Source organism: Pimephales promelas, chromosome 3 (genome assembly GCF_988280905.1).
Source record: "Pimephales promelas chromosome 3, fPimPro1.hap1.1, whole genome shotgun sequence".
Taxonomy (NCBI): Eukaryota; Metazoa; Chordata; class Actinopteri; order Cypriniformes; family Leuciscidae; genus Pimephales; species Pimephales promelas.
Genome location: NC_142771.1, coordinates 6,570,475 through 6,714,653, shown reverse-complemented (window position 1 = coordinate 6,714,653; position 144,179 = coordinate 6,570,475). Strand labels below are relative to the sequence as shown.

The window sequence follows — 144,179 nt, the reverse complement described above, 5'->3', positions numbered from 1 at the left end:
TTCTCACTACTCCACTGTTTGAGACGATTGCAATCTGTTTCTCTAAACAAAGAGTTGCGCAATCATTCAGGACATGCGCGCGGGTCTTCCTTACCGTATACCACCTAAAACACGGATACCCGGAAAATTCCGTGTTTGGCGCAGATGCGTTTTTTCATTAAACACGGAAAATTCCGTGTTTGGCGGGGAAAGAGTTAAGAGCTGGTTCTTCGTCATCGGGCCTGAAACGGTTTTGATGACAGCAGCCTGAAAAAATAATAACACCCTTACGAAAAAGAAGTTTATTCAAGTGTGCCATTAGTATACTTCTTTTAAACTAAAAATAAGAAAGTACTTTCAGTTTATTTTTCCTGTTTTTCTCAGAAATATACTTCAAATTACACTTAAAGGATTAGTTCACTTTTGAAAAAACTTGTGCTGATAATTTACTCACCCCCATGTCTTCCAAGATGTCCATGTCTTTCTTTCCTCAGTCGAAAAGAAATTTAGGTTTTTGATGAAAACATTCCAGGATTTTTCTCCATATAATGGACTTCAATGGGAACCAGACAGTCCAAGGTCCAAACGACAGTTATAACAGTTTCAGATGCAGCTTCAAATGTCTTTAAACGACACCAGACGATGAATAAGGGTCTTATCATGCGAAACGATCTGTTATTTCAAAGCTTATTCCAAAAATGTAACTTTTCTAAGGACAAATGCTAGTCTTGCTCTATTCTCTGAGGCGCGTTTGTAACGTCACGTAATACGTAATTACGTTCAAAAGGTCACGGGCGACGGAAGTACAGAATCAAAATCGTCCGACATCGTTGTTTTTCCTTTTAATTCCTTTTTTTGTAAACGGCGTTTGAGTTAGTTTGCACGTTCAACCTATGCGTTCAACTTGTAAACACTGACTCTGTACTTCCGGCTACGTCGCCCGTGACCTTTTGAACGTAATTACGTAATACGTGATGTTGCAAACGCGCCTCACAGAATAGAGCAAGGCTAGCATTTGTCCTTAGAAAAGTTACATTTTTGGAATAAGCTTTGAAATAACCGATCGTTTCGCATGATAAGACCCTTATTCATCGTCTGATATCGTTTAAAGACATTTGAAGCTGCATCTGAAACAGTTATTAACCATCTTTTGATACTTGAACCATCCGGTTCCCATTGAAGTCCATTATATGGAGAAAAATCCTGGAATGTTTTCATCAAAAACCTAAATTTCTTTTCGACTGAGGAAAGAAAGACATGGACATCTTGGATGACATGGGGGTGAGTAAATTATCAGCAAAAGTTTTTTCAAAAGTGAACTAATCCTTTAAGTGTACTTGACTTATACTGAGAGAAAAGCAAGTATATTTGTCCTGTTCTTGTACTCAATCTTTTGATCCAGAAATACTTAAAAGTATAATTAAGTGTTCAAAGTATTAGTATTACTACTAGTATACCCATAAATTCACTTGCAGTACACATGAGATACATAATTATGAGCTAGTTGTGCACTTACTGTTACACTTATAGTATACTTAAACGTATACTTTTATGTACTAAAAGTGGGCCAATTTAGTCCGAAGCGGTATTAAAATAGTACACTTACAAGTTTACTATTAGTACATAGTGACATTAGTATACTTACTACGTAATGTATACTTAAAAATATACTTGAACATTACTTAAGTATACTACATAAAATGAACTTGAAATATACTTCTTTTTCGTAAGGGCAATAGACCCCTTTTGCGCCGACGTCACAGTTACGTCACGGCGCTAGCTGGAGGCAAAACAAAGTGAAAACTGGAGGCGGCCAATACAAACCAGCAGAGATTCGGCTACATAATAAGGAGCTTAAATAATTGTTACTATTATTAAATGTCATCTTATTGTGCTGTTTGGTGCAAGAATTGATGAAAAATGAATATGCTGTATCTGGAACTTTTATTTCGAGAAAATATTCACATCATTAAAATCGCACTGTAATGTCACTCTTTACATTGTCGTGGTCTCGGCAGAACTGCGGATCGTACACACAAGTCTTGTACAGGACCATATAGGCATCTAAAGATTTATATGCCCTCGGTTTCTCTTTACGATCGGTTTCTCTGTAAGTGTAGGTGTAGAAGTCAGGCCACTCAACCGAGGTAACGTACGTTAATCCCGTCAGATCGTCCATGCATTGAGTGAGCGTGTAGGCGGCTACGGGTCAGCCAATCTGGTTCTGTCCGTTAAAAATAACTTTTGGAAATAACAATCGCGGTCCTGGACACTGACTGACCTTACACATTAAGATAATATCGGATTTTCTCCAGTCATTGTTAAAAAAACAAGCTAACAATCCTTGCTAACTAGCGTTAGTGAAGCGGCCAGACGGATCTTTCTGCCTCCACCTAAGCTCCGCCCACAAAAAAACGTCACCATGTTTACCAACTGTAAAAGGGTCTATAATAATATGAACAACATTTTGTTCAGCATTTGAGTCCCAGATAATATATACTAAAAAATCACATTTGATTTAATAATCAGGGTACAAACATTTGCAGAGAAAAGACGCCGATCTGAAAAAGATGTGTAAATTATAAAACAGACAATAAGTGAAGTTAGAAGTGAGTAAGCTGTATTTGTTTTATTTTCATATCAGTGAATATAAGCAATTAATCCATTTAATCAGTCTTTATTCACACGCAAACTATTAACTATGGCTCACGCCAGGCCTTATCAATTTTATTGTTTTACTTTTACAATGCACCGACTCAAGGAAAAGATAGCAGGGTCAGCAATCCAATGTCAAACACGTCACATTAATTGCTTTGGCAGCATTTGCTTATTGTGTGTTAATTATTATGCATGCAGTTGTATGAACTTCATTTTAAGTGGAATATTTGTGCATAAATAAAAATAAATAATAAGTAAATTATTTGCTCGTCCTATTTTTTATTCTAAACTGTTTTAATTATTTAATGTATTTTATTTTTTTACTGTAAACGGTTTTAATTATTCTGATTTCTTTTGATTATTTTATTATTTTTCTATGCAAAGCACTTTGAATTACCATTGTGTATGAAATGTGCTATATACAAATAAACGTGCCTTGCCTAAATAACGAAAGAAAGAAAAATCTTATGTAAAAATGCAAATTATTTAACTTGAGGAACTATTGAGAGCATCTTGAGCGGCTGCATCAGTGCCTGGTTTGGGTCTGGCACCATTTCGGACCGCAAAGCCCTACAGAGGATTGTGAGGACAGCTGAGAAGATCATCGGGGTCTCTCTTCCCACCAAAGACATTTACATAAAACGCTGCAGCCAGCATTGTGGATGACCCCACACAGCACTCACAAAACTCTTCAACCTCCATCATTCTGGCAAGAGTTACCGTAGCATTCAGGCCCTCACGGCCAGACTGTGTAACCGCTTCTTTCCCCAAGCAGGGCCCTATAAGTTCCGCGATCACGGAATCGCGGACAGAATCACGGAATTGGGCAATTAATGCAGAATCTAGTGTTAACACGGAATTTCGCGGAATTTTACATATTTGGAATGAAATTCGTTTTTTGTGTGGGAACGTATGTCTGGGGAAAATGCAGAGAGACGGGGAAGCAAATCTGGGCCACACAACCCCTCCCGTCATTTCAGCTCATGACGGCATCAAAACAATAGCCACGTTTCCACTTAAAGGGTTAGTTCACCCAAAAATGAAAATTCTGTCAGTATTTACTCGCCCTCATGTTGTTCCAACCCCGTAAGACCTTCGTTCATCTTCGGAACACAAATTAAGATATTTAAGATATTAAGATCGCTCCTGCATACAGTCCATAGGCTTCTTGAGGGACTGGCTCTTGCTGTCCCCGAAAAGTCATTAAAGACATCGTTAAAATAGTCCAAGTGACTACAGGGGCTCAATCTTAACTTTATCAAACGACGAGAACACTTTTTGTGCGCAAAAAAACAACAAAAATAACGACTTTATTTCAACTATTCACTTCCTTCTCCATGAGCCTGTAGGTCAGTTAACGTAGTGTGATTGCGTAAAGCTACGTCACACGTAGGCTCACTATTGGCCGACGCTGGTCATGTGTGTGTGATGCGTGTGACGTACAATAACAGAAGCTTACGCTATTAAACTAGTAACCTGACTCGCGCAGAGGGAGAAATAAACCAATAGTTGAAATAAAGTCGTTATTTTTGTTGTTTTTTTTGCACACAAAAGTGTTCTCGTCGTTTGATAAACTTAAGATTGAGCCCCTGTAGTCACTTGGACTATTTTAACGATGTCTTCAACTACTTTTCGGGGACAGCAAGAGCCAGTCCCTCAAGAAGCCTATGGACTGTATGCAGGAGCGATCTTAATATCTTAAATATCTTAATTTGTGTTCCGAAGATGAACGAAGGTCTTACGGGGTTGGAACAACATGAGGGTGAGTAAATACTGACAGAATTTTCATTTTTGGGTGAACTAACCCTTTAAAGCATGACGAAGCGGCTCTCCACGGCTCTGCTTTCGTCGGCGAAAAAGTCGAAAAAAAAAAACTCGTCGCACACACACACACAAAGCCCCCTCCGTGCACGTCTGTCTATGAGGTGCCGGACCGAGTGTGTGTCCGAGTCGAGAGCGTGCGAGAGAGACTAAGAGACCAACACAGTCTCACGAAGATGCGTATCTATACCACGAGTGTCATTTCTCGTGGCATTTATACGCCAAAAGTGTTTTTTTTCGTGTATATGGTACGCACTAAAAAACCCTGGGTTAGGTTTAGGGGGGAGGGGGGTGGGGAGTTTGTGCGTATTATACGCAAAAAAGTGCGTATCATATCTACGCGAAAATTGCGTTTTTGGCGTATAAATGCCACGAGAAATGACATTCGTGCCATAGATACAAACTTTCATGAGATCGGGCTGAAGAGACAGCACGCTCAACAGTGCGCGTGCATACTATGCCCGAAATAGTATTGACAGTAACTAATGTCACATACTATTTAGGATGGATAGTATGCACATTACGACGCAGCTAGAGTGTGACTTTTATTTTAACTTATATTAACTAATATAATTTATTTTTACAGGACAGTTTAAAGCTCATAACCATATTTTGTTGTTACTTGAAGAACAGTGTTGTGTTGCATCATGCAGTATTTGTCATTTTAAGAGTAAATGTCTATTTTATTTGTGTACATTAAATCATTAACATTAAAAGCAACATTAAAAGCTCTTTTTACAACGAAAATAATGGTAAAAGGTAAAAAAAAAACTGAATTCCCAAAAATTAAAACGGAAAAAATGGAATTTGCAAAAATTAAAACGGAAAAAACGGAATTTGCAAAACTTAAAACGGAAAAAACGGAATTTGGGAAAAAATAAAACGGATTTTATAGGGCCCTACCCAAGCCATCAGACTCCTAAATACTCAGAGACTGGTCTAACACACACACATTTGTGTGTCTCCATCTTGCACTTTAATTCACCGTCACTCTAAACCGGGCTGCTACCTCAATAACTGCTATGTCCATAGAACAATATTCATAGTATGGTATGTTTACATTTGGCATTTTTTCAAAAAGTATCATCTCTTTGCACTACTCAGATCATAAGTGTACTGGTTGGTCTTTTACTGTGCTTATTGTCTGGTTTCTGAGTAATTTATTTATTGTATTGTACTGTCCTGTACTTTTGCACACGTTTGCACATGCACTTATGTAAACAAATAATTGCACTCTTTTCTAAATAACATTAATTCACTGACCGCGTGTTTTTCGCTCAATAAATACACCGTTGAGCTGTGCCTGTGAAGACAAACAATCCTCTCTAAATCTCATTCAAGTGAACTAACGCTTGGCCTTTGTGTCAGATACAGTAGAGAGAGCAGCTGATTATTGTCTGACTTCAGTTCCACTGTGATATTTCTCAGTCATACGCCATGATCTCGAGGACCTCGTTAAGAGCTGCTTGCAGTATAATAGTGTCTTACATAAATGACGTCTGTTTGCGATAATGGCAGAGAGATGAATGAATGCTGCAAGATGCTTTTCAACAGAGAGAGAGAGAGAAACAAACTCAAGTGTGTGTCTGTTAATTGGGGCTCCATTCAGGTCATTCTGAGCAGATAATTACACTGCAGCGCAGAGGGTTTCTGCTGAATACACAATCAATGCCATAATTCACAAAACCACAAAGAGTCAGCCTGAATTAAAATTTGGATGGATGGATGGATGGATGGAACGACAGAATGACGAATGGATGGATGATGGGATGAATGAATGTTGGATGGATGGAACAACAGAACATTGGACAGATGGAGTGATGAAAGAGATGGAATGACAGAACGATGGATGGATGGAACGACATGACAATAGAAGGATGGTTGGATGAATGGAGCAACAGAACGATGGATCGATGAATGGAGTGACAGAACAAAGGATGGATGGATGGATGGATGGATGATGGATGGATGGATGATGGATGGACTGACAGAACAATGGATGGATGGAACAGAAAGATGAATGAATGGATGGATAAAATGACAGGATGATGGATGGAACGACAGAACAATGGTTGGATGCAACGACAGAACAATAGATGGATGGTTGGATGGATGAAGCGACAGAAAAATGGCTGGTTGAATGGAAAAAACAGAACAAAGGATGGATGGACGGAACGACAACGATGGATGGATGGATGAAATTCCAGAACAATGGATGGTTGAATGGAACAGAAAAATGGATGGATGGATGGATGGAATGATAGAGGTTGGAACGACAGAACGATGGATGACAGAACGATGGATGTAATAACAGAACGATAGATGGATGGAATAACAGAACGATAGATGGATGGAATAACAGAATGATGGATGGATTGACTGAACGATGGATGGATGGGACAACAGAACAATGGATTGATGAATGGAGTGACAGAACAAAGGATGGATGGATGATGGATGGAATGACAGAACAATGGATGGATGGAACAGAAAGATGGATGAATGGATGGATAAAATGACAGAATGATGGATGGAACGACAGAACAATGGTTGGATGGAACGACAGAACAATAGAAGGATGGTTGGATGGATGAAATGACAGAAAAATGGCTGGTGTAATGGAAAAAACAGAACAATGGATGGATGGACGGAATGACAAAGATGGATGGATGGATGGAACGACAGAACAATGGATGGTTGGATGAATGGAGCGACAGAACGATGGATGGATGGGACGTCAGAACAATGGATGGATAGATGAATGGAGCGACAGAACAAAGGATGGATGGATGGATGGATGGAATAAAAGAACAATGGATGGATGGAACAGAAAGATGGATGGATGGATGGATAAAATGACATAATGATGGACGGAACGACAGTGGTTGGATGGATGGAACAACAGAACAATGGATGGATGGATGAGATGCCAGAAGAATGGATGGTTGAATGGAACAACAGAAAAATGGATGGATGGAATGATAGAACAATGGATGGATGGTTGGAATGACAGAACGATGGATGATAGAATGATGGATGGAATAACAGAATGATAGATGGATGGAATAACAGAGCGATAGATGGATGGAATAACAGAATGATGGATGGAACGAGAGAATGATGGATAGATGGAACGACAGAACGATGGATGGAACGACAGAACGATGGATAGATGGAACGACAGAACGATGGATGGAACGACAGAACGATGGATAGATGGAACGACAGAATGATGGATGGAACGACAGAATGATGGTTGGAACGACAGAACGATGGATGGAACGACAGAACGATGGATAGATGGAACGACAGAATGATGGATGGAACGACAGAACGATGGATAGATGGAACGACAGAATGATGGATGGAACGACAGAACGATGGATAGATGGAACGACAGAATGATGGATGGAACGACATAACGATGGATAGATGGAACGACAGAACGATGGATAGATGGAACGACAGAATGATGGATGGAACGACAGAACAATGGATAGATGGAACGACAGAACGATGGATGGAACGACAGAACGATGGATGGAACGACAGAACGATGGATGGAACGACAGAACGATGGATAGATGGAACGACAGAACGATGGATGGAACGACATCAGTGTAATACAAAGTATAATAGAAAAAATGACAATTACAGAGGGCAAAAGCAGGGATCTGGAACTAGCAAATGGGTTAAATCAGTTTTTTCAAGTTTTGAGGAGGATAGTGAGGTTACTAATAGTGATGAAGAAACTTCTTTGCATCAACTAACGACTTTGCCATCAAAGATGCTGATGTAAAAAAAAAGAATAAACCGTTGCAATTCGCATCAGTCAAACAAGCAATCTTAACATTTTAACATCATCTTGAAGGTCCTAAAAATCAAGTGAAAATCCTATTTGCTGACTTTTAATCAGCGTTTAATACTATATATTGCCTAATGTTTTGGTCGAATGGACTGCGACACATCTGTCCGCGTGCACTTGCTGTGTTTGTTTAGGGAGAGTGTTAAATAAGGATCACCACTTATGCTGCTGTTTTCAGGCTTCTCACACACACAGCTGGACTTCTCACTGGGAAAACACTACACACACTCGGTCACATGACGCGGGGTTGCTGTGTCCTGCAGGGGCTGAAACATTCATTGATCTGTTAGAGCCGTTAACATGAGAGGCCAGTGAACTCAAACAGCCACAGCGTCTGTGTGTGGAAGTGATGTCAGCAGAATCAAGAGCACTGATTGGCCGGTTGTTCTGGAACTTCAACATTAAACCTAATAATGCCAAAAACTGTGCTAAGATTTGTCAAAGTCAAAAATCGCAACACAATCAAATTCTCCCAAGATCACATGATTTGAGCGGCAATCAGTGGATTATTGCATCTCCAGTGGTGAGCGAAACATTCATTGATCAGATATTGGTTAAACGAGAAGAAAAGCCTGTGATGTAAGCAGAAGCTTGAGCTCTGATTGGCTGGGTGGAAATTTAAAAATGAGACTATTGTTGCCATAGAATGCATTCAAAGAAAAAGAACAACTATATATCTGTCTGTTCATCTATCTATCTGTCTATCCGTCCGTCCGTCCGTCTAACTATCTAACTATCTATCTGTCTATATGTCTGTCTGTCTATCCATCTATCTATCCGTCTGTCTGTCTGTCTGTCTGTCTGTCTATCTATCAATCTATCTATCTATCTATCTATCTATCTATCTATCTATCTATCTATCTATCTATCTATCCGTCTATCTGTCTGTCTATCCATCCATCTATCCGTCTGTCTGTCTATCCGTCTGTCTGTCTATCTATCTGTCTATCCATCTATCTATCCGTCTGTCTATCTATCTGTCTGTCTATCTATCCGTCTATCTGTCTTTCTATCTATCTGTCTGTCTATCTATCTATCCATCTGTGTATCTGTCTGTCGTCTGTCTATCTATCTATCTATCTATCTATCTATCTATCTATCTATCTATCTATCTATCTATCTATCTATCTATCTATCTATCTATCTATCTATCTATCTAACCATCTATCTATCCGTCTATCTAGCTGTCTATCTATCCGTCTGTCTGTCTGTCTATCCATCTATCTATCCGTCTGTCTGTCTATCTATCCGTCTGTCTATCTATCTATCCGTCTATCTGTCTGTCTAACCATCTATCTCTCTATCTATCTACAGTATCTAAATATCTGTCTGTCTATCCGTCTATCTATCTATCTGTCTATCCGTCTGTCTTTCTATCTATCCGTCTGTCTATCCATCTATCTATCTGTCTGTCTATCTATCCGTCTATCTGTCTGTCTATCCATCTATCTATCCGTCTATCTGTCTGTCTGTCTGTCTGTCTATCTATCAATCTCAAAATAAAAAGAAAGTTTTGTATTCAATACAAAAATTTAAAATTTAAACCACAAACATTATGACAGAACAAATATTATAAATAAACAAAATATTTAAGATTCTGCAACAGATCCTAAGTTCGTTTTAAATCTTTTTTATTTTTGTAATTGATTTTTATTGTCCGTTTTTGTCATTTATATATATTTTTTTTTTTACAAACAATGTCTATATAGTTCATTTTATTTTCCATTTATTCTAGAAGTATTTCAGCTATTTTAGTATAGTACATCAAGTTAAACTAAATTAAAATAAGAAATGTTGCTTCGGCAACTAGTTCAGTTAAAATGTATTATTATTAGATAGATATTATAATTCATGGTCTTAGTTTTAGTTCACTATAATAATTACACTGGAATTATAGAACAGATTATTAGAGTTACTGAGATTTCAGACGTGACAAAACTGAGAATATTATTGAAACTCTTGTGGACGTCTAGTGAGGACACGTTTGAGATGCGTTTTTCGAGAGACAGAGACTAAGACCAATGTCTCCATCTGATCTCGTTGTTCACTCAGAGACATATTGCGGTGGTCGAGTGTGTTTCTGTCGCTCCAGTGTTATGACCGGTTCTGGCGTGAGAGACTTCAGCGTCCGGTGGATGATTGTGGAGGCAGATGGACGTCCAGGTGGAGATGGAGTACACACTGCGCTCTGACGTACCACCACACACACACACACACACACACACACACACCGTTTGCATTCTCTGTAGCTTAAAAATACCAAACCAGCAACATATGCTGCTGCATTCCTGTAGTGTGTGTGTGTATGTATGTATCTTTTAACCCCATCGGTGAGTTTAAGACAATCAAGGGTGTGTGTCTGTGCGTGTGTGGGTGAGAGAGAGAGAGCCTCAAAGTGCTACAGGTCTTTACCAAGGGCCTTGTCACCAAACATACACTGTTAAAAGTTGTATACGGAGCAAAGAAAATCAGTGTTATTGATGTTTGTAATCATTTGTGAAATGTACTTGCAATATCTATAAGTGAATTTGTGTGTGTGTGTGTGTGTGCGCAAGTATGTATCTCTGTGTGTGTCTGTATATGTGTGAGTGTTTAAGTATGTGAGTGAGTGTGTGTGCATTTTTACACCAATTTTGTCAGTGTATTTTCTTTCAGTGTATTCCGAGCACAGTCAGATCCAGCTAGCAGGGAACGTTCTCAGAGCTTTAGCTGACGTTCAAGGTGAACAAACTAGTTTAGCAACATTACTAGAATGTTTGTTTAAAGTTATGTGGTCCTTAATAACGTTATAAATACATTAGCACAAAAATATTATTTATAAATGATTCATGGAATGTTTTTTTCTGAAGCGTTTTAGCTGAATGTTCGTCTAACATTCTTTAAATGTTACTACTTGCTACAGAACGTTAAAAAAGTAACATTCACATAACGTTAGCAGATTTATAAAACGAAACGTTTCCTTGAGGTTCGCATAACCGAGATTTAAAAAAAAAAGAATTAAAAAAAAAACGGAAGACTTTTTTAAATTAACTCTTAGAATAAAGGTTTTAATGGGGTTCTATTTAGAACTCTAAGGTTCTCGACTCTATTTTAAAGAACCTTTCATGCCTAAACGGCTCTATATAAAGAGAAATGTCTTAAACTATTGCATAATAGTTAAAGGGATTACAGTAAAATATGTTTAAATGCTGCTTAATTCATAAAATTGAATTATAATTCAATTGAATTAAAAAAAATTAATTGAAACTAGGGCTGGGCAACGATTAATCACATCCAAAACAAAATATATGTGCGTGTGTTCTGTGTATAATTATTTTGTGTGTATATATATATATTTATAGATTTAAGAAATATATGCATGTATATACTGTATATTTATATATAATTTATATTTATATAAATTAAAAAAAATCTTAAATATATACATTTATTTATATATACAAAATGATTATACACAGCACACACACACATATATTATGTAAACAAACTTTTATTTTGGCTGCGATTAATCGCGATTAATCATACTAATTAAAACTGAAAGGTTCTAAATATGATGCGTCTGTCAGAACCCTTTAAGCTTCTATATAGAACCTTTTCTTCTAAGAGTGTAAGGTAATGAGAATGTTCTTAGAACACGTTGGTTATCTGAGGAGCGATGTGTCTAATAATGAAAGCGTTCTGCTTCTGCTCTATGGAAATATCTTTGCTGCTTTTCCCTGCCAATAACACGAAGGCTGACACAACCGTGAGCGTATGTGTGCTTCCTTTAGATATTTCTGTCTATAGCAGCGATGTTCCTCAGATCCCACGCCACCCCCTCCCGGAGAACGGCAGCGAGGAAGAGGATGAGGAAGGGTTGTAGTTGTAGATGTGGAGGCTGTTCAGCAGAAGTGGCGAGTGTGTGGGTAGAGGTGAGATCGAACATGACGAGCTGCTCTTTTTGTTATTTACAAAAGAAACACACGATCACACACACACAGAGGATTGACAGAGCCGTCTGTGTTTTCACTGCGCAGACAGACAGACAGTGTAAGAGCTTGTTTATTGATGACAGGAATATTGAACACAAATATCTACTCACCCTCATGTCGCTTGAGGTTGGCATACAGGTTGCATGATTGTCTTTCTTCTGTCGAGGACAACAGGAGGCGTTTTGCTGAATGTCTGAGCAGCACTTTTCCATACAATGGACGTGAATGGGGACTCGGGCTGTCAGGCTCTAAAAAGATAATAAAAAGGCATGATATCAGCTGTGAAATGAAACCGCAATGTAGCAGCTATATCGCAACTAGTTCTGTCAAACTATTAAAATATTTAATCGCAAGTTAATTGCATTAATGTCATAGTTAACTAGCGATTAATCATGTTAATGGGAAAATTAACTCGCGATTAATCGCATTAATGTTGCAGTTAACTCGCGATTAATCGCATTAATTTTATAGTTAACTTGAGATTAATCGCATTAATGGCATAGTTAACTCGCGTTTAATCAACTTAATGTCATAGCTAACTCGCGATTAATCACAATAATGGCATAGTTAACTCGCGATTAATCGCATTAATGTCATGGTTGGCTTGCGATTAATCACAGTAATGGCATAGTTAACTCACGATTAATCACAATAATGGTATAGTTAAATCACGATTAATCACATTAATGTTGCAGTTAACTCTCGATTAATCAAATTTATTTCATCGTTAACTCGCGATTAATCACAATAATGGCATAGTTAACTCGCGATTAATCGCATTAATGTCATGGTTGGCTTGCGATTAATCACAGTAATGGCATAGTTAACTCACGATTAATCACAATAATGGTATAGTTAAATCACGATTAATCACATTAATGTTGCAGTTAACTCTCGATTAATCACAATAATGGTATAGTTAACTCACGATTAATCACATTAATGTTGCAGTTAACTCTCGATTAATCACAATAATGGTATAGTTAACTCACGATTAATCACATTAATGTTGCAGTTAACTCTCGATTAATCACAATAATGGTATAGTTAACTCACGATTAATCGCATTAATGTTGCAGTTAACTCGCGATTAATCGCATTAATTTTATAGTTAACTTGAGATTAATCGCATTAATGGCATAGTTAACTCGCGTTTAATCAACTTAATGTCATAGCTAACTCGCGATTAATCACAATAATGGCATAGTTAACTCGCGATTAATCGCATTAATGTCATGGTTGGCTTGCGATTAATCACAGTAATGGCATAGTTAACTCACGATTAATCACAATAATGGCATAGTTAACTCACGATTAATCACATTAATGTTGCAGTTAACTCTCGATTAATCAAATTTATTTCATCGTTAACTCGCGATTAATCACAGTAATGGCATAGCTACCTCACGATTAATCACAATAATGGCATAGTTACCTCACGATTAATCACAATAATGGCATGGTTAACTCACGATTAATCACATTAATGTTGTAGTTAACTTGCGATTAATTGCATTCATGTCATAGTTAACTGTGATTAATCGCATTCATGTCATAGTTAACTCGCAATTAATCGCATTAATGGCATAGTTAACTCACGATTAAAACACATTAATGTCACAGTTAAATTAAAGGACTATGTATCGGATATTAATTAAAATAATAATAATAATAATTGCATTTAATGTCATGATTTCTGGACTGTCTTTATAAAGATTTTATATTCATTGCATTAAATAACATCAAATTTGCTGAAGTATTTGCTGAAGTATTGCATGAAAATATTTACTATTTATTTAAAGGCATATGCATCTGAAATTAACATTTTATTTCAACATTTTTTTTAATTGCAATTAATCTTAGGATTTCTTATCAGTCTTTAAAAAGCTAATTGTATTAATAATCAGCTGTTTAATAGCATTTAATTAACATTTTAAACACATTAAGTTATAAAAAAATTGTTTCTTCTCAAATTTTTTTTGAATCCCTTAGAAACCACTGTAGTATAAAGGGGGGAAAAATCGTGTTTTAATAAACATCTGTGTCGATTTTTTGAACAACTTGGAAACAGAATTTGCCTTCCTAACTGACAATTATTTTAACAGATCTCCAGACTGAGTTTTAAAGTGACGCATTCCACATGCAATCCAAAACTTGCGGATTTCGATCGCATGAAAAGTGTGTCGGCCGTAGAGGAAGTGTGTGTTTCTTCATAAAGGGCTGACCTGGAATCTGTGACCCGTCAGACAAATTGAACTACAGGTCACTCATGACTATAACTTAGAGATGAATGTAAGAAATGCCCTGGTTGATGTGGTCACCAGGTCATTACCGACGCGCTCAGGACACTGAGACTTAAAAGAGACATAAATGAGTTAGTGGTCATTTATGAGCATATAGGGCATAATATAAAATTCATACAAGAAGGGCTTTAAAATCAGAACATTTGATCTCTGAAGACATTTATGACAAATTTCAGTTCATATTAAGATCTCTGATTTTCTAAATCTACCCCATTATTGTTGAGACTCTGAGAAGACACATGAGATCATCTTTATGGATCTTTTTCTTAGGAGAAATATCTGAGAAGCAGATTTGAGCAAGAGTCTTCATTTGCTCTCCCTTTAATCTTATTCTAACTGCGATATGTGAATGAATACACACACATCATTAAAGTGCTGGCGATGGGTTGCCATGGGTAACGTACATCTGAATATTTCCACTTTGCATAAATCATTTTACAGCCTGATCAGATGATAATAGATTTACATCCGATGTTGAAAATATCTCAAGGGCGCCTGACTCACCCGAGTGAAAACCTCTTTAAACTCACGCAGAGTTTTTCAATCAAGCGCTTTTCAGTGTTTTCTGTTTTTGAGTCGGCTTCACATTATTGATACAACACCCACATTCAGTGTCCACATCTAACCAACAGAGCACAAATATACAGAATTAAGAAGACACGTACAGCTACAACTGCGATATGTATTTCTTACAAATTTCACACTTCGTTAAGGTTATGTACATGATAAGATATTTATTATATTATTATAAACTAGAGATAAACCGATACTAAAATTCTCCGCCCATACCGACAGATTATTCAGGATGATATCGGCCGATCCCGATATTAAACGATCTTAAAGAAAAATAATGCTGCAAACTATACAGGGAACCCCATCATTTGTTACATTATAATATTAGAGGTTAAAATTAGCAACAAAGCTAATATATTCAACTGTTAGCCTATTTATTTCCAGATAGATAGCATACACTCAAATAAAAGCTGAAATTATAGGCTACAACTCAGTTGCACATAAAACACTTCTTCATGGCGAAGTTATTAAACCACATATATAATTAACAGTAAATAAGCTCTTCTTTAGTGTTTTATAGCTAACGAACTGAACACTGGTTAACTTTCCTGAGGTAAAAAACCACTATTCACAGATCTTTTATTGACGTCGTTCCGCGGTTGAAACACAGATTGAGTGATTACATGAGTCATGATAGGGATTTCAGTAAGTTGTACGGTATCTTTCAACATACCTTCTGGTATCCATGCATGTTTTTTCTAGAAATAATTTGTATTAAAGTGGAGGAAAACACTCGCGCTGCTGCTTGAACCGAGGCGCTAGAGATCCGTGTCACGTCGCATTTAAACGCGTCAAAACGGCCTAAACTGTTTGAATTTCGCGATAAAATGTACAGTATTTGAAAGATGAGACTTTCTTATCATAATAAGTAACAGAACACAAAGCTCTTTTCGCGATTATTGGACGGGATGCGCAATTATATTTGATGAAGGAAAAACCGTTGATCTAACTCGTCAACCATGGCTTAAACTACGGGTGATTCATAGGGTCAAAATTAAGTCTGCATTAACGTCGCCATTTTTTTAACCGTTAAAACGTTATTGTTGCGCTAACTTGCCCTACATCCAACTAAAGAGATCTTTTATTCACACACAGTATAAGTTGCATCTGACACGTTTTCCTGCACCCTTAGATTGACAGAATCGACTGTATTTAAACAATAGGCCGATTGTCTGTTCAGTTCTTAAAACAACGTTTTTTTCTTGGAGTGAAGAACATTTTAAAAATCTAAAGAATCTGTCTCGGAATGAAAAGATTCCACGGGTGTTAAAGGTTCTTTATAGAACCATCGATTCCAATAAAGCATGACAACATGCCAAAAATAAGGTAATATTCATGTAGCCTACATCTGATAATGCATCAAGAGCAAACGGTTATACATTCACGCTGAAAGCTGTTTTGTATTGTGCTACTAACCAAACGTTTATGAAAGTATGAAGTGAATAATTTTAAAGGCCCATTATGCCAATCTTCTTACGGTGAGTGAATACCATAGGAGATTTTCAACACATCAGGGTCATTAATCTGTACAGTATGACTTCTTACCCATATTACATTGATTTGGCCAGATTTCTGACACAGTTGGACAGAGCTGCTATCAGAGCTTGAACAATGAGCGGCCTCGTTTTCTCCATTAGCATCTAAAAACGTTTTCAAGAAAGATTTCTACTCCGTGAACCTAACCAACCAGCTGAATCACATTCAGTCCATCTTCACAAATTTGATTCAAATGGTTTTTTTTTTTTGTCTTGCTCGGTTTCATATATTCACCAAGGAAAGCATTATGAATGAATGTTGATTCACTAATGATAAGCTTTAAAAACAACACACACAACTGTTCAAAAGCAGTCCTGTTGAGAATAATAGACTTCTTTCACAACATTAAAAAAAAAATCTTACCGACCCTTTTGAACGGTACTAGTGAATTGTTACAATTATCGCGAAATAGAATATACAAATATAAGGTTACTTACTATGGTTTTGTTTAAAGTAAATGGAAAAACAGTTGACCTGAATCAACTAGCAAAATAATAATTAATGCAAGATTATGCAAAGTAGGATCCGTTACTAGTCAAAACAAACGCAGGAACACATGATGTCTAATCCAAGCTTTATAATGAGCTTTATATGGGTCAAAGGTCACTCTTCCACCAGGACCAGACTCTCTTACAGCCAGAAGACAGTGATTATAGTTTATAAAGTTATAAATATCGTTTTTTTTTTTTTTACAAAACACATCGCTTGGCTTCAGAAAGCCTTTATGAACCTTATGGATTACTTTTATGATGGATGGACACGCTTTTTCAGGCTTTAAAATCGAAGGTACCATTCACTCCCATTATCAAGCTTGGAAAAACCTGGATATATTTTAATATAACTCATTTTTTGTTGAACTAATTATTACTTTAACTCAAGAACTCAAGTTAGAATTTTGTTCTTTGGAGAAACCAAGTTTAGCACAGTTTGTGTGCGATTAGAGATCCAGGAAGCAAGAGATGTAATCCATTTGCTTTCATTGTCATGCAGGATTTTAATTTTTTTTTTGATATTAAGATCTCATTTGTGATTTTTCTTTCCATTGAGACAACACTGGTTTGACCCTGATAACCCCGTCTCTCTCTCACACACACTTTAAATAGTATACACGGATACGCTTAGCACTGGAACTCTTCCTGGTGGACTGATGCCAGTATGTTTATCATGAGGAAACTATTACGAGGCATCTGATGTCTCCGGTTAATGGCGGTTATGTAATCACTAGTGCAGGTTAGTAGAAACTGCAACAAGTGCTTTACACGCACACCAGGTTTGTTTCACCAAGGGCTCAGATAGTTTACAGCCACAAACATGCAACCGCAACCCTGCAAACACATGCAGAAATCGTCTCGTCAGCAAAAGAGAAAATAAAAAATAAAAACCCAGAAACTGTTGGGTCAGACTAACAGGAAGTAAACCTCCTTCACCTATATGTGACCTCGTCGTGCTGGTTTATTCACAGACACACACAACGTGGTTAAAGTGTCAACTGTTTTCTCACTTTCCTGGAGGTGTAACCGAGGCTAAATACTAAACACATCAAAGCAGAGAAACATATTCATATAAATAGCTTTCATGACGCGTTAGATCGTGTCGCTGTTGGGCAGAAACCTCCTATATCTATATCTCTATTTTGTCCGTGTCAAATTTTATATCTGTAGCACATTTAAAACCAACAGAGTTGTGCCGTACAATGTGCACATAAAAAGAGACAAGGCAAATACAGAGATAAACACATTGCGCCCAATACAATCCAAATAATACATAATAGAGCCCGACCGATTAAGGATTTTGAAGGCCGATACCGATACAAATATTTGTTGGTTTTAAAATCCGATATTCCGATATATCGGCCGATATTTTTTTCCAGAAACGCGCAACAAAACATTTTTCAAAAAACAAAAATTTTTCAAAAAACAAAACAGATTTCCCTAACATTAGTTTTTTGTAGTTACTTTTGAGTTTTAACTAAAATAATATGATAATGCTTATTAAAAAGAAACTTGTTTCTTTTATTGTCACAACAGAAGAGAGGAACATCAAAATATATTAAATAAATAAAATAATAATTAGTCCCTACATTGCCTTAAAAGCTTCCTGCAACCTGGATCAGCTCCTGTGTGGTGCGTTATACACGAGTGTTGCCAACAGGGACGGTGTAGAGTGCCCTCTGGTGGACAAACTATACAACTCCAACACTCATGACATGGTTCAAGCGTGTTTCGTCCATTTTTATTTTATTTTGGAAATATTTATTTATCGGCCATTATAACTGCCGATACCGATAGTTTGGAAAATGCCTAACATCGGCCGATAATATCGGTCTGCCGATATATCGGTCTGGCTCTAATACATACTATAATATATCAATAGCGACCTAATTAAAAGCCAAAGAGAATTGATACGTTTTAAGAGCCGATTTAAATCTGGCTAATGAAGGAGCAGACCTCACAGCGACCACCCTTGGTGTTACAGCGAAAACGTAGCAACTTGTATACTTTGGGCCCTATTTTAAGGATCTAAAGCGCAGGGTACAAATGCACTTAGGCTGAAACTAGAGGTCGACCAATAGTGGATTTACCGATACCGATATTTAGGTTTGACCATAACCGATAGCCTGGGTAAACCCAGACAACTTCTGGCAAATTTAGATTCTGGCAAAGAGCTCATTCAAGCCCATTTCCAATCCATCAAAATCGAGGCACCAATCAGAAACGTGTTGTGGGCCGCCTATAGGCACATATTACTAATATGCTCTTTAAATAACAAAAAAAATATTGCACCATTGACTTTAGAACAGGATTGAGTTGGTCAATGGCGCGGTCTATTTCACTCGCCTCAAAATAGCGACGCACCAACAATACGCCTGACAGACTGATCTCATGAAGTAGCGTGTGTATGACACGCCAATTCGTATTTTCATTTTTGCCGTGCTATCAAGACGCATATTCGCTTTTCAGCGTGTTTATGAACGCCGTTGACTTAACGTTATATAAATATATGACTTACCTCAACCCCGTCCCTAAACCTACCCGTCACTGGGGTTAATGGCATTTATGACTGTTCCCTCACCATCCTAGGGAAAGATCGCTCCCCAGATGTAGATCTAGATTTTGCTTAGTTTCGCGCAGACATTTGACGGCGTGTACAGACACGCGGAATCACTCGGACGTTAATGGCGTAGACATACACGCGGATAGCTCAAAATGCGTAGAGATAACACGCCACTTGACTCGAAAGTGGCGTGTATGTTTACCCAAAAGATATATATGTACACATTCAGTGAAATTAAATGTACATGTTAGCATAAATGCACATATTAGCACCTAAATGTCCAAAATATCACCTAAAATGTACATATTAGCACCTAAATGTCCATAATATCACCTAAAATGTACATATTAGCACCTAAATGTCCATAATATCACCTAAAATGTACATATTAGCACCTAAAATGTACATATTAGCACCTAAATCTCCATAATATCACCTAAAATGTCCATAATATCACCTAAAATGTCCATATTAGCACCTAAATGTCCATGATATCACCTAAAATGTCCATAATATCACCTAAAATGTACATATTAGCACCTAAAATGTACATATTAGCACCTAAATCTCCATAATATCACCTAAAATGTCCATAATATCACCTAAAATGTCCATATTAGCACCTAAATGTCCATGATATCACCTAAAATGTCCATAATATCACCTAAAATGTACATATTAGCACCTAAATGTCCATATTAGCACCTAAAATGTACATATTAGCACCTAAAATGTACATATTAGCACCTAAAATGTCCATAATATCACCTAAAATGTACATATTATCACCTAAAATGTCCATAATATCACCTAAAATGTACATATTAGCACCTAAATGTCCATATTAGCACCTAAAATTAGCACCTAAAATGGACAAAAGTTTTCCCTTTTGAAAAGGTACAGCCCCATTGATGGCTTTTGTACCTTTTTTTCTGAGAGTGAACTGGGGTTAGATCGACGACAGACGCTCAGGTGCGAGAGATAGGCCCGTATAGGGGACAAGAATGCGTGTATGTTTACGCAAAAGTCATGATGTCATATTGCGCCTGAACACACAGTAGCCCATGGGCACAAATGCATTCGCTATTTAAACAACGTAAAAATCATAATTGCGTCGGGCTGAAACTCGCTACCTAAGATGCGGCCGTTCTAATGCCGGACAAAACACGCATGTGTCCACAATTCACTGGTCCAAAACTTTCTTCTTCATATTGTATAAAAGCACACGTTGTATAGAAGTGCTATTTTTAAAGTGTTTTTAATCATTTTAGCTATGCAGTTTAATAATGAATGTTCTTGTTTAGCCTCCCGGAGCTGTTTTCCTGCACGGACATCCTCCGACTGAGGAATGCAGAAGACAGCCAGAGAGGAAAGTACATCGGGCCATTATCGTAGGGAACGGAGCCATCGGGAGGGGAAAGAGAGAGCGGCAGACGCCGGTACGAAACAGTAGCGAGCTGTGTGTGCTGCAAGGCCTGCTGGGAATGCCGCATTTTAGCGGACAACCTTCAGCCCGCGGAGCAGCGACTCCTGCTAATGAGCCAGAGACACAGGCTGCTGGCATGAGACTGCAAAACACACACACAAATGCAATGACAAGGCTTGGTTTTGCATGCATCCCACCCTGAGATGGCATTAAAGATCTCTCTCTCCCCCTCTCCCCCCCTCTCTCTCTCTCTCTCTCAATCTCCAATCAGCCCAGTTGCTGAATAATACAAAGCAAACACTGACCTACTTTTACACACAGGGAACATGCGAGAAGCAAAGCCAGGAGTGGATTGAGCTAGAAGAGCTGGACTGGAGCGAGAGCAGAGAGAAAGAGAAAAGGCACAGCGCACTAATCTCTGCTTGTTCAACACTCTCAGAAAAAAAGGTACAAAAGCTGTCACTGGGGCTGTACCTTTTCAAAAGTACCTAAAGGGTGCATATTGGTGCCTTAATGGTACATATAAGCACCGACAATGTACATAATAGTACCTAAAATGTACATATTAGCACCTAAAATGTACATATTAGCATCTAAACGTCCATATTAGCACCTAAAATGTCCATAATAGCACCTAAAATGCACATATTAGCACCTAAAATGTACGTATTAGCATCTAAACGTCCATATTAGCACCTAAAATGTCCATAATAGCACCTAAAATGCACATATTAGCACCTAAAATGTACATATTAGCATCTAAACGTCCATTTTAGCACCTAAAATGTCCATATTAGCGCCTAAAATGTACATATTAGCATCTAAACGTCCATAATAGCACGTAAAATGGCCATAATAGCACCTAAAATGTACATATTAGCACCTAAAATGTACATATTAGCATCTAAACGTCCATATTAGCACCTGAAATGTCCATATTAGCACCTAAAATGTCCATAATAGCACCTAAAATGTACATATTAGCACCTAAAATGTACATATTAGCACCTAAAATGTACATAATAGCACCTAAAATGTCCATGATAGCACCTAAAATGTACATATTAGCATCTAAACGTCCATATTAGCACCTAAAATGTCCATAATAGCACCTAAAATGCACATATTAGCACCTAAAATGTACATATTAGCATCTAAACGTCCATATTAGCACCTAAAATGTCCATAATAGCACCTAAAATGCACATATTAGCACCTAAAATGTACATATTAGCATCTAAACGTCCATTTTAGCACCTAAAATGTACATATTAGCGCCTAAAATGTACATATTAGCATCTAAACGTCCATAATAGCACGTAAAATGGCCATAATAGCACCTAAAATGTACATATTAGCACCTAAAATGTACATATTAGCATCTAAACGTCCATATTAGCACCTGAAATGTCCATAATAGCACCTAAAATGTACATATTAGCATCTAAACGTCCATATTAGCACCTGAAATGTCCATAATAGCACCTAAAATGTCCATAATAGCACCTAAAATGCACATATTAGCACCTAAAATGTACATATTAGCATCTAAACGTCCATATTAGCACCTGAAATGTCCATATTAGCACCTAAAATGTCCATAATAGCACCTAAAATGCACATATTAGCACCTAAAATGTACATATTAGCATCTAAACGTCCATATTAGCACCTGAAATGTCCATAATAGCACCTAAAATGTACATATTAGCATCTAAACGTCCATTTTAGCACCTAAAATGTACATATTAGCGCCTTAATGTATTAGCACCTTAATGTCCATATTAGCACCTAAAATAGACAAAAGTTTTCCCTTTTGAAAAGGTACAGCCCCAGTGACAACTTTTGTACCTTTTTTTTTCTGAGAGTGTACTTACATTTAACATTTGTCAGATATTCAGCACGATTCTTCTTGTCATATTTTATTACCGTTTCCTAAACTATAGCGAATAAACCGATAATGTGAGAAATATTGAAGGTGTCTGGATCCATTTGGTCAAAACACTGGCCATCACATCAAATCCAGCACATGAAGAGAATGTCATGTTTGGCAAAAATGTGCTTCATTTTTACATCACAATCCCACCCACAAACTGGCTTCATTTTTTTTTCAAGCCTTCTTTTGATTGTGTGGTTAAATCTAACCTGGGCATGGTTTGACGAATCTCCAGCGGTCAGTGGATTGCAGTCCGTGTCTCGCTCCGGGTTTTCCGAGTGTTGGTAATGTGATTAAACACGGAGGCACCCAGAATACCACAGGCAGGAGGGCCTCTCCTTTCCTAGAGGCCAGTCTCGTATCCTCCTCACGCTCACGGTGACACACACACACACACACACACAGAATGGGCCCTCATGCATATGTCAGTTCCACATACACTTTTTTACCTCAGCCTTTCAGTATAGGAGGTGGGTATTTTCCATTGCATGCCATGCAGACAAGATCAGACAGGCTCGCTCCACGGCCCTGAGGCCAAAACACAGCCCTGGATCCCAACGCCACAGATCCGGCTGCTTTCCAGTGGGCCTTCAAAGTCTTCTCAAGTCTTCTGTCTGCCGTCATGCTGAGAGAGACTTGGCAGATTTGCTTTGACAAATTGTCAAGAACAGGCCCGACAGATAAACTAAGTTTTATATGATTCTGTGAAACACTGAACGAATGGCATATCTGCAGCCAACATCATCACATCGACATTAGACCTGGAAATCAAACCGCAAACGACAAAACAAAGACAAACCGACGAGTTCCTAACAGATAGGGAATATAAAATCAGCTTTGACCGCAGCGAGATCTGAAACTGAGGCTTTTAACTGAAGTCTCCCGTTTCTCAGATGCAGAGGAAAAACCCGAGTAAGCTCCTGCAAGAGTTTCAGAAGAGATGTCGAAAATGTCGGTCCGTTCTTTGAAACTTAATACATCTGAGATGATTTGCCAGATCTCCTCTGCCTAATTTGGTTCTTCAAAATGAATGTGCACTTAAAGAAAAAATATTTTTTTGCTGCTTGTTAAAATTGCTTAATTAAAATGAGATTAAAGGAGTAGTTCACTTTTCAAAAAACTTTTGCTAATAAATTAACTCACCCCCATGTCATCCAAGATGTCCATGTCTTTCTTTCTTCAGTCAAGTCAAGTCAAGTCACATTTATTTATATAGCGCTTTTCACAATACAGATTGTATCAAAGCAGCTTCACAGTGATAACATGAAAGTAGCACAACACAGATCAACAACATTGCTAAACACTAAATAACCCCAACTGAGTAAGCTCAAAGCAAGCCAAAAGCAAGGCGACAGTGGCAAGGCACCAAAACTCCATCAGATTGGATGGAGAAAAAACCTTGGGAGAACCCAGGCTCAGTCGGGGGCCAGTTCTCCTCTGGCTTACATTCATATTGTTTAAATATAAATATTAAATATAAATATTGTTTATGAATCAAACGGCGCCATAACATATCGCAGGCGTTGAGTCGTCTCATCACAGGCGTTGAGTCGTCTCATCACAGGCGTTGGGGCATCCGAAATCCCCGTGAGAGGCTGGACACAAAACTGGACCTGACGAACGCCATTTTTCTCGGGACAAGCGTCGAAAGGAAAATTTCAGTCGAAAAGAAATTAAGGTTTTTGATGAAAACATTCCAGGATTTTTCTCCATATAATGGACTTCAATGGGAACCAAACGGTTCAAGGTCCAAAAGACAGTTTCAGTGCAAACTGCTCAAAGGGTTTTAAATGATTCCTGATGATGAATAAGGGTCTTATCAAGCGAAACGATCACTCATTTGTGACTCTCCTGTTCGAACTCGTTCATCAAAATGAATGAATCTTTTTTGTGTCATTTTTGGTTCATTCAACGAACAAAATGAATGAATTGACTCGGAAAAAGATGAACGCGTTTATCAAAATGAGTAGACTGTAAAAATACTGGGTTGTTTTAACCCAACTTTGGGTCAAATATGGACAAACCCAAACGTTGGGATAAAAATATCATTTTTGTAACATTTTACATTTTACTGTCACTTTTAATAATGAATTAATTTATTTCAAAGTGTATTTTCACCATCCAGGCAATTCTAATGAATACAATTTGAAAGTTTTTTTTTAAGGTTAGATTTTTAAAAATGTATTTTAGAAATGCATCACATCACGAACCTGAACAGTTTTGTTTGTTAACTATTAAATATGTTATGAGTGATGTAGACTCTAAAAAATGTTGGACAAACCCAAAACGTTGGATTAAAAATGCAATTTAAAAATTTAACCCAACGGCTGGGTTTGTCCACATTTGACCCAAAGTTGGGTTAAAACAACACAGCAATTTTTTTTACACTCTACAAATGCTGTGTTGTTTTAACCCAACTTTGGGTCAAATGTGGAAAAAACCAAACGTTGGGTTAAAAATGCAATTTAAAAATTTAACCCAATGGCTGGGTTTGTCCACATTTGACCCAAAGTTGGGTTAAAACACAGCAATTTTTTTACACTCTACAAATGCTGGGTTGTTTTAACCCAACTTTGGGTCAAATGTGGAAAAAATCCAAATGTTGGGTTAAAAATGCAATTTAAAAATTTAACCCAATGGCTGGGTTTGTCCATATTTGACCCAAAGTTGGGTTAAAACAACCCAGTGAATTTTTTTTACACTCTACAAATGCTGGGTTGTTTTAACCCAACTTTGGGTCAAATGTGGACAAATTCAAACGCTGGGTTAAAAATGTGATTAAAAAATTTAACCCAACGGCTGGGTTTGTCCAGATTTGACCCAAAGTTGGGTTAAAACAACCCAGCGTTTTTTTTTGCACTCTACAAATGCTGGGTTGTTTTAACCCAATTTTGGGTCAAATGTGGACAAATCCAAACGTTGGGTTAAAAATGCAATTTAAAAAATTTAACCCAACGGCTGGGTTTTTCCATATTTGACCCAAAGTTGGGTTAAAACAACCCAGCCATTTTTTTACACTCTACAAATGCTGGGTTGTTTTAACCCAACTTTGGGTCAAATGTGGACAAATCCAAACGTTGGGTTAAAAATGTAATTAAAAAATTTAACCCAATGGCTGGGTTTGTCCATGTTTGACCCAAAATTGGGTTAAAACAACCCAGTCTTTTTTAGGGTGTAGCTGGATCAGGTGTTTGAGGGTTGGAAGTTGGAACCACTGCTTTAGATGATAATAAATGGACAAATCCATTTAATCTCCTGTAATAAACTTGAACTTGTTTGAATAATGACACTACTGTCTTCTGTAGAGCTTATTATAGCTGAACTTTACACACTTATTGATCTGAACTGATTCAACACAAAGCTTTCTTGAGCTGAATAATAACTCTATTGTCTGTATAGAGACAATAGTCTTTTTATCATATTGAAGTTTGCATCATTAATGCAGTTATTTTACTGTTTATCACATCTGTATTGTATAAAGCGCTATGGTAATGACTTGACTGCATTATTAAAATCATGAATGATATCTCTTTAAGTTTCTCCTAGATAGCAGTGAGATTAAATAGGAAAGCACATGGTGACTTCTACTGAAAACTTCTGAAAGGCTCCTGCGAAAACCCCGGAGCAATTAAATTTGACTCTGGGATGTAAGCGAGGAGGTAAAACACGGTGTCAGGAGTGGTACCGTAAACGATATGCCCTGGCAGGACAGCAGGTCTCTAGGTTTATTCTGGACAGAGCGGTTGTGTTCTCTTACCGAGAATCTTTCTATTACCCAACATACACACACAAACACAGCAGGCTTCCAACACAATCTGACACACACATTGACTTTTCACATGCTTACTGACATCAGTCTGTCCAGAACAATTCAAGAACTCATTTTTCTCACAACAAACTGGTGACATTTTGAACAAAATCAAAACTGAAGTTCAAAACAAAGATCGTTTCGGGAGTTCGAAAGACCCTTTGAACTACCATTGGTCAGTGCCGATTACGTGACAGGTGGGCGTGGCTCCGAGCCCCCGCCTTCTTGGGCCTTCGCGGATCATTTCTTACATTAAGTCCGTCAATGTCAGATGTGAGATTGAAGAGCTGCTTCATAGCAGAAGTTAAAGTTGCACTTCGTCTCAAAAGTGACACTGTTTTTTTTAAAGGGATAGTTCACTTTGAAATAAACTTTTGATATGTTTTATCTTACCTCAAGGGCATCCAAGATGTACTGTAGGTGCCTTTTTTTCCACAGTATTTTCAATTTTGATATTATTAGCTCAAACCGTTGTTGTCTGTCAGGCATATAATGGAGGTCTATGGTCACCACCTCAAAGAGCATGCATGAAAGAAGTCATACAAATATGTTTTACAATGAAATTACTATAAAATGAAAGCTATATATCTAACCAAGCTGTGTTCCAAATTTAAAGTTGATATCTCAAAAATTTAAGTTCCCATGAGATTTTGTTTAGGCGTAGTACCAAAAGTAGCCACCGGGTGCCATTGAATTTAATTGTATGCATTCTGCCATAACAAATTTATAAATTTATGTCCAAATATCACTTCTGTCACTAAATATGGAACCTTGAGACTCAGACCTTTCTGACAATATATGTTTTGTCAAGATTAGAAAAGGTTTCGATAATAAATTAAGAAAGATGATGCCCAAAAGGGGAGGGGCCTAATAAAAAATACTGTTTCTATGGTAACGCAGCGTCCAATTTCAAAACGGTTTTCACCGGATGAATTCTGAGTTCATAAGCTTTCAAATGATACCTAATTTATGATAACTACTAAAATATGTGATATAATAATAATAATAAATATATATATCATACTTTTTAGAGGACTTCTTACCTTACTTTTTAAAATATAATTTTATCTTTTTTTTATTGACAAATGCTAATTATGTTTTATTATGAACTTTCAGCACTAAAAACCAAAGTTTCAATTATTAAAAGTGTGTGCGTCGACTTTTTGTGACAAAGGTCAGAAACTCCTGCAATGACGTCGATTTCTTAAAATTAATTCATATATTACTGTTCATTCATAAATTGTGAGAAAAAAAAAACAGTGCTTAAATATCTATTTAGGAGTCTTAGACCTTTCCAACGATATATAGTTTGTCATGACAGCCTGATCTCACGGAATTTCGTACGAATTTTACGAGGTGGCTAATTCGTAACAATTCATACGACTTCACTCGTACGAATTAGCTAAATCGCATATTTTACGAATTGGCCAATTCGTATGAATGGCCTACCCCTTACCCCGCCCCTAAACCTACCCATCACGTGGGTTTAGACAAATCGTACGAATTCGTACAAGTGAGGTCGTACGAATTAGCCATTTTTTAATCATTCGTCGAATTCGTACGAATTGGTCGTGAGATAGCGTAGGTCATGACTTGATTAGGATTTAATAGTAATATAGTGAAGTAAATTTAGTTGCAAGAGACAGTTAAGGGGTTAAATATCTTAAACTATGAACTAACCCTTTAATGTTTGACCTTTCTAGAAGTGCAATGACCTCTCAGTCAGGAAAAGCGTGTCCAGGAGAGGAGGCCCGGAGCAGGGGAGAGTGTCCGGGAGGCCCCCGGGGGTCTGGAGATGCTGGGATATGCTTATTCATGCAGGAGAAAGACTTCACAGCCAAACTACAAGCCTTTCATCTTGACCACAGCCATTCAGTGCAGCTAATCGAGTCAGACAGGGGGAAGAGAGAGAGAATGCTTTAAAACCAACTCAGAAGCAGCTTCTCAGTGGATGTTTGTGCTTAATGTTATGAAGGTGCAAGAACAAGCAAATATGTGTTTGTTTGGTTGGTTTATTTGCACCCTTTTTCAAATAGTTGTATCTCAGCCAAATATTCGTTTTATCCCAACAAACAGCATTCAGATGATATATAAAACTCAATATCAAAACAGTGACCCGTGTGGCTGGTTTTGTGGTGCAGGTCAGATGTGAGTGAGTGTCGATGCACTGAACTGGGAAGCGCTCCAGCATCTGATATGTTGTGTTTACATGTTCCCAGACAGCTGCAGTGAGCACTTCTGAGGGTCAGGACCGCAATCACAAGGTGCAACACACATTCACTAAAATAATGCAAATACAGATTATTTCATCCAAATCACTAAAGCAAATAGACGGATATTTTGACCAGCATGATTGCCAGCGAGATGTTGCAGTTCAATAACTAGACGCTTATATTTAATAACTCATGTCTTAGATACAATATTCAGATAGTATTTTCTCTGTAATCGTGTCACTGAGTAACATTGCTAACAAAGCCATTTAAAGCCATATGTTTAGAATGTCACAAACCTGTTATTTTAGATTTCATTCATTTTAGTTTTTTTTTTTTTAAATGTCTATATTGTTCTCATTTTTTTTTTTTTAATACAATTTCTTTTTATTTATTTTAGTACTTCAAGTTTCTTCAAAGAACTTTAAATAATATGATAAATGACGCCTTGGAAACTAGCTGAAATAAAATGAGTATATGTTTTTGATCATTTATTGCCAAGTTTTTAAGTTTGCGGGGGTTTTTTTTCAAGTGACAGAAATGTTTATTTCAAGCGATGAGTATTGTTTTAGTTTTAAATGTACCAAATAACCCTGTCGCAAACAAAGTGACACTAAAAGTGAAATATTCCAGAACCAAAAAAAAAAAACCACCAAAAAACCATCAGCACAGATAATAGTAAAGTTTTTTTTAGATCTAAAGAAACATATATATATATATATATAGATATTGGAGCTGTCAAACTATTAATCGCGATTAATTGCATCTAAAATAAAAGTTTGTATTTACATAATATATGTGGGTGCACTGTGTATAAATATTTTGTATATGTATATATATATATATATATATAAGCACACACACGCATGTACAGTATATTTAAGAAAAAAATTATTTATATATAAAAAATGTATATTTATATAATATACATTATATATAAATCTATATACAGTATATACATGAAAATATTTCTTCAAACACAAACTCTAATTTTGGATGGGATTAATAGTGATTAATCGTTTGACAGCCCTAATATATATATATATATATATATATATATTAGGGCTGTCAAACGATTAATATATATATATATATATAAATATATATATATATATACATACATACATACACGCATATATATATATATATATATATATACACACATACATACATACACGCATATATATATATATTAGGACTGTCAAACGATTCCACCAGTTTTCTAATCTCCAAATTTCATTCAAAGCATGCCAAATCACCAATCGAGTTTATATATATATATTGAGTTTATAAATATATAATTTATAAATATATATTTAAATTGGTGATTTGGCATGCTTTGAATTAAAAATTTGGAGATTAGAAAACTGGTGTGGATATGGAAATGAGCCACTCCTAGACAACATATAAAACAATGGAAGCACTGGCTGGTTTTGCATGTCAATCAGACCATAAATGGGTGTTTACTGGTGAGAAAAACCTGTAATATACTGGACTTTACGCTGACTGTCATGATCGCCACATCTGACGCCCGTCTACCCCATGGTCACGTGTGTTCACCGTGACGTCTCTGTGATTTCCTGCTCAGAATGTTGTCGCAAATTCCATTCGGAACTTTGGCGACGAGTGTTGAATATTTGAAGCGTTGCCACGGCGCTCTCCTGTAAACACAACCAAAACAGGAAGTGGCCTTTGTCAGATTCTACATTATAGTCATATGAGTTAATCCCTCCTGCACATCTCAAGACAACGATGATCCGGGTAATTTAGGCCACAGAGACGTTATGAATGATGTGAGGGTGATTTACAGTAACCAGGGATGTTGAGGCACAGCGCGGTGCGTTGGAGTGATGTGAGAGATTTAGAGCAGATCCAGAAAGGCAGCGCTCAGATTGGCTGACAGACGGGTGATGTCACGGCGTGCATATATGCGCTTTGTTTCCGTGGGAACAGCAGAGAGCTCTTGTTGCTGAGTAAACCTCATTAGGGGAAGTGTGTGACAGGATGCATGAGTGCATATGTGTGTGAGTCGACAGACAGCTGCGGGAAAAAAAAAAGATCATCATGAGACTTTCACCAACTAGCAGTCACTGGCGACGTTCAAAAAGAGCAAACGACCTTCCGTGCAAATTATCATTCATACTATTTCTGCAGTATAGCCTCTTCTTAGTGTGCAAATTCCTGTGTGTGTGTAAACATTTGAATGACTAACAACATTATTCAAAATGAGCGTTCAACTTGAACGAGGGTGTAGCAATGCGATTTTTAACTGCAATCTCATTTTTGGTTATCCAATATGACGAGAAAACAAAGTAATATAACAATTTCTGAATTAATCATAGCAGGTGACAACAGAAAGAAAGAAGTTTTTAAAAATATATCCATTTAAAGGGGTTTAGGCAAGTAATTGTTGATTTTAACAAACCCATAAACCTATACAAAACTCAGAGTGAGCCATTAAAGGATTAGTTCACTTTTGAAAAAACTTTTGCTGATAATTTACTCACCCCCATGTCATCCAAGATGTCCATGTCTTTCTTTCTTCAGTCGAAAAGAAATTGAGGTTTTTGATGAAAACATTCCAGGATTTTTCTCCATATAATGGACTTCAATGGGAACCGGATGGTTCAAGTATCAAAAGACAGTTAATAACTGTTTCAGATGCAGCTTCAAATGTCTTTAAACGACACCAGACGATGAATAAGGGTCTTATCATGCGAAACGATCGGTTATTTCAAAACTTATTCCAAAAATGTAACTTTTCTAAGGACAAATGCTAGCCTTGCTATATTCTGTGAGGCGCGTTTGCAACGTCACGTATTACGTAATTACGTTCAAAAGGTCACGGGCGACGTAGCCGGAAGTACAGAGTCAGTGTTTACAAGTTGAACGCATAGTGCAAACTAACTCAAACGCCGTTTACAAAAAAAAAAAGTAATTAAAAGGAAAAACAACGATGTCGGACGATTTTGATTCTGTACTTCCGGCTACGTCGCCCGTGACCTTTTGAACGTAATTACGTAATACGTGACGTTACAAACGCGCCTCAGAGAATAGAGCAAGGCTAGCATTTGTCCTTAGAAAAGTTACATTTTTGGAATAAGTTTTGAAATAACCGATCGTTTCGCATGATAAGACCCTTATTCATCTTTTCGACCTTGGACCGTCTGGTTCCCATTGAAGTCCATTATATGGAGAAAAATCCTGGAATGTTTTCATCAAAAACATTAATTTCTTTTCGACTGAGGAAAGAAAGACATGGACATCTTGGATGACATGGGGGTGAGTAAATTATCAGCAAAAGTTTTTTCAAAATTGAACTAATCCTTTAAGTAGCCTATACGTGGTCTATGAATATGTAAATGAGCACCGCCTCCACTCACTCACTCACTCAGCTCAGAGATCCACTGGTTGGCGATCACACGTTCATCTGATTGGTTACACGGTAGTTTGTGACGTCAGAAACACCAGCGATTTCAAACCGTGTGTTTGAGACACACTTTGGTTGACTGCAGTTTTACTCATAGCAATGCTGTCGACTTATGAATCTACACATGGTTTGTGTTATAAAAACACCACATAGACATATAAACAACAACAAAAACTAGGTTTAGGGACTTTAACAATGTTCACGTGCATCGTGACCAGCTAAAAAAAGTCATTAACCACCTGCATTATTAGTATCCATTGTAAACAACGCCCATGTGTTTTTGACATTCACACTTATTCACAGGAATGTAATTCTATGCAAATTCCCCTCGCCACTGATCCTATCAGACAGGAAGTCATTGTCCTCACTGACAGGAGATAGTCCAGATAACGTCAAAAATAGAGCCTAAATATCTGACTAATGTCAGATATTAAAGAATGTTAAAAGGGAAAAGGAAAAGAAAATCCAGCGCTTTCCACTCAAAAATACAATCTTTCCGACATGACTTGAATGCAACAATAGATTCAATTGGAAATATCATACTACAGTAGTCTTAGTATTTCCGCCATATAAATATATAACAACTGTACTCCCGTGTGGGTGTTTGTACATTGTCAATGTTTTTGTAAACGCTTCCCAAGAATAAAAATACACAGCACACCTAGAGCCAAACCGATATATCGGCAGACTGATATTATCGGCCGATATTCGGCATTTTCCAAACTATCGGTATCGGCAGTTATAATGGCTGATAAATGAATATTTCCAAAATAAAATAAAAACGGACGAAACACGCTTGAACTCATGAGTGTTGTGTAGTTTGTCCACCAGAGGGCACTCTACACCGTCCCTGTTGGCTTGTGACAATAAAAGACAGTTTCTTTTTAAAATGCATTATCATATTATTTTGGTTAAAACTCATAAATAACTACAAATAACTAATGTTAGGGAAATCTGTTGTGCCTTTCTGAAAAAAATTTAAAAAAAAAAATATCGGCCGATATATCGGATTTTAAAATCAAAAAATATTTGTATCGGTATCGGCCTTCAAAATCCTTTATCGATCAAATTGTGTGTTACGTAGTACGTTTTTAATGAGTCTACAGCCTATAATAGCTAATTACCAGTATAAAACATCATAATTTCTCTAACTTAATCTGCTGCTTACTGTATATTCGCATATCTCAATGCATTCTGGGCCTGCTGTTTGAAACAACCTTGTTGTTGTCTATGTTTTGAAAAGGACTTATAAAAAAGTTCATTGGGTGTGTTTTTTTTATATTAAACGATTAAAAGTGACTCATGTAAGAACAATTCACACAGTACGTCAGTGCGAAGGGGGGCTCGAGTAGATTCAGAGCTGCTCTTGCTCAGGTTGTGGATTCTTTGCACTATTTTTGGAGATGGAAAAAGTCAAGGACATCTGTGTATCTGCTCAATCCTCTCCAAACAGCGCCTAGTTTCATTAGTGTTGAGTTCTGTGATGTCAAGATGGTGGACGATTCCCGGATGCTGATTGGCCAGTAAAGAGTTCCTTAGTTTACATGTCGCAGTCAGATTGTCTAAATCACTTTGAATGATAAAATAATGTTTCCGTGTTTCCGTAAACAATTAATAATGTTTAATTTTTTACAAATTAAAATTGAGTAATAATTTATCAAATTATTCCTTAAAGGTTAACCATTTAAAATGAGTAAAGCTTACACGAATCACTGAAGGAGAAAACCGTAATTTTAAAACAAACCTAAAGCAAACACAGATGACTTAAATTTATGTTTTTGGGTTGTTGTTGTAAGTTTTACTCATTTTAAATGGTTAACTTTTAAGGAATTAATTTGATTAATTATTACTCACTACTAATTTGTTGACTTAAATTTATGTTTTTGGGTTGTTGTTGTAAGTTTTACTCATTTTAAATGGTTAACTTTTAAGGAATTAATTTGATTAATTATTACTCACTCCTAATTTGTTGACTTAAATTTATGTTTTTGGGTTGTTGTTTTAAGTTTTACTCATTTTAAATGGTTAACTTTTAAGGAATTAATTTGATTAATTATTACTCACTTCTAATTTGTTGACTTAAATTTATGTTTTTGGGTTGTTGTTGTAAGTTTTACTCATTTTAAATGGTTAACTTTTAAGGAATTAATTTGATTAATTATTACTCACTTCTAATTTGTTGACTTAAATTTATGTTTTTGGGTTGTTGTTGTAAGTTTTACTCATTTTAAATGGTTAACTTTTAAGGAATTAATTTGATTTATAATTACTCACTTCTAATTTGTTGACTTAAATTTATGTTTTTGGGTTGTTGTTGTAAGTTTTACTCATTTTAAATGGTTAACTTTTAAGGAATTAATTTGATTAATAATTACTCACTTCTAATTTGTTGACTTAAATTTATGTTTTTGGGTTGTTGTTGTTGTAAGTTTTACTCATTTTAAATGGTTAACTTTTAAGGAATTAATTTGATTAATTATTACTCACTTCTAATTTGTTGACTTAAATTTATGTTTTTGGGTTGTTGTTGTTGTAAGTTTTACTCATTTTAAATGGTTAACTTTTAAGGAATTAATTTGATTAATAATTACTCACTTCTAATTTGTTGACTTAAATTTATGTTTTTGGGTTGTTGTAAGTTTTACTCATTTTAAATGATTAACTTTTAAGGAATTAATTTGATTAATAATTACTCACTTCTAATTTGTTGACTTAAATTTATGTTTTTGGGTTGTTGTTGTAAGTTTTACTCATTTTAAATGGTTAACTTTTAAGGAATTAATTTGATTAATAATTACTCACTTCTAATTTGTTGACTTAAATTTATGTTTTTGGGTTGTTGTTGTAAGTTTTACTCATTTTAAATGATTAACTTTTAAGGAATTAATTTGATTAATAATTACTCACTTCTAATTTGTTGACTTAAATTTATGTTTTTGGGTTGTTGTTGTAAGTTTTACTCATTTTAAATGGTTAACTTTTAAGGAATTAATTTGATTAATAATTACTCACTTCTAATTTGTTGACTTAAATTTATGTTTTTGGGTTGTTGTTGTAAGTTTTACTCATTTTAAATGGTTAACTTTTAAGGAATTAATTTGATTAATAATTACTCACTTCTAATTTGTTGACTTAAATTTATGTTTTTGGGTTGTTGTTGTAAGTTTTACTCATTTTAAATGGTTAACTTTTAAGGAATTAATTTGATTAATAATTACTCACTTCTAATTTGTTGACTTAAATTTATGTTTTTGGGTTGTTGTTGTAAGTTTTACTCATTTTAAATGGTTAACTTTTAAGGAATTAATTTGATTAATAATTACTCACTTCTAATTTGTTGACTTAAATTTATGTTTTTGGGTTGTTGTTGTAAGTTTTACTCATTTTAAATGGTTAACTTTTAAGGAATTAATTTGATTAATTATTACTCACTTCTAATTTGTTGACTTAAATGTATGTTTTTGGGTTGTTGTAAGTTTTACTCATTTTAAATGGTTAACTTTTAAGGAATTAATTTGATTAATAATTACTCACTTCTAATTTGTTGACTTAAATGTATGTTTTTGGGTTGTTGTTGTAAGTTTTACTCATTTTAAATGGTTAACTTTTAAGGAATTAATTTGATTAGTAATTACTCACTTCTAATTTGTTGACTTAAATGTATGTTTTTGGGTTGTTGTTGTAAGTTTTACTCATTTTAAATGGTTAACTTTTAAGGAATTAATTTGATTAATAATTACTCACTTCTAATTTGTTGACTTAAATTTATGTTTTTGGGTTGTTGTTGTAAGTTTTACTCATTTTAAATGGTTAACTTTTAAGGAATTAATTTGATTAATTATTACTCACTTCTAATTTGTTACATTTAATTAATAATATTGCTTGTAATCCGTTGCCACAAATCTTTTGATTAGATAAAGCATATTCATTTTTACAGTGAATAAAAGCAATCTTTTTTCTGACTAGCCATAAGGAAAAGATGATTTATCTGGTTATCTTTCACTTCATTTATCTCATAATGCGATTTGCAAAGAGGGAATTTGACAGGTAAAACCAGCCCTCTGAAGCTGATAGTTGTAGTAATATCTCTGGTAGAGAGGGAAATACCGTCTGTGGTCTGGATCATTGGTGTACATTAGTAGTGATACTGGTAGTGCACTACTTAACCTCACAGCCAATAGTAGTGTGTCTCATGCATTTGTACAGAACGGCATCTGGACAACAAGGTATCATCAGACAGATTGATAGAAGTCAATGCAATCAAGATTTATTAATAAATTCCTCTTGTTTTTGAAGATTTCTCCAATCTTATTTATTTCCCGTTCATGAATTCTTGGTTGTGGACTTTGAAAAGTGAGCACTGAGAGAAAACACTCATGCTGTGTTCATGCAATTATACACCTGGCGCAACGCAACGCAACGCAAGTGGTTTTTGCTAGTTTCAGCCTGACGCAATTATCATTTTATTAGTCAATTATCAATCATCATGTAAATGGTGAATCCACCATGGTGGGAGCACAACTGGCATTTAAAGGGAATGGGAGTTGAGACTCTGATTGGTTTAGGCCATCCTTAAAAATATTTTGGTTTGCAGTAACAGCAATTTTTTTTAAAAAAAAAGGGTCGGTAGGTAGGTCTATATTTTTTTTTTCCAAGATTCAGTGTAAAAAAAAAAGGTACAATTTTGGAGATGGTGATCGTGAATTTAAAAAAAAAGCATATTGTGACGTCACTGACTGGGTCTTCAAACTGTGCATCCACCGCTAGGTGTTAATGCAAAATACGACCAGTTACATTTTAGGCTAGTCACAAAATGTATAAAATATCTATTTTTTATGCATATATACATGAGATAAGCAAAAACAAGTACAAACACATGGTCAAACAAAGAATACAATTAAACAAAGATACAAATTAGCCTATATACACAGTGCTTTAATTTCAGGGTACCAAGCGGGAACACTGAAACGAGCGAACGTACAAGCCATATAGTGACACGCTTAACGTTAAACCAATGGTAAACATAATCTGATGACTATGACGCCACGGGTTTTTATTTAAGAAAGAACGTAGCCTACGTTTGTAGGCTATGTAGACACAAGCAACTTTCAAAATACTAACTAAAATATAATTAATATTATTTTATTGAATTTGAATTAGTCGTTTGAAGAGTAAAAAAAAAAAAAAAAAAAAAAAAAAAAAAAAATCGGTCGGTCTGAACGCAAGTTACAACCGGCAAGTCGGTCGGACTAAAAGGAAAAAAAATAAATAAATTGGGTCGGCCCTAAATTGACAGGGTCGGTCGGGTTACGGCAAACAAGAATATTTTTAAGGGTGGCCTTATTGCACGTTACGCCCAGAACGCACTCATTACTCATGAAGAGAATAGAGAGAACCCTTTTAGACCATGAGCCGGACGCACAGACCATTTTTATCGTCGTTAAACTAACAAAAGTGGATTCGGACGCGACCTGCGCTTTAGACCGTTAAAAAAAGCGCCCTTAGAATTCACATTGCATACACTCACATATAATATTTGTAAGAAAAAACTAGTCATCAGTATACAGCTACAGAGTTCAGAGCAGTGTACCTTCGAGTCCAGCTGAGCGGTCAGTGTTTAATGTAGCAGCGTGATCCGGTGACCCGAAGGAAACCCTCTGTGCCGCTGACCTTTATAAGATGTCCTTTCAGTGCTTTATCAAACACAGAAAGTGTCAAAACATCCAGCTGCAGGAACACAAGAGCCACAAAACCACAAGAACAACGTCATGATTTATTTACAGAGCAAACAGTCGTTAACGACGGATGCCATAAATTATTACATGATTAAATACGTTTCTGAAATGCACTTTCTGTAAAGCTGCTTTGAAACAACATGTATTGTGAAAAGCGCTATACAAATAAATTTTAATTTAATTTAATTTAATTGAAACGGTAACTTTCACATTGGCGTCATAAAGTGGTGGCTTCCTGTCCTGAATTTCAGCACTTCATGCATCTTGTTTTTTTGTGCTGAGCATTAATATATAGTCATTGGATTTTCATCCATGTACTTTTTGCACAGAACTCTAAACTAAACTAAATAGAGTTGCAATAGTAGAGATGCTGATGCATTTATGAGACAGTTTTATACAACAACGAACTTATAGGCCACATGCACTCTGGTGCTAAACTTTGTTGTTAATTTACTATTTAGTGCTTAATCCTGTACCGTTCACACACAGTTCAGTCATTTACAAGAAATGATAATTCAGTTGAAATTTGGCACTTCCAAAAAATTCAGGTAGTGAGAACCACATTTACATAAATTCTACACAGTTTGTGATGAACCGATCTCAAACGTGGATTTAAACGTGCATCAGAGAACACAACTAACGAACAAAGAATTTATAATTTATAAGAGAACTTAGAGAAATTATAAAATAAATTATTGAGAACACAATTCATGAAATAACTTTTAGAACTTATAACAGAACTTATAGAGAACATAACTAATAACGTAACTAGTAGAGAACTTATAACTTATAAAATAACTTGTATTACAGAACTTACAGAGACCTTAAAACGTATAAAATAATTTAGAAAACTTTTAACTTATAACAGAACTTGCAGAGACCTTAAACTTACAAAAGAACTGAGAAAACTTATAACTTATAAAATAACTTGGAGAACTTATAAATTATAACAGAACTTGCAGAGACCTTAACATTACAAAATAACTTAGAAAACTTTTAACTTATAACAGAACTTGCAGAGACCTTAAAATTTATAAAATAATTTAGAAAACTTATAACAGAACTTGCAGAGACCTTAAAACTTATAAAATAATTTAGAAAACTTATAACAGAACTTGCAGAGACCTTAAAACTTATACAATAATTTAGAAAACTTATAACTTATAACAGAACTTGCAGAGACCTTAAAACTTATACAATAATTTAGAAAACTTATAACAGAACTTGCAGAGACCTTAAAACTTATAAAATAATTTAGAAAACTTATAACTTATAACAGAACTTGCAGAGACCTTAAAACTTATAAAAATAATTTAGAAAACTTATAACAGAACTTGCAGAGATCTTAAAACTTATAAAATAACTTATAGAGAACATAACTAATAACAAATAGTAGAGAACTTATAACTTATAAAAGAACTTAGAAAATGTATTACTAACTTATAACAGAACTTACAACGAGCTTAAAACTTAAAATAATTTAGAAAACTTATAACTTATAAAATAACTTATAGAGAACATAATAACAACTAGTAGAGAACTTGTAACTTAAAAAACGTATAACTTATAAAATAACGTATAAAATAACTTATAGAGAACATAATAACTAGTAGAGAACTTGTAACTTAAAAAAACTTATAACAGAGAACATAACTTATAAAATAACTTATTGAGAACATAACTAATAAAATAACTAATAAACAACAGAACTTATAAAATAACTTGAGAACTTACAACTTATAAAAGAAACTATATAGAAATTAACTTATAACAACATACAGAGAACTAAAAACTTATAAAAGAACTTAGAGAACTTATAAAAAAGTAGAGACATTTAAACTAAAACAACTTTGAGAACACGTAAAATAACAATAATAATTATAGATTATAGAATTATAGTAATTATATAGTAATATAGAACTTGAACTTAAAATAACTTTATAGAGAACCTAAAATATTTATAAAAGAACTTCATATGTTCCTTTATATCATTTATTATATAACTTTGACTCATAGAGAACATAAAATAACTTATGGAGAACTTAAACATTTATAAAAGAATGTGAAGAGAACTTAAAACCACATTTATCATGAAAATAATGTTTCCTTGCTTTCGGTCTCTTTGATTATTCCAGAGGTCTCACTAAATATCGTCCACGGCACACTTGGAGCAGATGAGGAAAACTCAAACTCAAAGAGAGCATGTCGTTCATGACACACAGATGTTCTAATCCAGAGATTAGATGAGTCTGGTTCATCCGCGAGGTTTGCGGCTTCCCTGAGCTTGATAAGCATGCAAGCAGCTTTTTATAGCTCGAAAAGGAAATTAAACATACCAGCAGTGTTTGTTTTAGGGCACGTCATTTTTAAACCCATTTCTGAGAAATTTCTGCCCAGAGGTTAACAGGGATGCATTTATCCACCGCAATACAGGGATATCTGTCAGATAGCAAAAACAAAAGAAAAAAATATGAATATAAGTACAAAAGTATATTTGCACAACACTAGATTCAGCAATGCTCTCACTATCTCACTGCTTTTAATTCTCTCGAGATCCAACAAATGGAGGTGCTTCATTGGGAACCACACAAGCCCAGCTCAAATCTCCTGCACATAGGTGTTGGGCAGCTGCGTCAAGGTGACAATCTGTCCATCATGCTGAAACTACAGCATAATCTACAGCCAGAGCCTCCTGGAAAACAGAAACTGTTGACAACAGCTCCACTGAGAGCCAAGCACAGTCAAAACACATCACAGTGAAGAAGGAATTAGACTGCTCATGTCTAAGACCAGAATACACACATCAGACATCTGCTCGACAGAGAGATAGAGAGAGAGAAAATGTAACAAAACGCAAAATGTGGTGTGCTCTCTAAAATGGTTTAAATATGTAATATTTAGGTACTATTACACACACTTACAGCCCCACAGAGTACAGCCCCAGTGACAGCTTTTGTACTTATTTTGAAAAGAAGCAAAAAGCCAAACAAAAATAGCTGAAAATAAATTAAAATGTACAGAAAATAATTAAACAAGGGGAAGCCAAGATGAAAATATAATAATAAAAAATATGTAGAGACAAAAATAGAACAAAAGAAAAACTATAAATAAAGAGAAATAAAAAAAGCAAAAAACAAGGTACTAAAGCTAAAGAAAAGAGGCAAAAATGAGACAACACAGAGGAATACAAGATCAAAAGAAAATAAATAAATATATTTAAATATAAATATATATATATATATATATATATATATAATAAATTGATTTAAAAGAAAGTGATAAATAAATGCAGCAAAAAACGCAGAGAGAGAGAAAAAAAAGAACAAAATAAAAGTACAAAAATAAGGAAACAAAAAAAAAAAAAAACCCAAATCAAAGTCAGGGAAAGAAAAAAAAAGAGAAAATGATCAAATAGAAATTAAAAGCAGCAATAAAACTAAGATAACTGAAAATAAACTAAGAGAAAAAAAATGAAATAAAAAAATAAAATAAAAAACAACCAACAAAATGAAAAAGATAAATTAAATGGAAGGCAAATTCAAAGAAAAACAAGTGAAGCAAAGTGGAAAATAACTGAAACTGAAAGCTGCAAAAGAAAAGAGCAAGACACCACGTAGTGTTTATAATCTTTACAGTAAAGACTGCCCTCTGTGTGACCTCTGACCCTACGGCCACAAACCACCACATCATCCCTGCATATGCAAGACCCTGCGTTCAGCTGTCAGACCTCGAGCAACTCGTTTTTGATGTGTGTGTGTGTGTGTTACAGATGTAAAATGTGTCCGGGAGCCTCCATTACTCTCTGTTAATCCAGCGCTACGACGGAAGGATAGGAGTTTGTACAGGAGTTTGGCAATACATTCCCATTAGTGCCTAATTAAAGTCTGGAATCGCAGATGTCTCCACTCGCACGCGTATTGATTAGAAACTCCACACAAACAAACCTGCGATTTCTGCTGACTGGACGAGCCGGCCTGGCATTGAGGAGGTTTATGTTGGTCTGATAACAGATGGCTAAACATTAAACTTGCTTCAAAGAGCGGAAAATCTCGGTTTATGCCAAGTCATGTAGAAGCGGATCTGACTACGTGTATAAAATGGGACGATGATCTTACCAAAGGATGTGCAATGTGAAAGCCCCCCTGTAGTCAATCACTGTATCCCTCAAAACTCATCTTTGATCAGCAAATTTACATTGTTTTTAAAGTATGCCTTAAAATAGCTTGAATGCAACTCCAAACCCTTGCTTTATTTAGTATGTGCGGATCTATGAATATGCTCAACTCACCTCATAGATCCACTGGTTGGACCCCATTGAAGTCCATTATATGGAGAAAAATCCTGGAATGTTTTCCTCAAAAACCTCTTTCTTTTCGACTGAAGAAAGTAAATATTCAGGAAATTTTAATTCTGAAGTGAACTAATCCTTCAATGAGACACGTTTGGGATATTCAGTAATTGATTTGATAAATTAAGACCAGATTGAAAGGTGAAAAGTGGTAATTTTGCAGATGATTATTGAGGACCATCCTCTTCTCCTGAAGATATTCTGCTACTGGTTAAAGGAGTAGTTCCCTTTAAATAAACGTTTGCTGATAATTTACTCACCCCCATGTCATCCAAGATGTCCATGTCTTTCTTTCTTCAGTCGAAAAGAAATTAAGGTTTTTGATGAAAACATTCCAGGATTTTTCTCCATATAATGGACTTCAATGGGAACCAAACGGTTCAAGGTCCAAAAGACAGTTTCAGTGCAAACTACAAACTGTTCAAAGGGCTTTAAATGATTCCAGACGATGAATAAGAGTCTTATCAAGCGAAACGATCGCTCATTTAATAAATAAATAACAAAGTTTAAGTTTTATAAGCTCAAATGCTCGCCTTGCTCTGTTCTGTGATGCGCGTTCGTGACTCTCCTGTTCGAACTCGTTCATCATTTCGAATTTATTCCTTCTGTAATCGGGCTTTTAAATACTGCTGGCAGTGGCAATTAGTCATGTGCCTTGAATCATATACCTTGTATGTATTTAATTATTTATCATTATTGTTATCTATTTATGTATTTATTTTCTTGAACTTGGGTCCCTGCTCTGTCTTTGTATTAAGCAATATCACTGACAGTGTTTCTGAATGTTCGACTGATTGTTGTCTTGTCTTGTTTAAAATGACTGGAAGGCTAAAACTGAATTGCCCTATGGGGATAAATAAAGTTGTTTGAATTGAATTGAATTGAACAGGAGAGTCATTATTTTTATTATTTATTAAATGAGCGATCGTTTCGCTTGATAAAACCCTTATTCATCATCTGGAATCGTTTAAAGCCCTTTGAACAGTTTGCACTGAAACTGTCTTTTGGACCTTGAACCGTTTGGTTCCCATTGAAGTCCATTATATGGAGAAAAATCCTGGAATGTTTTCATCAAAAACCTTAATTTCTTTTCGACTGAAGAAAGAAAGACACGGACATCTTGGATGACATGGGGGTGAGTAAATTATCAGCAAAAGTTTTTTTTTTTTTAAAGTGAACTACTCCTTTAACATGATCCAATACCCTAGATGACATCAGCCAAAAATAAAGCGGTCTTAGAAGTGAAGAAGCTACAACATTTAAATAGCGCATTAGGAACATGCCTTAGGTCAAATCTGATCTCATGTTGACTTAAAACTGATAAACAGAAGCTATTTTGTACTCTGCGTGATACTTTCGCAATACTGACCTGTTTGCTTGAGAGGCCAGACATGTCAACTTATAACTCAAGTTCACAACACGAGTAATGACGTAAACAATGGCTGTGAAGAAAAGCCTTTCAGAAACATCAAGGGTCAAAACTAGAAAATAAACACTGGCATTGTGTCTAAGGTGAGGAAACAAAACACACACCTCAGTCTGTTGACCGTCTGGTAGAGTTTAGTTGGGCCGTTTGACGTGATGTTTCTGTTTGGACATTAGTAGATGAATAATAGATGAAACATGACATCTTTAAGAGTCACAATTTGCTCTTTATGATTGTTCAGCTGACTCTGACGAAGTTCGGTTTGGGTCCAAATAACCTGCAACTGCACAAAAGGACAAGTTCACTAATAAATGTCAAGTCTGTCATCATTTGTTCAGCCTCATCCCGTTCCCTTTCCACATTACAGCTTCTAAAATAATGTTAGAGCTTGTTTTTCACACGGCCAAACTAGAAAAAATTATCCCAAAGTAGCACAGAAGCTCAATTACACCATATAAGAAAAAAAAAATCATGATGAAATAATGAGATAAAAAAGTCAAAATTATGAAAAAAAGCTAAAGTATGATATTTAAAAGTCATAATTACGATGAGCAACTGACATATGATGAGTTTTTATCTTACAATAACTTTTTATGCATTCATTTTGATCATAGTTATAACTGTCATACATGTCTTCTCTCATAATTTCAATTAATGTCATAAGTACCCATTCTATATCATTATTACGATCTACTATGTGGTTTGAAATGGGCCATAAACTTGCACCCGTGAACGTTATCATATGACGTCTGAAGACTTGGTATATGTACATTGTGAAACATTTATGGTGCTTTGAGACATAAATATTCACTTTGGTAACACATAAAACAGTCCTGCCTAACATGTCGTTCGGTTTTCACCGAGGAAATGACACGCACTCTCTCGGCACACCAGCCGACAGACACTGAATAATGAGAAATGCATTCATTTACATCTTGGAGTCTGATAGAAAGAGGTCAATTTAATTGCAGATTTGCTCACACACACATCTGCTGCTCCAGAGCGCCTCCGTGAGGGAGTCTGAGGACCTGTCTGTCCCATCTGACCCAAGAACACACACTTATCCCACACACACCACCTGCAGACAGAGCTAAAGTTAGGGCTAGCTGATCCCAACCAAGCTAACCTGAGTCTCTTTCATAACGTAATCTCTTCAAGGGTCCGAATTCCACAGAATTACACGGCCCAAACACAAAAGAGATTGTTGTTCGGCTTTGTGATTTCAAAATAAGGATCACGAGGGATCAATCAATGTGCCATCCGCTGAAAATAGCTGATAAACACTGGAGCGATTGTCAGCGCTTGCGATTGTTGTGCGGCACGTACACGCTCTCGACCGCTTCAGGCTTCAACACGCGAGACTAAACATCGCCGTTTATTAGCTTTATCATGAGGAATTCATTATTGACCCTCACTTGGCAATGGCTCAATAAATCATGATTGTCATGAAATTTTGATTCGTGGAAACTGGAGGGCAGCTTTCTTGACTTTGAGAGAAATCTAATCCAACCATGTCCGAAAAACCTTGGTAATACACTCTCAAAAAAAAAGGTACAAAAGCTGTCACTGGGGCTGTACCTTTTCAAAAGGTACACTTTTGTACCCAAAGGCTGCATATTGGTACCTTAGTGGTACATATTAGCACCTAAAATATACATATTAGCTCCTGAAATGGACATATTAGCACCTAAAATGTACACATTAGTACCTAAGTGTACATATTAGCACCTAAAATGTACATATTAGCTCCTGAAATGGACATATTATCACCTAAAATGTTCTTGGCACCTAAAATGTACATATTAGCACCTAAAATATACATATTAGGACCTAAAATATACATATAAGGACCTAAAATGGACATATTAGCTCCTGAAATGGACATATTAGCACCTAAAATGTACACATTAGTACCTAAGTGTACATATTAGCACCTAAAATGTACATATTAGCTCCTGAAATGGACATATTAGCACCTAAAATGTACATATTAGCTCCTGAAATGGACATATTATCACCTAAAATGTTCTTGGCACCTAAAATGTACATATTAGCACTTAAAATGTACGTATTAGGACCTAAAATGGACATATTAGCTCCTGAAATGCACATTAGCACATAAATGTACATATCAGCACCTAAAATGTACAAAAGTGTACATTTTGAAAAGATACAGCCCCAGTGACAGCTTTTGTACCTTTTTTTCTGAAAGTGTACCACGGTATTTTATTAAAGATATATGAAGGTTGCAGTTTTGCAAACTGAGATTCTACTGTTTATCATGTAAACTAAAGGGCCGTTTACACGACACCGTTTTCAAACAAAAATGTAAAACTTTTTATTTGTTTTGCCCGTTCATTTACATGACAACAAAGTTTTGGGGGCCTAAAAAAGTAAGCTTTTGAAATGTAAAGATTTTGAAAACTATACTGTTATCGTTTTCATGTAAAACTACAAAAAAAAAAAAAAAAAAAAAGAGCTGTGCATTTTCCCCATAGACTTTTGGAAAATCGCAAAAAATAAGATCTGTGTTCAACAAAGAGTTGTGACCCTTACACGTTTTGGCTATCAAGATAATCTTTACAAGTTAATCCAAAATGGGTACTTTCCTGTTATCCGGACCCCAACATATACAATTTAGGAACTATAGTCATCCCTGATTGGTCTTAACCCCAGTGACGGGTAGGTTTAGGGGCGGGGTTAGGGGTAGGCCATCGTGGGGTCCGGATCCCACCATATACCATTTAGGAACTAAAGTCATCCCTGATTGGTCTCAACCCCAGTGACGGGTAGGTTTAGGGGCGGGGTTAGGGGTAGGCCATCGTCCCTGATTGGTCTTAACCCCAGTGACGGGTAGGTTTAGGGGCGGGGTTAGGGGTAGGCCATCGTCCCTGATTGGTCTTAACCCCAGTGACGGGTAGGTTTAGGGGCGGGGTTAGGGGTAGGCCATCGTCCCTGATTGGTCTTAACCCCAGTGACGGGTAGGTTTATGGGCGGGGTTAGGGGTAGGCCATCATCCCTGATTGGTCTTAACCCCAGTGACGGGTAGGTTTAGGGGCGGGGTTAGGGGTAGGCCATCATCCTGATTGGTCTTAACCCCAGTGACGGGTAGGTTTAGGGGCGGGATTAGGGGTAGGCCATCGTGGGGTCCGGATCCCACCATATACCATTTAGGAACTAAAGTCATCCCTGATTGGTCTCAACCCCAGTGACGGGTAGGTTTAGGTCCGGGGTTAGGGGTCGGCCATCATCCCTGATTGGTCTTAACCCCAGTGACGGGTAGGTTTAGGGGCGGGGTTAGGGGTAGGCCATCATCCCTGATTGGTCTTAACCCCAGTGACGGGTAGGTTTAGGGGTCGGCCATCATCCCTGATTGGTCTTAACCCCAGTGATGGGTAGGTTTAGGGCCGGGGTTAGGGGTCGGCCATCATCCCTGATTGGTCTTAACCCCAGTGACGGGTAGGTTTAGGGGCGGGGTTAGGGGTAGGCCATCATCCCTGATTGGTCTTAACCTCAGTGACGGGTAGGTTTAGGGGCGGGGTTAGGGGTAGGCCATCATCCCTGATTGGTCTTAACCCCAGTGACGGGTAGGTTTAGGGGCGGGGTTAGGGGTAGGCCATCATCCCTGATTGGTCTTAACCTCAGTGACGGGTAGGTTTAGGGGCGGGGTTAGGGGTAGGCCATCATCCCTGATTGGTCTTAACCCCAGTGACGGGTAGGTTTAGGGGCGGGGTTAGGGGTAGGCCATCATCCCTGATTGGTCTTAACCCCAGTGACGGGTAGGTTTAGGGGCGGGATTAGGGGTAGGCCATCGTGGGGTCCGGATCCCACCATATACCATTTAGGAACTAAAGTCATCCCTGATTGGTCTCAACCCCAGTGACGGGTAGGTTTAGGGGCGGGGTTAGGGGTAGGCCATCATCCCTGATTGGTCTTAACCCCAGTGACGGGTAGGTTTAGGGGCGGGATTAGGGGTAGGCCATCGTGGGGTCCGGATCCCACCATATACCATTTAGGAACTAAAGTCATCCCTGATTGGTCTCAACCCCAGTGACGGGTAGGTTTAGGGGTCGGCCATCATCCCTGATTGGTCTTAACCCCAGTGACGGGTAGGTTTAGGGCCGGGTCTAGGGGTCGGCCATCATCCCTGATTGGTCTTAACCCCAGTGACGGGTAGGTTTAGGGCCGGGGTTAGGGGTAGGCCATCGTGGGGTCCGGATAACAGGAAAGTACCCCAAAGGGTATACATTTTGAAGCCTACATAAAGTTTTTTAAAAACTACAGACACAATAAAGTTAAAAAAAAACAGTAAAGCAGGTTATAACTGTGTTCTGTGTCATAGATCAAAATGTAAAAAAATTTAGAGGCTTTGTTCACCACAGACCTTATTTCAGGCGATTTAGCAAAAACACATTCAAAAATCCTATAGACTTTAGAGCGAGGGAACCGGGAGTGCTAAAATGCTAACTCACTTCCGCGTTTTGGCCTACAGAGTGACTTCGGCACTCTATGAACAGGTATAACATGTTCAGTCTATAGGAGCGTGGGATTTCTTTACAAAGTGACATAGCCTGGCATCAATAATACAGCGTTTTCAGTCATTTTCGTGATTCGTTTCAATGGGGATCGTTTTGACGACATCTGTGCGCGAAAAATGCAAAGGAAAAACGTTTCTATTTGTAGTCCATCGCTGATGTGTGACCTAGAAAACCCAAACTCTCCAATACCACAATCACTTTCAAATCTTCATGAAAGTGAAAACCTCATGTATCCATGACAGTCAAGTACTAAAATGTTTTGGTACCATATGGTAGTTTTGATTCCATTTTGGTAGCATGATTCTTTTTACCGAGTAACATTGCGTTTACACGACAACGATATGCTTAAAACGGAAAGTTTTTCCTTTGAGTTATCCACGTACAGACAACACCATTGTCAAAATGATCCCTATTCACCCTAATCCACAAAACGACTGAAAACGCTGTATTCTGCTCCAGGCCACTAGATGGCGATGCAACACTATAGACTGAACACGTAATGCGCATGTGCATGACGTTATCGTCTTCAGAGATTCAAGTATTTGTTGTTTACACCGAGACCAATTTAAATAACTTGCACTTCGAAACCCAAAAACGCCGTTGTTACCAAAACGCATACAAAGTTTACGTTTTTAGTTGAAAGCGCCTAATAATGAAAATGGTACATTTCCATTCCACACACACTCAAAATGGTATGACCACGTCCACGGTACTGATACCATAACACTTTTTTGAAGATAAAAATATATAACCTCGGCTAGAGGGATGGAGACTTAACTAAAAAGTGACCCATACCATTGAAAAAGTTTAGCCAAATAGCCAAAGAAGATTGTTAGCAAAACAACACCGAGATAATCAGATTGTGGCTAATCCCCTACTGACCTCTGTGTCGGGGTCAGAAAGAGGGTTGTGGGCTAGCAGAGGATCTAGATTAGCGTCAGGATAAAATAGCTCTTAAAGCACCACAAGATGATCTATACAGGGGTCTGGATTTTGGAACGAGCTTATCGTTATCAGACTATATTTAACTACTAAATGCAACATATTAAAAAAGTAAAAATCAACTCAATTTTATTTTCACAATAAGACATTGTTTTAGAGCAGCGTTACAGAAAATCACGGTGCTTATGTTAACACTACCATAATATATTCATGCCTTATAGCATCATTTAACTATATATATATATATATATATATATATATATATATATATATAGTTCAGATGCAAAAGCCTCTAAATGTCATTTGAAATTTTCTTCTTTAATGATGATTTTTATCAAGCTTGTATATTTAAGTTCAGTAATTTCACTTAAATTGCAATGATAATTACCTATTAATTGTTATTTAAGTGAAATTACTGAACTTAAATATATAAGTTTGATAAAAATCATCATTAAAGAAGAAAATTTCAAATGGCATTTAGAGGCTTTTGCATCTGAACTCTTCATATATAGTAAAGCTTTATTTCAGTGGGCAATACTGTATGTGTGTGTGTAAAATTGGATGCATCTATCCAAATATAGGGCAGTGCGATAATATTTACATTAGCAACAATTGAAATGATCAAGTAGTTTGTAAAGTAAATTTTATATAATATGTTATATAAATCCAGCAAATAAAGCTGTGATAAAACGATATGTAAAGTTGGCTATAGTAGTTGTAGGTTGCATAAACTCATATTCTCAGTATTTCAAAACAATAAAATAATCATGAACCTATAATGAATCGCAATGTAATGAATTTTATATCTTTGTTTCCCTGCTTTTTGGATTTGGATTTCATTTAAGTGCACTTTTTTGTACCAAGTAAGTATTAATTCACCCTTTTACCAAATACGAGCACTTTTCAAGTCAAACATACAGCATTGTGGGATACGTAGCATAAGCTACTCTGTTGTATACTTGCTCATTTTGACAAATAGCCTATAGGTCTTCTCTTCCCCAGGCCACTGGAAGTCTGCATAAATAAAAGCATGTTAAAGAGTGTTATTCCAAAAGCTTACAAATATATCATAATTCATACTTAAAAGTTCCTCTTTTACAACTGCAGAGCAAAACATCACAAAGCAAAAGTGTGTTCATGGATAAAACTTGATACCTTGCTGGGTATCTTTGGCTTGAGACGTCCAGTAATGTCTGCATCAGATGTGATGTTTGTCATTAACTTTCAGACGTCTGACACACACAGACACACACACACACAGTCTCCTTCCATCAGCAGCATCACTCAACTCCCGGTCGCCATGGCAACTCCTCCCACGCCTGTGTAACAGTGAGATGTGTTCATCAGCCTTAATTTACCTCCCACAGTCTCGCGCTCTATCCGATAGCGTTTACCTGTGATCTTCTGCTGCCTTTTCATGCTGTCTGAGGCTACCATGAGGAAAATCAAGAACGTTTCAGCCTAAACTGCATAAAAACTCAAATCAAGTAGCCTATCAATCCTGATAAACAGCTTAAGCAAAGTTTAACTTTACTAAAAGCAGCACGGGTGACGATCTTACCGAATTTCGCAGCCCCCCAAAAAACAACAAAAAGGTCCAATTGACAGAAGAGTAGCAATGAATAAGGTACAGCTCACAAGGAAATCACTTTCAAAGGCAGTTTTCTGCCAAACAACTCGAACTTTAACACTAGAGAAATCCGCGCGTTGAACTTTTCCAGGGAACAGATTCCCGACTGGATTTTGCCCGCGAAAATTTGCCGCGCAAGGGTTAAAATGGCCGCACCTCAACTCTCATTAAGATTTCATTAAAACGGAACTGAAATCTTAATCACTACGAACATAATCGTGATCTACTAAGGACAGATAAACACAAAACCACGATTATATTCGAATGTAATGTCATTTTAAGTTACTAAAACCTTCCGACCGTTATAACAAATCTCAGGCTTAACAGTCGAGACGCCATTTTGCATGTTGTTCAAATTGAGCACTTAAAGAGGTCAAAACTCAACAAAGAGAGGACGAGTCCCTCAGGGTCGAACAGGTCAATCAAATCATCTTTAATAGTGTTCTTAAGAGATCTGTATTCTCAGGAGATTCACCTTATGAAAAGAAGGTTAAACTATTTTTGGTGTATATAAAAAAAAAAATCTAGACCAGATTATCAATACAGCAGGTTAAGATCATCTGTAGGACGACAGGACTTGAAATGCACCTTTTCACACACAATATCAAAAGCCATTTGAGTTCTGCTGCCACACACACAGCCTATGAACGCTTACACACCAGCGCCACACAGTGGCAATCTGAGAAATTACCATATGTCTTCAGCTGGCTTCATCTCTGAGAAATCTGAAAATTGATTATTGAATATCTTAGTGAGAAGTCGACCATTTTTTCGGGACTTTAAGTTCACCTACACTTGCTTATATTTCATTTTGCAAAGTATTGTTGAGCAAACTATATTGCTTTTAAAAACCACAACTACAACAATTCAATATTTGAACTAGTTTTTCGATTAGTGTTAGTGATCTTAATTTGCATCATTCAACTTCACGAATGTAAGTGTATGTGGTGCAACAAACGAGACAAATCTTGCCCTAAAATGAACAAAATGCATAATAATCAGCACAACCGTTCAAAGTTTTCAACACTGATAATAATCAGAAATGTTTCTAGATCAAATCATCATAAAAGAATATTTCTGAATATATCATGTGACATTGAATGACGCTGAAAATTCAGCTTTGATCACGGGAACAAATTACATTTTAAAATATATTGCAATAGAAAACTATTTGAAATGTCCAAATGTAATTATGAATATCTCACTGTATTTGATCAAATAAATGCCGCATTGAGAGCATAAAACATAAAAAATTGTCCCAAACTTTGGAAATCCCCAATATATATAATACGTCTAATTTAATCAAAGAAAAGACAAGAACATCATCAGCGTAAGGTTTTAAATTAATTTATAAAAAAAAAAGCATTGACCCACTGAAGCAGAACAAACATCAATCATATTTTTTTTTTTTGCTTTTGTTTGAAACATATATAATCAGTCAGACTCGTGGGCCTGACCAGAATCAAATCATTAAAGCAGACACAATCGGCCTACACCAATACAGCCTAAAAACAAAAGGGAACAAAACAAAGAAAACAAAAGGAGTCTAATCAAGTGCAGATCTGGTCCGATTCTTATGTTTTTTAATTCTTCTTCTGGATTACGTTTAAACCGCCGGATCAGGTATGTTTGTCTAGTCCGGTACATGCAAGCTGGATGAGAACAGTTCGACTACACATGGAAATGACACGTCCGCATGTATGAAAATATGTCAGAGTAACAAAGCCGGTTTTGCTCAGATTTAAAAAAGAAACAAAGGAAAAACATAGGAAGGAAATACTCCATTAATACACTTTTCTCCATCTTAGAAAAGAAACTACGCTTAGTTTCGCAGAGCAGAAAAGAGACGAGGCGTCCCACGTCCTCTTCCGCTCGTATGCTGCTGCTTATATATATATATAGTTATTGTTATTATTACTTTTTAAAACGTCTCTAGAAATGAAAACACACCCAGATCCTACGCTCCACGTATGAACGACAAAATACTGCATATTATCCACTACGACAACTGCAGGGGATTGTGGGGGGGGGGGGGATCCTGTCAGGCTAGCTGCCGAAAGTTTAGGAATATGTGATGTGTTTCGGAATATTTTGATCCCTTTGGCTGAAGACAGTCTCCACATACAGCCCTAGAACGCACTATATAAAAAAAAAAGAACAAAAACAACAACCTATTTGTGGTTCATGGTGTGTAATTCCATTCCAGGACATCCTCTTGGCCTTCCACAATCGGAATGGCAAACTTTGGAATGTTGGATGGAAGCCCGTGTTCCGCTGTCAGAGATCCAGAGTTCTGGAATTCTCAGTCTACTGTGAACAACACAAGGGTTCCGGAGGTTCTAGAATCTTTCGGGTTCCGACGGCCCAGAGGGGACCAACATCTGCACATCCGGAGGGCATCGCACGTCGCAAAACATCCGGGAGAGAGTGCATTCTTTCTTTTTTTTTTTTTAAAGATGATTCCAATTTTGGCCGCGAGATGCTAAATATGACCGTGACTCCCAAGAGGAGAATCAAACGCCTCCGATCGGACGACATCTGCAGGGTCTGTGAAAGTCTGTAATAAAATGCCCAGTTACGGACCAGATGGCAGTTGCTCTTGTGTTTCGGGGTGCGAGTTCTTGTTCAATCAGGCTCGAGTCATATAACGGAAAACCAAAAACATCAACATATTACAACAGTGACGGACGCTATTTTATGCGTTTGGTTTTTCTTTTCTTTTTTTTGACGTTTGAATTTGATTTTTGCTTCACTTGAAAAGGTTAACAGCGGTTGTCCAGCCTGAAAGCCTTCAGTTTTGGCACCATGAGCTGGATGGAAGAGAAACCGTGATGAGAGGGAAAAGGAAAAATAAAGGAAAAACAGAAGGAGGGAAAGTGGTGGTGTTTAATGGGTGACTAGTTGTGGCCGCCGTGCTGCTTGGTGGAGTCCGTGTCCGCGTCAGAGGTGATGTTCTGTTCTTCGTCCTCGGTTTTCAATCGTTTGCTCTCCGGCGGCTCGCTTGCGTTTTCACCGTTCTGCCTCTTCGTGGGGAGAGAGGCGGACGCCGAGGCGTGAGCGGCCAACATGTGTAACGGACTCGACACTGGAGACGGACAGAAAGAGACATTTAACATAAGTCTTAAAGTGCATTAAATTAATGAATATAATCATGCAGTTAGGATAAAACAAATGAACACACTTCTACTTTGCTGCGAATAGCGCGAATGATTTCAATGCTAAGTCAATGTAAAGACGCGTTACGCGCGTAAAAAATTTTGTGCCGCGAATGAGGTGTGGAGCGCGGCGCGGAAGACGCGAATACGTCAAGTTCGCGCGAATTGAACGTCTGGCGAGTTACGCGCAAATGTGCCATTTGTGCATTCACGCGTTTGACGTGAATTCGCGTCTGCCGCCCGAGTTAAAAAAATATGAAGTTTGGTGTGAATTCGCGCGTCGTTAACCAATCAGGAGCCTAGCTGCTTGCTCACGTGGTGAATGCTTCAATGAATTATTTTGTAATATGATGTGGTTCTAATGCACAATAAAGCAAATATTTTATCACTTAAAACATTATTTCTATATACGAGACATGCTCATTTTGTATTGAATGTTATTCGTTCCATATCTAGATTATATGAAATAGTATTGTGATGTAAAGACAACCAACATATGTGCATAAGTTCCTGTCTGGACGTGAGGGAGAGAAAACAAATAAAAAAAAAAAAAAAATCACAGGACAGGTTAATAACTTTTGGAAGCTGGCTCTATTTATCATCATCAAAAAAAAAAAAAAAAAAAAAAGACAACTAGATTAGGTGGATGAGGGCGAGGGAAACAGGGCAACAGGTCATCAAACTGAGCGCGGGACAGGCGGAGGTACTGCTGACAGCGGCCGTCATCAACTAGCCAAACGGTTCGCCTCCGAAGGGTCCGGTGGACACAAATACGGCGACGATGATCCCCAAGCCGGTGAATCTCTCGATAAATGCTCGATCAACATAAACAAAGATGGCCGTCAACGGGTTTTGGTTTTGACGCGCGAGATGCGCGTAATTTTCGCTTCAAACTTTTCATTTTACCTGCGTCAGTTTCGCTCTTGACGCGCGAATTAACACAAAGTGGTCAAGCGTCAAACTAGACGCAGTAGACGCGAATTTGACGCGCTATTCGCGTCCGGTGTGAACGTAGCTAACTACAATATTTCAACTTAAGTGTTCACATCCTCATAGAGCTCGTAATTACAACTTGTAAGCTGGGAATTATCGGAGAGCTCCTATTTGTACCAGGTGACCATATATATATAAATATATATAAGTGCTGTCAAACGATTAAAATATTTAATCGCATTAATGTCGCATATACTGTGTTCAACGTTTACCTGAGTTAGCCTGGCTCTGTATTGCCGTGGCAATAGGCATTACATGAGTGCCATTTTGGGTGATGGCTTTGATTGGCAGTTGATGCTGACCCAATGGGGCTTGTTGCACTATGGTAACCGTTTGAAGGGGCGTGGCTCCAGCGCTGCTCTGAATGATCCTATTGGCTGAGCCTATAGAGGCGTGAGTGATGCCTGGAACAGACTCTACCTTGACTAAAGAGAGACAGAACACATGTTTGTTACTAACGTTATCTGAAGAAATGAAAACCAGTTCACGTTCCTTGACCCGAGCTAGTCACCTTTGACCTCCTCGTACTCCCCGTTCTCCACCGGCTCCGTCTTGATGGCGTTCTGCAGGTTGGCTCCGCCCAGGGCACTGACGGTCATCGCAGGGATCTGGTGGACCACGTGCACTGTTTGCATCAGCGGCTGCGCACACGTGGAGGACGTGACGGGGGTGGCCAGCGCGTACGTCACCGGCTTCATCGACTGGGTCATCGGGCGCTGGACCGCGATCAGGACCGGCTGGGTGTTCATGGGAGACACTGAGAGAAAGAGAGAGAGACACTTAGGGATCTTATGTCAACTGATATATGCTACTGATGCAGATCCTGACTGGTACCAGTAAGAGGTTATGTTTGACAAAGACGAAAGACAAAGGGAGTCCACAATTGTACTTTAATCTAATATACAATATCGATGCAATGATTCTGATACATACAGATAAAAAATGCATGTTTCATATTTATTTTTATTATTTATATGAAAATAAAGTAGTGATTTATGTTAAGACAAACAAACATAATTAGTTGTCTACAATTTCACTGTAAACTAAACAATATCGATCCACAGATTCTGACTGATACAGATGAAAACTGTTTATTAGTTTTTATTATTATTATGAAAACAAACTGTTTATTATTTTGAGGCTCAAAAACAAACAAACAAACAAACAAATTATTAGTAGTCTACAATTTTACTGCAAACTAAAACAATAGTGATGCACAGGATGAAAACTGCAAGTTTATTATTAGAAATTCATATGAAAACCGTGTTTATTATTTATGTTAAAGCTAATAAAACAACAACAAACAAATAATTAGAAGTCACTGTCGAACTAATAAACATTGATGCAGATTCTGACTGATACAGAAGAAAACTGTGCTATTATTTATTAATATGAAAACAAATAGTTTATTATTTAAGGCTCAGAATAAAACAAACAAACTAATAAGTTTATAGTGTAATTATAGACTACTAAACAATATTAATGCACAGATTCTGACTGAAAACATAAAAAGGGTAGTCTATAATATTACAAAATCATCTAAATCAGACCAATACAAATACTAATGATAAAAAATAATATACTTACTATGAAAAAGAAATATATATATAAATAGGTTTCAAAGCATTAACAGCAGTTGTAAAAAATATATTTTTTTAAAAGTATATACACACACACACATACAATATACTATATATATATATATACACAAATGTTAAACCACTGTTAATGCTTTGAAACAAACAAACAAAAAATTCTAATGTCAAGAAATGAAAGCTTCAGATCATGAATCTGAGCCCAAGTGAATGTTTGTTCATCTGTGACGGAGTACCTGGGGTGTTCTGGGTAAAACGGGCCTCCTGAATCACAGCTAGTTTGGGTTGGGCAGCAGCAGCAGCAGAAGGGGGAGGAGCCGAGGCGGGCTCGGGCTCCATGGGAACCGGTGAGCCTTCGCGTGATAGGCTGTCAGGAGTCTGGACGCCGCTGGAGTGGGCGGAGAGAACGCCCGCGTGATTGGGTGACGCCGGGGCGCTCCTGTCAAACAAACACAAACACATCAGGACACATCTCACACACACACACACACTACCCCGCACAAGATTGGGCCAGCAAGATTTTTGGACTTAAAAGTAACTAATACTTCAACAAAAGTGATTTCAAATAAATGCGGTTCTTTCAAACTTCCTATTAATCAAAGAATCCTAAAAATATATATTAATCAGCACAACTGTTTTCAACACTGATAATAATAAATAATCATAAATGTTCCTTGATCATCAGATATCTGAAGGGTCATGTGACACTGAAGATTGGAGTAATGATGCTGGAAATTCAGCTTTGATCAAAGGAATAAATTACACTTCGACATATATTCACATAGAAAACTGATATTTTTCACAATATCATCATAAGTCTTCTTTCAAGACCCCAACTTCTTAAACAGTGTTCAATGCAACATTTAAGATAATCATAACTAGCGCTTATGACAAAAATAAAGATTTAGTGACATTTTTACAGCAGAAATGTGTTAAACTTGTGCTCTGTAAATAAATGTTTCTAGTTGTGTGAGTTAGTGCCAGACCGATATATCGGCAGGCCGATATTATCGGCCGATATTAGGCATTTCCCAAACTATCGGTATCGGCCGGTATAATGGCCGATAAATGAATATTTCAAAAATAAAATAAAAAAACGTTGTTACTGTGTAGTTGACTGACTGTCCTTTTAACTTTTGACAATGTGACTTAAGTATTTATTTAATAGCACATGACAGTTATAGCAATGAGACATATCATCTCTCAAGGCCTGTTATATTGAAAATATATTGTATCTTTTACAATTTGTAGTATGACGTTATCCATTGCTAAATTATGACTAGCTAACCACAAAGCTAGCTAATGCCACTATCATCAGTGGAAGACCGCTAACGTTAACATAATGGGCTTTGGTTCCTCTGTCCTGTTGTGAAAATTAAAGAAACAATTTTTTTTGTAAAATGTATTATCATATTATTTTAGTTAAAACTCATTCATAACTACAAATAACTAATGTTAGGGAAATCTGTTAATGTTTTGTTGCGCGTTTCTGAAAAAAAATAATAATATCGGCCGATATATCGGAATATCAGATTTTAAAACCAACAAATGTTTGTATCGGTATCGGCCTTCAAAATCCTTTATCGGTCGGGCCCTAGTGTGAGTGTCATGAGACGAAGGCTGGTGTAGACCTGGACGAGAGGGGTCCCAGCGGGGTCCTGAAGCAGGGGACGCCCCGCGGCCTGCGTTTCCTGAAGGCCTGCTCCACCAGCTTGCCCTCGGACGACGGGTCGATCCTCCAGAACGAACCCTTGCCCGGCTCCTCCTGCGAGCGCGGGACTTTGATGAAGTACCGATTCAGGGACAGGTTGTGACGAATCGAGTTCTGAAACAGAGACATTATTCACTCCGTCAACTGAAGACTTCATCCAATATTAGGGGTGCACGATATATCGGCCACCATATCGGTATCGGCCGATATTTGCTCATTTTTATGTTATCGGCCCGATAATAAAATGTGGCTGATATATTAAAGCTGATAAATAATGAATTATTTCCTTCAACACTTGGGACACTTAAGATGCGCATTGTTCAATATGATTGATCTTAATTGCTTGAAATATAATTGAAAATATAGTTAAGTGCAAAATGAGCTGCCATATCGGCTACATGAAATTATAACGAGAACATTACAATTGTGTGATTGGGAAATGTATTTTAATTGTGAGACTTTTGTTTTTGCAATCAGGCTTTCAAAAATTATATAAAAATTGGATTTAGATTTATCGGGCGATATATCGGTTATCAAATATAAAGAATTATCGGTTATCGGTATCGGCCAAAATGTTCATATCGGTGCATCCCTATCCAATATGATTCAGACACCTTCAATATTTCTCACATTATCGGTTTATTCACTATAGTTTAGGAAATGGTAATAAAATATGACAAGAATTGAATTGTGTTGAATATGAATATGAATTGTGTTGAATATCTGTCAGACTACACAATTAGATAATACACATTTATCTCAAGCGATGCTTACTTTTGTTCAGTCTGTGTGTAAAAACGTCACATTAGCAGTTAAAAAACAAAACACTTCAGCAAAACACAGCCAGATCGAAGTGTCTGAATAATATTTGGTCCCAAATTGATATGAATTTCACTGGTGGTCACTGTATGAGGAATGTAACCACTAGTTAAATATCAAAAATGATATCTGGTGTTTTTGGTTTGACTGTATATAACACACACAGAGAGTAAGAGAGAGCATCACCTTAAAAATGCGACAAACTTCAGAACTCGTGGAGCGCCTGAAATGCTTTATGTTTGCCAGATATTGTGGATGATTGACTAACCCTGTGAACAGCCTCATCTCTGGTTGATCTGGTATGTGTGTGTGTGTGTGTGTGTGTGTGTGTGTGTTACTGACCTGCCAGCCCTTGTCTGCCGTCCTGTAGTACGGGTAGTTCTTGGTGATGTGTGTGTAGATGCCGTTTAGTGTTAACTGCTTGTCCTGCGCCATCGTGATCGCCTGCACGATCAACTGAGCGTACGAGTACGGGGGCTTGGAGTCGTCCTGGAGAGAGAGAGAGAGAGAGAGATTTGACCACGAACTTCAGCTCGTTCAGAGTCGTTTATACACTATTATACACTACCGGTCAAAAGTTGGGAATACTTATGATTTGTTTTTAATCAAGCCTTTTATGCTTAGCAGGGCAGCATTTATTTGATCAAAACTACAGTAAAAACTGTAATACTGTGAAATATTAACAGTGTTTCCCCTACCATTGTTTTTCACCCTAAAATGCTGACGAAATCCAGTCATAAAAAAAGGATTTTACTGTATATTTGAGGAATAGAAAGCGGTTCAGTACACTTGAAATAAAAATCGCGATATAGACTAGTGTGTGTGAATATTAAACCACAAATACTATTTAAATACGAATCCTGTTTGTATGAATCGTATGTTCCGTGTGAATGAATAGTGCAGCCCAGAGCCGTTAAATATGAATATGTTTTTCAACGGCTTTGCCGATTTATTTACCGCACACACACACATACACTGAAGACACACGTGTGACGCTTGCGCTGTTTTTTTGCCTATATGAAGACAGAAATTATTGATCTTCCTCTCCAGGCTCTAGATCCACTCTGAAAGTCACTTCGTGATCATTTAACCGCTTCATTTGTGAAACTATTTATCATGACAAACACACAGAAACTCCAAAGAGCTTCACGGCAACCCGTCAAAATAAAAGTTCGGTTTAATTTGACAGAAATATATTACTGTTGTACATTAGAAATAGGAAATGTCCAGATGTAATAATACATTAACACTAATACGAATAAATTATGAATTTTTTAAAACAAAACTGAATTTAAGGAATAATCCATGTTTTAATTTTGAACGTTAAAGCTCATTGTGCAGCACATTATTTGACAAAAAGTTTATGATAAAATTAGTGTTTTATGGCTTTTATTACCAGCAAAAACATATATCATATATCTATATATTTAAAAAAAAAATAATAATACATGATTTGAATTATTATACATTCTATTTGATGTATAATAATAAAAAAAATTACATGCCCGCTCCGCTACAGTAGCAGGTAGTGTACTTTTACCCCCCCCCCCCAAAATTTATTCAAATATATTTTATATAATATATTTTAAATCTAAAATGTAATTTATTCCTGCGATCAAAGCTGTATTTTCCACATGATCGTTCAGAAATCATTATGATCTGATGATCATAATGATACATTTATGATTATTATCAGTGTTGAAAAAAACAGTTTTGCCGATTAATATTTTTCTTGAAACCTTGATACCTTTCTTTCAGAATTATTGGCTGAATAGATATAAAAGAACAGCATTTATTTGAAATAGAAAACATTTGAAACATTAAAAGTTTGTAACGTCACTTGATTTAATGCATCCTTGCTGAATTAGAGTATTAATCAATTATTATTATTTTAAATCTCACCAACCCTAAACTTTTCACAAAACTAGAATCAGCACAACCATTTCCAACACTGATAATAATCAAAAATGTTTCTTGAGCATCAGATCATCATATTAGAGTGATTTCTGAAGGATCATGCGACACTGAAGAAATAAAATACATTTTAACATAATATTATAATAGAAAACACTTATTTCAAACAGTAATTTCTCCAATTTTTTCTGTTCCCATAAAAATTCTCATACAAATGAATGCAGCCTTGTTGAGCATAAGAGACTTGTTTAAACCGTTCCCCAAACTTGAGTCCGGTAGTGTCGCTCCTCGTGAGGTTGGGCACCTTCGGGCTGTCTCCTTCTGACGCCTCCTTGTCGTTCTCGGACTGAGAGTTGTCGTTCATGAGCTGCAGGTCCGGCACGATTCGGCCCAGCCTGTAGCCGGAGGACCCCGCGCCCCGCGGACTGGACGGGCACGAGTTAGCAGCGCTGAGGGACACACACACACACACACACAGAATACATTACCATACACTCCCAAAATCATCTAGTGAAACGGGCCGATGCGAACAGATGGAAGGAGGAGGTTTTCCAGAACAGGAAACTGCCTCATTAACGTGGGAGCCAAACTCAATCAAATCACTCCATAAAGGACACACAGCTGCAGACACACACTCGAGCGCAGACACTCAAACACCACCAACATCAGCGCTTCAGTCTCAACTCGCCTTGAAGCTACACAGAAACACTTTTAACTTTTCAACCCGAGTGAGTGTGAATGAGAGCGAGTGTGCGAGAGTGAGCGAGAGAGTGTGTGAGCGAGTGTAAGCGAAAGAGTGACCGAGAGTGAGCGAGTGAAAGTGAGCAAGTGAGAGTGTGAGCGAGCGACCGAGAGTGAGTGGGCGAGCGAGTGAAAGTGAGAGAGTGAGCGAGCAAGTGAGTGTGAGGGAGTGTAAGCGAGAGAGTGACCGAGAGTGAGCAAGTGAAAGTGAGCAAGTGAGAGTGAGCGAGCGAGTGAAAGTGAGAGTGAGCGAGTGAGTGTAAGTGACAGAGTGAGCGAGTGAAAGTGAGCAAGTGAGAGTGAGCGAGCGAGTGAAAGTGAGAAAGTGAGAGCGAGTGGCCGAGTGAAAGTGAGCAAGTGAGAGTGAGCGAGAGTGAGCGAGCGAGTGAAAGTGAGAAAGTGAGAGCGAGTGAAAGTGAGAAAGTGAGAGCGAGTGACCGAGTGAAAGTGAGCAAGTGAGAGTGAGTGAGTGAGAGTGAGCGAGCGAGTGAAAGTGAGAGTGAGCGAGTGAGTGTAAGTGACAGAGTGAGCGAGTGAAAGTGAGCAAGTGAGAGTGAGCGAGCGAGTGAAAGTGAGAAAGTGAGAGCGAGTGACCGAGTGAAAGTGAGCGAGCAAGTGAAAGTGAGAAAGTGAGAGCGAGTGACCGAGTGAAAGTGAGCAAGTGAGCGAGCGAGTGAGTGTGAGTGTGTGTGAGCGAGAGTCACCGAGAGTGAGCAAGTGAAAGTGAGTGAGAGTGAGCGAGCGAGTGAAAGTGAGAAAGTGAGAGTGAGAGAGAGAGTGAGCGAGCGAGTGTAAGCGTAAGTGAGAGAGTGACCAAGAGTGAGCGAGCGTGAGTGTGTGTGAGCGAGAGAGTGACCGAGAGTGAGTGAGTTAGCGAGTGAAAGTGAGCAAGTGAGAGTGTGAGTGAGCGAGCGGCCGAGAGTGAGCGAGCGAGAGAGTGTGTGTGAGCGATAGAGTGACCGAGTGAGTGAGAGTGAGCGAGCGGCCGAGAGTGAGCGAGCAAGAGAGTGTGAGTGACCGATAGAGTGACCGAGTGAGTGAGAGTGAGCGAGCGGCCGAGAGTGAGCGAGCGATAGAGTGACCGAGTGAGTGAGAGTGAGCGAGCGGCCGAGAGTGAGCGAGCGATAGAGTGACCGAGTGAGTGAGAGTGAGCGAGTGAAAGTGAGCAAGTGAGAGTGAGCGAGCGAGAAAGTGTGAGTGTGTGTGAGCGAGAGAGTGACCGAGAGTGAGCGAGTGAAAAAGTGTGAGTGTGTGTGAGCGAGAGAGTGACCGAGAGTGAGCGAGTGAAAGTGAGCAAGTGAGAGTGAGAGCGAGAGAGTGAACGAGAGTGAGTGAGAGTGAGCAAGTGAAAGTGAGCGAGCGAGAGAGTGTGTGTGAACGAGAGTGACGGAGAGTGAGCGAGTGAAAGTGAGTGAGAGAGTGTGTTAGTGAGTACCTGATGGTGCCGGTGGGCGAGGGCAAGGGGCTCATGAGGTGAGCGATGTTATCGGGAATGTTGATGGTTAAAGGGGAGATCTGTGGCTGAACCACTTTCACAGGAGACTCCGGTTCCCTCTTCTCGCGCTTGACGCTCGCCAGTGCCGTGAACGTGATTTTGATGTTCGTACTGGGGAACCGAAATGTGCACCTGAGAAAGAGAGAGACAATTATCAACTAAAGAGATATAATCCTCATGGATCAAACAAGCATCAACATGAAGCCAGGAAGGGGAACAGCAGCCAAAACAAAGATTCACACTTTCAAAACACATGGGTGTGTGTGTGTATATGGTGGAAAACAGGGCGTTTAACATTTTGAAGAGGGTCTGAAGTGACAATATTCATTGCGTATAAATGTTTGAAAAACAATTAATGCATAAAAACTGCTTGCGTTTCATAGATGAGGTGTAGTGAATAAGCTCCTGTAGGGATATTAAAGTTGTTTACATGCAAAAGGAAACCACAGACACAGGCAAAACTCTAGGTGTGTCCACATTTGCCTGATAAGAGCACAGTTCACAGCGTTTATGTTTACATGACCTTATGTGCAGTCGTTTAATAAGTGTAATCGGTGTGCGATTATTAGACGCACGTAAACACCCCTGATGTGTTTCAGACACTGGTTCTCTTATGACCAAGACGACTGTGGCAGTAAAGCTCAGGAGTATAAGTGGATCTCCAAGCGATGCTAAAATTAGACGCCCCTCGATGAACTAATATTCAGTCTCAACACCAACAGCCCTCGTCCACGAAAACATGACACGGCTCACACTGAAAACAGTTATTGTAGCTTTGCAAATCACAATGCACACAATAATTACAAAAAATATCATTTTTCTTGATACATTTCACCATCCTAAACTCACGATACCAAATGAATGCGATACTCCAAGATATATGATAAAAGCTTAAAAAAAGAAAACTGTTGATTAAAATGCTAAATTTGGTTTTATGGCACTTTTCCACTGCATAGTACGGTAGTGTTGTCAAAAAACTCGGTACTTCGGTACCAAGTCGGTACTAAAAAAAAAAAAAAATTTTACGGTACCAGCTTTTCTAGGTACCGAGTACCAGGTTAATCCAGTTCTGTTCTAGACGCGATGTCTGAAACGTGCACAGTTGCGTCCTCTTCATAACGCTGATATGGCTCTCTCTCTCTGAATCCACTTGTTGAAACGAAAGGAGGAAAGAGCCACATATGGAAATATTTGGGATTAGGCTAATGTCACGTTGCCATAAGAGGCCGATTACATGCAAATTCGCAATTTCAAATATAGGCGCGATTCAAGCGCGCTCATAATAAAAACTCGTTGGCGTTGCATAGCAACGACAGACGCCGCGTGAGAGCAAGCGCTTTGGAAAGAATAAGCACGCGCAAAAATATAATTAAAAAACACGCGCGACATGTGAACAGCCTCTAAAGTGCTTTCGGGGTAGTTTTACGAGTACATGAACACAGTAGTATCTACCCGACACCAGAGTACTATGGTATTAGTATTGTCATTTAATGTCAGTGCCAGTTCTAGACGTATTCTTGCCTTTATAACTCAGCAGTTTTAAAAAGCCTTTTTAAAATTAAATATGAATGCAGTTTTAGATTAATAAAAGGACAGTCAAGTCAAATAAAACATGTTTTATGGTAATGCTACAAAGATACCATTCATCAACATTACTTAGTTATCAACACATTGAGTGAACAATATATTTTTACAACATTAATTAATGTTTGAAAATGTTATTTATTACAAACACCTGATTGTTCATGTTTGTTCACTTAATTCATTGTGCATTAAATAAATAATGGATTAAAACTTTACAAACAACTTTAAAAATGTGTTAGTGTATACTATTGTTTATTTTAGGTCATTTTATCTAATCTTTTTCTAAAGTGTTTATAAAACAAATGTACAGTTTCCATACTTGTAACCGTGATAAACACTTAAATATATGTAAATTTAAACTAAGCTTTGGTACCGAAATTGGTACCGAGAACCGTGGCGTGAATTTTAACTGGTATCGGTACCGAATACTGAAATTTTGGTACCGTGACAACACTATAGTACGGTTCGGTTCGGTACGGCATGCTTTGGCGTTTTTCCACTGCATGGTACAGTACGGTAAGGCTTGCTTTAAATGATACCTGGTCTGTTGAGGTTCCAAGGGTACCATACCGTGTAGAGCCAGCTAGCGTTAACATTAATGAGCTTGGAAACCACAATGAACTTTTTCTGCCTAAATAAAGTAATGATTACTGTATTTATAACTAGCATATCTCTAGTTACCGTCCCTGCATTGTAAAATGTAAGTTAGACTTACGAGGAGTGAACATTTAGACATAGAGAAAAAGTATCAAACGTATCTTGAGCATAAAAGTTAGCTTTTCTTTTACACGTGTGTGAAATCAAACGACGCCAAGACTGTCGTTCTGTAATGGATTTAGAATCGCTAAATAGTAGGTTTTAGGAGGCAGGCAGCAACTGATGATTGAAAATGGTTTGATGTAGCTTGATGGAAAGAATTTAAAAAGTGCAGGTAAAGGGATAAGCAAGCTGACATTGTAATTATAAGATAGCTTATAAGGCAATGTAGGGACTAATTATTATTTTATTTATCAGAACTTTAACATATTTTCATGTTCCTCTGTTCTGTTGTGACAATAAAAGAAACAAGTTTCTTTTTAAAATGCGTAAATAAATAGTCTTGGACATCTTGTTGGAAACCCAACGCATCCTGTGCGTGTAAATAGAGACACCAGAATAACAATATTCATGATTCTCAAGCTGGAAATACTGAATTATTGTAGACAAATATGTTTTCACTCCATCACTGATTAGATATATTTAAAATAATGCAACTTTTTACTGGTAATATCAGACCATTGCATTATTATTAGGGCTGGGTATCGTAACAAAATGTTTGATACCGATACCAATACCTTGACTTCGATACTGGAATTTTATGTAACCAGTTAACAATTTAATAATACCTACATATTTTATTTTATTTTTCAGTTTGTTGATTTTTTCACACTCATATTTTGACATGTAAAAAAGTCTGGCACATAGGTACACTTTGGATCATTTCCACATATTTTCTATCCATCTGGGTTGGGACGCTTACACGCACACACACACTCACGTGCGATGAGCTACGTCTATGAGCAGCCACATAAACTAGTGTTTTTCGCCACAGCCTATCATACTGCGTGCTTATTGTTTCACTGACATTGACGAGATTAACCACTTGGGTACCGAAATTTGGAACCGAAAAACTAGACATGTTTCGATACTCGGTAGTACCGAGGCAATTCGGTCGGTACCTAAAAAGTAGGGATGCACGATATATCGGCATCGGCCGATATATGTTCATTTTTAATGTTATCGTTATCGGCTTGGTTAGAAAATGTGTCTGATATATTAAAGCCGATAAATAATGTATTATTCCCTTCAGCTGAGACACTTGTTGAGCACTGTTTATGCTTTTGAATTTCTTGAAATATGATTGAAATCTCTTCAAAAAAATGAAAATACGGTTCGGTACAACTTGTGCAACGCAAATCTGTGATATTAGCTATACAACACTATAATGAGAACATCATTATAATTGTGCGCTTGGGACATGGATTTAATTGTGAGACTTTAATTGTGAGAGTCAAAATTAGATAAAAATTTGGATTTAAGTTTATCGGCCGATATATCGGTTATCGGCTTTCAAATATAAAAAATATCGGTATCGGGCAAAATTTTCATATCGGTGCATCCCTACTAAAAAGTACCGAACTCAGTACCCAGCCCTAATTAATACATTATATTCAACATTATATACAGTTGTTTAATGTAGTACTGACACTAAAACTCACTCAGTATTTTCATGTTGGGTGAATTATACATAGTCACAATCCATGATACATATTATCGAATTTTTGTATTGCGACAATATATTATTACACCCCTATTCAAAAAACATCACAATTCTCCCCAAATAAACGCGGTTGAAAAGTCTTTATTTAAAAACAAAAGTTAATTATACCTTTAACTTATATGCACAAATCCAGCAATAAACAAGAATTTTTCTCAACTAAGCGACTATCGCTTCAAGTTGCTCAAAGTTATGACACTATTACTGACAAAATAAAAAAATTCACAGCATTTTAATATCCCCTTAATTTCAACCTGTAAAACAGAGGACAGAACATAAAGAAAGCTGTCTTAGAAACACGTAAGTTTTGAAACACGCACACACTCGTTTTCTTTTAGCGTCACGGTCCATATGGTTGGCACTAGGTGACGTGTTTTTGTGCCAAGCCTTGTCCTAAACTTTGTGCCAGGCCCCTGCAGCCCTGGCACACACACATCACACCCAGCGTATTCAATTATCCCAGAATACAGCGGAAGACTTCGCTTATTCACTAACAAATGAACGGAGGATTCAATCCTGCTCTCGTTCAGAAACAGAGACGGCACTCGTACGTGTCTGGAATAGTTGCCAACAACATTAAGACTCGGAATTAAAACGCGAGGAGCTGATCTGAAACCAGTTTCAACGTAAATATACATTCTTCAGGCTGCAACATACAATCTGATGCTTGTTATAGCCCATACGCATTTTGATCCATTTCAGTGACATTTTAAATATTATTTGTGTTTGTATCTATCTTTGTTGACTAGTTTTGCACATTATTTTTAGCTTTCGTTCCTTAAAACACAGCACCAATTTGATGATTTAATCAGGGGAAAAAAAACGCAGCAACAAAACCACAAACTAACATTTTGCATGTTAAATTAAAACAAAACCTTGTTCTTTTATTTATTTTTCTTCGTTTTAGTTCCTTCGCAAACTCCTTTTATTCTTTAGGTAACGACACTAATTTTCCTTTTCATTACGCTAATTTCATTTCATTACACTGGTATTTTCCAGTAGATATAGGTGTTGATATTGCTATAACGCTTTACATTAAGGTTTCATTTGTTAACATAAGTCCATGATATAGCAAATATGGCCAAAAAATAAAAATAAAAATTTAAAAATAATTTATTTACCTTGATTAATGTCAGTTTATAATACAATTCCTCATCATTTATTCATGTTAGTTCATTAACTAAACGCAGAGATTGGCCTAACTAAGGTTAAGAAATGATAAAAGTAGTGCGCATTGTTAGTTACACAAATTGTAAAGTGTTTGCAACCAAACCTGCTCTTGATTAGAGTCTGACGGAAAATGTGGCACAAACTACACTACCTAATTAGACGGACTTATAAACAAAAAAGCTAAATTGTTCACATCCAGCAAGACAAACGATAAGAATACCACATGATCTGACAGATAAACTCGGGTCCTCCAGGCTTCTCCCTCAGTCAAACACACCGGCGTATCAACAACATCTGCGGGACATTTCTGCGGTAATGAGGCCATTCCTTCAGCTCGTGTTGCTGAAAACAGGATTCTTTCACTTCCAGCGGGATTTTGATGTTTTACACCACAGTGATTTACAGAAACTCCTCTCCAGGCTAACCACAACATTCCCTGAAACTAAACCGCAAAAACTACAAATGCAGAAATATTCATGATCAAGACATCACAATCATGTTGATGAGCTCCAATGACCAACAAAATCTACACAAACACTCTGTATATCGTTAACTGAAACTATTGTGTTAATTGAAATTAAACTTTAATAAAATAAAGATATATGCCTAGAACTTTAAATGTTGCCTTGGCAACCAACTGAAATACATTCAAGATAAACCACTAAAAATGACTAACTGGAAATATATAATTAACACTGAAATACAGCTGGAGAAATTAAAATAAATTAAACCTAAATGGCAAAATTACAAGTATAAAACAAATAAAAATGACAAACTACTGAAAATTAAGCTATAATTATAAACTATAATATATCGTGTATAAATAATACTAATATCATTTACAAACACAAGACTTGAAAAACTAAAAGTGCAGCCGTTTTTGACAAGTACGTTTCAGAGAAGAAAATAACCACTCTCTCAATAAACCTTCATTAATCTTTGCCAGGTGCTTTTGTCGTTATATCCAACAATTGTTTTGTTGATGCAAATGTAATTAAGCATTCAGGGTGAAATCTTAACTGTGTTTCTGCTCCAAGCAGCCATTTCAAGCACAATTCAGTCATGGCAACTACCAGGGGCTCTTTAAAACAGGAATGCTGGGATCTCAACCCCACACATTCCTCCCTGTGGGTGGTGTGTGTGTGTGTGTGTGTGTATGAGTGAGAGAGATCCGAACAGACTTGTTCCTGCATATCTACTTTGCGTCTCTCCCACGATACCCGAAAAACAAACAAAGATTCTACAAAAATCCACTAGTGATCTCATTCATGATTTGCTCAAACTTTGGTGTGTTTTCCTGTTAATGTGTAAAAAAAATCATGTCTAAAAAGTGTTTAAAGCACTCAAGCCCCGTCCACACTACTGCGTTTTCGTTTATAAACGGATAATTAAAACGAATACGATCACCGTCCACACCAGCGTTTTATCTGAATTGATCTCCGTCTACATTAAAACGACTGAAAACGCGGATCACGTGACCATTCACCAACACTGGGCATGTGCGTGGCTGGCCAATCAGGGAAGGACACGTCATGACTGATGACACCCAATCATAGAGCCTCTGCATCAGCGTTTCTAAACTCCTCCGTTTTAGGTCTTGTATTTTCAGTTTTAGTCTGGACGGGAGGTGCAAACGTAGCAAAAGGTCTCCGTTTTTAAACGAAAACGCAGTAGTGTGGGCGGGGCCTCGGTCTTATGGCGTTGTCCATTACTAGTACCAGCTTGACTCGGCTCGCTTTTCGCTCCATTTTCCATTGCAGACAGTACCTTCTTAATTAGTACCCGGTCGTCATAGCGATGCCATGAACGTAATCTTATACGCGAGTATACGAATCTTATACAAAGGAAAGTCTGCACCTCCTCGTTTGAACACGGCGTATTCTTCTGAATCGCCATAATAACAGTAAGTTTAGTAACTATCTCTGGTCAAACTATTTAAAAATGGCGGGGTTATTCTGGAGACCCCATCTGGCGCGTGTAATGATGATGTGACGATTCTCTCTGACCAATCAGCAGTTGGCATTGTTTTCAAGTCACGTTTTAGCACCGGCTCAGAACCACGCCGGAGGTGGTACTAAAAAAAGTACCCGAAAGCAGGAACAGGTACGAGTTTTACACAGTGGAAAACCAAACAAAGGCGAGTCTAGTCGAGCTGGTACTGTGTAGTAGAAAAGCGCCATTAAGGCCCGTACACACCGTGACGAATGTCAGCGCGCGTTATTCGTCAGCGTTTTTCAACACGTTTTTTTGTGTTCACACCCAAACGATTTTCGCTGACGATGAGCCGAGTGAACATGCAAATCCATTCCCTGACATTAGATGGCGCCAATTTGCTCTGCAATACCACTCCATATCAGTATTCTTTTATCAAGATGTTTGTAGTCCCTGTCACGTTTGTCATTAGGGGTGGTTAATCTGTCTGATTTCCCGATTCAATTCGATTACGATTATTGAAGTCCCGATTCGATTACAGTCGATTTTCGATTATTAACGATTCTCGATTACCGATTATTGATTTTCCATTTCACAACAGTAAACGAAAATACACTAGATCAACATATGATTATATTAGCAGCAGCAACATTTTGGTATTAATTGCACTTTTTATTTGTTTGATATTCATTGAAAATATAATGATGGTTAGTGAGGACATGCAAACATGCTTGTTATCTACTACTTAGGCAACTCATTATCTTTACATTTATTAACTTTACATTTTTTTTCAAAAGCAATTTTGTTGCATTATAATGCAAATGCACCTGGTTATTAATTGACAGCATTAAAATGTATTTTGTGATTTCCTTCAATTGAAAATATTTGAAGCAAGTTTGGGGGACTTGAAGGGCACCCGATTCAGAGAATCACCCAGAAATTCAAAAGAACAGCATTTATCTGAAATAGAAAGCTTTTGTAACATTAAACAATACCGTTCAAATGTTTGGAGTCAGAAAGATTTTTTATTAAATTTTTTGGGCAAAAGAAAAAAGAAATCTATACTTTTATTCATCAAGGATAAATTAAGTTGATCAAAAGTTAAAGTACAAGACATTTATAATGTTACAAATCGATTATCTGAATCTTTTGTGTGTGACTATAAATAATTTGCTTTAAAAGTACAAATTAATGACCCATAAAGAATTAATGCACAATATATTTTATTAACATTACAAAGAACGACCAGGAAAATAAATGTGTGCCTGAACTAGGAGCATACTTGTAGTAAATAAATAATATAACGACTGGTGCAGCCGAGTGTTTTTCCTCCTCTGGCTGGAAAGGTGTCATATGGCTTATCATATTTGTCGTGTTTCCGTCGTTGGTTTTATTCCACAAAGCGTACAACTAGTGCGGCTCTTGTCCAGCTCCTTTCCCCCTTCAACTTCAGAAGCCAAAATATTTCCACACGTCAGCTTTTAACCTAACAAGGAAGGTGTTTGGATCTCGCGTTCCATCTCATCTCTGTTATGTGCACGCCACAGACGGTCCCGCCACTGCACTTCCGCGCTTCAGAGTTCCGTCTTTCGCGTTCCGTCAATATTACGTTATTATAAATACATATCAAAAAAAAAAAATTGAAATCGATTTTTTGACATTTGTGAATCGATTCAGGATCGTCCACGTCCGCATCGCGATGCATCGAGAATCGATTTTTTTCCCCACCCCTATTTGTCATGTAGTTCTTTATGTTCTAGCACCAACGAGAACAGCAGCTCTATATTCATCTTGCCTCGCATCTTCCTCGTCTTATTTCTTCCTGGTTGTGTAGACGGCGACACTACTTGGCGTAGATCTTCTCCGTTACGTATGTTTGCTCGGCAAGACCGTTTTGTGTTTGAGCGCCCCCAAGTTGTGTTTTACTGTAACTTCAGAAGCTCCAAACACGTGAGAAAAGCACCAATCTCATTGGTCGGATAGTTTTTGACGTGGCGCGTCAAACTAAAAAGTGAACCCGAGGCGTTTTTTGAATAAATGACGCTTTTTGGCTTTTTCTGTGTCGGTGTGCAATCACATTGGCGCCCTTTGTTTAGTCACGAGGCGTTAAACGTCGGCGTTAAATTAAATAGAGCTGCAACATGCAGTGTTTCAATGTGGCCAATCAATACAGAGTTACAAACTCCATCACAACTGCATCACAACTTTAACCATCAGATGTTAAGCTTTATTTTAGTCTATGTGGCGAGGCATTCAAGTTAAACACAAAACATGAGGAACAATCTTTTGCAAGTACACAAAAGGAAGAAAAGGTACTTGTCGTAACAAAAATACATACATTTTAATGAAATAATAAAAGAGTTTAATTGGCGTTATGAAATATTTTCGGCTTGTTCAGCTTCAATAGTGTAAGAGACTCAACAGAACCGAGTTAGTGGAGTCTAAATCTAGATCACGTCATCAGCCGGGGTGTATATGCTCAAAGACGGACCAAAGCAAACCCTAATGACTTCCAGACAGAAACAATCCCATTGCCAGTGACTCACTGTCTTACAACACTATAACATATATTAAAACTTGACTCACTCCTCCGGCGGTCGGGTCCTGTCTAGAGCCATGACAGTAAACCAAGAGGGAAAGACTGGGACTAAACTATAAAATTAAGCCATTATAAAAAAAAACGTCAGACTTATTATTATTTTTTAATCTTAAAGGGTTAGTTCGCCCAAAAAAAAAAAATAAAAAAAATAAATAAATCTGTCATTAGGCTACTCAACATCGCGTCGTTCCAAACTTGTTAATACATTCGTTCATCTTTAAAACAATTTTTTTAATGAAATCTGAGATTTCTGTCCCTCCGCAACTACCACTTTCAAGCTCCAGAAAGTTAGTAAAGACATCATTAAGGTAATCCATGTGACTCCAGTGGTTTAACCCCAATTTTATTGAGTAATGCGAGTGCTTGCTTTGTAAAAAACAAAACAAACAAAAAAGTACCAGTTTATTTACAAAGTATAATATCCAACGCGTGATGCATGCGAGTTCTGTTGATGCGAGAGCAGATGTTGTTGCGTAAATGTGCATTGGAGATTTATATTTTGTAAATAAAGTGGTAAATTATGTTTTTTTTTGTACAAACAAAGCACTCGCATCACTTCTTAACATTGAGGTTGATCCACCCTGCACTAGATAAATCTCCGACAGACACAACTCTTCCCGATCTAAATCTTATAGAGATGCATGTTCGATCTATAAAAGATCTCAATCTTATTCCTAAACGACAACGATCCGCCTGTGTCAATTAAACATTTCACATCATCACAGCAAACATTAAAAACTGTGTTGATGCTGCCGATGAGCCAGAAAGAGAGAGAAGTGATCATGTATTGGCATGAAACCGCCTTTTTCAACCACACAGCATCTTTATTTCTGTTACAAAAATTAATGTCACAGAAAAAATGGGGAGAAAATAGAGGAAATCACCTTTAGAAGGAAACATGGCACTTCAAATAAAGATTATATCAATTACATCGCTACACCATCAGGTGGTGACAAGTTATTGTTAGAAAATATCTTTGAATCATTCATTCAAAAACACTGATTCATCCAGTCAATAAACAAGTGAAGCATTTGAGTGAGTCAATGAATCATTCATTCAAGAGATTTGTTCAAAAAACACTGATTCATCCAGTCATGAAACAAGTGAAGTATTTATGAGTGAGTTATTGAATTCAAGAGATTTGGTCAAAAGCACACTGATTCATCCAGTCATGAAACAAGTGAAGTATTTATGAGTGAGTTATTGAATTCAAGAGATTTGGTCAAAAACACTGATTCATCCAGTCATGAAACAAGTGAGGTATTTATGAGTGAGTTATTGAATCATTAATTCAAGAGATTTGTTCAAAAAACACTGATTCATCCAGTCATTAAACAAGCGAAGCATTTGAGTGAGTCAATGAATCATTCATTCAAGAGATTTGTTCAAAAAACACTGATTCATCCAGTCATGAAACAAGTGAAGTATTTATGAGTGAGTTATTGAATTCAAGAGATTTGGTCAAAACCACACTGATTCATCCAGTCATGAAACAAGTGAAGTATTTATGAGTGAGTTATTGAATCATTAATTCAAGAGATTTGTTCAAAAAACACTGATTCATCCAGTCATGAAACAAGTGAAGTATTTATGAGTGAGTCAATGAATCATTAATTCAAGAGATTTGCTCAAAAACACTGATTCGATTCATCCAGTCATGAAACAAGTGAAGTATTTATGATTGAGTTATTGAATCATTAATTCAAGAGATTTGTTCAAAAAACACTGATTCATCCAGTCATTAAACAAGCAAAGCATTTGAGTGAGTCAATGAATCATTCATTCAAGAGATTTGTTCAAAAACACTGATTCATCCAGTCATGAAACAAGTGAAGTATTTATGATTGAGTAATTGAATCATTAATTCAAGAGATTTGGTCAAAACACTGATTCATCCAGTCATGAAACAAGTGAAGTATTTATGATTGAGTAATTGAATCATTAATTCAAGAGATTTGGTCAAAAACACTGATTCATCCAGTCATGAAACAAGTGAAGTATTTATGACCGAGTAATTGAATCATTAATTCAAGAGATTTGCTCAAAAACACTGATTCATTTTTTTCATGAAAGAAGAAGTATTTATGAGTGAGTTATTGAATCATTAAATCAAGAGATTTGTTCAAAAATGCTGATTCATCCAGTCACGAAACAAATGTAGTATTTATGAGCGAGTCATTAAATCATTCAAAATTTTAATAGACTGCAGAAATTAACATTTCATCAGAACCTCTAGTAAACTAGTTGTCAGTTGAGAATCATGGGAGAATCATGATCTATGTTTGAAACAATTTAGGTGTTTTTAAATATTGTGAAGCTCTTGAATCCACGATTCACAACGTAAGCTCCTTCACAAATGAGTCTCTGTTTCTTTCCAGAAGGTCAGTGGGTTCAGATTCAGTGTTTGGGTTTCTCTGGGTTCATCCGACCCCAGCGGGAGGAGCATTTATTCAGTATAGTCTTTTACGACACATCCCAAACCAATGACCTTCCCCTCACCTGACACCTCGCTGCTGCTTCTGCACATAAACCATGATAATAGACCAGAAACACTCTGGAAAAGACCCCCAGGATCGATGGATATATTAAACAAGTGTTTGACCAAGAATTTGCTTTAAAACATTTTGCGAAAGACAAAAAATAATACAGAAAGATCTCATGGTTTCGGTCTAGGCGTGCGTGGAAACGTCAGCATCTCTTTGTGCTGACAGAGAGCCAATAGGAGTGAATCTCCACTAATTAAATGCTATTTAGCTTCTTGATCAATATTGTAACTCAGAGCGTCTCTTCCACAAACGTGTGCCGTCCATTATAGCCCATGCAAACCATCTGGACGTACTGCACGTCTCAGCGGGTGGGACGCATTGATTTCTTGATAATTAAAGTGTGGACGTGGCTCTGTCTCTAATCTTTAGAGAAGTGGCAGTGTAATTAGCAACAGCATCTAGCACGTATGGCACGCTAACAACTTCACAGACACACACAACTGCTAAGGACAAACATTTATAAACAGCCCGTTCACCTAGAAGCAAGCCATTATAAGTCAGTCCTCGCTGCGCCAGGCACGTCTACGCCACGCATTACCTGATAGAATAGCCTGGAATGCAGTGCAATGCAAGTCACTTTGGATAAAAGCATCTGGCAAATGCATTTTATATTCACATTTTCATTATTAACCTGTTAAAGTGTTATTTTTCACATTTTTTTTTTAAATATTGATGAAAATGCACATTTCGAACTTAAATGGTTGAAGTTCAAGAATGATTTGGAATATAGACGTAAGATTTGTCTCGTTTTAAAGACGACATTTGGCAGATTTTTGTAGAAGTGAAATAAATTAAGAAAGTAAAACAATGTTATAGAAGTTTGAGTTTATGAAAAAGGCAGCACAATGAAAAAAAAAAATTAATCTGAACAAGCTGCGTTTCAAATTTTAGGTTGATATTTAAAAAAAATGAGCTTTCAGTGAAAGTGTGTTTGGGCGCAGTACCGAACGCTTCCACTAGGGCACAACCAGACTCCATTACTGCCCATATAAGTGCGCCTCCATTTCCATATGTGTTATGAGTGATCTGAACTATTATTTCCACAGTTTTCTTTCAAATTATGAAGTAGACATCATATTCAGAAATAAAATTAAAAGTTTGGAAGATTTTGATACGCATTCAACCTCTAAGAAACATAAAAAGAACAAGTATGTGCGTTATAGCTTCCTGCCACGTCACAAATGGTGAATCTATCATTTTATCTTTATATTTAAAATTCAAAATTCATTTTTTTCTAAAATAATTGAATTGATGCTATATGTACAACTGTTGGTATGGAAACAAACTGAGGTTTCTACCCTTCACTCTTAGGCTACGTTCACACTGCAGGGCTTAATGCTCAATTCCGATTTTTTGAAAAAATGCGATTTTTTTGCAAGGCCGTTCATATTTCCAATTAAATTCGACCTTTTGTGATCTCCTGTGTGAACGTGAAATGACCCAGAAGTGACCCGCATGAGCAGAAGAGTAATCAACGGTCCAAGACGTCACTTGTTGTTTGCAGAATAGTTCTTTTTTTTCATATGTTGCGAGCTTTTGTTTTATTATTATTATTGCCACAGCCCATATACAAACACAGACAATAATTATTTTATCGACGGGCAGTTTGCACATAAATGTAAGATTTTTCCGATCCTCACCGACCTCGTCATAAAACCCGTTTAATTGATAGTGCGTGTCCGCGGCGCTCCTTGCTTTGTCACCGGCGGCCGCGGTGTTGCCAGATTAGGTGGTTATTCGCTACATTTTAAGGCATGTTCACATGTGTTTTAGCCAGGTTTTCGCTTGGAAGGCTCTATATCTGGCACCCTACTGTACAAAGTTATAATGACAGAGAGCGCACGTTCACAGACACCAGAATGAACGTGTTCACAGTAATGTTCATCAGGCAGTAATACAGTATGTTTATTTCGGGCGAACGTGAATAACATGATACGCGAAAATATGAACGCGTTCATGCACTATCGTTCATTGAACGCGTTCAGGCACAACACTGGGGAAGAGACACGTCTGCAGCGGCCCACAGTGCAGAAACGCGTTGGAGTTGGAGTGTATTGGCTAGCTAGGTGCGTGCAATGACGTGCGGGTCGGATATATGTGACCTGACCGTTCAGATTGAAGTCGCATTTCAAAAGATCGGATACATATCGGATTTAGACCACATACCCAAGTGGCCTGGGTCGCATTTGAAAAGATCGGATCTGTGTCGTTCAGACTGTCATGAAAAAATCAGATACAGGTCGCATAGGGGCAAAAAAAATCGGAATTAGGTCGTTTCAGCCTGCAGTGTGAACGTAGCCTTAGAAGTTTCTATCAGCGCTACGTATTTGGAACCCCTAAAAGGTTCTATACACTCTTAAAAAATGGTTCCTCTGGGTTCTATATAGAACCCTGGGGTTCCATACTTGGCCAATAGAACCTTTTACCAAAAAAATGGTTCTATATAGAACCATTTTGGAGTTCCATAAATGAAGCGGGGGATGGAACCATCTTTGGTTCTAAATAGAACCATTCCTTCAAAGAGTGTTCTTTCATAATTTTTTAATGTTCATCACTATTTCAAAATAAAGGTCTAAACACGCCTTAGGAGTACGAAAATATATTTGTTGCAAATTGGTAAATTATTTTGAAAATCAATCACCAAATATGGAAACTAGAGATTGTAAGCTTTCAAATGATACATAGTTTGTCAAGATTAGTTTAGGTTTAGTGTAGGATAACACTGTTTCAAAAATGTAATTTGGGCACATAAGTTTGTGTTTGCCTAATAGAGGTGTGTGTGCTGCATATAATTATTTTGTATATAAATACACATATGTATATATTTACGGAAAAAAAACTATTTACATAAAATATTAATATTATGATAGAAATATTACAATATAAACATGCACATATTTCTTAAATATATACATGCATGTGTGCATTATTTATATATACAAAATAATTACATTGCAGTACACACACATGTATTACGTAAACAAACTTATTTTGGATGCGATTAATCGCGATTAATAGATCAGCCCTAGCTTTAAATAAAAAAGGTTGGTTAAATTTAACATGTACCAGGTTTATATAAAACAAGTCAATAAGCAGTTAAATGGGTCAGTTTACACACAAAAGAAGAAAAGTTTAAGCTTTTAAAAAGTATTAGCATAAAATGTTTAATTTAATTTACAGTGCGGTTGTCTAAAAGGTCTTCAAAGAGAAACAACCTGCATTTGACCTTCTCAAAGGCATTTTGTTTTTATAGTTAGAAATATATGGTGATGTATTGGTATAGGATTGTCTAGCAATATATTTATTATAGCAGAAATGCTGTATAATGTGCCATGTATGTAGAATGTACTTTGTTAAATAACACTAATTTATTAATCCTTAAAAGATGTTTAATTTTTATCACAACTCAATTTTGTACATAACATGAACATTTGCCATTAAATTGTGCTTCATTTTAAAATATTAAATGTTCTTGCATTCATTTGATAAGGCTACCACATTATTATACACTTATATTAAACCATAAAACACAAAAATTTCATAGGGCAATATTAAATGTTAACGTCTTATTAATTCAATTGAAAACGTTTTGATTTTTAAAATGTAATTAAACCATTACAATGGAATCCAGAAACATCAAAACTACAACCAAAAAAATAAAAATAACACATTTCATATCCTAGCTTTTAAAGATATTGGCTATAAAAAGCCTTATTTACATTTTCTGAAGTCTGTCAGCACAAAGACATCAGAGAGTCTCTTTATAACTCAAACAATCATGCCTCCATATTTAGAAAATGCTAATCAGTCAAACTATATCAGCTCGTTCCTTATACTGAGACACTGCACGTCTAGAGCCGAACTGGCAGTGCATAAAATAGCTTTAAAGGCTGGCATTGTGGGGTGCAACAGATTTGTTGTTATATTGAGATATGTGGGTCATGTGTTAAAAAAAGCAAAGGGATAAGTGTGCACTACAGCGCTGTGATTTGATGTCGTTCAAAAAGAGATACTTGCAAAATGAGTCTGGCCAGTGGGTGAGACTTAATACAAATCAGACAACTCGTTCACAACAGATAACGCACCGCGATCACGATCCAAAGGTCGACTTCAGGATAATGTCAACACAACCAGATGTCCAACATCATCTCAAGACAAATAAATACGAAAACGCAAACAACTGACAGCAAAGCCTACCTAACTGACAGACGCGGCTTTTCTGAGATGAGTAAAAAATAAACAAGTAATGCACTTGAGAAAGAGCATCTAAACCGCTAGTTAACATCTTTACACTCCATCCGAGACAAAAACAACACTCGTTCTTCCATGACACACAACACACATTTTTTTTCTTTTGTGCACATTTCTGATGATGATAATTGCAAGCATGTGCATTTGTTTAGAAGTGGTGTTTGAAATTCTACTGAGCTGCCTACCTAGACAGCATTGCCTATCATGATGCCCCAAAATGCTGCTTCACACACCTATGATGCCCCTAAAATGCTGTTGCACACACATATGATGCCCAAATATGTTTTTGCACACGCTTATGATGCCTCAAAATGCTGTTGCACACCCTAAAATGCTTTTGCACACGCTTATGATGCCCCAAAAATGCTGTTGCACACACTAAAATGCTTTTGCACACGCCTATAATGCCCCCAAAATGCTATTGCACACGCTTATGATGCCCTAAAATGCTGCTTCACACGCCTATGATGCCCCAAAAATGCTGTTGCACACGCTTATGATGCCTCAAAATGCTGTTGCACACCCTAAAATGCTTTTGCACATGCCTATGATGCCCCCAAATGCTGTTGCACACGCTTATGATACCTCAATAAGCTGTTGCACACCCTAAAATGCTGTTGCACACGCCTATAATGCCCCCAAAATGCTATTGCACACGCTTATGATGCCCTAAAATGCTGTTGCACACGCTTATGATGCCTCAAAATGCTGTTGCACACCCTAAAATGCTTTTGCACATGCCTATGATGCCCCCAAATGCTGTTGCACACGCTTATGATACCTCAATAAGCTGTTGCACACCCTAAAATGCTGTTGCACACGCCTATAATGCCCCCAAAATGCTATTGCACACGCTTATGATGCCCTAAAATGCTGTTGCACACGCTTATGATGCCTCAAAATGCTGTTGCACACCCTAAAATGCTTTTGCACATGCCTATGATGCCCCCAAATGCTGTTGCACACACCTATAATGCCCCCAAAATGCTATTGCACACGCTTATGATGCCCTAAAATGCTGCTTCGCACGCCTATGATGCCCCAAAAATGCTGTTGTACACACTTATGATGCCCCAAATGCTGTTGCACACCCTAAAATGCTGTTGCACATGCCTATGATGCCCTAAAAATGCTGTTGCACACACCTATAATGCCCCAAAAATGCTGTTGCACACACTTATGATGCCCTAAAATGCTGCTTTACACGCCTATGATGCCCCAAAAATGCTGTTGCACACGCTTATGATGCTTCAAAATGCTGTAGCACACCCTAAAATGCTTTTGCACATGCCTATGATGCCCCCAAATGCTTTTGCACACGCTTATGATACCTCAATAAGCTGTTGCACACCCTAAAATGCTGTTGCACACCCTAAAATGCTGTTTGCACACACCTATGATGCCTCAAAATGCTGTTGCACACCCTAAAATGCTGTTGCACATGCTTATGATGCCCTAAAATGCTGCTTCACACGCTAAAATGCAGTTGCACACGCCTATAATGCCCCAAAATGCTGCTGTACACGCTTATGATGCCTCAAAATGCTGCAGCATGTGCCCATGCTGCCCCAAAATAATGCATGCACCTATTGTTTCTCATTGTTCCCCAAAGAAAAATCTATATACACATGATTCACGCAAAAACGCACTCATGTGATGCTCTTAAAATGTAGCAGCATGTGTCCATGACACTCCAAACTTAATGCATGCGTTTATAGTGAAATAAGATGGGGTCTGCCATGCCCTCGTACAAAAATATTCATATGCAAGCAGAATTGCTTTGGTGGCCCAAAAATTCTGCATGATGCTCTAAAAAGGGCCCTGCTTCACACAAAGGCCATAATGCTGCATGAACACATGAAGCGCGTGAATGCTGTCTAGTTAGGCAGCTCACTAGGGAATGAGACACAGCTCAGAGAGGCTCTGAAAGCGAAACGAAAATTTTGTGCGGCATAGGCACACTAGCACGTGCTCCCGGCGTTTCACCATAACAACAACAATAACATCGCCGATGATGATGGTGGTGGTGCGATAAGCACGATGAAGAGTGATGAAGGTTATGATGATAACTCACATTCTCGGCAGCTGCAGGGGTGGCGCCCCCCGCCGCAGAAACACCCCGTCCACGAACACCCCGTTTTTCCCCAGACAGCGCAGATAAAACTCTCCTCCGCCCGGGCCCGAGCCCGTGTCCTCGGCCGCCGCGGTGAAGATCTCCAGGTGCCGGCGGGAGATGAAGCTCGAGTGGCCCATGCTCACGTCCACCGAACCCTGCGACGAGTTCCGACCCACCGTCACCGAGCGTTTCTTCATCACATACTCAAACTCGCGACCCTCCAAACGAGCCACCGCTGCCATCTTTATCTTTCCGCACGCGGAACGGGGCACGATATGAATATGAAGGGAAAATATGAAACGTTAAACGTGCCCGACCGGAGACACCAGCATCAGCAGCGGCGGCGACTCGACCCACCGCCGCGATACACCAGAGAGAAAGGGAAGGAGGGATTAGCCAATCAAAGCGCGCCGGAGGAGGGGGTTCTATGATTGACGAGTGCGCCGACCAATTAGAGGCGCTCTAAGGAATGCGGTAATTCAATCGCAGCCAATGAGATAACAAACATGGACGGTTTGACGGATTGAAGGTCGGTTGCGCTGTGCCCCAACACGCATGCACGCGGAGAGTTGTAAACACTGGACTGGATATTTGTGTGAAGGACGTTTAATGGTTTTATAACAAATAAATAAAAAAATATAATAATATTACAATAAGAAAGTATCGAATACAAATAAAATAGAGATTTATAAGAATAAAATGAGTATTTTAAATAAAAAAGATTCTTCTAGGAGAGTGACATAAATGGTTATTTTTATTCATATTCTTCTTACTGTGTATGTTTTGGTTTTTTTCCCCCAGTGTGTATTCGTGTGTGCATATGAATGCTTTGGGAATATTGCATGTGAATCAATTCTGCTGATATAAGTACCTTTGAAGTTGTATTTTATACCAGGGTAATGGGCAGATTTACAATGTTGCCAAAAAAAAAATATATATAGAAATTTAGAATCTGTAACTGGGGTTGAATATAATGAACCAAGGTTTTTAGCTCTTCACCAATTTAACATATTCTAATAGTTCATAATTAATAAATATGAGAGATGCAAATTTTATAATAATTCACTGATCTTCAATCAACAAAAGCTTATAATACTATAGCTTTATAACTTAAAAATAAAGTGCATCTCTTGAGTGGGGGGAAAAAACTCTTTATAAGTATTTATCATCCTGTATATTTGAAATCAGGGTGACCCTAGAGCAGAATCTCACTGAGATCCACTCCGTGTTTTTCGGTTCTCCGCGTCTTCGCCGATTCCCCCACAATCCTCCGCGACCGTCAGCGTGTGTGTGTGTTTTGAGTATGGAGGTCAAGAAAACAAACGCGTTTTTTGCCTCGTTTTAAGCGCGAAAACCCCCATTTTCATTAAACTACACGTAGAACGGCGCTCTATACGTCCAGCAGACGTCATTTCCACAACGAAGTGCACGCGCGCAGTGAGATGCGCGAGCATAGTGCTCAGAACATGTGCTCGGCGAGGTGACGTCATCTCTTCCTGGTGTTTGTAAACAGTGCTCTATGGGTGTGACCCGCCCGGGCGCGTTCACGTTCACACCTGAAAACGGCTCTGAGAGGAAGCACATGCTGTTTGTGGAACAATAGCTAAAATTGGCCTGCATAATCACTTTAACACGTACCACAATTGATTCAGTTGTTTATTTTACAGTAGGAAGTATACAGTAGAACCATGCGCATGGATATGGTAGTTGTTTTTCTTAGACATGATACAATGCTGGCTTTGGTACCCTGTTATTTAAGCATATAGACCATTTCACAAGATGTAAACAACACTGGTCCAGAAGCACTTCCTGTTTCAGTTTTTTAACCAGTGGTGGAATGTAACGAAGTACAAATACTTCGTTACTTTACTTAAGTACATTTTTCACGTATCTTTACTTTACTTAAGTACAATAAATAGTGCCTACTTTTTACTTTTACTTCGTTACATTTTGCAGCAATTATTATACTTTGTACTCCACTACATTTCTACAACTTCTGTTACATTTTCGTTACATTTTCTGATCAGTTTTTCCCCTGCCAAAACGTAATCTGACGTAATCATTCGTTGCACGTTTGTCTCACCAGTGACGTTTGGTTGCCATAGATACAGTATATCAACTAAATGCGTCTCGCACGCAGTGTGTTTATCATGAAACTCATACGCGAAAATTAGTTTTTACGTGCATAGGAAACACACCGTGTGTAATATATGTTTCGTTTGGTTAGGATTATGGCAAGCCAAGAGGTTCAGAATTACACCATGAATTAATCTCGTTTACTGCCAAACATAGTTATTAAGAGTATAGAAGAACAAGAGGCGAAACTCTGATGCTTTTTTGGTAACGGCCACTAGATGGCGCTTCGGTAGCGCGGCAGCCATATCGGGGTGAAAATTCCAACTGGAGTTACTGGACACCAGCTCAGATAACAGTTTTTTGAGGTAGTTTTTTCTTGCATTAGTGAGTATTTCCATTGTATGCAACTTTACACTTTTACTACTATTATTAGTTACCAACTCCACTAGGCCTGAAATATATTTTGGACGTTTTAATCCCCTGGATCATGCTACAAACATGATGATCATTGATGCGCTGTGTCCGTTATCTTAACTAATTGCAACTTTGGACATTGGCTGTGTTTTTTTGTTTGTTTACATGGTCTTGCGTCATTAATATAAGATAGGCTAGTACTGCAAAAAAAAAAAAAAAACTGTTTACTGTAAAGCTATTCTATTACTGTTATATATTTATTGTCAAACATTTACATTTTAGTACAACATTTATTTGCTGAATTTATTTCATTGATAACTTATTTTTGTAAGTAACGTTATGTGTACCTCCCGGGAAACGGTCTATGTTATTATAACTTTATGAACTGATATCACTTTATTCTTCAGCCCATTCTCACTCCCAAGGCGTCACCTAACTAACGCCTTGGGAAGCATTTGGACATGCTTCAATATCTGACGCTTTAGGCGCCCTTTAGCGTCAGTTAAATGACGCCCTAGGATCGCGTGTACCCTACCCCCACCCCACACCTAAACCTAACCGCGTCCTCTAACTGACGCTTTCCTTTAGCGTCAGTTAGATGACGCCGTAGGATCGCGTCATGTAAGTGACGCTAAAGGGCGCCTAAAACGTCAAATATTGAAGCATGGTCAAAGGTGACGCCTTGGGGTGAGAATGCGTTGCATTCTTACCTATCACACTTAATGTGGAGAGTAATATAATGAATTAAATCCTCAAACTTCCCTGTCTCAAGTTATGAGGGGGTAAAAGCCCGGTTAAGTAGCAAGTAGCAAGTTTTATTAGAAAATAGACATTAAGATAATAAACTGTTATGCAAGTACTTTTACTTTTAATACTTAAAGTACATTTAAAATAAAGTACTTTTTACTTTTTACTTAAGTATGGTTGTCATTGTGTTACTTCTACTTTTACTAAAGTAAATATTTATCCGGGTATTTGTACTTTTACTTAAGTACTGAGATTCAGTACTTCCTCCACCACTGTTTTTAACACTACATAAAAGCTGGGATAAAATACAACCAACAGAACATTTAAAACTGAATCAAAAAGTTAAACAAACATCTTTAAGATGTTTTCTTTACATGTGAAATAAAGAACAAACTGAACAAACGGTTACAAACTGAAACAGGAAGTGCTTCTGGACCAGTGTTGTTTACATCTTGTGAAATGGTCTATACCATGATTATATGGTTCTGCATGTTCTATGAAGGCAAATTTAAGACTTCAAGGCCCTTTTAAGACCATGTAAAGAAAATGGGGTAAACCGAATGGAACAAAATACGACAATATGTTTTCTAAATGTAAATGCCAAGGGAGAAACAAGAAGAGGTGCGCCTCCAACAGATCTCCACATTACATAATTACACACAAAAAGTAGCGTATGGCTTCAACACCTCTACTCACAAGCACTAGAATATGTAAATAAACTTTCCTTTTAATCACACTGTAAAAAGTGGTGCCCCTTCTCTGCATTTGTCTCGTTTTTCAAATCAAATGCCTAAATATTTCTGAATCAAGATGCAAAAAACAAGAACAGATATCTGCCAATGGGCTTAGTTCAAGCAAAAACTAATTTTTAAATCTCGTCGAGGCATATTTGTTCTTGTTTTAAGCATAAACCTTGTTTGGTTTTTTGCTTACGTTGTTGCTGCTCAGTGCTCACGGTCAGGGACTACTTTTTCTAGCGGAAGGAAGGCTTTTAGAGATTTTACTTCATGAAAGCTGGACTAATGCATTTTTTTTACTTTAATATTTTTATTGTGTGGTAACCGTTTTATAAAAGCAATACGGTACTCGAGGCAATGCTGTATATCGTGAATAAGTAACGTCTGAAGTGCGTTGTTAGGCGAATTATTCACGATCAGCACAGCCTCTCTTATCGCTTACATCCGGCTGTTTGCACCAAGTGTGAAACAAAACATCGTATATGCAAGTGGTAATGAATGAAACTCACACAAAGTGTAAATATAAGTGAAGAGCTTTTCGTATAAAGCGTATATTGCCTGAAAAAGTCTGTATCAAAAGGTTGGATTGGATAGGTGCCTCATGTTCTCGTCAGTTGTACATCAGCCACTAGAGGGAGACGTTACGCTGTGGCCATTTGTTTTAAGAGGACGTGGAGATGACAGTCCTCCTCACAATGAAACAACCCTTCAAACTAATGTTTATTTATTTCAAACTCTTTCAAATCACCAGAACACTGCAGGAAATGCCACTCGGGTCGAGAGACTGACTGATGCTACACTTATTTATCATTCAGTAGACGCTTTATCCAACGTGAAGTGTCAGGTGATTGTTCTGAATGGTAAGTGTGTCACTTAACACAATACACATCCAAACACACGGTTTAGTTATCCAGCTGAGCAAACGTGTTGAGAGTCTAGTGATGGAAAGACTTATGAATTGATCACAAACCGACTGCATAAATAAATGGAGACATATAGGTCAAAAAGTGTGGTTTAATTCGCTGTCGATGAAACGACAGAGTAGACACACATTTCTATTACCAGTGTGGAAGTGAACACTTACGAGGTGCTTTTGTACTGTATTGAGACACACACAACATACACGACAACATTTGTTTTGCTTGTAGATTATTCTGTTATTTATTAGCATATTATGCCTGATAAGAAACAAAAAGGTCCAATCAAATGTGAGTGTTGTGTATATCATCGATCACAAAATCATTACAGCCACAGAATGATTGTAGGAGAGATAAATGCTTTATTTAGCTTCAACACTACAAGTGACCTACATCACACAAAAATATATCATATCCACCTGTATTAATAAAACAACAGTATTATTAGCATTTATTTTTATAAAGATAATTACAGGAAATGAGTAGCAAAAAGAAAAACAATTTATCTTCATGAGTGTTTCACTAGAACATGAATGTGTACATGAATAAATATATATATATATATATATAGCTATATATGATTGACCTGAAGAATGAAAGCTGCATCATATACTTATTTTTACGATATTTATGAGCAATATCACACTCATAGCCATGCGAAATGCCTTTATATTTATAAATCAAGTGCTTTTCAAGTACCTTTTCATAAAACATTGCTGCGTTCAAGGGTTTTCCAGGAATTTAATTTCGAAAAAGGTCAAATTCAAGCACCTTGTATGAACCCTGTCATGTACAGGTGAAACTCGAAAAATTAGAATAGAGTGGAAAAGTTATAATTTTGATGATTATGGCTTACCTCTTATGAAATGATCTCAGAAAATTAGAATATTACATGAAATCAATGATTTAAATACTAAAATGTCGGCCCTCTGTAAAGTATAATCATGTATCGTTATATATACTACTTTAACCTTTTAATTTGAATAACTGAAATACATGAACTGTGGCACGATATTCTCATTTTTCGAGTTTACTTTTGTAGCGGTCTCGAAGTAAATTCAAACTCAAATGTAGTGCCTGCTCAGACACTGAACACTTCAATTGACAGTAACTGTCCACATCCATACTTGGACATAATCCCAGTGACAATACCTGCAAAACAGACAGCATGTTATTTAGATGTCCCTTAAAGCAAGTCGGCGGCCATCTTTGATTCGCTAATTCACTCATGCACTTGAACAGCTCGGCTCTCTTTGAATGTGAAAACATCAAATTCTCCAAAGCTGTTCGCCAAGCTAACGATTAAATGTCATATTTGAGATCGCCAATGAAATCTGACAACAACCGTCTCAGTTTCTAAATCTAAACGCTCAAATCATGACAAAAAACCTAATTGACTTCCTGTGTGTAACCAGAAGGCTTTTACCTCCCAGGTGTAAATCATCTGTGACACAATCTTTATGTGATCTAACTGTATGTAGCATTAATAAAATATTGAGTATATGTATACGTCGAAATAAATATGCCTAGTAATAGTACAATAGAAAAATCTCTCTTACCACCGTCGTCTTCGTGTTCAAAATATCTTTAAAAGGAAATGATGCGAGGTTCCACAGATTTTCCCATTGGTCCTCAAAGATCCTCTTTCCACCAATGAGCCACGCCCCCACCTTTCACTCCACCAATAGCAGAGACCGCTCAACACGCCTTCTTTTCAACACTGCAAGCCTCGTTTAAAATCAGTGATGTCTGAATACGATCGTATTTAACGAGTGTGAATATCGGGAAAAAAACATCATGAAATGCAATTTGTATAAATAAGTTTCAAGCTACATTCATTCATATGGGCATTTCTGCAAAAAGTCGGACCGCTTCCATTGGTTCGATAAACGTAGATGTCATATGTATATTATGCTTTAGTTCATTTTTAAACGAATAGACGACACTTTAAGGCCTAGTGAAGGCAAAAGGGACATAATTGCGGCATTTTCCCGTTCCAACAGTTTAAAGTGAGGAGTGTGTCACAACACCAGAGCGGTTCAAGCGTTTACGGTAATGCTCTTTCGCCGCCACATCTTCAAATATTTCTATCTAGAGCCAAACACACTTCATTCAAGCCCTTCCCAGTTCCGTGTGTGTTGCTTCTCTCTCCCGCTAAAGACGTCGAGCACCGCATGAAGATGCAGATTAAGCTGGTTATTTAAAGCTACGCCAAGTAACTTTTCCTCTGCGGCCGCCCTACAGGCTGGAAGCGGAATTGTCCATTACCGCTGTCGTAAATAATTTAGCCTAGCGTGGCCTACTGTCGCACACACGCCGGCTTTGGAATGAACGATGTCCACACACAAGGTAGAGTATGATTTCATGAAAGTATGATGTATTGCGACATCAGAAACGAAGATAAACAAAATAATAGAGCCAGACCGATATATCGGCCGATATTAGGCATTTTCCATAATATCGGTATCGGCAGTTATAATGGCCGATAAATGAATATTTAAAAAATAAAATAAAAACGGACGAAACACGCTTCAATCATCTCTCCTTGGCCTGTTATATTTAAAATGTACGTTTTACAAATGCAGTATGATGTTATCTATTGCTAAATTATGGCTCATCATAGACTAGCTAACCACAAAGCTAGCTAATGCCACTATCATCAGTGGAAGACCGCTGACGTTAACATTAATGAGCTTGGAAACCACAATGAACTTTTTCTGTCTAAATAAAGTAATGATTACTGTATTTATAACTAGCATATCTCTAGTTACAGTCCCTGCATTGTAAAATGTAAGTTATACTTGCGAGGAGTGACCATTTAGACATAGAGAAAAAGTATCAAACGTATCTTGTGCAGAAAAGTTAGCTTTTCTTTTACACGTGTGTGAAATCCAACAATATTTAATAAAAAAAAAAACATCAGCCGATATATCGGAATATTGGATTTTGAAACCCAAAAATATTTGTATCGGTATCGGCGTTCAAAATCCTTCATCGGACGGGCTCTATAAAATAATGACTATTGTAACGCTTGACGTAAAGCAAGTCAAATTTGTAGTTTTCTTATGTCTCATTAGAACTACAGAAACGCGACCCGATCTGGTAATCTTACATAGCGTCGATGTATCAGATAAATCGCCAATCCAGAAGTGCTTTTCACCCCATTACGACTAAATGAACAACAGAATTTATTCTTTCTTGAGTCAAATTCACACTTTTAGTCAGGATTATGGAATATTGCAGTGCTTTTTTATAAATTATTTATCCGTGTACATCATTCTTTTTTATATTAATTCAGGAGTAGGGTTGGGTATCGTTTGAATTTGAACGATTCTGATTCCGATTCCGATTCCTTGTTTCGATTCCGGTTCCTAACGATTCTCGATTCCGATTCTTTTAAGAGGCAGGGTCAAAAAAGTTTAGCTAACGTTGCTAACCAACGGTCTTTCTGAGGGAAATAATCCTTTCTGAAGGAAATAGTCCTTCTGTAAAAATACTCCTTTTGTCACAAATTTGGCATTTTGCCGAGATTTCATTATTTTTAGAAAAGTGAAGCCACACTTTGGACCGCCGATGTAAGCTACTCATGTTCGACTTGTGCGGTTATGCTAACACTTCCGGTAGACGCTTCTTCGTTGGTGTTGTTCAGCGGTTTCTTCTTCCGCTCGGCGGACTGTGAATATCGAAACTAGGAATCGAAATTTTAACTTTTGAACGATTCCGGGAAAAACGAAAAGTTAGTCTCGGTTCCAATCGATACTCGATTCTCGATACCCAACCCTATTCAGGAGTAATCTTTAATAAAAATTAAAAAAAATCCCCTCTTTTTGCAGATCTTTTCTTCGTTTACCGACATGAGGGCGGGGCAACCTGTCACTCAAATGAGATCAACCAATAGCAAACCAAAACCATCCAATCAATTCCACATGGACAAACTCAAGCCCCGCCCTACATTTTTCTTGTTTAAGAATTGTTCTTATATTCTTGTTCTTGTTAAGGTCATTACTTATATGTCACAATATAGAATAAAACACTGGGAAGACAAAAGACTTTAAAATTATTAGTTAGCTTTTTTTTGTGCTCATGGTAACCACAATGGAAATAAGTCTTCGGGCTTTATTGTGTTATCCCTGACTACTTTTGTATTTGTTTTTTAATGTATGCAACAGTTTCTTACTGTTCTTCATATTTTTATATTTAAGTGGTCAAATAAATCTAATCTAATCTAATCTAACCCTGCTCTCCCAGTATGTGTTCCCAGTCCCAATGCCTTCTTTGTGCCACACACAAAGGTGTGTAAATGTCAAAAATAAAGAAATACAACTAAATAAAATAATAATAGCCTGAAACATCCGAGGCCGGTTACATAAACCTCTAAGACTAGTCTTACAAGATAGACATAACATTATTTTTAAGATTAGTTACATAAAAACAGAGATTGGCCTAATTTGAATTGATACTGAAAAGCCCCTGACTAAATGCTAGTGGGTCATTTACGTAATATAATATATTTATATATAATAATATATAATATAATAAATTACCTAATATAATGGCTATGTTTATGCAATCGGCCCCTATTCTAATCTTTTTATATTCATATCCGGTTAGGAGAAATATTTGATAAATATTAAATAAATATTCGTCAAAATTCAAAATGTCTCTGTTTCTCTCATCTTTGATGACTATTTTGAGTGTGATGGAGATTTTTACTTTTACAGCTACCATGAAGGAAACGTATAACTGTTCCAAAAACGCATTGTGGAACTTGGAACTTTCATTTCGAAAAGAGAATCTCTATAGAATCCTTTCATTCCACAAAAGGTTCTTTAGATTTTTAAAATGGCCCATTTTGAGGCTTTTCGCGAGTTTTTTGTCCCAAAACTCCACAATTGTGTAGCGTAATTGCGATTATTGATCTTCCCCAGATCCTACCCTATCCCAAATATCAGACATGTTTGATGTTTATGACTTTTGATCGGCTGCGTTTGACAAGCGTCACCAACTAAATGGTTCTTCAATGGCATCACAGTGTAAACCTCCTTTGGAAACCTTTATTTTTAAGAGTCTAGTGACTCAAGTCATGCGTGTTTATATGCCACATTACAAGTGGCCACCATTACCAAGTGCTCTGAAGCAAATCAAAGTCACTGAGCAAGTATGAATAAAACGGTGAAAGATTAAATCAGTAAATTGTCAGTGAAGGGACAGAGTTCATTCTAGAGATGATTTGATAGCACAAAAACCAGTATACGCCGCCATGATTAATATTTGTGGTACATTTAGCCTAAAAACATTAAATGTATATAAACCATAAAACTTCCATTAAGATGTCATGAGGTCTTTAGAGCAACAATGTATTGAACAAGTGGGAATTAGTTTTATATTAGTTTGCTCATTAATTACGTGGATCAGTCGAAATACAATCTTTATGTGATGAAATATATCTTGTTTGGTTGACCTCATCCCATTATCACTGCCATTAGCATTAGCACACACATCATATGCTCTCTGAGCCTCATTGTGGGATTTTCTGCATCTCTTGATGTCCACCAGGATGCACAATCGCACGGGTTATTAAAATAAAGAGCGTCGAGATCAATATTCATGCACTCTCTGACAATTACATTGGAAAGGCCTTTCAGAAAGCATTTAGGAAACCCGTGTTTTAACGCTACTGGGAGACTGTGGCAAAGCTTTTACAAGAAACGACACACCATATTCCAACCCCAGACTGTAAAAAACACAACATCTGGTGGGAACATTTCAGAAGGGGTGTGCAATATGAATCGATTACACATACTAACGTAATGCATCATTTATTTTTGGAAAGTGAATCATTTTTAGTCAATAATTGATTTAAAATGCTAGGAATTGATTAATGCTTTTTAATATATAAACATTAAATTATTGCATGCACGCCCTCACAACTCTCGTGATATGCGCTGAATATGCATGTTTTAGAGAAGTCTATCCATGGAAGAATTGTGTGTAAATGCATTTAAAAAGGCTTTAAAAGCATTGTTAGTTCATGCTTATAGCATTTATTTTATTATAAGATATTAAATAAAGTGATGTAGCATCATTAAACAAAGTTTTTTTTTGTTTTGCTGACCCCCTGAAGTTGGCGGTGTAATTCACAAACTGACAAAGACACATTAGGGAAAGAATTTATATAATCCCATGAATGCAGAATCGAATCATTAATCATATTGCATTGTGAATCATCTCAAATTTGAAAAAATCGTTCTTGAATTGAGTCGAAAACCAATGAATCGTGAAGCGAATCGACTCGATGTCTACGCAAAGATTCACAGCCCTACATTTCAGGCATTTTGAATCAGAATTATAGGATTATGTTAATTGTTATATTATTTAATATGTTATATTTAACTATTGTTCACATAAATAATAAGGTAGAAAAATAACAATAATGTAATACTGAAGTGTGTTTGTACACCCCCATCTTTAAAGGAGTAGTTCACTTTTGAAAAAACGTTTGCTGATAATTTACTCACCCCCATGTCATCCAAGATGTCCATGTCTTTCTTTCTTCAGTCGAAAAGAAATTAAGGTTTTTAATGAAAACATTCCAGGATTTTCTCCATATAATGGACTTCAATGGGAACCAAACGGTTCAAGGTCCAAAAAACGGTTTCAGTGCAAACTGTTCAAAGGGCTTTAAACGATCCCAGACGATGAATAAGGGCCTTATCAAGTGAAACGATCGCTCATTAAATAAATAAATAACAAAGTTTAAGTTTTATAAGCTCAAATGCTCGCCTTGCTCTGTTCTGTGATGCACGTTCATGACTCTCCTGTTCGAACTCGTTCAACAAAATAAACAAATCTCAAATCTTTTTCCGAATCAATTCGTTCGTTTCTTTCGCCGAATGAACCAAATAACTCGGAAAAAGATTAGTTCATTTTGATGAACGAGTTCGAACAGGAGTGCGTTACACAACAGAGCAAGGCGAGTGTTTGAGCTTATAAAACTTAAACTTTGTTATTTATTTTTTAAATGAGTGATCGTTTCGCTTGATACGACCCTTATTCATCATCTGGAATCGTTTAAAGCCCTTTGAACAGTTAGCAGTTTGCACTGAAACTCTCATTTGGACCTTGAACCATTTGGTTCCCATTGAAGTCCATTATATGGAGAAAAATCCTGGAATGTTTTCATTAAAAACCTTAATTTCTTTTCGACTGAAGAAAGAAAGACGTGGACATCTTGGATGACATGGGGGTGAGTAAATTATCAGCAAAATTTTTTTCAAAAGTGAACTAATCCTTTAATAACCGATTCCTATGTGTGTAAAGAGGGCAGATTATCGGCAGCATCGATAAACCACGTGTTTGTCGAGTAATGATGTCAAACGCACGTTACCTGTCTGCGGATTGCTCTGCCGACAGCATGTCTTCAGATTTGGCCATTTCCCTGTGAACAAACAGGCAACACTAAATTCCAACACTATAACGAATAAATAATGCAATGAATGCACAATTTCTTTGTCCAGGATAACACAATAAAGTTGCATTATATGTTGATTTGTTAACGAGACATTTTCAAGACAAACCATACACATATCCATGTCTATTAAGCCATCCTATCTAAAAACAATCTCACTAAAACCAACATTATCCGTTAGAACCGAAATGTTCACACACTCGTTTCTTCTACAGCCAGTTATTTCACTCTGAAGTGTGTGTTCTGTGTTGAAATGTCTGTTTTTGTCTTGCTGTGTGTGATCTCGGCCACTGCCAGTTCACCCAAAATTATTTCGACACTCCGGGATGCCAGTTGGCAGGAAACACAGTGCATTATTGCCAGCAAACAAACTGGGTCAGAGACTTCAGATTCCACACAACCTAAACCGCCTCGGTCGGTATCCATCTAAAAATCTCTATGAACGAGACGAGAGCGGATTAAAACACGGATAACTCAACTCATCTGCTTTCATTGTCAACTGGCAACCCGCGTGAGTATCGAGTCGGGGCGGTGGAAACAACGATCTCCGAAACGTTGAATTTGGACTGCAGTACCTATTTCAACCACTAGCTGTCAATCTTACAGACGGCACCTTTAAAACGGCAGTGAATTAAACACACGGTTTGAAATCGCTGGTGTTTCTGACGTCACAAACGACCTTGTAACCAATCAGATCAACGTGTGATCGTCAACGAGTGGATCTCTGAGCTGAGTGAGTGAGTGGAGGTGGGGCTCATTTGCATATTCATTAAATAAATCAAATGTTTTTGAATAAATATTCACTGTCATTTATATAGCGCTCTGAAAGCATCTTTACAGAGATACTAGGAAATTACAGTAACAGAGGTTGTTTAGGCTTTACAAAAACGCTGACGTCATGCCATCAACCACATGATCTGCTAGTGCATTGGGTGATGGTAGGCCTTACATTAGAGATGCGCGGTTGGCGGTTACAGCCGCGGACTCCGGGCAGATGACGTGACGTAAAAAATATTTTTATTAAATTTGGGTGGTGAACCAATCATATTGTTAAGTATTGTTATCTGTTGATCATTGTAATATGTATAAATTAAGTATTGTTAGCCCTGCGTGCCGATAGGAGACGGAGTTCACTGCTGATATTCTGAGAGCTTTCTAGTCTCGCGGCTGTCATCAGCAGCGCCTTGTATCGCCCAATCAGCAGATGACTGGCGGGTGCGGTTTTGAAAAATCGGTCAAAAACGTTGGTGCGGATAGATGGCGGACGGATGATGAGTTTTGCGGATGAATAATAGCCCATCTGCGCATCTCTACACTGTATGAACAGAATTAGTTGTAATGTAAAAGTGGGCACATACCTGTCCAACAGTAGACATGCCAACCTCGCGTCGCTCGTCATACCATTGCTGGAGTAGTTGCTCCCAGAAAGCATGATGTTAGTGGCCAGCATGTAATCCCCCGCTTGTATCCCACACCTTACTGTCGGCTGCGAGCTCCACCTCCACACAGTATGGCCATTGTGACAGGTCTGAGAGGCGACAGCAGAAAGTCGTAAAAAAAAAAAAAAAAAAAAAAAAAAATTGTATTTTTTTTTAAAATGTGTACCGAAAACCGAAAGCCTCGTACCGAACGGTTCAATATGAATACATGTATCGTTACACCACTAGCATTATATATACAAGCTTTTACAACCAAGTAATCAAGTCTCGCAAAACAAGTCGTGTGCTTGCTTGTGTTATACAATTCCTCACCCACTCCATGATGCTCGCTGTACCCCGGCACGTGATGGAGACGTGGAAGGGGGGACGGCATTGGCACCTCTCTTGACTGACGTCACACCTGTACGGGCACCTTTGCACAGGCAGCGTGAGGAACGACGCCAGCTGCTTCAGACAGTCCTCATAGGCGATGGAGGCCCGCTTCCCTGTGAGGTCGTCCTCGGTGAAGATCTCGGGAGTAGAGGGAAAGACGAGCTGAGGCTCGGTGTCACGGACGTCGTAAACGATCTCATCCGGTCCGTGCGGCGCCTCACCGTTCCTGTCAGCACAGGAAATATATTCTAAGTTAACATGTTGGTTTAGCGGATCTCACAATCATAAACACTCATAAACCTAAACCTTTAACATTTCTCACATTATCAAAGTTTATTCGCTATAGTTTAGGAAATGGTAATAAGGAAGATCTCAAATCAGACTGATGAATTGTGCTGAATATCTGTCAGATGTTAAATGTAACTACACAACTAGATAATACACATTTAGCTCAAGCGATGATCACTTTTGTACATTAGCAGTTAAAGAAAACACTTCAGCAAGTGTCTGAATAATATTTGGTCCCATATTTTAATGAATTTTACTGGTAGTCACTCACTGTATGAGGAATGTTTGGGTGTAACGCGTGTACTTTATTTTGCAATCCTCACTTACGTCATGCTTGTTAAAAAAAATATCAAAAATGATATCTGGTGTGACTTTTTATTTTTGGTTTGACTGTATATGTTGCAAATGAAGATTCAGTTTGCATGGAAAACATGTCAGTTGTTATTACATCGGTAGTGACTTTAGACTCGACTATAGATTTAAAGGACGTTAAGCCAGCAATAGTTTGGTTCGGCAGGAGCAATATCCAACGTACCGTCCACAAAGACGAGGAACAAATTCATCATCTTGGCTGTCATAGCAGTCAGATCTCTGTTCTTCTTCCTCTTCTTCTTCTTCCTCCTCCTCTTCCTCCTCCACCTCCACTTCATCATCATCTGATCCCCAATCATAACTGTAAAATAAGAGATTAGTTAACTAGGAATCATCGACTCCGACATTATGCAATACAACAAATTACAACTTGCACACACCGTTACTGAGACAAAATAATTTATGACAAAGTTTTCATCGTTGTGAACACTCAAATTTTGAAGACTAGACATCAAAAATATTAAAATGGTAAATGGACCATATTTAAAGAGATGTTTACCCAAAAATAAAACCTGTATGAAAACACAAAGTACAATATTTTGAAGAATGTCCGTTTTTTTTCTCTCTCCATAACTTTCTTTTTGACAGAAATGTAATTTTAGGGTGAACTGCACCTTTAAATATGATCTTAAAGTCGGATCGTTTCACTATTTTAGACATTACATTTGTCTATACAAAATAACAAAATGCAAACAAAATGCACTCAAATTGAATTTAACAACAAAACTCTTAGTATTAGCAACTTATATACTCATACACTTCACAACGTAGTTTGGAAATGAATATGAATTGAGATACTGACCATTCAGCGAGTGTTGTTGGACCTTTATAAGTGGGCTGTGCAGGAGCCTTCGATGGACGCTTACGACGTTTACCAGGAATAGGGGTGTTTTTACCCTCGTATCTATAAAACAATATGCCATAATCAACCAATGAACACAGAAAATGACACTTGCCACATCTATTCAGGTGTACATCCGAGTCAAACTTGTGGTTTCCGTGGTAAACAACACCGCAGGTCCCACGAAACACACAGTGGTTACATCAAATATCCATTCCTACAAGAAGCCTGACTATTAGCGAGCTAACTTTAGCTGAAGCTCAATGATTAACATTAACGTTACCTGTCCAGGAGAAAACCAGCCAACTCTGAATTCTTTTTGAAGTCTTGCTGGGCTTTAAGCTGTTTCCATCTCTCAAACGCATCTCCGATATTTATCCGCTTTTTATTGTAATTCAGGTCATAGCGTTTTTTAGATGGATGCCTGGGCTGTTTAGGACGAGTTGAATCTGCTATCTCTGAGAAAGATCGTTCACTGGCTTCCATGATTGCAACTGTGTTTTTCCGCGAACTGGCAACCCGGCAGTGGGCGTGGCCACACGGACCAAAACAATAACACGGATTCCGGCACGGGTTGCCAGGTTTCACGTAAGCATTTGTTCACTTCGACCAGTTATTTGTTGGTTTAAATCACAAATGTACATGTTTGCACCAGAACCTGATGAATTTCTGTTGTTCCAGCTGACAATATCTATAATGGCACTGAATATGCCTAATAATACTAAATTTATTAGCATTTCAACTACATATATAAAACAAAATATAAATAGTTTCTAGTAAACACCTTTTAAAATAATGGTAGTAAATTGGTCAAAAACAGAATAATAGGGGACGTAAGAACTGGAATAGATTGGTTAGATATGTACACTGTAATGTTCCCATCTATCAGTGGAAATGTATTTTGCGTTCAAACAAACTGTTCAGGTTCAGGATATCTTCTAATTGCACTTCGTCGACTTTTCCTTATAAAATAAGCACACAACCAAACAATAAAACATTGATTTACCTGTCGAGAAGAAAGCAGGCAAATTCAGCGTCTCTTTTGAACTGTTTCTCCCGCATTAGCCCTTTCCACCTGGAAAAGGCTATCCCCACATTAACTCGTGTTTTTTGTAATCTCCGGTTACGTGTCCGTATTCGTTCTATTTTGGATATTTTGGGCAACGAGGATTCATTCTCCTTTGGCTCGGCATATGTATGGTCCTCCATTACAAATAACAGTGCAATGCAGTCTTTTAAACTTGCCGGGGCAAACGCCTCTCACCGCTCTGCTCCTCCGTTCTGCTGCTTTCAGTTACGTGACGCTGGCTCTGAACTAAAACGCGTTGGCCTAACACTTTTTGTCCATCTATGGCAGTTTTTCCAAAATGGCGGAACTACACAGAAGCCTCCGTGGACCTACCAGTCCCATGTATAAAAAGATAATAAATCCTTCGTTTACGAGTTGAAGTCAGATAATTGGCAGAGGTGTTTGTACACCATTGAGGACATATTTATGAATACAAATATTGTTTTTAAATAATAAAATACTTTAAAAAAATACACATGGTCACTTCTGTGTGTTTGCGTTTGAAGCGAGATCCCAAACAAACCAAGTTAGCTCGCCCCTCCCTCCCGAAGTGCATCATGAAAAGAAAAAAACATCATGCACGCGCATTTCTTAAAGCGACAGACACACAATATTCAGATCGACGTTCCACCTCAATGATTGCCCAGCCATAGTTGGTTTTGAAACGTGATTTTATAACCAAGTAAATATAATATTGGTTACTTGCAGTCAATATTGTGTATTCTTAGGCTAATGCAGAACATTATGTTATCAACTACATAGGTCGCTTCCAGCTTTGCTCCTAGTCATTTGAATTATTAAATGGTCATAAGCAAGGTGTCATAATGTTGCCTATTATCCTTTATTTACCAAGAGTTCTGTGGTCGGGCTGCTTCCCAAGAGCTACAGCCTCCCACAGCTTTTCAACTACATATATAAATAGTTTTTTGTCAACAGTTGAACTGTAAAGGTGGTAATTTGGTCAAAAACTTGATAAATCACATGACGTTGGGAACTGGAATCGAGTGGTTAGACGACAAAGGGTATGTTTTGTATTGATACAAAAATAATTATCAGCTTAAGAACACGAATTATGATCATGGGTGAGATAATAAATTCGTTTTTGTATTACCTGTACGTTTGATCACACTATTGTGCGTCATTGTAATGAATTTGGTGTTAATTATGTGCAGTTTTACACGTTTACAGTTTCTTACAATTGCCAAGTGTTTATCAAGTACTTTTCTACTCTTAAAGGTTCTCTAAGCGATCCTGATTGTTGACGTTCGGAATATTTTCAAACCAGAGCCATGTATTCAGAGAGTTCTGACACTCCCGTAGACCGCCATTGTAACTCAGGAATGCCGAAGAGTAACGCGTGTCATGGACCCGCCCATTAGTTCCAACCACTGATAGTTCCAGCGTTGAACCCCATTCATTTTCAGTGCTTCCGAAGTACGCTCGCTGGTAAATTAATGAAATTACTGTATTTTTTTTACTTTTACACACATTTGCGACCTCTCGTGAATCTAGTCTGTAGTTATATGTTATGTAGCCAGATCTAGTAAATGTTTATTGGAAGATAAAGGTTAATTGCAGCGATAGCTTACGTGACCAACACTTCACTAACGTTGTTAGCAAACTTATGCTTACCTGATGTATATAATATTTTTTATAACGTCATATAAATATATATATATATATATATATATATATATATATATAATATTAGATATACAATATATATATATATATATATATAAAATATTAGATATACAATATATATATATATATATATATAATATTAGATATACACACACACAATTGATTTATTTAAGTGGTTTAGGGTTATGCATGTGTTTGTGTAATGTATATATATATATATATATATATATATATATATGTGTGGGGGGGGGGGGGCAATACATAGTACCTCGTATAAATGTTTGTGTGTGTTTTCTGATGAATGGTTTAGTCTATGAATAGGGTAGGATGAAGGGCTACATTAACCACTGAATTGAATCCCAACAGTTATGGATCATATTTAGGAACAAATATTTTACTCATTAACTCATCATCATCATCATCATATCTTTATTTAGGACATACATATTAAATGGTCCATAGCACTATACAAAATAAAGTACATTCAAAATAAAAAATATACCCAAAAGTTAAAATTTACCGAACATTACTGTAAATATGGTCATTGCTACGTCATGGGAGCAGTCTATATCCCTCCTAAATCATTCATTTGTACATGCACAGCATAATTATTTATATTTTACGTTGGTTGTCGTGATTGTTATCCTGAACGGGCCACCGGTCTTTGCGTGATCACGGTAGGCTAATGGCTGAATCGGAATTTATAAGCAAGATCACGGGAATCCATAACCTATGGAAGCTTGTTTCCGCCATTGAATAAAAAATATAATAAAGAATTGTGACTTTTTATCTTACAATTCTGACTTTTTTTCTCACAATTCTGACTTTTTTTCTCACAATTGCGAGTTTATATCTCACAATTCTGACTTTATTTCTCAGAATTGCGTGATATAAAGTCGCAATTGCGAGTTATAAAGTCAGAATTGCGAGATATAAAGTCAGAATTGCGAGAAGTCAGAATTGCGTGATATAAAGTCAGAATTGTGAGATATAAAGTCGCAATTCTGAGAAAAAAAGACAGAAGTGTGACTTTTTTTCTCACAATTGCGAGTTTACATCTCGCAATTCTGACTTTATAACACATAATTGCGAGTTTATATGTCGAAATTCTGACATCTTTTCTCAGAATTGTGAGATATAAACTCGCAATTGCGACTTATTAGGCCAATTCTTTTTCCCCCATCAGAAGAGTTTAAATCTCACAATTCTGACTTTATATCATGCAATTCTGACTTTAAAACTCGCAATTGCGACTTTATATCACGCAATTCTGACTTTATAACTCGCATTGCGACTTTATCACGCAATTCTGACTTTATGTCTCGCAATTCTGACTTTATAACTCGCAATTGCGACTTTATATCACGCAATTCTGACTTTTTATCTCGCAATTCTGACTTTATAACTCGCAATTGCGACTTTATATCTCGCAATTCTGACTTTTTATCTCGCAATTGCGACTTTATATCACGCAATTCTGACTTTATATCTCGCAATTCTGACTTTATAACTCGCAATTGCGACTTTATATCACGCAATTCGGACTTTTTATCTCGCAATTGTGAGAAAAAAAGTCAGAATTGTGAGATAAAAAGTCGCAATTATTTGTTTTATTTTTTTATTCAGTGGCGGAAACAAGCTTCCATAATAACCTACATCCCAGTTGTGCTAAAATAAATATCATGAGACGTCCATCATCAGATGAATGACATGGAAAAGTTAAGTTGGAGCCGCTAAAGCCAGTGCAACTACTAATGCGAACATGAACACAAGCTTTTCCCTCCAAAAATATAGCCTTAAAAAACACCCCTGCCTCTCCAAATGCAACACTGACATTAATCAAACGCAATAAAAGCTTACAAAGTACTTTGGTGTGCGTTTTATTTTATATTTACCGTTTAATAATGCAATCGCTGCTGTCTGTCTATTGAAGAACATGACAGCCCGCGTCTGTTTTGGAACTATTGGGGCTTCCATGAACCACGTGACAGCCTTGCGGCGACATCAAAGGAGTAAAGCGTGTCGCAACTCTCTCAATATATGGCTCTGTTGGAGGCTAGCTAGACCCTCCCTCCTCCGCATCTCATCTCCTCCCCCTCGTGCATAGTTCTAGCTAATTATATCCTTGTGTGGGTTTGGCGAACATAAGCGTCAATTTAGAAGAAAAAACCCCCCAACAATTTAACGTTTCCCACCTGTCCAGCAAAAACAGAGCAACCTGAATGTTGGACCGGAAGCCCTTCTGCCGCCGGAGTTCTTGCCAACGTTTAAAAGGTTCGCTACCGATGTAAATTCGGAACTTCGCGCGTTCTTTATCCGACTCCTTCTTCTTTTTCATTTGTTCTTCAGAACGACGTCTCTTTGGTCGTGTGTCGGCCATTTTTCTAACTTCCCTCTGATGCTTCTCTGAGTCTCTCCTTCACACACACACACACACACCCTTCATGTGCACGCGCACTAACCCCCCAGACCCACCCTCAAATACTTCTTGCCAGTGATTGGCTGGAACACTGTTTGTTAGGTTTCGTGGTCCGGGTGAGACAATGGTTGTTTTTGTTGCCGTTTGTGGAGCCTGTGGTGTCTACAGAGACCGCGTTTTTTACAGTGTGTTTAGGGGACAGGCAGCTAGCCGATAGTGAGGAGACGTTTGATGTATGTGACAAAAAAATGTTTTGGCCCCACATCGCTTTGAGAACCTTTAAGACTGCAACACATCACACAATTGGCCAAATAGTTAATTTTATGGCCAAAAACAAACTCTACATTTCACAATGCTCAAAACCTTTTTCTATACTCACAGCAAAAGCGACTCAACATACAATCATTCGGTCAAAACACTAGCCCTAGTTTTCTTTCCAACATGAACATAGTCAGTCGTATAGCGATTATAGCAATTGAAGGCATTATGAAATCTGCATTACTTCGCATTTCAGTTCTACATGCAGACAATATGAAATCCATTGTTTTTTTTTATAATTCAGTTTCCTTTTAGTGTAAGCACCAAATCCAAAATATACAACATCATAAAAGATAATTGTAACTTTTTAATCTTACAATTCTGACTTTTTGTGTGGAATTTCAGAATTGTGAGGTATAAACTAGGAATTGAGAAAAAAAAAAGAAAGAATTTGTGATCAGTTATGAACCAGTTGTTAAAGGGATAGTTCACTTTGAAATTAATTTTTGGTATGTTTTAGCTTACATCAAGGGCATCCAAGATGTAGGTGTCTTTGTTTCCACAGTATTTTCAATTATGATATTTTTAGGTCAAACCGTTCTTGTCTGTCAGTCATATTATGGAGGTCTATGGTCACCACCTCAAAGAGCATGCACAGAGAAATCTAAATTAAACATGATTTAATGACTCGTAAATGTAAGTACACATTGATGTCCGAAGACACGAAATGAGCGGTTTTTGTGAGAAAACGAACAGTATTTATATAGCCACAGCCACAAAGCGCCCATGCCCTCAGATCACTTGGACGTGGTTGTGGTTACCAGAGGCGAAAATGATATAAATACTGTTCGTTTTCTCACACAAACCGCTCGTTTCGTGTCTTAGGCCATCAATGTGTACTTACATTTACGAGTCATTAAATCATGTTTAATCTGGACTTCTCTGTCCATGCTCTTTGAGGTGGTGACCATAGACTTCCATTATATGACTGACAGACAATAACTATACCAATCATTTTTTTACAAGACATGGAAAAACAAATACAACTTTTGTAATTGCATACATAACATTTTTTTTTTTTCAAATAAAAAAAGCAAATTATTTTAGGGTAGGCCTACTGTCATTTTCCTTTTCATTTACATGATGGTTTGTCATCAGACATGGACCAGTATAACCACTAGCGAGTTTACTGGCAAAAAAAAACAATACTGAAATTACCAGATTACAAAGAATATTACAAGTTGAGAAGATAGCCACTTGAAAGGAATGTAAACAAAATCAAAGTTTGTAGCAAGAGAAAGATTATACTGATAGAGTCCTGAGTCCTGACATTGACAAACTATTGTAACCGAGCTTTTGTATTGGGTTCGCCTAAACACTTTTAACTAATAAAATAATGAAAACAGGAGACATAAATTCCATGAGCGATGCAAACTCTTTTTATTCTTTCTCTTAACTCTCTCCTCAAACACGTGCTCCTCATACGCTTATGCGCATGCTCCTCCCCTCTTGCCTATGGCAAGTCCCAAAGGACAGAATGTGTTACACACGCATAAACAGAACATTCCTGTAGCCTTAGCTTCTATACCTACTTTAATCTGTTACACTATTATTTACACTGATTTTGGACCGGAGGATCGCGTCACACGAATTCACAAATGAGATCATATTTGCATCCATGTCTACAAAATAGCACTGCGGGACCATAGCGAAACGAAATATGAATATCAAACCGCAAACTATATTTCGCTGCTACCACTCTCACCTCCTTTCGGACCATCCGGACCCCAATCTGCCCTACTTATAATAACTTATAGCCATAACCGGCTCTGTTGGTACATTTAACCACGCAACAACTCCTTGGCATCTTCACTTACAGACACCATCACTACATGCCACTAGACTACTACCACTTCCATACTACTAAGTTACACGAAACCACGAAACTGCCTCCCGGTTGCGTGCGCAAGCAGTGATGAGGTGATGAGGTTGCCGAGAAAACCATGTATTGAAATCATCAAATGACTATTATTTGAGCTGTACAATAAATATTATAGCTTAAAATTTGCTCACCTGTCTATTAAAAAGCACGCGAGAGTGGCGTCTTTGTCAATTCTAAGTTTGTCTCGAAGTTCTCTCCATCTGCAAAACGCCACGCCGATATTTACCCTGGTTTTACTTCTCCGCTTGTCCCAAAGCTTTCTTGACGCTGATGGTCTAAGTTTACGTTTTGGGGGGATTTCTGTAATCGCTAATGAATAATTGTGATCCATGATGATGACTGAAGACAACACAACAGCAGCGTGCTGCTAGATGCTGTAGCATAGATGTATATCAAAACATAGAATCCTCAGTGGCGACTAACGCATAGCGGCCCATTGAAACCATAGAAACGGTCGCTAATGAGGCTTCTATGTATGTATACTACAAGTGGAAACCGAGCATAGCTCAAATAATACGTCATTGATATGCGACAATGACAGTAAAACATTTGAAAGAGCTTAAAAAGTCTCTCAATACGATTACATTACAGGTTGTATCAGCGATTGTAGGTGACGCCACTTTTGTTTGAGTTTGAAGCGAGAACCCAAACAAGTTCTAGCTCGCCCCTCTTATTCACTGGAAGCATCAGTGGGATAAAACGGACCAGATAACGTTATGGGGAAAACTCATGGTAACAACAGCTATCTGGAATAATATTAACAGCTTATTATTATGATTCGGCTAACTTTAGTCCTGAACGTAGGCTTGTGTTATTGCTAATAGTAACGTTACAATGTTATGGCTATACATCAAAGTAGATAGGAAAACAAACGCAACTCGCATACTAAAACCCTACAATCTGATATTCACTAGAGCTATCCAAGTTTAGTCGAGCTCTAAGCGACTCACCTGTCCAGAAGAAACAGTGCAACCTCGGCGTCCGATTTAAAAATGTTCAATTCTTTGAGTTCTCTCCACCGTTCAAAAGCCTTTCCGATTATTATTCGTTTCTTTGACGAAAAACGACGGTATTCACTCGACTTAATCCTCCTCTTCTTCTTGGGGATTGCCTCTTCCATATTAAATGTATCTGGTCCGTTGAAAGCATAGGGTTATTTATTATTCAGCTCCGACTTCGCGTGCAGGTGCCATGCACGAGCATAAACAACACCCCCCTCTGTCGGTGATTGGTTAGGCTTACCTTAGATCACTGTTTATTTTGATTTTGAGTGGTGGTTGTTCCCATTTGTTTTTGTGTGCAGATCTCAGAGCCTAGGCTCCTACAGAAACACGTTTTTTTTGCCAGCCTGCTTATGGGGAAGGCAGCTAGCGGATCGTTAGGAAAAATGAGTTGAATGTGATCATTTTTTTTGGGGCCTGATATCGCTGATACAACCTTTAAGTATAAATAAGAAAGCAACTAAAAATCTTTAATTTTGTACAAATGTAACTGATGTGCAATTATTGGTCCCAGTTCTTCTTATTTTAGCTTTACCTTAGCTGTTAATGCTACTAGCCCAAATAATGCAGTCCCACAAGATTGATGGTTACAAATGGCTGGAATAAAAACAAAAGTCTAAACACTACATTAAATACTTGCTTTGATTTTGTCATCATCAACAAGGAGCTGATGACAGCCAATCATATTTTTTCTTGGCTTTCTCTGCCATAACCATTGTATTTTACAAACACACAGTTACAACAGCCAACAAAAAGCAAAAGTAAGAAGAACTGGGACCAAGAGCCTAACTAAAGCAAACACTGATCACCACAATGGTGACTTGAAATTAAAGAAATATAAAAATCTAAACCTCATCTAAGGCATGTTGTATGTCATAAACATGTAATTTCTGTATGTTTCGCAAGAAAAAATAAAGTAAAAAAAAAAACAACCACCATTATTTAAAATGGATTTTTTTTTTCTGGATTTACAAACTTTTAACTGCATGAAATATATTACACTGTGCAAGTAGGTTTTGGATATTTTATTACACAAATCTTACATATTACTGAAATAGGCCTATCAAAAATGTATTGATCAAAATGTTTAAAACAGTAAATGCAGAGCAACTTGAATGGAAAACATAATAAAATCATAATAGATTCATCATCACCTCTCTTTTCTTTTGCAAGATAGTCTTTTCTTGCAACCTTCTCATTTTCAATGCGTTCCCTCCTGAGTTCTCAGTCTCACTATCTTCATTTGGGCCGACACTAGTGATCTTTGGGGTCTCCAGATACCTAGACAATAGCATTTAATTTTGCAACAGAATAATAGGTCATTGTTATTTTTTACAAATGTAATTTTACTCTGTTTATTAATGTTTTTACTCAACATTTGTGCAGTTTTTGGATGATTTAAATTTCTATACAAATATGTATTTATATATATCATTTTACAGCAAAAAGTAATCTCATCGCTTGATAAACTTAAGGTTGAGCCACTGTAGTCACTTTTTAATGATTTATTTAATAACTTTTCTGGGCCAGCAGGTTTCAATTCCTCAGGAAGCCTATGGAGGAGTGAGACAGCTCTCAGATTTCATCAAAAATATCTTGGTGTTCCTAAGATGAATGATAGACTAATGGGGTTGGAACAACAGCAATTACTGACAGAATTTTCATTTAATTTATAAAGATAGTGCAAATTTGAAAATTTAATCTGATGTTTTCAGAGTTGTGAGATCCAGGCGATCACAGGGCGCTCAGTTCTCAATAACCCCGCCGAAAACAGCTTTAGTCCTTCTGACTTTTGCCGTTGGTTCTGATTTCTCTATAATGATTAAATATGAAATAACTCGTTTTATGTATATCTAACGGGTGATTTTTGTTCTCATGAATATATTATTTGTTCACAGAGCATCTTGTTTTGTCTGAGGGCAGAGTTAAGTTTCATAACTTTATAAATGCGTTGAATTTGTATTTTTGACTGAATTGTTTGCTTGTCTAAATTTCCTATTGAATAAACTTCTTATTCTTTATACTTATACTTTTATAATGACTTATTAAAGGTCCCGTTCTTCGTGATCCCAACTTTAGTTAGTGTTTAATGTTGTTGTTAGAGTATAAATAATATCTGTAAAATTATAAAGCTCAAAGTTCAATGCCAAGCGAGATATTTTATTTAACAGAAGTAGCCTACATCGAACGGCCCGTTTGGACTACATCCCTCTACTTCCTTCTTTAATGACGTCAGTAGAACAGTTCTTTGACTGACGTCAGCCCACAGGAACGCTCCCTCAACTTCTTATAACTTACTGTGTTTACTCAGCTCTTACGGTGATTTTCTGAAGTAAAACTGATGCTTCATCTTTTGTGTGATGTACAATAAACTTTATTAAACTCATCAGTATATGCAGTTTGATCATCATTCGGAAACAGCAGACTTGTAGGCTATTAATAAATAATGGATACATACAAGCAGATGACAAATACGTTATAATAACCGTAATTAAACTACTAAACTATAAATGTTCCATCTCTATACAGCACTCTGACTCTGTAGACATTATTTTCCGACTGGAAATGAACACGTTACTGAGAGTTTCTAAAATTAACATCATTCCATGTGATGAGATTGTCCTGAGAGACTGAGCGCGAGCTCATGAAGCTCCGCCCCCTGTGCCGGCAGCAGCAGCTCATTTGCATTTAAAGGGCACACGCTCAAACAGCGCGTTTTTCTGAGCCCCCAAAAAATGACAATTTAAACATGCTGTAAAAAATTATATTTGGGGTATTTTGAGCTGAAATTTCACAACACATTCTGGGGACATCAAAGACTTTATTTTACATCTTGTGAAAAGGGGCATTATACGGGACCTTTAAAACTGACTTGTAACAAAGAGGGTTGTGTTTTTATGTCGTATTTTCGTTTATTATAGTTTATTATAGATAGGTCTACTCTGCTCTGCTCTGATTGGTCAGATGGTCCAGTCTGTTGTGTGTTGTGATTGTTCTACTCTGCTCTGATTGGTCAGATGATACGAACAATGTCTTCTTATATATATATATATATATATATATATATATATATATATATATATATATCTAGCATGAATCCTCCTTTTGATCCTTTTGAATTGCATGCACAGTTGATTCACAGCTCAGAAAACAGTTCTCAGCATGCCAACAACACAAACCAATCTCTTACAATCTCAGCTACAACTACAGAGTTTGAGGGTCAAATTAGACATTGTTTCACAGCAGCCAATGAAGACCATAGCCAGGCATTATGCAAATATCTTACATTGTTACATAGATATATTGTGCACTTTGATCTTTAAAACTCTGCAGACTTTCTGCAACCAACACAAGTCAATTGGACTCAATCGGGTTTGCTCCAGTATCCAAAATAGTCACAAGTGTTTATCGCACCAAAGTAAACAAAAATGTCTTCAGAACTAAACACTGAAAAGTAATATTGGTATCACCATGAGAAATGACTTAGCCATATTGGACAGACCATAAGAGGAAGCACTTTATGGAAAATAACAAAAGCATTTATCCTGAGTCATGCATACAGGGTGGATCTCTCACAATGACATTTGTGCTGGCATTTCCAGTTCATCTGGTTTCCAGAAAGCCATCTGACCAAAACACAAAATAATAAAAGACAACGCCCCTGACTGTCGTTGACCAAACAAAAACATAATTTTATAAATTAATCTTATACACTCTTAGAAGAAATGGTTCTATTTAGAACCAGAAATGGTTCCATCCCCCGCTTCATATATGGAACTACAAAATGGTTCTATATAGAACCATTTTTTTTTTGTTTAAAAGGTTCTATTGGCCAAGTATGGAACCCCAGGGTTCTATATAGAATCCAAAGGAACCCTTTTTTTAAGAGTGTATAGAACCTTTTAGGGGTTCCAAATACGTAGCACTGATAGAACCTTTTAAGGTTCTATATAGAACCTTTTCTTCTAAGAGTGTATGAAACATTCAAAGTAACCACAGCATGATTTCAGTACAGGTGTTCACATTCAGCATCACCATTTTCTGCTCTTATTGGTTATAATGAAAGATTAATAATAATTGATTTGTTAGCCTGTAAACGGAAGTAACATCTTTGGAAAAAGCAAGACATGCAAAGAAAATAAATAATTAGCTTTCTAGTGTCTATAGGCTCAGCACTTCACCTGAGGTTTTCCAATGTTTTCCATAACGTGCATGACAGGATCTCCCCAAAACAAGAGTCAAGAACTTTCTCTTAGGAAAGTAATAAGTCAATAAGTCTTTCATAATCAGGAAACATGTAATGGCTAAAAATAAAAGATCGAATTGAATCTTCCTCTTTTTTTGGCCAAGTCTCTGCCATTAAAAGTCATTGTCAGGATATCGCTCCACTTTTCTCATTCTTGAAGCATCTTGAGATGGAAAAAAACTGTCAAAGTTTTAAATTCCCAAGCTTTTAGCTCCCAAGACAAGTGCTCACAATGATGGTTCAACAGTCCGGCAGTGACACGTCATCCTTTCTATTGGTCGTTTCAAGGAGTTCATATTCTCCAGTCCATATTCCTCCTCTTATCCATGTTCACCTGGGCAGGATTTCACGGTATGGTATTGTGAGGTTCCCCAAGTACCAAAAGATCCAAAACACCAGACTAAGGAAGATGATGATCGGTCCAGAAAGGATAAAAAAGTCCCAATAACTGAGAGGTGCAAAAATCCCAATGATCAAGAGAGCCAATCCGACAACGTCGAACAGAATGGCCAAGGAGAGAAAGATAGCACAGCGTCCCACTCTTTCCTTGCAGCCCATCTTGGAGAAGCTCAGGTAAGGCTCATGGCACTCAAGAATGAATGAATGACTGACAGGAATGCTTTCTTTTGTAAGGCTTTTATGAAGCAGCTCACCCTCATTCTTACGTAGTCCATTCCTTTACAACCACCAAAACAAGTCCAACCACCTGTCAAATGTGCCACTCTATTTTTATGCATATGAGCAGTTTTCCTCACAATGAAAGTGGACCGACTGTGAAGTGAACAGATTCAGATCTTTCTGAAAGCCTTTGTCAAAGAACCACTGTGTATGTGGCATTCAGAGTGGTTTTCTGAGTTGTGCAATGCTCAAACAACTGCTATTAGTCACAGATTACTCACATGATTTTAGGGATCATTCAATTTCCATTCTGTTAAACACAAAAGATACAATGACTTCTATAGAAAAATAAATCATACTATGGATGTCAATGGGGTCCATCCACTGTTTAGTTACCAACATTCTTCAGAATATCTTCCTTTGTGTTTGACAAAAGAAAGAAATACATATAGGTTTGAAACAACGTAAGGGTGAGTAAATGGTGACAGAATTTTCATTTTGAAGTGAAATACTCAAGATTATGGGTTCAAACTCAAGATTATGGGTTCATACTCAAGATTATGGGTTCAAACTCAAGATTATGGGTTCAATACTCAAGATTATGGGTTCAAACTCAAGATTATGGGTTCAAACTCAAGATTATGTTCAATACTCAAGATTATGGGTTCATACTCAAGATTATGGGTTCAATACTCAAGATTATGGGTTCAAACTCAAGATTATGGGTTCATACTCAAGATTATGGGTTCAATACTCAAGATTATGGGTTCAATACTCAAGATTATGGGTTCAATACTCAAGATTATGGGTTCATACTCAAGATTATGGGTTCAATACTCAAGATTATGGGTTCATACTCAAGATTATGGGTTCAATACTCAAGATTATGGGTTCAAACTCAAGATTATGGGTTCAATACTCAAGATTATGGGTTCATACTCAAGATTATGGGTTCATACTCAAGATCATGGGTTCAAACTCAAGATTATGGGTTCATACTCAAGATTATGGGTTCAAACTCCAGATTATGGGATCATACTCAAGATTATGGGTTCAATAATCAAGATTATGGGTTCAAACTCAAGATTATGGGTTCATACTCAAGATTATGGGTTCATACTCAAGATTATGGGTTCAATACTCAAGATTATGGGTTCAATACTCAAGATTATGGGTTCAATACTCAAGATTATGGGTTCATACTCAAGATTATGGGTTCAATACTCAAGATTATGGGTTCATACTCAAGATTATGGGTTCAATACTCAAGATTATGGGTTCAAACTCAAGATTATGGGTTCAATACTCAAGATTATGGGTTCATACTCAAGATTATGGGTTCATACTCAAGATCATGGGTTCAAACTCAAGATTATGGGTTCATACTCAAGATTATGGGTTCAAACTCCAGATTATGGGATCATACTCAAGATTATGGGTTCAATAATCAAGATTATGGGTTCAAACTCAAGATTATGGGTTCATACTCAAGATTATGGGTTCATACTCAAGATTATGGGTTCAATGCAAGATTATGGGTTCAATGCAAGATTTTTTTGGGTTCATACTCAAGATTATGGGTTCATACTCAAGATTATGGGTTCATACTCAAGATTATGGGTTCAAACTCAAAATTATGGGTTCAGACTCAAGATTATGGGTTCATACGCAAGATTATGGGTTCAAACTCAAAATTATGGGTTCATACTCAAGGTTATGGGTTCAATGCAAGATTATGGGTTCATACTCAAGATTATGGGTTCAAACTCAAAATTATGGGTTCATACTCAAGGTTATGGGTTCATACTCAAGATTATGGGTTCAAACTCAAGATTATGGGTTCATACTCAAGATCATGGGTTCAATACTCAAGACTATGGGTTCATACTCAAGATTATGGGTTCAAACTCAAGATTATGGGTTCATACTCAAGATTATGGGTTCAATACTCAAGATTATGGGTCCATACTCAAGATTATGGGTTCAATACTCAAGATTATGGGTTCATACTCAAGATCATGGGTTCAATACTCAAGATTATGGGTTCAATACTCAAGATTATGGGTTCAATAACCCTAATTGTGATTCTTGACTGACAAAAACACCAAAACAATTACAGTCATTAAGGGTGAAATGTGGTTTAATTTGATGTTTTGGATTGTTTATACAAACTTGAGCTAAAGACAGATTTAACTCTACACACATTTCATATTACAGTACAGTGAAAGCAAGATTACATGTTTTATATTTACATACACTACATCATACAATTCTTCATGTACACACACACATGCCTCACTCACTACTGAAAATATAATCTATACTAAAATATATCTTAAAATTTCATGATCTGGCAATATATAATTCTTCATATGAAGAGTTCAGATGCAAAAGCCTCTAAGTGCCATTTGAATTTTTCTTCTAGAATGATCATTTTTATCAAGCTTGTATATTTAAGTTCAGTGATTTCACTTAAATGGCAATGATAATTACCTATTAATTGTTATTTAAGTAAAATTACTGAACTTAAATATACAAGTTTGATAAAAATCATCATTAAAGAAGAAAATTTCAAATGGCATTTAGAGGCTTTTGCATCTGAACTCTTCATATACTGTAGTTTTATGCCTTAGCAATAAAATAACATGCATATTTGGCTCCCTTCTACTAAAGTATTGAAACTTCAGACTGAAGCATTTGCTGTCGGACTGGTTTGGTCGCTGATGACCTCGCCGACTGTTGATAGGCTAACGAGTGAAATGGCTTGACAGTGGAGGAGTTTGCATGAACGCCCAGCTGCCGCTTTGAAAGGGAAATGGATTCCTACTATGCATGCGTGAATTCACAAATGAGGACGTGCAAAAATAAGGGCCGTACCTGAGTTTCACTTCGAATATCAACAGAAACACGACACAAGTGACACACAATAAAATAGCGATAGTCTGATTTTGAAATGACCCAACATTCGTTGGTGTTACCTCTACTTTTTGGAGGTAATTTGCCAACAGCATAAAAGTGAGTAAATAACGTGCAAAGTAAGAGTTCACTTCATTTGACCAGTCTGGTGTGACACCACTAAATTCCATTACATAAGCCACAGATATCAGTAAAGAGTGGTTATATTTCAGTAATTCAACTTAACAGGTGAAACTAATGTATTATATATAGTGACGCACGATATATCGGCGTCGGCCGATATTTGTTCATTTTTATGTTATCGTTATCGGCCCGATAATAAAAATTGGCTGATATATTAAAGATGATAAATAATGAATTATTTCCTTCAACACTTGACACACTTAAGATGCGCACTGTTCAACAACATTGATCTTAATTGCTTGAAATATGATCGGAATCAAAAAGGAAATTTAGTTTCCTATAAAGTGCAAGTGCAAAATGTGCTGTCATATCGGTTCATGAAATTATAATGAGAACATTATAATTGTGTGATTGGGAAATGGATTTTAATTGTGAGACTTTTGTTTTTGCAATCAGGCTCTCAAAAATTATTGAAAAAAAATTGGATTTAGATTTATCGGCCGATATATCGGTTATCACCTTTCAAATGTAAAGAATTATCGGTTATCGGTATCAGCCAAAATGTTCATATCGGTGCATCCCTAATTATATAGACTCGTTGCATGCAAAGTGAGATATTTACAGCCTTTATTTGTTATAATTTTGATGATTATGGCTTACAGCTAATATATTCTAATTTTGAATTTGGGTTTTTCATAAGGTGTAAGCCATAATTTTCGAGGGCCAGTTGTTCAAAACATTTAATCTGGATCAAAATGATCCGGATTTGGAAATCCCACTTTTATCAGGTAATCCGTCTTACTTTTATGCCGGTTTTTCAAAGCAACATTGGACTGGATCACCCTGATCCAGATACGCAGTTTTCAAAATTACCAGTGCTCTAAATGGGACAACATATCACAATGTGGGCTACCAGCTTTGTAAATAACAGGTAGAAGAGCCAACATGGGGTCACTGTAAGTGTTTCTTATTTTGAGACAAAACACAAATGGGGACAAGATCATTTTTATTTTATTTTTACTTTACCATACTGAATAGCTTAATTATGTCTACTTTATCAATGTTACAACAGTTACACAAGTCAAGTGCAAAATATAAATAAATGTATATACACTAAATTATACAAATGTATTATTTGACCAATTTTAAAGTTTTACTACATTTTCTTCCTGAAATCCACCTTGTTGGGATCAGGATAAAGTTTTTTTTTAGTTTTTTTTTTTTATCAAAGTTATCCAAACCCCACTGACAAGTTTTGAACAACACAAACTGAAGGTTTGATCCAGATTAAAACTAGGATTGGGTTCCCTAATCTAATCTGATTTCAGATTCCTTCTTTCCCTTTTGAACAACCCATTTTCAAGATTTGATCCAATCCGATAACCAAAATCCGATCAACTTACCTTTGAACAACTGGCCCCAAAAGTGTAACAAATAAAGGCTGTAAATATCTCACTTTGCATGTAATGAGTCTATATAATATATTAGTTTCACCTTTTAAGTTGAATTACTGAAATAAATGAGCTTTTGCGCGATACTCTAATTTTTCATATTAACCACTCCATATAAACACAACAGACTGTTGTTTTACTCTATTAAAGCCATAATTCTATAATTCAGACTCCGTTTGAAATGTGTGCAGTATCTAAGCGTACTGCGGATGGCAAATAGTTGAAGACTTCTCGGCTAATTCAGTCATTGTTTCAGGACCTGGAAAATAAGAAGAGTTTTCTTAAACTTCAGTGTGAAACGATATCAGGCCTCATTCATCACGAGTAGAATAACTTTACATGTAAATCATATGCTTACATAAATTCATGAATTAGTGAGTTTCCTTTAATGAATGTCTCTTGATAATGGTCTAAAAATATGATCAAAATACTAACAATACATAATTATTGGAAACACTTTACAATAAGGTTCATTAGCTAACATTAGTAAATGTGTTAACTAACATAAACAATACATGAATTAGTAAATGTTGAAGTTAATATTAACTAAGATTAATATCTAAATTAGGGCTGTTAAACGATTAATCGCGATTAATCACATCCAAAATAAAGTTTGTTTTTACATAATATATGTGTATACGCATATATATATATATATTACACGCATTTATATTTAAGAAAAAAAATATTTATATCTAAAATATTTATAATTATATATAAAATATTTATATTTATATATAATAATTTTTTATATATATATATATATATATATATATATAATTATACACAGTGCACCCACATATATTATGTAAACAAACTATGTAAATAACGTGTAGGTTTATATTTGCATCTTAGCAAACAACTACACACCAGCTGAAATAGACACGGATGTTTATGTATGAAAATGTCACGGGCACAGCATGAAACTTTGTAGAGTTCGTGTCACATGGGAGTTTGTTTTGTCGAAGTGCCTTTATTATATGGGGTTCATATTTACTCGCCTCTTTTCACAGCAGATCATCGAAACTCTGCGGCTCCGTCTGATCGTCCGGCTTCTCCTCCGGAGGTTTGACGTCTGTTTCTGAATCCTCATAGCCTTCATTCTGGAAACAGATGAACTCGTCTTCTTTTGGCTTTTTCTCTTGAGACTCTTCATCGCATTTGCTCACATCTGACTCAGAGTCCTCACCTGGGATTGCTTTGCCGGACTCCTCATCCTCATATCCTTGATTCTGGTAGTACATGAACTGATCATCATCGGACTTTTCTTTGGGTAGTTCATCACATTTGATCAAATCAAGATCCTTTTGTCCTGGGAAATATGTGGATTTGCCCCACGTCACGTTTCGAATGGTGGAAGAGGTGCTTCTAGTTTTCTCACCTGTGCAAAATAAAGACACATGGCTGGATTCAATATAAAGATCAATACACACACACACGAGGATTTACAGACTGGAAATGGACACACTCTTAAAAATAAAGGTTCCAAATGAGGGATTTCGCAGTGATGTCATAGAAGAACCATTTGGGTTCCGGAAAGAACATTTTAATATTCTAAAGAATCTTAAGAACCCTTTTGTGGAATGGAAAGATTATATGAATGTTCTTCATGGAACCTTCGATGCCAAATAAATAACCTTTATTTGTATGACTGTATCAATTCATTTTTAATTTAGTATTTAACCTTAAATTTAATTTTTGAAAAAAAATGTATGATCCTAGAAATTAAAAAAAGCTCTAAAGAATGAGGATGCATGCATTTTAAGGTATTTTCTTCAATCGTTCTTTATAAGGAGACGGTGACAGAAAAACAATGACGAGAGGGAAAAAATAGCTTGAATTAGTTGTGTTCCCTCAACTTATTATTTTTATCTTAAGAATCATATTATGCAGCTTATAGCCTATATATAAAATAGCCTATATTTTACCTCTCATCATCATGTCTTTTAGGCTCCGTAACTTTAGTTTTAACGGAAGGAAGCCTTTTTTATGAATATAGATCATTTTTTGGTAACACTTTACAATAAGGTTAATTAGTTCATTTATTAACTAACATAACAATAAACAATACATCTGTGACGATTTATTATTTTTTGATAATGTTAGTTAATAATAACATACCCAATAATAATAACCCATAAAAACAGCTCATTGTTTGTTCATGTCAGTTCACAGTGCATTAACTAATGTTAACAACAACCTTTGATATTAATAATGTTAATAAATTTAAATGAACTCCGATGACTAAATGCTGTCCAACTATTGTTCATTCTCAGTTCAATTTAACTAATGAACCTTATTGTAAAGTGTTACCGCCATGGTTCTTTGGAGATTACAAAAACTCAATGACTCATGAAAATGTTGTTTTGGTGTGTGAGCTTCTCACCGCTGTTGTGTGTTTTGGAGAGTCTCTCCGTGAGTTTCCTCGCGAGCTCTTTGACGCTGCGCGCCGCGCTCGACCCGCGCTCCACGCGCTCATTCTCCTCCTCTACCCTGATGTTTCCCACGTACCACATGAGCCACCAGGCCAGGCTGGCGAACAGCAGCAGCCCGCCGGTGTGAATGAGGAAATCCCCGTAAAACACGCCGTTCCGCCGCACGTCCCCGAACACGCCGACGAACAGCAGGATCACACCGACCACGTCGAAGACGATTGCCATGACGAATAACGACAAACAGGTGCCGATGCACCTCAGCTCCTTCATCTTCGCCTTCAGGAGGAGGATGCTGCCGCTCCTGTCGGTATCGCGGAAGATCTGCCGAGTCCAGGTGAGACGGACCTGGCGGACACGAGGGGGGAACGCCCTTGTGACGTCACTACGGCGGCAAGGCAACGCGGTGAAATGGCCTTCCTACATCGCACTTTAATTCAATTACTACTATTTATGCAGTATAACGAGTAGACTACACCTCCATTTTGGCCTATATGTTATTTAGAGTCAATGTTAAGCAAAATAATAATTAAAAAAATAAATATTTGTCAGGTTGTACATCCTTAAAATTTGCCTGTCAAATGTGGGCTCAAGTCATTCAAATGAGAGATCTGGTATTTTTGTTGTGTGTGTGGTTTTTTTGTTTGTTTGTTTTTTTATTTATTTTTACCAAAGCCACACATCTTTCTAGTCCAGTCATGTTTTACTTTCTAATCTCAGACACTTTCTGATGGGATGGTATGATGAGAAAAAGAAAAGGTTTTATGCCAGCTTGACCTCCTAAGACTTTAACAAGATGTTGTTAATGTTAGCATGGTGGGACTGGAAAATAGAAAAAAAAAAACACAAAAAACACAAAAAATGTCCTAGCAATGTTGGGTGACGTCACTTCCCGTTGACTTTCAAAGTATTGACAAACAAAACCAAAACGGAGCCTAGCTCGTGCTGGTGCTTCCTCTCATTTACATTAGAGATCGATAGCTGCTGGAAACCTATAAATTGTATTCACCTTTCTTCTATGGTATTCAGCAAGGTAGCGCTGACTGCACAGCTCTAGCTAATTAGCTACATCCCTGTGGTGGTTAGGCGAACACTGACGTCCATTTAACGTCCACACTGACCTGTCCAGCAGATACAGAGCCAGCTCTATGTCGGTTAGGAAGCCCCTCTGCCGGCGGACTTCTCGCCACCTCTCGAAGGCTGGTCCGACGTAAATCCGGGTCTTCGCGCGCTGCTTCTCCCTCTCCCTCCTCTTGGCCATTTGTGCTTCGGAGGGGCGTCGTCTCTTTGGTCGTGCGTCGTCGGCCATATCCACATTCAAGAGAATATAATAGTTAGTTGTTGTTTAGAACATCTGTCTAGCTAACTTTCCTCTTCATGTGCACGCGCACTAACCCCCAAACCTCCACCCCAATTCATTCTTGTCGGTTATTGGCTGGAACACTGTTTGTTTTGTTTCGTGGTGCGGGTTGCCCCAGTTTGTTTTTGTTGCTGTCTGTGGAGCCTGGGCTGTCTACAGAGACCTAGTTCATTTACAGTGTGTTCAGGGGACATGCAGAGAGCGGATAGTAAGGAGATGTTTGCTGTATGGACAAAAAAAAAAAAAAAACGTTTCAGCCTAAAAAACGTGTGACATCGTTAAGAGCACCTTTACTCATCTAAAAATCACTTTTTCAACTTTTTAATTAATTTCATTAAAGTTTTATGTTCTGTTTTTTGTTTCTGTTTTTTGATGTCAAGATTGATGCAAGACAATGCAGTCAAATGACCTTCCAATGTTATTATTCTGTCTTCATTAAAAAATAATAATACTAATATTACCAAGCCTTCCCAACAAAAATGAATCTTTAAAAAAAAAAAAAAAAAAAATGAAGATGTATTTTTTGTACTTTGCTCTTTCTTTCCTGTAGCGAGATTCTTTTGGTCTTCTTTATTTGGTCATATCTCTTGGGTCAAAGGCAAGCATTGTGATAATAACAAACTTAAGGAATTGTCTTAGAAAATACTTCACAGAATTGTATCCGGCTAAGCATGTTTAGGGAAGATTTAACCTTATAATTCATATGCCTTTGAATTTTGTGATCTAGAAAAAGAAACAATTTCGCATTCGTTTTTTTACTGTATTTACTCAAGATTATTTTGGAAAGATTTAGAAACCTTTAGAAAACGGAAGTGTATGACAGAAATCTGTGTATTTGTATTTATTATTTAAAATACTATATACACAAAAAGAAGTGGGCTCAATGCAAACCACATTTGTTCACATTTATGTAATGCTTTGAAAGCACTAGATTTTAGGAATAACTATTTTTGTTATTTGTTTATTTTCTTTCATTTTCTGGCAGCTAATGTTAATGTGAATGTCATATGTTCTCATGGCATTTAATTAATAAAAGCAAACAAAAAACAAATGGCCTTCCTACATCATTTAATTCAGCAATAACACTAATTATATACAACTAAACATAAAAAGTAGAGTACACGCCGATTTTGCCTCTTTATTGACTATTAGAGTCAATGATAGCTTACCTGCTAAGCAAAACTGAAAAACAACTAATACCTCAGTATGTTCTGTGTCAGATTGTACATCCTAAAAATTACCAATTTTTTTTAATTTACCAAAGCCACACATGGTATGATGAGAAAAGAAAAGGTTTCATCCCAGCTTGACTTCCTATTTTTACAAATTTAAATAAGATGTTGTTAATGTTAGCGTTGTGAAAACCCATGAGGAATACAAGGTTATGCTAATTAAATTTAAAAAATACTGCATAAAATAAAAATATAAAAGATATTTTAGTTCATCCAATAGACTTGTGTGATTCTTAGTGGATTCTTAATAAATCCCACTCTTTCAAATAAAGACAAAAAATAACAAATTATATGATAATCAATAAGTTATGACAACACATGTTTTTACAATGCTTCAACTAATCAAAATAAGTTACGTTTTTGTTTTGTTTTTACAAGATTCAACTCATTTTAAGGCGGTTTCATGCAATTTGACTTTAATTACTTTAATTACTAAACAATTAAGGCAGAAACTTTACTTACAATAATTACCATAATAAAATAAAAATAAAAAAAATACATCTCAAATTGTAAATAAGAATCTGGGTCAATAATCAAACAGAGTTTTAATAAAGTTTTAATTTAAGTGTAAATTTGCATATAAAGTAAAAATGCAGCTGAGATGTTGTGCCCATATAGTCATCCAAAACAATTTGTTTAATACATTTTTTTAGCAACATTGACAGTGATCCAAAAGTCCTTGCCTCCATCTTATAATGCTTCAACACAGATATTTTCAAGGCATGCAAGTTCACATCTCATGAGGAATTAAAATGTAAGAAATATAAAATTGTTCAATCGCCAGACCTTCAGATTAACTCCTCAGCAGCTTTCATTGGCCAAGAGGCCGTCTAACTGACATAAAACAACCAATCACAGCTCGTTTAGTCCAGCATCACGTTTAGCGGTGTGAAAATGAAAAGTCCCTGCAATTCATTCAAGAACGTTGTGCAATTTTACTGCAATAATGGTGCTGTAGTGTTTATTGATCCTGATATTTGCTCATTGTCACAGTTGTAAACACAATGGCTTTCTTTTTCCATGAGGGGGTTTGGCTTCACTACTGCTTTGTTTCCAGGTGGTTAAATCCAGAAGAATTCAACCAATCAGACTTCGAAACTCCTAAAGTGTCTCCCATTGTATGTGCCATAATGCATCAGACGTTCAGCCAACTGTCTGTGGTGGAGACGTCTGAGGCTGAGACTAATGTTTCAATTGCATAAATATCACCGAACAAACCAGGCCCAAAACCACATTGGCTTAGCTAATGCACATACACAGTTTCAGTAATTGCCAAGGAAGTGGGACTCTCTTTACAGCCACAATGCGATTTTTCCATTAAGACAAGACACTACGTGAATAATTTAAATGGATATCACCTAACTCTCTCCAATTGATTAATCACTGTACATCAAGACAATGTATCACATTACTCGTTTTCTGAAATTGTATGTTTAAATATGCAAACGTTTAATTATATATATGCACTCGTTTGCAGGACAGAAAAACAGTTCCATTTTGACAACATAATTTCTGTAAATCTGCTTTGAATCAACTGTTCATTGTAACATAGAATAGAATATTTTAGAAATTATTTAAAAAAAATGTTTTACAGAGGAGAGTTTGGATAAATCTTTTCCATACAACCAAAAATACTGTTTTTCTTCTGACATTTTTTTACTCTAAATTGCACGATAAACACAATGCGTGCTATAGACGCATATATATGCGTCTATAGTAGGCTACATATTTATATATATATATATATATATATATATTTGTGCCTCTATATATATATATATATGTGTGTCTATAGCACGCATTGTGTTTATCGTGCAATTTATACGCGAAAATGAATTTTTACGTGCACATGATACGCATGTTTAGTGGTGTCGCCTGGTGCGTGTCTATCTCGCGACGAATTCGTACGAGTGATTCAAAAGTGGCTAATTCGTACTAATTCATACGACCTCACTCGTACGAATTTGTACGATTTGTCTAAACCCACGTGATGGTTATGTTTAGGGGCGGGGTCAGGGGTAGATCATTCGTACGAATTCATACGAATTGGCTAATTCGTAAAATATGTACGATTTAGCAAAATCATACGAGTGAGGTCGTACGAATTGTTACGAATTAGCCACCTCGTAAAATTCGTACGAATTCCCGTGAGATCGGGTTGCACGTATCGGTAGGATTAGCGGTGTGGGGTCCGTGTGTATTACACGGCACGCAGTAAAGTACATATCAAATGCACGCGAAAACTGTGTATGCATCTAAAAACTCATTTTTGTCGTATAAATTGCACGATAAACACAACGCAGCACGCGAGTTTGCAAATAGAGACACTTTTTTATGAGATCAGGCTGATATATATATATATATATATATATATATATATACACGCACACATATGTATATATATATAAATGCGTCTATATAGTACGCATTGTGTTTATCGTGCAATTTATACGCGAAAATGAATTTTTACGTGCATATGATACGCATGGGTAGGTTTAGTAGTGTAGTCGGGTGCGTGTGTATTACACGCAATAAAGTGCGTATCAAATGCACGCGAAAACTGTATATATGCATGTAAAAATCATTTTTTGGTGTATAAATTGCACGATAAACACAACGCAGCACGCGAGTTTGCAAATAGAGACGCTTTTATATATATATATACATATATAAATATATATATATAAAAAAGAAGAAATGTAATGGAAGCAGAATCAACCAGTGTCTAAAAACAAACAATGGTCTTGCCCAGGGGTGTCCAATCCCGCTCCTGTCCTCTGTTCAAAATATTTAATCTAGAATTCATCTCCAACCCCAATTAAACACACATACGCCAGATAATTAATGTTGTCAGAATTACTTGGCTGTGTTCAAAATCTCCCCCTATACCCTTAGATATGGCACTTTTTGAGGGGACAGCCATTTGTACTGGTGTGATACTATCGAGTGCACTCATTCAATCCCACAATGCACCACAATAACGAGTGTACACTCAACGGCTAGAAAATACGCATAATGCACGGTGAGAGTGGCGCATCCAATTAATACCCACATCTGACCAGAAGATGGCGCCGCAGCCGAATCATCCACCCATACATTTTCCATATCGCCGTCCAATGTGGGTACAGCGTAATATCATACAGGTATAACTTCGTTTTTAATTGATTAAATTGTTAAATTAGACTTTAAACAGAGTTTAACAAAGTTAAATCTTTTCATTACTACTGGTGCTGCCAGTTTGTAGCACAAACTATGCAGAAGCAGCAGTCAGTGTCCGAATTCACTCACTCGTTTTCATTCACCCCTTCAAGTGAACGATATAAGCGGAGTAATATAGGGAATAGCGAATGAGGGTATAGGGGGCGATTTCGAACACATCCTAGAAACTTCCAGGCTGGTTAGTTGAGGCAAATTGTAGCTAAACTCGCTCCAGGACAGGGTTTGGGCGCTTTAGGTTCTTCTCATAGCTTGTAGAAACCGCTGAGACGATTCGTTGCACTCTGATGCTTCATTTTCTGTGTGATGGGCATCAAAACCACACCCAACACCAGCACCATCAGACCAATAGACAGAAGGGCGGGGCCTAAAATATTAGTGGCCATGGTGGAAACATCAGCGAAGTAAAGTCCAGTCAGCACCATCCCGGAGAGGAGCACGCTGCCCCCGGAGGTCATGAGGAGGATGGCGTGCCAGTAGTACTCGCAGTTGCCTGGAGGGGGCAGAGGGGTCCAGCGGATCTCTTTTCCGGACAGGCTGAGGACCGTGTGGTCGGAGCGAGGCGTCAGCTTCTCGCAGGAACTTGAGCGGGAATAGTCCCCGAGGGGCAGGCGCTCTGGGACAGACAGCATGTCTTCAGATGTCCCGCCGCCCGTGGACTCGGCCGAGTCTGGGGAAATCATTAAAGGATTAGTTCACTTTTGAAAAAACTTTTGCTGATAATTTACTCACCCCCATGTCATCCAAGATGTCCATGTCTTTCTTTCCTCAGTCGAAAAGAAATTAAGGTTTTTGATGAAAACATTCCAGGATTTTTCTCCATATAATGGACTTCAATGGGAACTGGATGGTTCAAGTATCAAAAGACGGTTAATAACTGTTTCAGATGCAGCTTCAAATGTCTTTAAACGATATCAGACGACGAATAAGGGTCTTATCATGCGAAACGATCGGTTATTTCAAAACTTATTCCAAAAATGTAACTTTTCTAAGGACAAATGCTAGCCTTGCTCTATTCTGTGAGGCGCGTTTGTAACGTCACGTATTACGTAATTACGTTCAAAAGGTCACGGGCGACGTAGCCGAAAGTACAGAGTCAGTGTTTACTAGTTGAACGCATAGGTTGAACGTGCAAACTAACTCAAACACCGTTTACAAAAAAAGGAATTAAAAGGAAAAACAACGATGTCGGACGATTTTGATTCTGTACTTACGGCTACGTCGCCCGTGACCTTTTGAACGTAATTACGTAATACGTGACGTTGCAAACGCGCCTCACAGAATAGAGCAAGGCTAGCATTTGTCCTTAGAAAAGTTACATTTTTGGAATAAGCTTTGAAATAACCGATCGTTTCGCATGATAAGACCCTTATTCGTCGTCTGATATCGTTTAAAGACATTTGAAGCTGCATCTGAAACTGTTATTAACCGTCTTTTGATACTTGAACCATCCGGTTCCCATTGAAGTCCATTATATGGAGAAAAATCCTGGAATGTTTTCATCAAAAACCTTAATTTCTTTTCGACTGAGGAAAGAAAGACATGGACATCTTGGATGACATGGGGGTGAGTAAATTATCAGCAAAAGTTTTTTCAAAAGTGAACTAATCCTTTAAACCAATGAATTCAAGCATTAAAAATGTATGAATGCATTATTATTAATGTCGCAGTGCTTACGTCATTTGAAAATGTGTGCGGTCAATGGTTTTTACAGCGTTGTTAAGCAGTTGCTAAAGTATTCTGTGTGGTTGCTAGGGTGATTTTTGTCGTTTCTAGGTGGTATCCTTGTCTGAAATTCATCATGTCTCTGTGATCTCTAGTCCAGCCCATTCTCATCCTTTAGCGTCACATAGAACGCTATATGACAAAACAGCGCTATACTACGCACATGGCACCCGTTATCGTTAATATTCACGCGAACCCAAGGCTTCATAAATCCTTTCGCGTAATATGAGAATACCCTACCCCACACCTAAACATCACAGCGCGTGTTATATTAACGATAACGGGTGCCATGTGCATAGTAGCGCCGTTTTGTCATATAGCGTTCTATATGACGCTAAATGATGAGAATGCGTTGTCTAGTCTGCAGATTTGCTCAGGTTTCTCTTAACCCGTTTTCTGGTCCAGCGGGTGAAAATGGTGCATCTGATCAGTTAGTAAAGTATAAGCACAAACTCTCATCAACAACACACATGATTGGAGGAATCGTTCATATATATCTGTAGCACCAATCTTTAGTTTAACATTAAGTGTGGATAGTAAAAGTAGTGATGCTTTCATCGGAAGAAGCTAAACACACATTATACGCACTGTTGTTGTTGATGTCAGTATTACTGTAGTGAAATAACTGGTGTACTGGACCACACCCTGATGAGCTAGTGTGCATAAACATAAACAGCCATTAATAACCGAATACTATACTATAATATAAGTGAAGAGTGTTTAATAAGACGACTGTCGAAATGCATCACTTCTGTCCAATGTGAAGATTTGCAAATCAATTGAACTTATAAATATCAGTTCTGATCATTAATATACTTGAGAATAAATATGGTCAAAAAAAGCACATAATAATTGGTCTTACCTGACAGAGCAATCTATGCACTCGTGAGTATCCTCTTATCTTGAGTCTGATATCTGTCCGATCTGTCAGATGAGCATCATTCCTGTCAACTCCTCTGCTGTGAGATGAGCCAAGACCTCACAGGCATGTGTGTGTGTGTGTGTGTGTTTGTGTGCTAAAGTGCTTTGTATGGACACTAAGTGATATTTTCACCCGCCACCCCCTCTTCTCTCCTCTGATTTCCACACTCTCTCATCCTCTCTTTACCAGCACAGTCCTGATAGTTTTTCATGGATGGATGGATAGTTCAATTGGCAGGATCCCAAAATTAGATGGGCTCTAATTTTGGGAAGCAGGTGTGGCGATCTCATTGGTTAACAGCTGATAAGAGGAGTGTATAAAGATGATTCAGATGTCTTGCATTGACCAATGATGTCTTATTTTGACTTCTGGAACACTGATTCTTGAGCTTCATCTGCAAGAAAGAGATTTTTTCCATAACAATGGATGGACAGATAGAATGAATAAATGAATTATTAATTAATAAATGAACAAACGAACATAAACATAGATAGTCAAGTCACTTTTATATATAGCGCTTTATACAAAACATATTGTTTCAAAGCAGCTTTACGGTGACAACAGGAAAATTATGCATTTTAGCTTCAGTCAGTTCAGTGTCAATATTCCCGCCCACAGCCCGAGAGAGCGTTGGTGCCGAAAGTAAATTTCCCATTCATTTCTCCCATTGACATTTTGTCAAATCCATATCTAAAGAGTATAAGAGCATGTCTGAGGATAACCAGCTATGGCTGAACTCATAAACATACAACATATCATTTCGAGTGGAAAAACGAAGACAAAATCCCAAAAAAAGTCAAGGGTACAAGCCTGTGTACATATTATAATTTCCGAGCCAAGGAACTACTCCTCCCATAAACCACCGCGCCTCACTAAAGTCGACTGAAGCCACCGTGAAAGAGCCTTTTGAGTGACTTCCAAATCTGACGACGGCCGCGTGAACTTTTTCCTCCTGTGAATTTTACACATCCAATGGGCTCTATGCACGGCGGTATTTCCGGTGAAGGATTAAGGATGCTCGATAACTTCCGCCGATCATAGAGTCCAATGCAATACTGAGAATTTATATTGAATTTTATACTCCATGGTTATACTAATGAAACGTTAGTCACAAAAACAGATAAAACAGACACCCCTCGTTGTGTTTATGCTTCTTTTTAAAATTATATTAAATAAACATAACTATATATAAAATTACATCTAAACGTATGTACGTTTCGTTTCAAAGACGGGAGGACAGTAAATATTGAAGACTCTGCCATACTCCCGTTTTCCTCGGTTTTCCTCCGCTTTAATCTACACAACCGGAAATGGACGAGCATCCTTGCGTCAAATGCGGAACTTATGCGTGCATATAGCCCATAGAGTGCCGAAGTGATGCCGTCGCTTTGTAGGACAACTCGGAAGCTAGCGGCGCATGGGTTCCCTCGGTTGAAAAGCAATGCATTTTCCTCATAGACTTTTGGAAAATCGCAAAAAATAAGATCTGTGTTTAACAAAGGGTTGTGACATTTACACGTTTTGTCTATCAAGATAATCTTTACAAGTTAATCCAAAATTTATAAGCCTATATAAAGATTTTAAAAAACACAATCAGACACAATAAAGTTTAAAAAAACACAAGCATTATAACTTTGTGTTCTATGTCAGAGATCAAAACGTGAAAATATTTAGAGGCTTTGTTCACCACAGACCTTATTTCAGACGATTTAGCAAAAACCCATTCAAAAATCCCATAGGCTTTAGAGCGAGGGAACCGTAGTGCTAAAATGCTAACTCACTTCCGCGTTTTGGCGTACAGAGTGACGTCGTAACTTCGGCACTCTATTGACATTTTGTCAAATCCATATCTAAAGAGTATAAAAGCATGTCTGAGGATAACCAGCTACGGCTGAACTCATAAGCATACAACATATCATTTCGAGTGAAAAAACGAAAGTCAAGGGTACAAGCCTGTGTACATATTATCATTTCCGAGCAAAGGAACTACTCCTCCCATAAACCACCGCGCTGTGGGATTGTTCAGGATTGTGGGTAATGAAGTACTTATCCAATACATCGTGAATAAAAGGCATTTATCTTAAAACAAGGTTAGTGCCCCATGAACTTTTACGACGAGAGTTCAAGAGATTTCCACGACGCATGCGCGAGAACTGAACTGAAGTAGTTGAAGGAGATCGTAGTTCTCGCGCATGCGTCGTGGAAATCTCTTGAACTCTCGTCTCAGGCCTACAAGGAAGAAAAGGAATAGTCGAATAAAGTCGTTATTTTTGTTGTTGTTTTTCCTCACAAAAAGTATTCTCGTCGCTTGATAAACTTATACTTGAGCCACTGTAGTCACAAGGAACATTTAAACATTTTCTTCATTGACTTTCTGGGCCGTCAAGTTTCAATCCCTTAGGGTGCCTAGGTAGTGACCCAGCTCTCAAATTTAATGAAAAATATCTTCATTTGTATTCCGAAGATGAACGAAGGTCTTACGGGGTTGGTACAGCATGGGGCTGGTACAGCATTTTTGGGTGAACTTACCCTTTAAGTACACCGAGTTGGCAGCTGATTCTAAACAAGGCGGTTGGCAATCCAAGGTTTGCCCATTGGAAGTCGGCTGGAGAGGCTTCGTGGACAAGTTAACCATCAGGCTGTTAAGAAATTGGGGCTCCCAACCCTACGCCAAACCATCAAAGCCCTCTCAGGTGCAGCAGAAGAAGCAAGTTAATGGTGATGGGTGAAAAGGGGAGACTCCAACTGTGCCCCTAATAACGCCTGTGGCACCTAAGGGTTGAAAGTAGAGAGGGGCACACCTGGGACGCCAGGTGCTGCCAAAAGAAGCCCTCTGGAGGTGTCGTAGGCCTATCATCGAAACACAAGAGACGGAGGGTGCCCACCTGATGACCCAATGGAGCGTAAAACCCTCATTCTCATCCCAGCCACCTCCACAGTGAGGAAATCACTCCGATCGTCACCAGATAGATAGATAGATAGATAGATAGATAGATAGATAGATAGATAGATAGATAGATAGATAGATAGATAGATAGATAGATAGATAGATAGATAGATAGATAGATAGATAGATAGATAGATGTTCTCCAACAATGCATTAGTGCACATAATTTACCAGTAATGATGTTGTGGTTTTCCCAGTTGGCACAGAACCACAGATTCTAGTCCATGAGGACTTGATGGTATGATCTCATCTTCTATCTGTCAGGAATCCATTAATCACTGTGTAATTAAGTTTGAAACATGATGGTCAGATATTCCCATAGAGCCTTTCCGTCATATTCTGAATCTGATGTTCACAGGAAGAGGAAATGATGCGTTCGGATACAAGAAATGAATCGCACACTAAAACCTGATAACACAGGCTGGTAAGAGTACTGAGCTCTAACATTAATGAGGAGCAGCCTCAGATCATATTCATATTAAGATCTTTGACTTTTGATTGCACATTGCAGACTTAATTGGTATCTTGGCGAATCTGAGCACAGTTTGAGATCTCTTCTAAAACTCTAGCATCTGAGAAGCTACACTCTTAGAAGAGAAGGTTCTATATAGAACCTTAAAAGGTTCTATCAGCGCTACATATTTGGAACCCCTAGGTTCTACACACTCTTAAAAAAGGGTTCCTCTGGGTTCTATATAGAACCCTGGGGTTCCATACTTGGCCAATAGAACCTTTTACCAAAAAAAAAAAAAAGGTTCTATAGAACTAAATATTCAAATGCTAAATTAAAACTGGATGTAACTCACAGACTGGAGGACTGCATTCATTCTCAGTTCACTCTCAATGCCCAGTGCATTCTGGGAGAGAGGTGTCTAAAGAAAAGCAGAGAGAAAAGTGTTTGGCTCATTTGATTTCAAACAGACGTGACAACAAACCTATTTATATAAGCTGACAAGATACATTTAATAAAATATTTGAGTAAAAAAATAATGAATTTAAATTAAAACTTTAGTGATGACTCAGTTGGATCAAAGTGTTTGACTGAAGCGTTCATTCAAATGAATAAGACTTACCAGATGTCAACACTAGAGGGCAGTGCAGCTTTATTAATGAATCCAGACAGCAGGGCTTTTCAGAGAAAGAAAGCAATAGCCTAACTAAAATCTATACTGCCCGTGATCTTTCTGAAAGACAATATTCAGAACACACTTGCTTACACGAGGACATGGGCAGACTCACACACACATACACACGCACTTCCAAGCTTGTGAGCTGTTTATCGACAGCCTTAGAAATATCAACTGAACTCCTGTAGAGCAGAACCACAGCAATAAAGCAATAAAAACCAGAACATTATTGTAGGCCTCAATCAGAGCTAACAGACTTTTGTTATAAGAACGTTCTCCAAATATTCAGTGTTGGTTCTGGGAACATGAAAAATGCCCCGTTTTCTTGACGTTAGATTTTGATTTAAACTTAAAGGATTAGTTCACTTTTGAAAAAAATTTTGCTGATAATTTACTCGCCCCCATGTCATCCAAGATGTCCATGTCTTTCTTTCCTCAGTCGAAAAGAAATTTAGGTTTTTGATGAAAACATTCCAGGACTTTTCTCCATATAATGGACTTCAATGGGAACCGGATGGTTCAAGTATCAAACGACGGTTAATAACAGTTTCAGATGCAGCTTCAAATGTCTTTAAACGACACCAGACGATGAATAAGGGTCTTATCGTGCGAAACGATCGGTTATTTCAAAACTTATTCCAAAAATGTAACTTTTCAAAGGACAAATGCCAGCCTTGCTCTATTCTGTGAGGCGCGTTTGCAACGTCACGTATTACGTAATTACGTTCAAAAGGTCACGGGCGACGTAGCCGAAAGTACAGAGTCAGTGTTTACAAGTTGAACGCATAGGTTGAACGTGCAAACTAACTGAAACACCGTTTACAAAAAAAGGAATTAAAAGGAAAAACAACGATGTCGGACGATTTTGATTCTGTACTTCCGGCTACGTCGCCCGTGACCTTTTGAACGTAATTACGTATACCGTGACGTTACAGACGCGCCTCAGAGAATATAGCAAGGCTAGCATTTGTCCTTAGAAAAGTTACATATTTGGAATAAGTTTTGAAATAACCGATCGTTTCGCACGATAAGACCCTTATTCATCGTCTGGTGTCGTTTAAAGACATTTGAAGCTGCATCTGAAACTGTTATTAACACTATCGTTTGGACCTTGAACCATCCGGTTCCCATTGAAGTCCATTATATGGAGAAAAATCCTGGAATGTTTTCATCAAAAACCTAAATTTCTTTTCGACTGAAGAAAGAAAGACATGGACATCTTGGATGACATGGGGGTGAGTAAATTATCAGCAAAAGTTTTTTCAAAAGTGAACTAATCCTTTAATTTTGATTTAAAATTCAATATTATAGGAACTTTGATTTCTAACATTCCCAAAACATCAAAATATCCAGTTTCCTTAATGTTACTAACATTATTTAAAGGTGTGTTAGTGTGATGTTCTTGAAACATTCTTTCAATCATCTTTCGAAAGAGTAGCTAATAACAACTTTATTCAGACAGCCTTATATAAACTGAAGATAAAAGACATGAACTGATTCAAGATCTGATCAATCAATAACCAAATTCACATATTACTAACAAGACTTTATTTCTGTCACATGTCTGCAGAAGTTCTTATTGAGAAATAACAGAGGTTTAGATGTTGATGTCATATTGAAAATGTTTTGTTTGAGGTCACCATTGTGGAGATCAGTGTTTGACCCTTGCCTATCTATGAGTCTGTGCTTTATCAGGAATTGCACGTGATCCGTCTGGTCAAATATACTTAAAATGATACAATATAGGCTATTATATAAATTAATATTAACCTAGATTAATTATAAATGCTGTAAACCTATTCATTATTAGTTCGTGATTTATATTTATGCATTTGGCTTTATCCAAAAATGACATACTGCATTCAAGGTATAGGCTACGTTACCAGCTTATAATAGGCCTATTAAACCAGACCATAAAGACCAGCAAGAAATCCGCAGCATTTTGCAAAACACATCCACCAGTTTAAGCTGGATTTTACAGGCGGGAATCCATCAGGTGAACGATGAAATAATGATGTGGTGTGAAAAAAAAAAATTTTTTTCCCTCCTTTTTTTACACCAGATCATTAATTCATCGTTATAATATAATAACTTTTCTAATATAACGGCAGCGAGGAGGTGAAGCCTTAATGTGATGCTAGCTGTGTCCCGCAGAGATTTACAGCTGAAGTTGGCTTTAGATTGTATAGTCTTGTGCAGTTCTGTGACGATAAAGGCATTATGAAACCCTGAGAGCTTATGAAACATCCAGCAATGCACTGGCGGTTCATTCAGGACCCAATTTTACCGTCATTCTTTATCGGCCAGCCCGTTTTTATGAGCATTGTAACATAAGCTGCGGTCACACTGATCACATCAGCACGCGCGCCATTGCTTATGATGATAAACGGGGTGATTTAAAGCGGCTGGGTGTCATTTTTTTGTTTGGCTATGAGTATGGCATCCTGATGAATGATGCTTGCGTTCAGACCTGTTGACATTGTTAACTTAGTTAAAGGAAAACACAATGATCCACTGATACAAACTCAAATAAATGAATTTTCAGAGAGAGAGAGAGAGAGAGAGAAGTTTGGAAACCCTTTCATGTTCCTCTTCACTGTAAAATGAAAAGCCCCGCAGCCAGACATCTAACTCGATAAATCTGCTCAAAATCAGACAAATCACCCTGTGTTCCAGCAGTTCATGCCAGGCTTCGAACAAAAGCCACACAGGCTGCGGAGAACTCATCGGTCATGAAACACGGAAATCGGGATCTGAAGTTGTAATATAGGCTTACCTTTACACTGTGTTTACAATGCGTTCGGCCTGCAAAAATGACCGGCCTACGAACAAAAAGAAGCTTATTAATCTCTTGTTATGCTATATTATTATCACTAAATACTGGATTCAAACTTTTTTTTTTCAATTAGGATGGGTTTAGTAGGCCTATTTATTGTTGAAACGGACTGATCGTACTCATTGATCTGAGGATATTAAGTTAATCTGAGTGAAAAAGAAAGCCTATAATGCTCAAAATAGTTTATTTGTGTACATGAATGTGAGTTTTGTGTGTTTACGCATGCAGAGGTCCAAGGCCTTTATCTTTGGAAGCACAAATGTAAATATGTCAACATGAACATATGCTCCTAAACAAAATGTTTCTCTTATTTTTAATCTCCCCCATTTATTTTCAATGAATGGCGATTTTTGACCAATATAAGCTCAAATCAATGAGGCCTATATGTCAGTTTCAACAATTTTGCCCTAATTGAAAGAAAACAAGTTGACAACATTTTTTTGAAAGTTTGAATGCAATAGTTGGTGATGATAGGCTATTAGCATAACGAGAGATTTATAAGCTATTTTTGAAGGCCAGTCATTTGAACAAGTGTGGGGGTACAAAACTTCCAAAAAATGTTAGGTGGTATAACCCTGTTCGAGCAAAGTCCGTACATTAGTCCAAGTCCAATGCTATAAGATTGATATTTTAGGGAACAATAAAATCATCTTTGACTTTGGGTCAAAATGGACCGAACACAACAAGTTTTAACGAACGTTTAACAGGGACGCACACCTTTGGATAACATACCGTCGAGCTGATGTGATGAAAACATTGACAGCCAATCAGAATCCACCCAACGATAAAGAGCGCGAGGATTTAAACTAACAGAAGATGTAACGGCAGCGCGCGCTCATAATAATAATAACAACCCAGTGTTATCGTCGGTGTGGGCAATAATGTCTCTCCAGAGACAGACGGATGCCAAAGAGGGCTACCCAGCTAACAAAAACACGTCCCCTGAACGTCCACTGCGAACATCCCCTGAACGTCTTCGTGTAGGGTTCTTTAAACGTTCTCAGGACGTCGCGGGGGACGTTCGCGGGACGTTCAGCAAACATAATATAGCTAAGTTATCGTTATAGTCATCCTTATAGTAATCGTTTTTAAACGATATAATTTGAATCACCATAAGAATTTTTTTTTTCAAGCTGATGAACGATATGCATCAACAGCCAATCAGAATCCACTAAAGTTTAAAGAGCTAGTGATTTTAAAGCTACAGAAGACATAACGTCACAGAAAAAAACATTATCCCAAAATCATACTAAAATAGCTATACAAATTATGCTCCTTTCAACACTTTCTCGAAATTAAAGCAGCATTGTGTGCATCCATGAAGAAAATCCCAGAATGCATTGCAATGAAATCTGTGAAAGAAACTGCCATGTAGATGTTACCTTAGACAGTTATTTAGCATCAATGCAGCATTGAGGGACACATCAGGCTATTAAAATGGGTAATCACAAACTTTTGCAAGTACTCATCACCGGCCCATTTCTCTTGGTCTCTTTGTTTACTGGTAAGGATTTATCATGTTCCCTTCCTTTGACAGGAGCTCCTTATTTATTTAACACTGTGTGGGTAGGATAGTGTGTGGGGTAAAGGTTGTTTTACTGAACGGCCACCCTTTTCACACATGAGCATTTATGACAGATGCTTTATGTGAAAGCAATTATAATCAGCTACTTATTCTTCTTGAGGGCAGATTTATTTTTAAAGAAATCTTTACTTAGAAAAAGCAATTGAACATGTGACAGTAACATATCACAGTAAGCATTAAAGAAAAAGATAGACATTAATACTCTGCTGCATTCAACTAACAACCAAAATAAGAAACCCAATTATTTAAAGGAAATATAATCGAACTTAAAGGCACAGTATGTAAGTTTCGCCACTAGAGGTCGCTAATTCACTACATCATCAAAGGCGTGGCCGTGAATGAGCGTGGATTCATGGGAGTTGTCGTCTTCACCTCTACAGCCGATGGGACTCAACTTCTAGTTTAGCATCATCTTCACATGAGTATTTCTCAGAAAAATAAATAAGAGGCGTGATCGTGTGAATGTGATTTTTAAAGTGTGAGGATTGCACACCCTCTGGAGGTGTGTGAGCCAATAAGAAGTTGTTCCCTTTGGAGGGAGTTTCTTTATGACCCTTTGTTCTAGCAGGGCATTTGAACATGTAATTTGACTGCATGTTTAAGAAAGGAAATCTTCAAGATTCTTATAATGCTAATGCGTCACAGAGTTAGCAAAATGTAATGTAACTTGACAAATAGGGGACCAAGATCGAAGTTCATAGAGACCAAACATGCCACACATAAGATTATGGTTAACCACCATAGTATGAAACATGAATCGAAAAGAGCTTAAAACAGAGAATAAATACATAGGCCAAACCACATAAAACAAAATTATGAGAGCAGGGATGTAGTGGAGGCTAAGCGCACGTAAACGCCGTTAACGCACCTCCCAATATTCGGAAATAGCGTTTCCTCCAAAGTGCGTTTATCCACCTCAAAATATCTTGTAGTTTCTAAGACATTTTAAATTAAGCTTATGTTGTTTTAGTTTCATATTGTTCATTAGTTTCATCTCTTTCATATTGCGCTGCATTACTGTCAGTGTTGTTGACTATTACTGACGGTAAGGTTGCACTGTTGACGCTCGCGCAGCCTCTCGAGCAAAAATCAACACAAATGAGCACAGCACACACACACACACACACACTCAGTTAACAACATACTGCCTATAAAAATCTAAATGTGGAGTTTTTATATTTTTAACAACCTCATTTATTTTTCCTGAACACCATCACGATTGAAAATGTGACATTAATTTCCTACAACAGTTCAATAAACAGTTAAAATTAAATCACTTACATTTTAGATGCAATATTGGATGTTTTTGTTCTGTTTCAGCAGCGAAAATAGTTCCAAACAAAAATCGCAGCAGAACCACGGCACATGTCACAGCAACACGCAACCTGTTTTCCTACTAAATGATTCAGCATTTTGAACAAATCGTTTGAATGAATCAATGAATCAATGACTCACTTAAGACGATCGCCTGCCACCACCTACTGGCGGTTTAGTGTTAAATGTTTAATATCATTCTTTCCAAGGTTTAAATGTAAATTTAAATTAATTTGATAACATTATTGTATGCAATTGTAATTTTTCAGTGTAAAATTTACACTGAAAAATTCCAATTGCATAAAATAATGTTATCAAATTATAATATACATATACATATATACATATATATATATATATATATATATATATATATATATATATATAATTATTTAATTTGATCAGCCCCTAGGGTAACAGCCCCATAGTGTATTTTATTCGAAATAATTGAATTTATTGATCAAATTTAGGAATTTAAAATGAAAGATGAAGCATAATAATATTGAGGGAGGGGATGCCCTTTAAAGGTGCAGATATCAAAGCTGATTGAACACAGATGAGAATATTGTTTCAGAATAAATGAACACACACAAAATAAAAATAAAAAATCCGGATATAAATATAGAATATATAGGATTAAAATGGGTTATTTCTCAACCTCAGCATGAATTAAGTGTGAGTCACAACGCTCTACAAATCCCTTCTGGGTCATTAAAGTCTTAATGAGTCCTGTCCACACAGAGAAAACATTTTTTTGGGGACAAATTGTACCTGGGGTACAACAGCTTGTCACTGCAGCATCCTCAAAAGGACATATTTGTACATTTTTTACTCTTAAAAGGTGCATATTAGAACCTTAGAGTACAAATACATATACTATGAACCTTTTTGTGGTAAATAAAAAAAGGTACAAAAATGTCCTTTTAATGGCACTGCCTCAGTGATAAGCTGTTGTACGCCTAAGTATGGTACACATTTTAAAAATGTTCTCTCTGTGTATGGGGGTCCCAAGTAAGACATGTTCCTGAATCAACATTCCTGTCCCAAAATGTAGTACCCAATCCCTAAATGTAACCCGAAACCTTTCCCTAAAATCAGAGGGTATTAGGTGAATGACACTGACCCTGGGTCTAAGCCTTGGCATAAACTGTAAACGTGTTCCTCAAATCTGATTGGTTGATTGGAAAGTTGTGATCAACAAAGATGTTTATCCAACAACAACATGTGGAACTTGGTGAAATCACGATATTGGTGTAATGGGACACCAGAGGGCTTCATTTGGGATGTTATTTGCCATTTTGGGTGTAGGTTTCAGGGTGAGTTTGCTGGATTTTTTTCATTATTTTCATTAGTCTTTTTTTTTTCATTAGAATTGATATAAACTCGCAATTGCAATAAAAAAAAAATCAGTATTTCGAGTTTATATCTCGCATATGGTAGTTTATATCTTGCAATTCTGACTATAACACACAATTGTGACTTTATAACTCGCAAGAGAAATAAAATCAATTGTGAGATGAAAAGACTCAATTATTATCTCTTAAAATGTTTTATTCTGTGGCGGAAACGACCTCAATAGGTTTTGCCTTCATCAAGACCGTAAGCATGCAAAAACTGCAAACAACGCATTTTCACCATAACAATAAAGTTAATCCATCCATTCTCCGCAGGTTCATTAATATTTGAATGGCGTTTCAGATGTTTTCTCCGACAGATTGCACTCATCTCGGGGTTCAGAACCAACAGACATCAAAAAACAAAAAAGATGATGGCGCATCTTGCAGGATATTATCATGTTTATTTCATAATTATTGTGTGCTGTGAGGATGTCTGAGTAAACAGCTCATCATCTCTGATCAAACTGAAAACTTTTGAGTCTGTTTAGGTAATTAGTTAACATGCACATTTGAAAAGCTGCGCTAGAGAAACAGTGAGTCAGAGACATTTGACTTATATATGAGAGAGAGAGCAAACACTGGGTGTTCAACACACTGATTTCATTAGGAAAGATAATTTTTAAAGCTGAAATGTTTGTACATAATAATATTTCCAGTGAAAGCAAGTTTTCAAGAGATGTGAATGATGAGCGGAGACAGTGAATTAAAGGCCAGGCTGTTCCTTCTCTGTCTGTGACGACTAGAGTTGGAAATCGTGAGAAATTTTCCGGTTCCGCCAAACGATTCCGGTTCCGGTTCCCATTCACTTAAAAACATTAGTAAGAGAAAAATCCACAATCCTTTTTGTTTTTGTTTTTTTTATAGTACATGACAAATTAGTTTAACAGACTGGTAATGTAAACAAACTCAAAATATTATTAAGCAATCTTTGCAAAAATAAAAAATAAAAAGGAAATTTAAAAAATCTGCATTCTCTATAATAATTTAGACCTCTCCTTTATTGTATCTCCAACAATGAAGAATACCCTCTCAGAAGGAGTAGAATATGCTTTAACACATATGTGTGTAGAACAGATTATTTTTTAAACGGTTTGAATGATTGATTCATAAAGACTTTAATTATTTAATTACTGGATAAATCGGCGCTCTAGCAGTTAATAAACAGAACTGCATGCGTCATGCGGAAGAACATTGTTGCCGGAGCTACTTCTCTCTGTTTATGTCCATGACGAGTCACGCAGGCATTGGGCTACTCCGCAGCAGCTGCGATCCGCCGGCCAGTCTAAAGAAGTCCGAGTATTACCGTTTATTACAGGCTTTACGTAGTGATTCAAGATAAGACAAAAACACGGTTTGAAAAAAAAAATATATTATGATGCACTCGCTCATTGTAAATATTTTGTAAATTCTGAACACAACGGACTGCATCTGTTTTGACCACTACCGTCAATGTTTACTCAAACTATAATCTCACTAATTCTGTAACGGAAATCATTTGAATATGTGAAACAAATAAATATTGAGACTGTGTGATTGTAAAGCAGTTTCATATCGATAACTGCTCTCTCTCTCTCTCTCAGCGCAAACTGATTTGAATGTAGGCTCGAGAGTGACTCGGCGGTCGGCGCGCGCAGCGTGCGTGTGTCTGTGTGTGACAAATGCAGCGCGTGTGAGAGCAAATCGCAACTTCAGTGGTGAAGTTTTTGTCATTTAGGAATAAGACGGCGTCTTCTACTCCCAGCACTTCGCCCACATGATGATATCGCATCGGCATCAGAACCGTTTTCGTAACCGAAACGTAGGAATTTTGCACGGTTCCGGTATTTTTTCGAAAACACAACCGGTTGGAAAAGAACCGGTTCTCGGTTCCCAACCCTAGTGACGACGAAATAATATGAGCCATATCTACTTTTTTTCCTCAGGGGTTTATTGATGTCAGTTTTAGATTTTTTTTTTTTTTGCACAAATAATTATAGTAATATTTCAATAAATGATACATATAATCTATAACTACAAATGTTTAACACCAGAACAAGATCGTCACTTCCTGGGAAATTGGTGAAAAATATCAGTAATAAAAAATGGAAGTTGCTGCAATCGGGGAAGAAACTGTGGCTCTTTATTCCTCTATTATAGATGACTTGGGGGTGGTGATGGCGCCGGATTACATTCATACTATATAGAATGGGCTTTATAAGCCGTCGTGAAGTAATTACTTATTCAAAATACGTATATCTTGACCCTCGTCCACTCATGATCCGATCGAACAAAGCGCATCTTAAAGGATTAGTTCACTTTTGAAAAAACGTTTGCTGATAATTTACTCACCCCCATGTCATCCAAGATGTCCATGTCTTTCTTTCCTCAGTCGAAAAGAAATTAAGGTTTTTGATGAAAACATTCCAGGATTTTTCTCCATATAATGGACTTCAATGGGAACCGGATGGTTCAAGTATCAAAAGACGATTAATAACTGTTTCAGATGCAGCTTCAAATGTCTTTAAACGACACCAGACGATGAATAAGGGTCTTATCATGCGAAACGATCGGTTATTTCAAAGTTTATTCCAAAAATGTAACTTTTCTAAGGACAAATGCTAGCCTTGCTCTATTCTGTGAGGCGCGTTTGCAACGTCACGGTATACGTAATTACGTTCAAAAGGTCACGGGCGACGTAGCCGGAAGTACAGAATCGAAATCGTCCGACATCGTTGTTTTACCTTTTAATTCCTTTTTTGTAAACGGCGTTTGAGTTAGTTTGCACGTTCAACCTATGCGTTCAACTTGTAAACACTGACTCTGTACTTCCGGCTACGTCGCCCGTGACCTTTTGAACGTAATTACGTAATACGTGACGTTGTAAACGTGCCTCACAGAATAGAGCAAGGCTAGCATTTGTCCTTAGATAAGTTAAATTTTTGGAATAAGCTTTGAAATAAGATCGTTTCGCATGATAAGACCCTTATTCATCGTCTGATATCGTTTAAAGACATTTGAAGCTGCATCTGAAACAGTTATTAACTGTCGTTTGGACCTTGGTTGGACCTGGTTCCCATTGAAGTCCATTATATGGAGAAAAATCCTGGAATGTTTTCATCAAAAACCTTAATTTCTTTTCGACTGAGGAAAGAAAGACATGGACATCTTGGATGACATGGGGGTGAGTAAATTATCAGCAAACGTTTTTTCAAAAGTGAACTTATCCTTTAATACCAGGTGTAAACAGAGCCTCAGAGTTTCATTCGTCAGGAGGCGAAACTACCAGTGACCGACTCTTAACTTGAACACAATCACATCCTAAAAGCTTCACCTGTAAAGATAGCCTATGAACACTGTAAAGCTTTTGAATCCTCTGCACTGCGTCTGCCCTCCGCATCCAGCATCTCGAGCCGGATCTGAACCCATTGACTTCTGTAATACTCGTCGCTCCTCTAAGAGCACAAAGGCTCCTGTCAGCGCTCGCCGCGGTAAGGTCAGCCAAAGCAATAAGGAAGAGTTATGGGGCCAAACATCCTGAACAAGACTCCCTTTCTGTGGGGGAGAGAGAATTACAGCAGCGATGTTGACATTCAGAGCAACAGAAAACAAGAAAATCAACAACATTGCACTTTACATTGATTTTACCGCGGTGGAAATGAGTGTATTCTTAGGCATAATGACACAAGTGGAGTTTTCCTTTACTGAGGTAAAATCGCTATATTGCACCACAATTAGAGGCTTATTGTGCTGCTTGCAACAAAAGTATAATATATATATATATATATATATATATATATATATATATATATATATATATATATATATAAAGGCACACTATGCAGGAATTAGGTTTTTGTCAAACAGCGACTCTGTGGAGTACTCCCAGACAGCGAACTGACATTGAATCAACGTGGAAACGACGTCTCTCATGACATTGAAACAACGTTGATTTTGCTCATCGAATTAACGTTGAACCAACGTCAGACGCGGCATTCTTCAAAGCTAAATGAAAATCGAAAATTGGTTTGCTTTCATAACGTTGAAACAACGCGTTGATCTCAAGTTGATTTTCCGTTAGTTTTGACAGAATGACCAACGCTATCTCACGACCAATTCGTACGAATTCGACGCATGATTAAAAAGTGTCTAATTCGTACGACCTCACTCGTACTAATTCGTACGATTTGTCTAAACCCACGTGATGGTTAAGTTTAGGGGCGGGGTAAGGGGTAAGTCATTCGTACGAATTCATACGAATTGGCCAATTCGTAAAATGTGTACGATTTAGCAAAATCGTATTAATTCATACGTGTGAGGTCGTATGAATTGTTACGAATTAGCCACTTTTTAATCATTCGTCGAATTCGTACGACTTGGTCGTGAGATCGGGTTGGAATGACGCGTCTGACGTTGGTTCAACGTTAATTCGATGAGCAAAACAATGTCAGATCAACGTTGTTTCGATGTCATGTTTCCACGTTGATTCAATGTCAGTTTTGTATTTAATGTTACTGTCGTAAATACCACTCACGCAGAGCGTTTATGCCATTGACTGGTCTCTGTACTCACAGCCTGAGACCCCTTTGAAGGAGGTAAAAATCTTGCATAGTGTGCATTTTTTTGCATTAAATAAGAGATTTAGCGCTAAAATGTGTTATAGACTGTGAAATATATGGACAAAGCGTCTGTGACGTCACCCATACACTTTCTAAATAACGGTTTTGAGGCCGTTTATGGGGGGTATGGGCGGCGCCATCTTGGAAAAACCTGGGAAATCCTAACCCTGCCCACCTTCTGGCCAATCCATATATGGGTAAAAGGGCGGGCTTTGTGTGAGACTGAGGCGGCCGGTGGACACGCCTCTTCAGCCGAGCAGCCTCAGCTATCTGTTACAAGATTGACTGGCAGACTAGTATCATTCTTAGGCCGTGTGTCCACCAAAGAGTTTTTAGCCAGCTGAAAACGCTAGACGCTCTGCTGAAGACGCCGTGCTTTGGGCGCGTGAGAGTGTTTTGTCAGCGCAGCGTTTTTTTCCGTTGAGGCGTTTCGTTGCTATGATACAGGATATCCGCAGCAGTTTGAATGTTGTGACAGTTGGTCGGTGTGGTATTAGTCCCGCCCCTCCTCCACTGTGATTGGACGGCTGGGTAAAAAGTGACAGTGATGAGCGCTGCGTTTTAACCAAAGTTGAACATTTTTCAACTCCCAGCGACCAGTAAAAACGCTCGGCGCTTCTGCGTGAAAAAAACGCTCAGCGCCTCGGTGCGCTCATGGCGTTTAAAAAACGCGGCGCTGCCATTGAAAACAATTGAAAACATACGTCAGGCGCGTGGAAAAACGCTTTGGTGGACACACGGCCTTATGCTAAAACTCTTTTCCTCGATTTACTGAATTCTATATGTAAAACACATTTGCAGCTGCATAGCTCGCTCATAGACTGAGCTGCGGCAACTGCACATCCAATGGCGTGGACGCGAGCCTATTCTTATGTTACATTTATTCATTTGGCAGACGCATCAGTTTTCAAACGTCAGTTATAACCATAGGTAAAGTACCTCAGACGCTAACTGAACTTATCTGAGGCGATTTAATGCTAACTGCCCACAAACATTGATGCTAAATAGTGCTAACTACGTGAAATAGTAGAGGAATGTCACTTACCGGAAAAAAGGAGCGATGTGTTGTGTCAGATCATGGCCGAGACGTCAAATTTGAGGAATTCCACTCGGTGCAGCTGTCAATCAAGCTGTCAATAAAAGTTAACCACGCCCTTATTTATCATTCATTTTTTATCTAAATACGATCTAAACTAACGAGTTAGAAAAAAATTCACCCCCCTCACAGTTGTCAGGCACTCGGAACCAGTCGGAAAATACAATAAAAGTCCATGGGACCAACCTGTAAAAGCATGAATTTATGCTGTGAAAATGGACATTTTAACATGAGGTCTATGGATATTTGCTCCCTTTTGGGACCGGCTTCTAGTGGATTTTAGATGTATTGCAGTTTTTCGCACTTCCGGGTTGGCTTCATTTTTCAGATTTTCTTTGCTTTTTCTATCGTCGAGTATCGCGTCTGAAATGCGTGCAAGTATGACGTCATTGCCGTAAAGAATGTTGTGATTCTCGCGAGATTTGTAGGCGGCGCTCCTCTAAAACTTTGCTGGTTTTTCCAGTGCCTTTGCTGGTACAGGACCCCCCCCCCCCCCCAAGCTTTACTACCAAGATGATTCGCCTTACTATGAGTTTGTTTACCACCGAAATGACTTTGAAGCTGTTATATTATGGTACAATTCTTGCATAGTGTGATTTAAGTGCTTCTGTACTATAAAAAGTGCATGCAATTGCAAATGCAAAGCGATTAAAATCAAATTAAACATGCAGGGCACTCTGAATCACAGATAACAACGAATTATGACTATGAATCTACATTACACAAACACATTAAATCAACTATATTCCCCCAAATTTCATCTCAACTAGCCTTACAGAGACTAGATAAACAATTTAATTTAAAAAGTTGGCTTTGCAAACTCCCAGCATGAATTAATAATTTGCATGAATTAATAATTTCTGTTCTAAGATTATGGACTTTATGGTGTTTTTTTTGTTGTTGTAATTGT

General features: G+C 37.4%; 3 protein-coding genes and 2 long non-coding RNA genes across 14 annotated transcripts in view; 1 reads left to right on the top strand and 4 right to left on the bottom strand.

Annotated features, from left to right (window-relative positions):
* LOC148981938 (uncharacterized) overlaps positions 1-41,375 on the bottom strand; it is a 52,359-nt gene extending 10,984 nt beyond the window's left edge. Inside the window, exons 1-6 of one of the 5 annotated variants that reach the window (XR_016153029.1) lie at positions 40,840-41,375; positions 40,642-40,744; positions 38,161-38,297; positions 30,632-30,801; positions 28,611-28,811; positions 12,405-12,542 (exon numbers count right to left, since the gene is read on the bottom strand). This is a non-coding gene — a long non-coding RNA (uncharacterized LOC148981938). Of the gene's footprint in view, positions 1-12,404; positions 12,543-15,843; positions 15,966-23,331; positions 24,234-28,610; positions 28,812-30,620; positions 30,802-38,160; positions 38,298-40,641; positions 40,745-40,839 lie in introns of those variants that run through there. The other 4 variants (XR_016153041.1, XR_016153017.1, XR_016153023.1 and 1 more) reach the window with 4 other exon arrangements.
* Positions 41,376-52,520: 11,145 nt separating this feature from the next.
* On the bottom strand, positions 52,521-119,241 carry foxk2b (forkhead box K2b). Of its 6 annotated transcripts, none has more exons than XM_089128103.1 (14): positions 119,039-119,241; positions 97,760-97,861; positions 97,121-97,258; positions 96,238-96,523; positions 95,845-96,014; positions 94,406-94,456; positions 63,553-63,744; positions 61,681-61,825; positions 59,805-59,951; positions 58,564-58,757; positions 57,169-57,371; positions 55,849-56,094; positions 55,550-55,762; positions 52,521-54,274 (listed from the first exon to the last, which is right to left on the bottom strand). In XM_089128103.1, the coding sequence occupies exons 1-14, from the start codon at positions 119,224-119,226 to the stop codon at positions 54,087-54,089; spliced, it is 2,463 nt and encodes an 820-aa protein (XP_088984229.1). In that variant the 5' UTR covers positions 119,227-119,241; the 3' UTR covers positions 52,521-54,086. The 6 variants fall into 6 exon arrangements, with proteins under 6 accessions (XP_088984229.1, XP_088984232.1, XP_088984228.1 ...); XM_089128106.1 differs by lacking the exon at positions 119,039-119,241 and adding an exon at positions 106,081-106,265; XM_089128102.1 differs by lacking the exon at positions 119,039-119,241 and adding an exon at positions 105,262-105,476.
* On the top strand, positions 110,324-117,133 carry LOC148981937 (uncharacterized). Its single transcript, XR_016153006.1, has 2 exons — positions 110,324-110,950; positions 116,499-117,133. It is a non-coding gene; the product is annotated as an uncharacterized LOC148981937 (long non-coding RNA).
* On the bottom strand, positions 113,561-119,117 carry tmem238l (transmembrane protein 238 like). The gene is made up of 4 exons (XM_039653311.2): positions 119,039-119,117; positions 117,872-118,265; positions 116,487-116,866; positions 113,561-115,744 (listed from the first exon to the last, which is right to left on the bottom strand). The coding sequence occupies exons 2-3, from the start codon at positions 118,188-118,190 to the stop codon at positions 116,493-116,495; spliced, it is 693 nt and encodes a 230-aa protein (XP_039509245.2). The 5' UTR covers positions 118,191-118,265; positions 119,039-119,117; the 3' UTR covers positions 113,561-115,744; positions 116,487-116,492.
* A 3,059-nt stretch (positions 119,242-122,300) lies between the features above and the next one.
* pirt (phosphoinositide interacting regulator of transient receptor potential channels) lies at positions 122,301-128,303 on the bottom strand. The gene is made up of 2 exons (XM_039653341.2): positions 126,313-128,303; positions 122,301-124,395 (listed from the first exon to the last, which is right to left on the bottom strand). The coding sequence occupies exon 2, from the start codon at positions 124,355-124,357 to the stop codon at positions 123,971-123,973; it is 387 nt and encodes a 128-aa protein (XP_039509275.2). The 5' UTR covers positions 124,358-124,395; positions 126,313-128,303; the 3' UTR covers positions 122,301-123,970.
* Between the last annotated feature and the right edge of the window lie 15,876 nt (positions 128,304-144,179).

Bases quoted from the DNA above. Each gene is read 5' to 3' on its own strand.
- foxk2b (XM_089128101.1), bottom strand. From the start codon at position 99,007: ATGGAGGACCATACATATGCCGAGCCAAAGGAGAATGAATCCTCGTTG. The intron at 61,826-63,552 runs GTACTCACTAAC...TGTGTCCCTCAG, and splicing joins TCGCCCACCGGCACCATCAG to CGCTGCTAACTCGTGCCCGT. The intron at 59,952-61,680 runs GTGCCCAACCTC...CTCTCTCTCCAG, and splicing joins CAGAAGGAGACAGCCCGAAG to GACGACTCCAAGCCCCCGTA.
- tmem238l (XM_039653311.2), bottom strand. From the start codon at position 118,190: ATGAAGGAGCTGAGGTGCATCGGCACCTGTTTGTCGTTATTCGTCATG. The intron at 116,867-117,871 runs GTGAGAAGCTCA...TATTTTGCACAG, and splicing joins CTCCAAAACACACAACAGCG to GTGAGAAAACTAGAAGCACC.
- pirt (XM_039653341.2), bottom strand. From the start codon at position 124,357: ATGCTGTCTGTCCCAGAGCGCCTGCCCCTCGGGGACTATTCCCGCTCA.